Source organism: Emydura macquarii, unplaced genomic scaffold (genome assembly GCF_026122565.2).
Source record: "Emydura macquarii macquarii isolate MOO-44397 ecotype Brisbane River unplaced genomic scaffold, CSIRO-AGI_Emac_v2 contig_2473, whole genome shotgun sequence".
NCBI lineage: Eukaryota > Metazoa > Chordata > Testudines > Chelidae > Emydura > Emydura macquarii.
Window position 1 is genome coordinate 44,459,730 of NW_027132610.1, and position 144,179 is coordinate 44,603,908.

At 39.1% G+C, this 144,179-nt stretch overlaps 1 long non-coding RNA gene across 1 annotated transcript; it reads left to right on the top strand.

Annotated features, from left to right (window-relative positions):
* The first annotated feature begins 28,012 nt into the window (after positions 1 to 28,012).
* On the top strand, positions 28,013 to 100,475 carry LOC137163141 (uncharacterized). The gene is made up of 3 exons (XR_010922638.1): positions 28,013 to 28,068; positions 97,686 to 97,762; positions 100,459 to 100,475. It is a non-coding gene; the product is annotated as an uncharacterized lncRNA (long non-coding RNA).
* Positions 100,476 to 144,179: the final 43,704 nt, after the last annotated feature.

Genomic DNA, 144,179 nt, shown 5'->3' on the forward strand with positions numbered 1-144,179 from the left:
TTCAGTTGCCCTACATTCTTTCAAAAACATTGTTTAATCCTGTGCAGTACTTCACAAACCGAAAATATACTTTTAAATGATCACTTATTGACGTGATTTGGACCCAATATGTTATTTGCATGTTTCTGATAATAGAAAGTACACTTACCCTATGTCCTATTTTGTTGTTGTGGAATTTATCACAAAAGTCATTCCATGTAAAAAGAAATGTGGTTGATATGAAAATCCTAATTTGTTTGAGAAAAATGGAGCAGGCACTTTTAGTTATTTTTTTTTTTTCGGTGAGGGCTGAACGCGAAGGTATCTGACCTTTCAGAAAAAATATTACTCCTGTCTAGAGCTGGGCAAAATTTTTCCACCAAAACGTTTTTTGGTGAAAAACGCAGATTTGGAGATGTTAAAATGTTTCATGAATCTATGCCAATGTCACAGAATTGTTTCTATCAAAAAAATAAAAAAATTCAGAAGAAATTGAAATGCAGTTTCAAAGTTTTGAAAACACAGTTTTTAGGTTTTTGTGTCAAAATGACATGTAATTTAAAGAATTATTTTATTTTAAAAAGCAATAACAAACACTAAAATTGCTCAAAATCAAAATGAAACATTTTGTTTTGTGTGAAACAGAATGTTTAGCTCAATCTAAAGCATGGTTTTTTTCAACCTTTCACAATTGCCAGCAAACTGAGGCTGCAGTTCTGACTCATTTGAGATGATACAGAGAGGTAAGAAATAGATGTATAGTTTGTTTAATAAGGGCAACCAAGAGGTAACTGGCTTTTTGCAGTCATCTCACATTGCAAATTCATATGTAATTTGCTTTCTACTATCACCCTATATCATCTTCTTTTTTTCAGACGAGAATGTGTGAAGGTATCTGGTCACATTTGTGACAATTATTTTATTTAAAGACTGCCATAAAGTGTCAGATCAATGGTCAGTCTAGCCCTGTATCTTGTCTCTGACAGTTGCCAGTACCACAGATTCAGATGGAGTGTATAGAACATGGCAATTTTGAACATATCCACCCTGTCTTCCCCTCCTGTCTTTTTGCAATCAGAGGTTTAAAGTGGCCCAAGCACGGGGTTGCCTTCTAGACTAATAGCTAATTGCTAATAGCTAATTGCTATTGATGGACCTATCCTCCATGCATATATCTAGTTCTTTTTTGAATGCAGTTATACTTTTTGGCCATCACAACATCTCATAGCAATGAGTTTCACAGGTAAATTGTGGGTTGTATGAAGAAGCACTTCCTCTTGTTTGTATTAAACCTACTGTCTATTGATTTCATCAGGTGACCCCTGTTTTATACCCTTGATAATCTTTGTTGCCCTTTTCTGAACCTTTTCCAATTCCTTACTTTTTTTTTTTGAGAAAAACAACCAGAAGTGGACATAATGTTCAAGTTGTGAGAACACCATAAATGTATATAGTGACATGATATTTTTTGTCTTTATTTTCTATCCCTTTCCTAGTAGTTCCTAAAATTCTGTTAGCCTTTTTGACCACTGTTGTGCATTGAGCTGACATTTACAGAGGACAGTCAATGATGACTCTAATATCTTTCTTTTGTGGTAACAGCTAATTTAGACTCTATTATTTTGTATGTATATTTGGGATTATGTTTGGGATTAAGTCTGCCAATTACTTTGCACTTGTCAACATTGAATTTCATCTGCCATATTTTGCTCAGTCACCAAATTTACTGAGATTCCCTTTCACAATCAGCTTTGAACTTAATGATCTTGAATAATTTTGTATCATCTGCACACGTTGACACTTCAGTGTTCACTCCCTTTTCCTGATCATTAAAGAATATGTTGAACGGCACAGGTCCTCTTACAGATCTTTGAAGAACCCTGCTATTTACGTCTCTCCACTGTGAAAATTTACTATTTATTTCTACCCTTTGTTTCCTATCTTTTAATCAGTTACTGATCCATGAAAGGACCTTCCCTCTTATTCCATGACAACTTAGTTTCCTCAACAGCCTTTGGTGAGAGACCCTGTCAAAATCTTCCATAAAATTCAAGTATTCTATATCAACTGGACTCTCTCAAAGAATTCGAATAGATGTGTAAGGCATGAATTCCCTCTACAAAAGTTGTGTTGGCTATTCCCCAACAAATTGTATTTATCTATATTTCTGAAAATTCTATTCTTTACTATAATTTCTTCCAAATTGTGCAGTACTAAAGTTAGTCTCACTGACCTGTAATTGCCAGGGTCTTCTCTGGAACACTTTTTAAAAATCAGTGTTACAATTAACTATTTTCCAGTGATCTGATACAAAGACTCGTTTCAGTAATAATTAGTACTTATTACTGTTTAGTTTATCAATTTGTTCTAAAACCTTTTCTCTTGACACATCAGTGTGGGTTAGTACTTCAGATATGTCACCCAAAAAGAATAGCTCTGATGTGGGTTTCTCCCCCCACATCCTTTGCAGTAATGATCCATGCATCAAGCTGGCCATGTCTCTGAGCAAAAGTTGGTTGGGAAAGAAAAAGATTCATTAATCTGAAAGCAATAATGTCTATTTTGATGTTTAGATACCCAAATTCTAGCCATTTTAGAAACATTTAAGATACCTGGACAGATAATTTTCCTGGAATATTGCGCTTGTGTGGATTGCATTGACATTAGAATCAGGTTAGCTAAAATCTGACCCACTTGTTTGAAAATATAGAGGACTATCTTCAGATTTTTACTTGTGATAGAAGCATACTTTACTGACGGTGGCATTTGTAGAAAAAAAGACTGTCACTGTACAAATGTTGTGTTCTTTTAAGACAAAAACACTGCCACCCACATTTACATGTGACAGAAAAAAGGCTTTCTGGCAATCACTAAAGCACATGAACGGTGGCTATTATACTCCTACCCCTTTGCAATAAAAAATTCAAGCTAGAATTGACTGAGATTTCCATTAACCACTGCTTTACAAAAATCTACCCAGTCCAGCTTCTTCTTACTTTTAGCATAAATAAAAATGATTAAGTGCAGCACTATGTCTCTATAAAGAACCGATATTTTGATAAATTAATGTTTTTGTTTGAAGATGTAATCATATGTGCTAATAATAAGGCTATTTCATATATTTAATATCCATTGATAGGATTGATACTAACTGCAAATAATTAACAGCTTTTCATCTGAACAGTGATTGTCTCATTTGAGTACCTCCTCTTTGCTTTTTTTTTCCCTTTCAGTTCCAATTTTTTGTACAAACTAATCTATGCAAAGGTTTTTTTTGTTTGTTTTTTTTTAAACCATTTATACATTCCAGGGCCTACCTTAATAGCTTTTCTGAAAATCTTTAATTTTGCATTCTCTTGTCATTTAGAAATGCTTAGCCAGTTTAGAAAGATTTAGGTACAGTACAAATCATTTAAGAAGGAATCATCAGGAGAAAATCTCAATTACACGATCTTATCCAACATCTTTTTAAAGCATGATTTTCAGTCCCCCCTGAAGCCTTAAGGCCATATGCAAAAATGTGTGTGCAGTTGAGTGCCTAATTAGTGTATGTAGATTTGAAAGAGTGGCTAGAGTTGATACAAAGAACCATTTGGCCTGGGAGAAATGGTGAGGAGTGAGAGAGAGAGACAGAATGTGGTCTCAACATATTGCAAAAAATGTCCTCAACGTAGATTTTGCAATAGCTTTTGTTAGCAAAGCCATACAGAAATTCAGTATGGATTTGTAATTTAATTTGACTAGGCCAGATACTGATATAGATAAACTTGGTACAGGTCCATTGAAGTCAGTGGAGATTAAATAATTTTCACCACCTGAGCATCTTGCCCACAATGTGGTCCTGTCTAAGAACATAAGAGGAGCTTATTCCATCTACAAACATTATTTATCTAACACCTGACTTGAAGATATTTCTTTTCCCTTTCTCTAGTTGACTACTGTTGCTGGATGTAATAATGCAGCAACCTTCAAAATCTGCCCAGGAAGGAACTGGGTCAAGAACTTTATAAAGGTTTCTCTATACCTCCCTGATTTCTCAGCACTTACTAAAATGGCAATCAAATCAAGAATCCTCCTTTAATGTTCATTCAAATATACAGATGGGTGGATTTATTTTATCCAATTCTGAATACACTCTCTAGCCTACCTATCCACACTATAGGTTTTAAAATGCAGTATAGATTCAAACTTTTTCAGGCTTATGATTTGTCTAGATGTGACAAAATGCAAGCCAACCTGCTGATGAATACTTGACCTTCATCAAAAGACCATTTTTTGTTAATTTATTGGAAATAATGTGGGAACTCCTGTATTATAAGATGAGTTGGTTGCAGGATGATTGGAAGCAGGGGAAACGCACACAAATCTGTAAAAGAGGAATGAGAGACTTTATTAAAAACCAAGTCAGTATTTTTTATTACCAAAGACCAGTGTGGATTCTCTAGGCCAAATCTTGGACTTCAATGAGAGAAGGAGCAGATCCTTCAAAAATACTGCTATTATCTAATTTAAAACATATTATCAGTTGGCTATATAATTAATGCCATAGTTGGTATTGATCCTAAGTACTTTATTATCTCATTGTTTTCCTGTACTTCTCCTTCTTTTATCTGTATCCACCTGTTGTCTCTTGTCTTACATTGAGACTATAAACTAGTAGAGTAGGGACCATATTTTTGTTTCATGTTTGTACAGCGCTTAACACAGTGGGGTCCTGGTCCATGACTAGGGTTGCTAGGTGCTACCATAATACAATTAATAGGATATATATATATATACAGCCAATACAATTACCAATACCTCTACCTCCATGCAATGACAATAATGGTATGAACTAAAGGAACATAGTCATATGTCTTTTAATTACTTTTCTGAATGCAAACAAAGCTTTTCTGAATGCAAACAAGCTTGTGGCATATAATACTTTAGTATCCTGTGGGCTGCAATACTTTGGTCTAATTTTGGTTGTTAGCTATAGTGTGTAGGCTCTGGGTAGTGTTGGTGGCCTATGATATACAGGAGGTCAGACTAGATCAGTGTTACTCAATTGGTGTTCCGCGGAACCCTGGGGTTCCGCGGGAACACTGTTAGGGTTCCGCGAGCAGCTGTTCTCCGCATCGCTGTTCTCAGTGCTGCCGATCAGCTGTTCTCTGCCGCCGAGAGCAGCTGTTCTCCGCGCCGCCGAAAAAGGGAAGATGTCTCGGATTTTCCGGCGGAGGGTATCCAGTGTAAGTGTAATTTAAGTAAGAGACGCTGACTTTTGCTTATTTCGACATTTGAAGACTGTTAAGAGTTTGGGGGGTTCCGCAATTATTTATGGAGTTCAAAAGGGTTCCGTGGCCAAATTTAATTGAGAAACACTGGACTAGATGATGTGGTGGTCCATTCTGGCCTCAAACTCTATGGCTCTATCAATTTCTAATAAAAATATTTTATATAGTTAGTAGCCTTAATTGCTAAAAAAAAAACACTAAATGGAAGCAAATCTCCTTCTCAATGGAGCAAACAACCTATACTATACTATAAATGTGTAGGATTTATATAATTTTTGAAAAATGCACACATCAGTCATGACCATGGTGAGTATAAGCATGGCTTAAACACCTCTCACTTTTTCTAATATGTTTAAACTCTCCTCATGATATGTGAAGTCTGTGCAAAAAATCTCTCTATGTATTTTGTATAGTGATATCTCTCTCTCTGAATAAAAACAAAGGAAAAGTAATATACAAGGTCTATGCAAAAGTATTTTGTTGGAAAAAGAAAAGCACCCAGGTCAAGTAATCTGCTTTTTCCCCAGTTAAAAACACTACTGGCAGATAAAGAGAAGAAGAAGGAGGGGACATATCAAATAATTAAATAAATATCTTTTAAAACATTGGAATGCAACATAAGGAACTCATGTATGCCACCCTAACTTCCTTTTTTCCCCCCCTTTTTGGTAGGATTGTTTTCTCTGTTCCTGTTTTACTACCTACTAGAGGACACTTTCTGCATCATCAGTTATATAGTTCTGTCACTGTGTGTGCTGCTGTGATGTACTATACCTTCTTAATTAACTATGTCGGGCACAGGACCAGGTTATTAGAAGCCACTTGCTGTGTCACTGCTTTTCCATTCCTGCCACTCTTTGTGATGCTGTACTTTGTTATAGTGCCAATGTAAGAGATTAGATAAGGCATCTGTATATGTCTGTGACCCATATGGCTTCAGTTTGTGGGAAGCCATCTGTTGTATGTTTCCTGACACATGTTGCTGTGCTATGTCACAGAACTGTTTTTGGTAAGATATAAATTTCTGTAGTTGTAATAGGCTTGGGCTCTGTAGCAAGGCACTGTGGCCTTCCTCGGAGCATGGGCCTGAGGAAGGGTCGCTCTGCCCCCGTTGGACAGAACCAGGCCCTGCAGGCCAAGCCACCCGGAAGCAAAGGGGTGGAGCCAGGGCCAGGGTGGGAAGTATAAAAGGCAGGCCCAGCAGCTCAGTCAGGGGGAAGCTGCTGCTGCAAGCAGATGTGTCTTCCCAGAGGCTGTGATCTAGGCATGACCCAGGCCCTGCGGCTGTTTGGCGCAGCTGCCCTGCTGACCGGAACCTCCAAAGCCTGCCCAAATTGCAGGGTCCGAGCTGCCTGGCATGAGGGACCCACCAGTGTGGACTGAACCTTATGAACTGGAGGAACCCCTGGGGCCCTGTGACCTGGAGGAGCTATCTTCTGCAGACGACCCTGATGAGTTTCAGGACCTCCTGCCGGTTGATGGTGAGGGACTCGCCGGATACCCACTCACTGCCTCCCCCAGGATCTGGAGGAAGATACGTGGCTGCAGGTACCTGGGGATTGGGTGGGATGAAGTGGCCCAGGGGCAGCCAACTAGTAAGTGGCTGTGTCAGGGGCTAAAGCCTGTCAGCGTGTTGCGGCTGAGCCCCGCTGACTCTGGCAAATAGCCCAGGGCCCTATCAGTGACAAAGCTGAGATGCAGTGGAATTGGGTGGGCCTGAGTCCCACTTCTCTCTTCCCTAACTGCCCCAGGAGTGCTTGTTGTCCTTTACACACTGGCCAGAGGACCCTGAGACTTGCCAGCCCTGCCTGACTGTAAGGCCAGAGACTATAGACTACTGTAAATGCCCCACCCCTTGAGGGCTGGGGGTTATAGATTGCCACACCAACCTTGCCCAGCTTGATGGCCGGGGGCTGCCACTGCTTATGTACCCCACCCGCTTGAGGGCCAGGGGCTATGGATGCCTTCTCCAGCCCTGCCCGGCTTGAGGGATGGGGACTGTAGACTGTACCTGCCCCACCTACCTGAGGGCTGGGGCAACAGACTGCTTGTCTGCCACACCCCGCTTAGGGGCTGGGGGCACCAGACTACTCACCACCCCCCACCCTCTTTGGGGACCGGGGGCCATGGGACCTTGGTACTTTCCAGCCCCGCTTGCAAGCCAGGGGCTAAAGACTCCGTTGCCTGCCGTGCCCTGTCTGAGGGCCACGGTCAGTAGACTACTGGCCCACCTCACCTGTTGGAAGGCCGGGGAACTTCAGACCCATTACCAGCCTAGCCCTATGTGAGGGCCAGGGGGTGATAGACTGCCAGGAAAGCCCATTCCACCTGGGGGCCGGGGCTACAGATTCATAAACAGGGAGTTTATTCCCCTTGATAAAGGCACTGTGGCCTTCCTCGGAAACTGGGCCGCCACTGGCTGGACCGTGCCACCAGCCTACAGGCTACATCAGCCTTTGGGTGTGTGGATAACGCTTTTATAGCAACTCAGCTACAACATCTGCTGAGATAAGGTTGTATATTTCCTCCTGGGTGCTATTCTCTGGTGATACATATTGCTAGTGAATAATATACATAGTCATCTAACCGAGGACACCTGCTTGGGCCATCACTTCTTTTCCAGAGATGCAGCTACAACAATAAGAAATATACACTTGGTAGACCAACTTTTCTGCCCATTTCTTTTTTTACTGAGTTTTCCCACTGTTGTGAGTTAGAGTTGTTTTGTTAAATTCCACCCACAATGTAGACATGAGGTCAAACATCTGTTTCCATTGAGGTTACTGCTCATTGGCTTTATATTCATCTACTGAAGCTACTTACAACACATAAGAACATGAGAGTAGCCATTCGAGGTCAGACCAGTGGTCCCTCTAGTCCAGTATCCTGTCTTCAGGCAGTGGTCAATGCCAGGTGCTTCAGAGTGTATGAACAGAAAGGATAATCGTCAAATGATCCATCCCGTCGCCCATTCCCAGCTTCTGACAAACAGCAATCCCTGCCCATCCAGGCTAATAGCCATTGATGGATCTATCCTCTATGAACTTATCTACTTCATTTTTGAACTCTGTTATAGTCTTGGCCTTCACAACATCCTCCAGCAAGAAGTTCCACTGGTTGACTGTGCATTGTATGAAGAAATACTTCCTTTGTTTGTTTTAAACCTGATGCCTATTAATTCATTTGTTGACCCTTCGTTCTTGTGTTATGAGAAGGACTAAATAAGGACACCCTTATTTACTTTCTCTACACCAGTCATGATTTTTTAGACCTCTATCATATCCCTCCTTAGAAGTCTCTTTTCCAAGGTGAAAAGTCCTAGTTTTATTAATCTCTCCTCATATGGAAGCTTTCCATACTCCTAATCATTTCTGTGCCTTTTTCTTTACGTTTTCCAATTCCAATACATCTCTTTTGAGATGGGTCAACCAGATCTGCATGAAGTATTCAAGATGTGGGTTTACCATGGATTTATAAAGAGTTAATATGATATTTTCTGTCTTATTGTCTGTCCCTTTCCTAATTATTAACATTCTGTTAGCTTTTTTGATTGCCACTGTACATTGAGTGGATGTTTTCAGACTGACTCATTTCACAATGACTCCAAGATTTCTTTTTGTGTGTGGTATCAGCTAATTTAGACTCCATCATTTTATATGTATATGTTGGGATTATATTTTCTAATGTGCATTACTTTTCATTTATCAACATTGAACACACCACTGAATATGGTAATGTTGTGACTGAAAAGCCTTTGGAAGGGTTCATTCAGCTAAGAATCTGCATGAAGAGCTTCACTGAGAAATAGGAGAATAATACTCTACACACATAAGAAAAGTGGCTATACAGATGTAGCCTATTTATTCAGAGCATTGTCTCAGCCGTCTGGTTTCTGGAAAATGAATAGCAAGTACAGAATGTGGTGAAAGAATTCAGAAAAACTGCAGGTCATTGCAGTTATTTGCTCAAGGATCTGAACGTATTGTTTAGCTAAGTAACTGCCTACAGTTGAACTAATCCAGAAAGTGGCTGCAAAGTGGAATTATACCTGAGCTATAGCTACTAAATGAAGAAAAACAAACTTTGTATGAGTAGTGCTTAGAAAACATTCATCTGACACTATCTCTAACTGAAGTCACTGAATACCGACACCTGACATAATGCTCTGACCAATGTCAGTGATGGGGGCCGAGAAGTGGAGATGAATTTCTTCCCTGCATCCCTCTGACTCAGAGCTCTATTGCAGAGCATCAACAGAAAACTGAATCTTGGGTGGAAAATTTAGCAAGTGAATTCACCTAAATCCCTCATTTTGGCAGAGAATGTGGCAAATTGAAAGAGGTGATAGCAGCATTTACAAATCTTCTGGCAAGCAAAATATTATTCCACAGAAAGCAAAGGGGGATCCTTTCACACTGCTATGGGTTACAAGTCCAGTAGAACTGGGGATTTACATAACATTATAGTAGAAATGGGGAAATATGAGAAACTGCTAGACAAAGACTTTCAAAAATAACCTGAACCCAGTGAATGCTGCACAGTCCTATATATGGACAAAACGAGGGAGATTTTGAATTCCTTGAGATTTTGAATGCCTTGCTTCTTTAATTCCCTATTGGGAGCAGCAAAGTATAAACCATATTTTTTCTGCTCTTATTTCATGTCTATCTTGAGACACTGGACAGAGTCCTCCTGAATGAATTCTTACACAGCTTTTTACCCCGTCCCAAGCTCCCTGTTTCTCAGCAGCAGCTCCTCCTAGATCCAACTCTAATAACTGACATCAAGAAAGCTGAGGTGCTTAATGCCTATTTTGCTCCGGTCTTCACTAAAAAGGTTAATGATGACCAGATACTCAATACAATTCATATTGACAATTAGAGGGAAGAAATGCAAGCCAAAATCAGCAAAGTGGCTGTCCCCCAGTTACTTCCTCCACTTTATGGAATAAAGTTATTCAATACTTTCCAAGAACTTATTGAAAATTTTGAATTTTGCCATATTACTTTTCCAACAAATGTCTGTCATCTAGTCCAACCCCCTGCTCAAAGCAGGACTAACCAGGACTAACCTCTGCTAAATAATCCCAATCGGGGCTTTGTCAAGCCGCAGCTTAAAAACCTCCAAAGATGGAGATTCCACCACCTCCCTAGGTAACCCATTCCAGTGCTTCACCACCCTCCTAATGAAAAACTTTTTCCTAATGTCCAACCTAGACCTCCCCCACTGCAACTCAAGACCCTTGCTCCTTTTCTCTCATCTGCCACCACTGAGAACAGCCTAGCTCCATCCTCCCTGGAACCCCCTTTCAGGTAGTTAAAGGCTGCTATCAAATCCCCCCTCATTCTTCTCTTCTGCAGACTAAACAAGCCTAGTTCCCTCAGCCTCTCCTCATAAGTCTTGTGCTCCAGCCTCCTACTCATTTTTGTTGCCCAGATAGCATGTGGCAGGCAAGAGCACTGTAGATTTACACCCCAACTTGTCATGCACTGTCCATATAGATAAACCCTTAAAAAAAACCCTCTTAAATATTTGATTAAACCAAAACACTGGCAGATAGTATTGGACAACAAATTACATCAGTGTTCAGCATCCCATTCTGACTTTCTTTTGCTAAATTTAAGAAGGAGTGAATGATTGCCAGAGTTCTATCATAATGTAGAATTGGAAGCTACTGATTCCACTACTACTAACAGTTTCTTTCTCATCGTCCCAGACACATTGTTCCTAAAAATGCTGCATTTCTCTGCATTTTTTACTTCTGCCACAAAATACTAAGAATGCATTGTATTAAGGGTATTGCTCCTAGTTAATCTCGGTGTAAGGTGTGCAATTGAATTTAGTGTCTACCTGGAGTAGTCTTATTTGTGATTCTCAGGCTGGACAAAGAGCATTCACATTCACCTATCATTTAAAAAAATCCCAGAACATTTAGGATGTTGGAACAGATCCCCAAATGGTGTAAATTGCTTTAGCTCCATTGAAGTCAGCAGAGGAGTACTGAGCTGAGTATCTCACCAGTATGTTTGCCAATGTGACAACGAATATGCAAGTATCCTGCCCAAGTAATTCTTAATACCACTGGATTGGTTGAAGCTGCAATAGTCTATTCATCCCCTTCTGATCTTCTGTTAGATATTTTATTTCAGAAAAGTTATTAGCTTCGATACATACCAAAACACATAAGCATTTATACAAGTATTTTGTGTCTCTTCCAGATTTCACTGCAGAAAACTTGCTTGCTCAGTATCCTAATTTCTGATGTGTAATTCTTCCATTAATGGTGATTAATGCCAATAAGATTTAAGAGTTTCATTATTAAAAATGTTCAGAATGAGTCAAGGAAGAAGTGGGGGGTCCTCATTTACTGTAGCATGGAAAAAGATACTATAGGAAGTTTCATATTTTCATTATTGTGCAGAATCACTTGTGGGAGAAGACCAGCGAAGCATCAAGATGCACCAAGCTGGATGAGTAGAGGGTGAGAAAGGAAGAATGGTAGGGAGTGGAGGTGAGGAAATAAAGTTAGAGGGGGGAGAGTCTTGAAGGTGATGACAGCCCATTTGAATGCAATCTGATATATTTCTGTTCTGGTTTCTTATCTTCACATTTGTTCCATGTTTCCTGCTGCTACCTTGTGCATGCCCTACACTGTGTTAATTTCGCATGCACTGATTCCTCTCATGTCCTCTCCCACAAGTGATGATACGCTTGTTCTCTTGCTACCAACAGTTCTTGGAACATTGTCTTGGATGTGCTCTGCAATTTCACACGTCTCATTAAAACCCCCTCTCACAATTCACTTCTTTAGCAAGACTTCCAACATTCACTTCATTTTTACAATTAAATGACATGAGACTAACTCATTATCCTACTCTATTGTACCCTTTTCTCCTCCACTGCCTAATCAACGCTCTTTTACAGTTATCCCTTGCAGTGCTGTGTCTAAATTACAGCCATATTTTGAGTGTGCTTCCGGGATGAGGGCACAAGATTTCCATTCTGCCATCTATTCTTCTGCTTCTCTGGTTGAAAAAACAGAAGAAATCAGTTTTGTGGGGAGTTTCAAAATAGATTTCTTCATGAAATGGAACAAAAATTGCCATGAAATGGTTAATTTGGACAGTTTTTAATAGAAAACTGTTATAAGGTATAACAGGACACCTCTGTGGTTATCCAATGAACCTCACTATCTAGCCAGTTCAAAGGGTCTCACACTCAAACACACCTCAAGTTGTTTATCCTTCCTCTTTTTACATCTCCATAACATGCAACACAGGCTTATAGCAAGAACAAGCTTCCCTGCAGCCCTCACTCCCCAGCCCAGGCTCATCTTCTGAGCTTCCTCCTGAGCACCTCTTGATCTCCTGCTTGAGCCACCTCTGATTCCTGTTTCCTGTCTTTATATTCTCCCCAATTACTTTAACCCACTGATTAGCACTCAGGTGCTCGTAATCCCCCACCGGACATTGTGTATTTGCCGTCCGCTGGGCCTGCAGCCTTCACCAGGCTGCAACACTTTCAGTGAGCAGGGTGCTGCACTCTGTCACACACCTCCCACTCTTATTTCACTTCAGACCCTATCTTGCCTCTGGGAGAGGTTTTCTTTGCTGCCTTTTCAGTAAAAGTTGGGATCCCACTGCGGGTTTCTGTGCTTTTTGGAGATGACTTTCAATGGACCACCAGTGAAGATCTCCTGCCTTCCACCCACAAAATGTATATTTTGAGTGTGGACATTGCCCCCAAATCTCTGCCTCAGCCCACAGATCGTCACACCAGTCACAGCCAATGGGTCTTCCTCCCGGTTTACTTGTCTCTGGGTTTATATCTGCCTGAGTGCACTTTTCTTCCAGGTCCACGATTTCAGGACTTCTGTCATTCCTTGACTGATCTTGTCCTCAGTTTGGGGCCATTGGGGTAGGTTCACCCAGTAAGGCTTCCCTATCAGGACCCTTCTCTCTATCTTCAGCTTGTTCCTTACCCTGTGTCTCATCCAGGGCTTGCCCCTCCCGAGTATCAGCTAAGCTTCCACGCTCATTGCCCTCCAAGTGTCCCTGCTCTGTCACTCTCTGCCTCACTGCTTCTTCTCACATTTTTCTCCTCCCCCTAAGTCCTCCAGTGTGCCACGTCTTTCTGAGCTTGTTTCCTTACATCCATGGTTGTCACAGGCTGGACCTGGAGGGTTTCCTGGAGAATCTGCGCTCATGGGCCGTTCACACAGACCCATCAGTCAAGGCCTCTTCCCCCACAGACTACCCTTTTTATCTAACAGGAATGGGGTCCAGTCCCTCCCCAGCATTAGTGAGTAGGACAATGATTTAACAATCCCCACTTGGTGCCATCTAATCTTCTCTTCTACTTCCAGGGGGGATGACAGTCATAGGACAAGTGGTCTTCTCCCCATGAACTCAATAGATCTTTATTGTTGCCCCTTTCTGACACTACTGTGGCCTAATGAGGATGCTTTGTATGATGGAACACACTAGCACTGAATCCACTACATGCCCTGTCATTATTCAGCCAACTTCGACTGGAATTGTTCTTATCTCTGGTCTCCCTTTTACCCTTGTTCATCCATAGAACTCTGAAGCCAGAGTCCATGTAGGGGCAGTCCCTCTTTATATGATCTTTACCCCCGCACTGGTAGCAGACTACAACTCAGGTGGCTGGGGCATCCCCTTTTTCCCCCTTGACTGCCCCTCTTGGGCTTCACTGACTGGGGTACTTCAGCCCACCTTCCCCTGCCTTTAGTCAATGTGGTATGGAGCTCTTTTCACAGAAAGTCCACCTCCTCCGTTAATTTCACTGAGGCATTTAGTGATTCTGGCTGGTGCCTCCAAATCCAGACCCTTCTAGTCTTGGAGGCTCTGTATAAATTGCTCCAGAATAATGGAGTACATTGGGGGTTCAATGAACCAACTGTCTGGCTCTAACCATCGAGTAGCCTAGTCCTACAACTTCTGCGCAAAGGCCCTGGGGTGTATCCCACTGTCCTATCTAGCTGCTCTGAACTTTTGGTGGTACTTCTCAGCTGACAGGCACACCCTATCCAAAATAGCAGCCTTCAGCATGTCATAATCTCTTACCTGGTGTTTGTTCAGAGCCATATAGGCTGCCTGAGCCTCACAAACCAGTTATGGGGCCCACCAAAGTGCCCAGTACTAGCAGCCACCAACTCAAAAGTTAATAAAAAGGCATCATGGTCATCCCTCAGGGCCATTTTACATAGTTCCAGGCCCACTGTTCGATTCCCAGTCCCTTCACTGGCACTCACCATCCTCTGTGTTGTACTTGAGCCTACTCTTTGATGAATTCCTGCAACATTCATTGTTGCTCTGCCTGCCAATTCAGGAGTGCTTGCCTCTCTGCCTGCTGGGTCTGCTGCACGTCCTTTTCTTGCTCCACTAACCAGTGCAGCATCTCGTCCTCGGTGCCTGGATCTCCTCACTTTGCACAGGTTACCCACCCCCCCATGCATCCTCTTCTGATGAGGGAGTTACTGATCCCAGACAAGCCCCCACATGTCGCAGGGCATTTCTGTCACTACCTGGTGAACCCCATTGCCTGGCCTGTCCAGAGGGTCTCACAGTCATGCCAGGCACTTTATCCTTCACCAAAACATGCATTGATTTCCCTTTTACATCACCATAACATCCAACACAGACTTATAGAAAGGACAGAATTCCCTACAGCCCTTACTCCCCAGCCCAGGCTCACCCTCTACACTACCTCCTGAGAACTTCTTGATTTCTTGTTTGAGCCACCGGTTTCCTGTCCTTAGATTCACCCCCCTTATCTTGATAACCCAGTGATTATCACCCAGGTGCTCACAACCCCCCACCAGAAGATATGTAATTGACCTCAGATGGGCCTGCAGCTGTTTTCAGCCTGCAGCACAGTCAGTGGTCATGGTGCTTCTGATAGTACCCTGTCCCATAAAGAGAAAAAATGACCATTTCAGCACAAAAAATGAAATGTTGAAATTATTCGTTGATTCAATGTTTCAACTTGGAAGAGGAAGTGTGAGAGTGGGCATTTTGAGTTTATTTTCCAGTGGGCAGGGGAAAGGAAGAGTGGCTTGTCCCTAGACTCCAGGTAGCCACCCGAAACCTACAAGAAGAAATTCACTGGGGCAAAGGAGGGGGCAAGGAAGGATGATGAAGAGGAGGTTGGGGGTTACAGACCACTATCCCTACAGGGAAACCTAGCTGGTGGATTGCTAGACCCTTACTGTGTAACTTGTATGTAACAAAAAGCCCAGCCAAGGAGTGCAAACTCTAATGGTCAGTGAGACAAATACTAGACCAAATTCCATTCCTTCTCCCCAAGGATTGGAAGGGAGAGGGGGTACAGCCCTACAAGGAACCCCATAACTAGATACGCAGTCACACAATGTATCCTGGCCAAGCACTGTCACAAAGTGAGCAGGAGTTCATCCAGTATGATGTGGATCATGAGCCTTTTGCTCAGACTTCCAATATTTGAATACTTTCATTCAGCCATGGGACATCACTCATATTCCAGTCACAAGTTACAGAGTGGCAAAAAACTGGAGAGGAGGATCGGTAAATTTTCAGTTTGAACTGTTTTCTTCAAAACAGCAATTTCTGACCATTTATTTTTGTTTTTTTAAAAATGACCAGGTCTATTTGCAGCCCCCACCCTGCATGGGGGCTGGACTCAGTCATACTCCTTGTGTGCACTTCATTTGCATCACTAGGCATGCCAAAGGAGAGGGGTAAAAACAGGTCCATGGTCCCACCCTCGTCAGACCAGCCAGTGGCTGTAGCTGTGCATGACAGGGAGCATAAACTGTAGTCTCTTTAGGGTGGCACAACATCTACACTTCCCCACTCTACCAAGGAGCTTAGGGAGGCTTCTGCTTAGTGGGTGAGAAACTGTCACCAGCATGTTTCTGTGCCTATAATGCATAATAGAGCCATTAGATTCTAAGACACTTGCAACACTTTTCTGTCTCTTACTGTAAAGAGCCATGCACACCAAAGGGAAGTATATATTATATTTGTGATAATATACCGCTGGCACAATACCAACAACATTCAGTAGTCAGAGCGACTGCAGAAAGAGCTGTTCTCGAAAAATGACAGCTTGAGAATGAGAGACTTCATAACCTTTAAAAAGATCATAATCCATTTACTGTATTATAAATGCCTCAAATAATGTTCTTACTTAATAACCATATGTGTTGAGCTATGCACAAGGGTTCCTTTTTAATGTGCAATTATATGTTAAGATGTGATTAATGATGGGTTTTTTTTCTAATGAGTCAATCACAATTGCATTTATGCAAGTCTACATTTGAAATACTTCACTAGTATTTTGACAGATATTTATGGGGGTGAGAATCTTAAAAATATTAAATAAGAAATTCAGAAAAGGATTATGTGTCTGCCTTCTCTCTCCAGAGTTTTCCAATGGAAATTAATTTAAACGCAGCCTGGTCTCAACCATTTTAAAGAGGGAAAGATGTTTTTCCCCAAACTCTGTCATCTTCAATACTAAAAATCTTTGGTTTTGTTTGCTTGTTATTTTTAAGCTAATAAAATGTGTATCGGTGCTGCTTTCTTATTGCTTATCTTATTCTTATTTCTCATCTGTTCAGTGAAATGTTCTTATTCTCATTATGTTATCACTGTTTAATCTATAAGATCCATAGGGCAGGAGCTATGTATTATATTATTTTTACAGTGATTAGCACATTATTGGCATTTCACAAATAACCAATTTTAAAACAGCAAAAATTGGAATGTTCATTTTACAGAAATTCTGATACTTCATAATTTGTTTTCATCCCAACTGGGACAAAAAATGAAATACCAAAATTTTTTGTGGAGCCAAAAGTTCCAAATTATTTCAATTTGGAAATGGCGGGGGGTTTTTTTTGAGTCAGGTCAACTTTAAGCTCCATTGTTGCTGCATTACCTCCTGTCTACTGTAAGTAATGTGTCTCATACCTCATTCTGTGCTATGAGCCAAATTTCCTGGCTAAACTATGTCTCTTATGATGCCCCTAAAGTCATGTGACTGCCATAATACAACTCACAGTTTGATTAAAGCGGAGACCGCATTGCAACATGAGAGATGAAGTTCGGCCATGGAGTCTAGTTCATAGGAGAAAATGGGGAATGCAATTTAATGTTAACCCAATCCGAGCTGCAATATTTCATTTTGGTTTTCCCTATGGAAAATATTTTGGAAAAATTGCAATCTTCCTGTGGAAAATATCATTTTTGCTGAAATTGTGTTTTTATGTGGAAAAATCATTTTAATGGAAAATGTCAGACCAGCTCTAATAATGAATTCTTTTGAATATTCTGCAATAACATCTTAATAATAGTTCCATATAGAATGTGCTTCATAGGGACAACAACCACTTTCACATGAATTTGCATAAATTGCTTAGCTCTGAACAAAAAATATACCCATCATTTGGATTTTCATTTCCAGTCAGGACTTAGACATATCTGGATTGTTCTATAAAATATGACGGCTTCAATTGCTTTACATTTCCTTCTGAATTTCATTATATGAGTGTAAGCACCAGCCAGATAAGGAGCAATGCTATGAAATATTCTTGTTAGATGTTATTCTTTCTGTTCTGAATGCAAAACACATTACTAGTTGGCCTACTTAGTTAATATACTAAAATACGTATAGTTGCCCCACCTCATCTCTTTCTCTCTCTCTCTTTCTCTCACACACACACACACACACGTTGTTATGAGCTGGGGCAACAATATAATATAAGCTAAATAGGCTGACTAATAATGTGTTTTGCACTCATTACTGCACAAAGAGCTGCCACAGAGCACAGCTCTGCAGTGCAAAGGGGTGGAAGGTCCCCCTCACTCTCCATATGGCTCTCCACAGCCTACTATCTTGCAAAGGGAAGTCTAGATAAGCACTTACCATCATGTTAGGTAACTTGAATTAATTGTTAATCAATTAACTCCATTTAAAACAGAACCACAAACTCTAGACTAGACATACCCTATGGGATATATTGTGCTCATCATGCCCATGTGAGTAGTTCTATTGACTACAGTAACATTACTCACATCATGAATAAGGCAGTCATGATTTGTCCCTTAAGGGGTATAATTCCATCTCATTTGTGGCAGCACAAGTTCATGCAGATGGCCAGATTTTAATACCTTTACCCATGTTAAGTAGTTCCTTATTCAGCTTAGTAGTCCCATTTATTTTAATGGGGTTGTTTATGGAGTAAGGTGCTACTCCATGTGCATAACTTAGAGCCAGATTCTGATATCTTTTATCAGGCAACATTAGCACTGAACACAATATAGTGTACAATATGTTGTAACAAGGGAATTTTTTATCCTGTCACATGTGATAGGTTAAAATAGCAATAGCATTAGTGAGAATGATCTCACCTCACATTAAGCTATGAGGGCTGTTGTCTGGCTTGTTAGAAAAGGTGTGTGCCTCTTTAAGGCTAGAAGGGCAGTGAGTGACTTGCTGTGGCAGCTTCCTTCCAGGTCATCACGGGGAGGCTGACCTGGTGACGAGAAGAAAAGGGGAACTGTTTATGTTCATGTCAGTGCAGGAAAAGCCATCTTTTACCTAGACCAGGCAGAGCAGCAGCACAGCAGTCCCCATTGTCTCATGGTTCTAAGTGATAGCAGACCAAAGAGAACAGAGAAGTGGAGGAAAGGGGAAGCTTGCAGGCACAGAAGCAGGTGTTTGGTAACAGAAGAGAAGAGAGAGGGAGTTTAACTATAATGAACAGTTTAGATTGAAGGTCTGGTGGGCCACACTGCATCATAAACTGTGGTTAGAGTAGATGACAACACAGTGGCGTGTTCATTCCACAGCAATCCTGCCAGAGGTTCATAATGACAGTTGCTAGGCATTTAATGAAAGGAGATGAATGTTTTGGTAGCATCTGCCAGTTTAAACATGCTTGAAAAAAAACGTTCTTTGGAGCCCATACAATCTGTAATTGCCGAGTAGCTGGGGATGGCCACACTTTGGAAACAGAATGAGTGGTAAGTCAGGGCCTACGGGCACCTAGGGGCAGGAGCAAGGTATGAAGGCAAAGGCAGCGGAAGGGATGGGGGACAAGCTGAACATGGGGGGCTGGACAAAAGCATCATTTCCACTTAAGCTGGAGGTAGAAAGGGTGCTCCTTTGGGATAACCCTAATAAGATAGATGGGGCATATTTGTAGGATGAGTTTAAGATCGCCTCTGTGGGAGGAAAAAGTCATGTGAGTGGTAGCTCAGGTGACAATGGAATAGACCCAGCCTTGTGTTCTGTCTGCTATTCCTCTGTTGGTGAGGTTGTGCTCATGGTTAGGTCTTGTGGCCTGGGAATGCCGATGACCAGGTGTGATATTATGTTTGATGCGAGGGCATCAGTCTGACTTTAACCTTTTGGATTTCTCTTTTAACGGACAATTTTATTTTGATAAAGCTGTGCCCACGCGATGTGCAATATCCTGTTCAGAATGTGAGAAATCCAGTACAATGCGACCCTGGGCAGTGATGTGGAAAGCTCATTTCTAGCAGGTAGTGCATTACTTAGATAACTTTTTTGTTCATGGGAAGGGTGAATTGGGAGGAGTGTTTTAGCCTGATAGATGCCTTTCAAGCCCTGAATAAAAACTAAGAGTACCTTGAGTGGAGGGAAATAAAAACCAGAGGGCCCTTCTACTAGGCTGACCTACATTGGGATTGAGCTAGACCAACTGGGGGATATGTCACAACTCCCTCAGGATAAGCTTCAGGAGGTATTGGTCTTCATTAGGAAAGGTAGGACAGCCATGAAAGACACTCTGAGCTGCAATCTTTTATTAGGAATCCCATTAGGTACCGCTCTGCATCTTTAGGCACCTAAATGCCTTTGAAAATCTGGCCGTTAGACCCTTGAAAAGTTTACCTATATGTCCATTTGTCTAGCAGGACAGAGGTTACAGGACTTCCATCTTTAAGTGTCCAAATTTAAAAGTTGATGCTATCTACAGTAAGTGAAGCATGACCTATTGGTATTGCTATTAAATTCCTGCATAGTGTTCATTCATTAAATTTTTAGCATATAATATTATGGAGATTTTAAAATAGACTTTTATATCAGTGTGATATAAAATCTATTTATTGTGCCTATTCTCCTTTCCAGTATCTGTTGTTTGAAGATTCTGCTAACATATTAAGCACCTCAGGCACAATTAGCAAAAGCCTGTCTTTCTAATGCTTCAGATCTCATCCAATTGGAATCATATCTGGAAATCATAGTATTTTTATGTTAATATTATCACACCATTTAGGAGATATATAGATCAGAGATGGAGATACATCCGAAATAATCTTTGTGATTAATCTATTACTATATTAGATAATTAACCTGAAGATTGTGGTTGCCAAAAAACTTATGACCCCTCCTAGTTGAGCCATATGCTGATTCTCAGAATCAGCACGTGACTCAAGAAATAGCTTATAAGAAATCAAAATATTTCACATAAGCAAGAATTTTAAATGTGTACCATACAGCACATCATTTGTTCTTTGGTGAAGAAACACAACATACTTTGAGGAGCTGTTGACCCAGTCCTGTTGTTGATGTCAATTGCAGCTCTCCTAAGGACTTCACTGCATGCAAGAGGAGGCTCTTCATGCATTTAGTCTTTCATTTCTTGAGAAAAATGGTTGACACTACAGAACACATTTGAAGAGTCACTTTGATTTCCAGTATAAATTTATCCACAGAAGAAAAGAAACAGAAATATAGCATAATCCCTTATAATTGACAGATTGGACAGGGGGATATTTAAGGGTAATAAAGTACACTGGAGAAGCTCTGAGAGGAAACTTGTATTTCATACTCTAGCCTGTGTATATGAATACTTTTAGAATAAAAGTAAACTCTTCCTTCATACCTATCTATTAATATAATAAAGGGCAGGAGCATAAATATTAATAGAGGAGAAAAATTAGGAAAGGAATATCAATTTTGAAAGGCATGTTAGACAAGGCACAATTAAGGCAACTGTGCTGCCTCCCAGAGGTTCCAGATCTGGGTCTATGTATTGTGGGTGCCAAGTTACTGTTATTTTTTTCATTAAAATGGTTAATGCTGTTCCAACTTGGCTCCCTGTAGATATCATGACCCTACACAGCTGAATTTATGGATTTGGCTTTGCTCTCAGCAGTGTAGTCTTTGAAAGACCTTAGTTGCCATTAATGACTGTACATTTTAAAATTTGATTGCATTTTCAGTGACTTTCTAGCTCTAGCCCAAAAGAGGAAATAGTTCCAGACACAAAGAGCCTGCTCCCACTAAAATGAATGTCTAATCACCCACTGACTTCAATAATAGGAGGATTAGGCCCATAATCCACACTGAAAACAAAAAGTAGAACTTCTATGTTTTTTAAGGTTAAACTATTCACATTTATTTACATACAGAAGGAAAAATGATCCTTGTGCATAAGCATGTCAAAATCCCATTGACCTCTGTATAAGTTTCGTGAACATATACAAGGGCAGAATGTGGCCTGCTGTATTTGTAACAGTTTTTAAAGGGAAAGATGCTAAACATTCTGAGAACCAATATATTTCAAATAGCACAGACCTTTTTACTACAGAATTGCATCTTTTTAACATAGTAGTCTCATTGAGCAAAAGCTTACTTAAGGAAGTAGAACCATAGCAATAATTACTACTTTATTACAACATATAGGATATTCTTCAAGTAGATTGGTGTTTCAAATGACCCTCTAAACTCTGGGCTTGAACAGAAAAGTAGCAGTAGAGCTGGGCAGAAATTTTTTGGCAAATAGTAAATTTGTCAACAAATGTGGTTTCAGGGCAATCAAACTAGCTGTGAATTTAGCTCAAATTTAGCTAATAGTTTTGGCCAAATAAAAATGTAGGATTTTTTTTAAAAAGGCAAAATGGTTCATGTCAATATTTTCACAACAAATTGTTTTGACATTTCAATTAGAAACAAACCGTTTTGTTTCAAAATCAACATTTTATTTTTAAAACATTTGAATAGACAAATGAAATTTTTGCTTTTTCATTGTGGCAAGAAAAAACAAATCAGTTTAGGATTTCTCCCCCCCTTAAGATTTTTTAGTTTGGCCACTGAACTGAAAAATCACTTATTCACTCAGCTCCAGGAGCAGCAGGGGTTGCATCTTTGTCTGGCCTTTATATAGTCTCTTTATTCTGGCAAGCCCACATATACAGTTTTGCAGTGCATGATACATAATTAAAGACATTTTTCCTGTATAGTCATGACATTCCATTAGTCTTTTCGGGTAGGTAAGTTCTTACATGTTTCTATGGCAACTGATAAAGAAATGAATAAGCATATAAAAATACAGAAAAGTGTTGCTGGAAATTCCCTGTTCTTTGTGTGTTTGTATGTAAATATATACACAGTAATTAAATTAAGTTTATTTTTCCATAAGATTCTATTGAGAGATGGCGCCAAGTTTCAAAACTCCAAAGGAAATTTTCATTTCCTTACAAAATTCAAGTATATTTAGACCTAGTGTTTTGCTCTAGCAAATTATAGAGGCGGTGCGGATTTGGTCATGGGTTTCAATTCTTAACCATCACATGCCTATAGAGGCATTTTCACACCCAGGAATTTGATTTCTGATTTTCTCAAATACTAAAATGCTTTGCAACCATCTAGGAAGTTAATTAAAATCAAGAAAATAAAGTCTGGAGCTCAGACTGGTGGAAATGTTTGTTTGTTTTGTTTTACATACATTAAATATTTAAACATTTCAATAGTTTTTTAAATAAGAAAAATATAATTTTTCATTTGTGGCATTTTTAATTTTGCCTATATACAATTTCAAGAGTATCTGAAAATGCTCATAAATTGTTTTGTTGAGGGGAAAAAACCCCACACTTGGCTTTTTCTATTGCTTACAAAAAGTAAAATAAATAAATTTTAAAATACATTTTCATTGCAAACAATTTAAAAAAATAATTTAAAAATAGCTAAGTGATTGGGGGAGGAAATTCAGATTTTGGTCAAACATGATTTTTGTCAAAAAAAACCCCGGAAAAATTAGCAGCTATGTTAAACAATTTATTTATTATATTTGACCCTTCTTTCAGCTGAAAACTGTTTGAGCCAATTATGACTTTCTATAAATTCATTTATTAGAAAAACTGTTAAATACTGAGTATATATGGGTCTTTGGACTTTCACAGATGTCAGAGTAAAATCTTGGCCTCATTGAAATAACTGGATGTTTGCCATTGGTTCAGTAGGACCAGGATTTCACCCATTGGGAATATTTCCTTGTGTATTTGAGATTGTCTGTGCGATTATTTACATAAAGTATGTTGTGTGTGTTTTTGATTGGATGGCCAGACATACATAGATGGGGCAGTGAGTCTCTCAGAGATTAGAGAGATTGAGTTAAAGATGATTCAAGATGGTTAAACAACTGGCTGAAGTGAAGTTTAATCTAAGAATATCAGAAGTTAGTATAGCACTATACAGACTACAGAAAGAACAAATACATTACCACCTTTGGTGACCGACCAAGAGCTGACTCTGTCTCTCTCCTTCTCTGCATGTGGAGGGATGTGCAGTTTTCATTCCCGGACTGGTACGGGAATTTAGTGTCATTAAGCGTTATAGAAAAAAGATCTTTGCCGAAAGAAATGTATGTTCTGATGTCATTTCTATACATTCTCTGTTTACCTGATATATGTATGAAGGCATGATTTACAGCTAAGACTAACAATTCTTTAAGATCTCTCTGTGGGTTCTTCTTACCCCATGATCATTCTTCCCTATGGATTCCTCTAACAAAACTTCTGCTGAATCAATCATCCCTTATCAGCTTCCCATCTCTCTCTGCTTATATATATACACACACATATACATATACATATACATATATGGAGATGGTTTCCAAGAATATTTGGAAGTTTTAAAGACTTAAAGAATGATCAAATACAACCCAACACATAAAATTCCTGAATAGGGTTACTTATCTGTCAAGGACAAGGTCCTTAGAATTCAGACCCTCTTTGTTGAAGATAAAGATTCTAAAGAATAATTTATATACAAAAATCAAATATACAGAAGAAAAGAAAGAACTAGAAGGGTTAATATTTACTAATAGAGTTCAGAGAAAAAGTCATTAGACTTTGGGAAACAAATATGCTCTCAGTCTAGCAAAAAAAGATAACATGAGCCAATGTCTAAAAGTTAAGGATAGGCAAATTCAGACTGGAAATAAGGCATACATTTTAAATGCGTTCCTATGGTTAATTACATTCAATTTACCAAGTGTTGTGGTGGATTCTCCATCACTGACAATTTTTAAAATCAAGATTGGATGTTTTCTCTAAAAGGTATGCTCTAGGAACTATTTTTGGGAATGTTCTATGGTCAAATTATACAGGAGGTCAGACTAGAAAGATGATCACAACCATCCCGTCCGACCTTGAATTTATTGATATGAATATATGAAAATTTAGGGATTATTAGGACACAATCTTCCTTTTGCATAAGAAAGGACATTCTATCTGGAATCATATTATTCATAGATCAGATTTAGTTGTATTCCTTCCTGACTGAAAGAGAGAAATATATACAAGTCAGATTTACTGTTTAGCAGATTTAACATTCAATTTTGTCTTGTCGCATTTCCACCTAGTGTATATACACAAGATGACCACACAAACTTTTTTCATGCAGACTCATGTGTGCATTCATTGATGCAGAAGTGCAATCTATATTCACATGAGCAAATTCTCCTCCCAAATATTTGTTCAATGAAGTTAGTCACAATTTTTTTGGAAAGAGTGCACAAAAAAGGATACATACAGATCCAACTTTCATATAACAGTTTTAGTAAATTTTTATTCGTATTTATAATAATAGCCCCAGTCACATCCCATGTTTTGCCCACCTTGTCTAGACTATTTTCAGGTTGTCATCTCCTTTGGTTGTGGGTCACTGATTTTCCAGACCTGGAGTGCTTGTAACAATTTTCCAACATGCTGACATTCTTGCCCAAAGAGGGTGTGTGAGTCTTTTCTTAATTTTGCAATCTCAATCAATTGCAATTTTTGACAGTTTCTTGCACAGGTGAAATGGTCAGAAATCTGGTCTGCCGTGTATGATTCTGAGACTGAGAAAATAAATTTTACAGCCTCCAGTATCTGCTCTGTCCTGCTATCTTATGAAGAATATGGTACTCTCTTGCAACTACTTCTCATTTTTCTTACTTCATAAAGTTGCCCCTTCTAATTTGATTATTCTTCTTTCTTGCATGATGAAAGACATGGATAGTAATGTCAATTCTGTTACATGTATATACAGTGTAATTACAGAGTAGTCTGTATAGCTTTAGGATTTAACAGAAACAAATTAGTATTAATCTATATTGGCTGAACATAAAAACAGTGAAATTCTAACAAATTAATGTAATCACATACAATTTCAATATGGTTGTTTATAGTTAGTCCTTAGAAATAAACCACAATGTGTAGTCTTAAACATAACTTTTTTCCCCTGCAGGAAAAGGCTAAATGCTCTTTGCACTTGTCTAAATGAATAATCACTCCAGCATCTTCACAGCACTTGAAAGCTAAAAAGTATGAATTCAACTTTTTCATATGAAAGAGAGAGTAGGAAATAAACATTCAAAATAATTTTATATAGAGTAATAATTTGGGGAATAATTTTGAAGCATTATCAGCCCACTCAGAACTCAGAGTTCAAATGTTTCATTCCAAACAGAATGTTTTTAAGTTTAAATTCCATGTAATGTTTTTCCTTTTATGATTGCTGATGAGGTTAATTTATGGGGGGGGGGGAGGGAAAGAGTCCCATCTTCACCAACACTTGTGTCTATCAAGCAGATGAACACAGCAGAGCAAGCACTTTCAGAATTACATTCCAGAAGTAAGGGATAAGCAACAATAACACCAAGAACACCAATTAGAAACTAGTGTGGTTAAGTATAATCACTATAGTGGTATGGGAAATGAGACCCAGATTAAACTAGCGGTGTTATTAGACTCTTCTGTTATCCTCCCAACCTTTCTTTTTCAGTTTCTCCCTCTTTGTGATCTGTCTGTAGCATTCAACAGGAATATCCTTGCCCTTCCCACACACCTCTATATACACCTTTAACAAATTGGGGTGGTAAGAAACCAGGATGAACTGTGAGGGAACTGGAATTTCTATTTTACAGGAAATAGCTTTTCATTCTGATTTCTGATTCTGATTTCAGCATTTCCCACAGCTGAGTACTCTTGAGATTCTCATTTGGTGCCTATCTGCATCTTTAGGTTACTATTTATTTTGGAAATGTGTTCCCCATTGCCAGTATATTGCAAAAAAGGTGAGGGTTGTCAGGAATATTTGGGGCTTGATTGAAGTGATTGATTGATTGTGGCATATGCTCACTTTCCAGTCTCATTAAAAATTCCAGTATATGGCTCTGTAGAGAACACATTACAGTACCCAGGGCTTCTCTAAAGTGTCTTTTTGCCCAATAACCCCAATGAGTGCTGAGCAGTGGGTACTACAGCTCCGAGACCTACTGAAGTATGATTATTGATTACTTTCAGGGCAATAACTCATCTGTGCTCCAGATGGAACGTACTCTGCATGGGGCAGGCATCACCAACAGATTACAGGAGCTACTGTGATACATGGACTAGCTGTCTCACATTGCACTGGCCACTTTGGTCATGCTACCTTCAATTAGACTTCCAGCAACCCAGCTCGTGCGGTGGCCTGTGCTTAAGAATCATCAGCAAAACCGGCTATACTATGATTCCTATAGAACAGTGGTCATGTGCCCTAGTACCTCAGAAGATTTGGGGTGTAACTTGTCTTGAGTCTTGCTTCTGCAACTAAAATGATATAGGTAATCATTCCTCCACCAGCAGCTTCACATGGATATTATTGCTACGTCTTGTTCCCCACAGGGCTACCAAGAACTAGAGACCTTACAGTGCTTTACAAATGTTCCCTGTCCTTACCATGTCCAAACTCGTCTTTGCATATGCACCCGCAGAGCACAGTGCAGAAGATTGCAAGATAAAATACATGCTACTATACTTGGTATCTCCATACACATTTTTTCCTTTGCCTTCCCTTTGTAAAGGTTTGGGCTCTACCTTATAGAACCTTCTGCCTACCAGGCAAAGTTTTGCTCTTAGGGAGCCAGTTCACTGGGGTAATTCTGTCTCAGCTCACTTAAAAGGATCCAGGGAAGCAGTTTCCAGCTAGGTAAATTGTTTGTTTTAATCCTTCTTAACAAAAACAAAACAAAAAACAAACCTCACAGTTTCCTCCCTAAAAGTCTCTGTGGACAGAATAGTCTTTTTCCTGAGTCTACCTTCCACCCCAGTACCTTTGGCATCCCAAAATTCATGGCTTTTACTTCAGGCATCCCTTCTGTCCATTCAGTTTCTGGAGCAATCCTCTTCTGCAGCAACTCTAATAATGCTCCACTCCCAGCACAGCTCCTGGCCCCTTCACTTCCTAGAGATTATGGTAATTGCAATCATCTCTTCACCTATCAGTTTCCTGCTGCCTTCTTTTATCAGAATTAGCCAATTAAATTGCAGCTCTTTTTTCCCAGGTGCAATAGGTGAGGCTAATCAGCCAGACAGACATCTGCAGGCCTTTGACCTAGAAGAATGGTATCTGTTATACCTACACAGCCATCTCTCAGAGTTTTCTTAAAATGAAGAGACTTTCAGGTTTCTTACAGACATCAAGCTCCTAAAGTAACATCTCACTGTAACATATGAAGCACAATGGGGACGCTCAGGTAATAAACAGAATAATTATAATGACACCAGCACTAGATCCAGAAGTTTTCAAAGTATTTTGCGATGATGGTGTTATTTGGGTAATTGTCACCAAAGGTGTTGTAATGTAAGCATCATCATCCTCATTTTCCAGATGGGAAAACTAAGGCAAAAATGCAGGGAAAAGGCAAAGTGTTCTTAATTGAGAGCCATTAATGGTCAATCTGTAAGATATCAAGTCATTAGATTAATAAGGGGTGGGGTCAATCTCTTTAATACATGCTTTTCCTTGAGGTAGATGTTGACTGAGTCTTTTAGAGAGCCAATTCTGTTTGACGTTGTTAGAGAAGTAGGTTTTAATTTTAGAATACGCACTCAATCCAGAGATAAGCAAAGTCAACGAGAGTATTTCCTTTCATTTAAATGGCCTTTGGATCAGGCCCCTAGAGTTTGGCAGATAAGTACAATAAGTAAGTTAGAAAAATATTAAAATATTAATTTAACAACAACTCCCATTAACTGTCAGATCCATAAAGGCGTATACCAATTGTGTCAGTTTTGGTGATGTGATTCAGTATTCTGTTTTGTTGTTTATTTAATTCAGAACTGTAGGATTCTTTGAATGTGTTTTATTCATGTGTATTATACTTTGCTTATATGATGAGAACATTACAAAATGCTTTGCTTTCCAAAATACAATACATCAAAACACACTGATTTTTGGAACAGAGAATGTTTTTTCATTATGAACCCTCAAAAGACAGGAAATGTTTTATGCTTTGGATTCATCTTTTAAAATATAATTATTCATATCTCTGGATACTTGTACTATTAGTCTGAAATATATTCTTTAATGGTGTGTTCTCAGTATTTAGAGCTTAGAGATTTCACTACAGGTGGTAGCAGACATGCACATTTATTTAGCCTCTGCTTTCACATGAAAGTCCACTGGGTCCTCTCAAACCACTTTCTCACATCTTAGATATCTGTGGTGTAATGTTGCTCTCATGAAGAGAGAAAGAGACCTTTAATTGAACATATGAAACTTTGGTTAGGTCCCCAAAAGATGCCTCCTTACCTTCAGCTTCTCAAATAGGGGCTAATATTTTATCTGATTTGAAGAGTCTGTCCTTGGGTCAAAGTCAGGGATTGGAAAGAAACTGCAAAGTGTGCAGGCTGCTGATGTAATCTGCATATATTTTTAATGGAAATTAACAGCAATAAATTTTACAGTTTCAAATTATTTAGACAAGTTAATCCAAAAACAAACTGTTCAATTACCCCCACTACTAGTGGGGAATCTATTTAAAGTGATATTTGCAGTCAGAGTCTCAAACAAAAAACAATGCTATTGGGAATACTTTACATCGGTCAGGGGACTTCTAACAACTTTATGGTATAGAAATCATAGAAGGGACCTTGTGAGATCATTTAGTCCAGCCCCTGGAGCAGAGCCAGTACCAAGTTTACATCTGAGTCTAGACTTTCCCTGACAGCTTTTTGTCTAACCTAGTGGTTCTCAACCTATTTACCATTGTGGAACACATATGCAACTCTCTATGTATTACGTGGGCTGCATTCACACAGGATATATATATTTTTTTTCTATCCGTACATCTAAATAAAATAAAATTTTATTAATTATTATTTATTATTATAGCAATACAATTCAAATCACTGTAGTACCTTTCATTTCAACATTGGGAAATGTCTACAATCAGCATTTTAAATTAGCAAAATAAGTCAAAACATTAATTTTTAAAAATAATTAATTTACTGTAAGGTTGGCATAGCGTGGTGTATTGCCACCCTCACTTCTGCGCTGCTGCTGCCAGCGCAGTTGGACTGAGTGCCCGGAAAGTGTGGCTGTGGAGCCTGCCTGAAAAGATGGAGATCCCTGTCTGGTGCAGGTCCCTCCAGCCCCCGAGTCAGCGACTGCTCCTATGTATCTAGTACCTCAGACAGGGACTTTCCCCAATGTAACCAGCCCCCCAGGCAGGGAATTCCCCCCCAAGCCCTCCCCAGACTCCCCCCATTACTGAAACCCCTGGGACAGTCCCCCAGCATCCAGACTCCCTTTAACTCTATGCTAGCACACATGTCTGCCCTGCAGACACAGGGTGCCCTGTCCAGGGCAGAACATGTCCTCCAGGGATTGCCCCCTCCAGCATCCAGTCCCCTTCCCAGCAACTGCCTCCTGCACCCAGCCCCCCACCTAGGGACTGCCCTCCCTAGCACTCAACCCCTCATCCAGGGACTGCCCCAGCCACCAGTATACACAAACAGTCTGTCCCACATGCACCAGCTGCATACTCTCCCCAACCTTCTGCACCCCCTCCCTGCAGCCCTAGCCCCCTGCACCCAATTCTCCCATTTACTGGTCTCCTACTTTGGCTGCATGTAGCTCAGCTGTGTAGACCGCCTGCCACTGCAGTCTCAGTGCTACTGAGCCTGCTCCAGCTGGGACCACTGGACTGGGTTCTATGGGGTGGAAGGTACTGAGCACCCTGGTCTCCTGCTGGGTCCAATCCTGGGCGGGGGAGGAGGGGGGGAGCAGCTTACTTCACTGGGTCCAATATTGCTGAGGGGTGATGCTGTGTTGCCCCATTTTGTAACCTCCCACCAGCTCTGCACTGGGGGCAGGTGCTCCTCCTGCTCCACCCTAGTTACAGCCCTGAGGATGTCACATGGGCAGCAGCTGATTAGGTTGCAAATGGTTCATGGGTTGAGAACCACTGGTCTAACCTGTTCTTAAAAGTCTCCAATAATGGAGATAACACAATTTCCCTTGGAAGCCTATTCCAGTGTTTAACTAGCCTTAAAGTTAGAAAGTTTTTCCTAATATCTACCCTGAATCTTCTTCACTGCAGATTAAGCCCATTACTTTTTCTCTTCAGTGGACATGGAGAACAGTTGATCACTTTCCTCTTAATAACAGCCCTTAAATAGTTGAAGACTGTTATCAGGTCCCCCTTCAGACTTCTTTTCTCAAGATTAAACATGCCCAATTTTTCCATCTTTCCAACTTTTTGTCATAATTTTTTTTTACCATTTTTGTTGCTCTCTTCTGGACTATCTCTAAATGGCCCACCTCTTACTCAGTGTGTGATGCTCAGAATTGGACACAATACTCCAAATGGGGTCTCACCACTGCTGAGTAGAGCAGAACAATTACGTTGGTGTCTTACATAAGACACTCCTGTTAATACACCCCTGGATGATATATCAGCCTTCTTAGCAACAGTATCACATTGTTAACTCATATTCAATTTGTGATCTACTATAACTCCTAGATCTTTTCCAGCAGTATCACTGCTTAGCCTGTTACTCCTCATTTTGTGTTTGTGCATTTGGTTTTTCCTTTCTAAGTGTAGTACTTTGTACTTTTTTATTTAATTTCATATTCTTGATTTCAGACCAAATCTCCAATTTTCAAGGTTGTTTTGAATTCTAGTCCTGTCCTCCAAAGTGCTTGTACTCCCTCTCAGCTGGTGTCAGCTGCAAAATTTATAGGCGTGAACTCCTCTCCATTATCCAAGTCATTAATGAAAATGTTCAATAGTACCTGATCTAGGGTAGACCCTTGCAGAATCCCATTAGATCCCTCCATTTTGACAGTGAACCATTGATAACCACACTTTGAGTATGGTTCAACCAGTTTTGCACCACTGTTTACTAGTTTTATCTAGACCATATTTCCCTAGTTTACTTATTAGAATACCATGTGGGACGGCAACCCACTTCGTCAGATGCATCTGACGTCTTGCATCTCATGAAGTGGGTTGCAGTCCACAAAAGCTTATGCCTGAAGAAATTTGTCTTTAAAGTGCTACAGGACTCTCATTGTTTTTTGCTGTATTAGAGTAATGTGAATAAATTCAAACTTAACATTTAGAGCTGTACAAATAATTTTCAGTGAAATATTTATATGATATCATCTCTTGCTCCATTCATTAAATACCTGCTTATGATTTTCTTAGATTTATTCAAGATTCAGAGTTATTTCCTAAATAACTTCTGTGACCAATTCTTGACTCGCAAATTGTTTACAAGTTATTTGTATCTATCTAATGTTCAAGATTTTAGCTGTGGTGTTCTATTTGATTGCATGTGTAGGTCACATAGGATTTATATCTGCTGTATCATTTGATGAGTACAACTCTTGTATTCAGGTGGCATGTTTCCAAATTTGCTATCTGTGAATATTCATCAATACCCACTTAAAATTCAGGGTTTCCACCAATGTATCTGTCATTTACCTGATAGACTCTTTGCATAAATGAGCAAAAAGCAGATGGAGTAAATGCCAGTGGGATGTGGATTTAGGTGAGGTGAATTCAATTATTTATTAAACAAACAATTTGTGGTAAATGTCTGTAGGTATTCACCCAGCACTAACAATAACATTTTCCCAGAACTCATTGTTTAATCTAGTGAGTAGGGAATTGCATTTTGGAATTAAAGACCATGAGTTTGAATCCTTCTGAGGATAAATATATAAACATCTAGACAAATGAGAAAGATGACCAAAGACAGCAGCAGCCCCCTGACTGTAATTCTATTCTGGAGCTCAGCTAAGGAGAAAAGCAGGCCATATTGTCTGAAGCTTTCTCCTATTCCTTAAAAGAACTATTTACTGGAGAGGGAAGGAAGGAAACCCCTCAGAATTCTGACTACAGGACCTCCCAATACAGTAGTGATAAGAGAAAGAGAATCTCCCAAAGCACTTCTTGAATGTAACAGTGCAATTATAAGCCCCACCCGGCCTGCATCCCTACACATTTGCTTTCTCAGCCATTAGATCTGGCTAGAAGCCCATCCAGTTCCCTGACTGAGGATGTTTTTTTTCAGCTTTGGTCTCGTAACAAATGTGAGATACACACAGTGACAGGAGAGCAGCACAGGACATTTTAGAGGAAGCAGAAAGCTTATTCCTATCAGCTTCCTTCCGAGGAGCTTTAATTGTATTTGTATTTCGATAGATGGTCAGCCTGTACCCTGAAGGGGAGAGCCTGTATTTCATATTTTTTCATATTATATTTTGTGAGTAAACACATAAGTACACCTTTCTTATGGATCTTGAGTTAAAGACACGAAAAACAATGTCTTTGTAACATTCAAAAATTTACAAAGTGTTTATTGTATATCTAAAAGAAATTCCCCACCTATTTGTAGTTTTATGGAATAAAGTTAGAAGAAAAAAATGCAAATAGCTATGATTTGCAAGGCAAGCAGAATATCATAGACAATGTAACTCTTATTAACTGAGTGGAGGGAATGTATTTTAACTATAATTTCTTCTAAAAACAATACATCTATGCAACATCAAAATCCTTCACTAATTTATTAGCATCTCTGTCCACTGGTGTTTGTGAAATTCTGCTATCTTCAATATCGCAGTAGCAATTTCATTGTAAATGAAGAAACAGATTGTTTTTGTGAAAGGAGTCTTAACTACAAATTAGTTACAGCAGGGGGTTCTGTTTTACAACTCATTAAAATCTGCTGAACTCGCTTCCTGGAGTTTTGCCTAAGCTGTTTCTTAGGAATTACACATTTGGAAATTTCTTGTTTGCTATAATAGATACACAAAAGAGTTATAAACCAACAGTGCTGAAAATTATTACAGTGCATTACCTGCTACTTCATGTCACCAACAGCTAAATCTATGCTTATCATTTGTTTAACTGCTATATTTCAAATATATTTGCACCTGTTTCTAATCTCCATAAGATCATTTTACCTTTTTAGTCTTGCTGTGAATGTATAATATTTAAGAGTAACAGGCTAGGCATTCAACGTTGCTATTATTCAGGAGTGAATAAAACTTTCACTGATTGTATTAATTCACCATAAATGCAGTTTTTAAAAATACATTGTATATAAAGAGATTCATAATAATTTCTTGTAATGGACGCAGAGGAGATAAACTGTTTCATCACACTAGGGGCAATTATTAGAGGAGACTTTGCGTAGTGGCTGTAACTATTACCCAGCTACATACTGATTAAGATTTTAATATTAAATATTTTAATTCTGTCTCTGCACTGAACATTATATTTCCAAACTTGACTACTTATTTCAAGGTCAAAATAAACACATAAAAGAAACTTAATAATTTTGAAAATGTCCTAATCTATTTACTACTCTTGCTAGATTGTACCATATATTATATATCCCCTTTTTGCTTCTCCCTATTTATTTCCTGCTACTATATTGATACTTTTGTAAATTGACTTCTAGAAGTAGGGGAAAAATACACTAAATGCTATAGAAAATGTGCACAAATAGACATTGGGAAGGAACAATTATAGACAAAGAACCATCATGAAATTCTCAGTAGGCATGCTTTTTTAAAGATTTTATGAAATTAGGCATGTTTGACTCTAGCAATATATTAAGTTAGCAAATATTTAACAATATTCACAGATATTTAAAATGTTGGCTAGATTGCTGAAGTTATATTTTCTTTGTAGTATAGAAAAGTTGGTCATCAAAACTAGTTTTATTGGTTTTGAGTAATTTTTCTCTGTTTACTTTTCCTCTCAATTCTCTGTCTTGTTCTTTGAAATTTTATTTCACCCTTTGTTTTTGTTCTGTCATCTTGATTTTACTGAGCATTGCATAATACTTCTTTTTCCTTTCTTTTTCTTCAATGATGTTGGCCAGGTGTTATGCTATATTTCTTGTTCTTCACTTTTAATGGCTGATTTTGTTTTTCCTCATACTCATTTAGGGTTCACCCCCATTACCTATTTTATCTGCCCTGTTTCTGTCAGCCATTCAAGAGTGACGAACTCACTACTATGCTTGGCTTAATCCAAAAGCCAATCAAAGAAAGGTTCATAGGTTCCCCCTTTTCCCTGGAACTCAATCCTGCAAAGCGCTGAGATCTCTGGCCCCACTCCAGAAAAGCACTTCAGTACATGATTAACTTTAAGCATATGTGTAGTCTCATTAACTTCAATGTATCTTGCAGGATCAAGCTTCTGGTTACAATAAATACAGTTCCTTTTCTACATGCACAACATTGCTTGTCAGGAAGATCTGATGTGTAGACCCATCCATCCTGTCCTCACCACCACACTCTCAGTTTATGGAAGATGATCTGTAATCAGCCTACTAACACTTGAGTTGAAATATGTCACCTTTGAATCTGCAGCTCATCCATTCTCCACTGACAAAAGAAGTCTGAGTCCCTATGTCACTCCCAGGGCAGTCTACTATATCAAATTATTCAAAGTCATTTTCTAAATTTTCTGCCCTGGCTTTAATTTATATGGGTTTTTGTAGCCCAGGAATTTTGCTTTGAGTTTCTGGTTCAAATGAATTTTTCACTTCAAAGCAAAACTCAATCAACCAAGCTGCATTTCCCCAGCTTTAATGTCATCAGCAAGTGAAACTGCAGGCAGGTATTTGTGTGCATTGATGCAAATCCATGTTAGACTCAGGTGTTTTTGAAAGTTTTGTGTCCGTTATAAACTCTGTTGATGAGTTGTGTGTTTGTAAAGAAATCTCAAATCTCAGGAAATAGCCAGGATCTTTGGTTTGTAGCAAACAGTACAACAGCTCTACATTTAATAACTGTTAATATACTGAAAATGTGATAAATAATTGAAGCTTGTGCTCTATGTGCCAATAATTTTTTTTTTCTTTAGGGGCTGGTTTGGGGCTGGAGGTAATTTATGTCACTGAATTTTGAGATTGGTCCTTCCCACATTCCTCCAAACCCTTCCCCCATTTTAATTATTTTAACTCAAAATTCAAAAATGCTTTTTCCATCAGATAATTTCTCCAATTCCTCTAAATTCATGCCATAGGCTATATTTTCAGCAGGTGTAAAGAAGTGTAGATACATAATATAATTTTATTTTGATCTATATGTCCAAGTAGATACTTTAATTCTAATCTTTAATGAGGACTATTTCATATGGGCACTGTTTTCTTTTTTGTATACATTTGCCTGTTATGAAATGATTCATTCCAGTTTATCTTTAAGAGGTATACACAGTGTTTGTGGATTATAGGTCTTCTAGGGATTTCTCAAGAAAGTTCAAGAGTAATTCAGTCTTCATAAGAAATATTGCCATTCTGAACTTCGGCATTTAACATCTTCTGACAGCAAAGTTCTATTTATCTGAGAAAGATAGGATGATGGATTTTGCTATAGGCTTAATTGTCAACATTCAACTATTTTAAAGTGGGTCTATGTGTTTTTATCATTCCAATTTATGTTTTTTACTCTTCCATGAGAAATTCAAGATGGCTTTTTCTACACTATTGGAATAGGAATTATATAGACATAGTTTTGAATAGATAGTTGTTTCTATTGAATAGATACTATCTATTGAAGGAACTAGTTAAACAAGAAGATCAAGATACTAATATTATATCTTTCATAGATGCCTGGCTGGTGTGTCTTGCTCATATGTCATGGGTCAAATTGATTGCCAAATTTGGCACTGGGAATTTAATTTTCCTTAAATCAGATTGGCAGGGAACTTGGGGTTTATTGCCTTCCTCTGGAGCATGGGCCATGGATTTCATACTGGGATCATCTGTGTATATCTCCCTTAATCAACTTCCTGCCACTGCATGGGCCTCAGGACTCAGTCTTTTCTGTTTTTTACCTGTGACACATAACAGTTTAGTGTTCTCAGACATAAATGCTTTTGTCTAGCTCAATGTAGGGGTCTCTGGGTGACATTTACTGTCCTGTGACATACAGGAGGTCAGACAGATGATTTACTGGTTCCTTCTGGCTTTAAATGCTCTGAAACTATAGCTCATGCCAATTAGGAAAGTAATGGAAAAACTAGAAATATGTTTATTTTAAGAAACTAAAGATCACTTAGACTTGGAACCTTCTCTGTTTTAGAAGCCAAGAACGTGTTTTACAGAGTTGAGAAGGATTATTTAGGTTTTGCCTTTAATATATTTTACTTCCATACATAGGTGAAATGGTATAATAAAAGTTGAGTAGAATCCTCACTTTTTCTTTCCCCACCTCCACACATCCATCCCAACAGGTGTCCCACACACATACTTCCACTTTTATCCTCTCTTTGACTTCCTCACACACATATACCTAATGTTGCAGAGTAGCGCACCAGCTCACCATTCTGGGTCATCCTTCCCATATACAGACTGCTTCTATGGCTCATACAGACATACACACATATGCACTGACTGTTCCTGGCACCCATACACACCATTCTCGTAGTCATCCTTCTTCCAAAATCACACAGGCACTCCATTCAAATCCCACTCACATTACCAAATACCCATCATCTTGGGGGGTACCTGTGGACTCACAGCTACTACTACCAAGGGCCTATGCACATTCATAACATATGGATCCTTCTTGGAGATTCCTCCATATACTTTTACTCCACAAAATGGAGGTGGTGATGCCTATGGTGATATTCATACGTATCCTGTGTCCACAGGAAGTGGTAAAGATTGAGGCAAGATCTTCATTTTCGCTCCTGTGAGGACTGAAGGAGGGTGGAACCACATAGGTTCTTCTTTCCCTTTTCTCAGTATCCAGTCTTCATTCCCCCTCTCAAGAGGCCCTGTGGAGGGAAAGGTACGATGATCAGAGAGCATGGAAGCAATGAGGATCTTCACTTCCCTCTTCCTGAATGAGGGTAAAGGGTAGGAGAATCTGGTTAAGCTAATGGGAATCAGGTGTCTCCTGCTGGAAGTTTTCTTTGCCCTTGTGGATGTTCACTGAGTTCATCTATATGTGCAGTGCCTGGCTGGAAATGAGAAACTATCTAAAAAGATACCTTGCCTGAGTCTTTTTTTTTTTTTTTTTCTGAGGAGGGGAAGGGGCAGAGGAAGGGAGATAATCAATGGAAACAAAAATTGAAACAGGAAGTATCTCTCTCTTATCCCTGTCCTGGGTATTTGACCTTATGTTCAACAGAAGATTAGCTGAGTAAGGACAGCTTTTGGAATCCAGAGACATAAATGAGCTTTCCTTCTATATAGCAAGTTCAACTCCCATTTATTTGTTCCTAAATTGTTTGTTTCATCTCATATCTATTTTCATATTGCTTCTTTGTACCTTTAAGTGATATTCCCCTCATGTAGGCATCACAGAAATCTCAAATCTCTTTATTTGCACCAACCCCTCATTTTATTTATATAGATGCATTTTAAATGCCTTTTGCAAGATAATGATCAACCAGCAAAGAACTTTTAATCCCCAGATGCAGAAAAGAGCTATTTGTTCAAGCTTCAATTTCATTACGTTGATTTTCATTGCCCTTTTAACAGGGGAATGTTCAGTAAGTGCTAAGACAGAGCTTGGTGAAATGTTTGTGAACCCTTTATGATTCCTGAAAGCTAACCCTGGAGTTATCCACCTCACCTTGTTCGTATTGATGAAATTGCTTTACGCTTTTCATTATGGCCACTGAAAGTGCACTGCAACTCTACAGACTCTGAATATTTGTTTTTGTGATTGAATGAAGTGCTCCTCAAAAGGAAGGACTGGTAGCTCTGAGGAGAGCCAGTCATTCAGGCTCTGTGAAAGCTTCCTCCCACAACCATTTCAGGGCCTGACCTGTAGCCTCTCTGATATTTTACTCCTGGGCTTTCTTGAACAGCATCTGACAATCATGTTGAATTATTTTCAGATTGTTCAGTGGTTTTCTGAATTGGGGGAAGGAGGGATATGAGACAGCCACAAAATTACATTTCACTTGCAACCCCACCACTATCTATTCCAATTATATCAATTAAATTAATTTATTGACCTCCATCAGTGTGCTAAGTAGTTTACAACCCAAACCAGTAAGAAATGTGTTAGGTTTCAAATAAAAGCTATGATTGTACTAATCTACTCTGATTCAGAATATTTGAAACTGTCAAAGATTCCATAAGCTTCAATAGGTGATATAATTAGTTCATAGATTCATTTATTTACATGCTGGCATGACTTTGCAATACGATAATTCCTATTCAAAACTTCGGACACTTTTGACAATCTCTTAGAAACACATTAATAAATCAACAGACCTAACAATTGCCATCAGATCAAAAACTCTGGCAACAACATAAACTCATAGACTTTAGGACCAGAAGGGACCATCATGATCCAGTCTGACATCCTGCATGTAGCAGGCAACAGAACCTTACCCACCCGCTGCTGTAATAGACCCATAACCTCAGGCTGAGTTACTGAAGTCCTCAACTCATGGTTTAAATACTTCCAAGTTACAGAGACTCCACTATCTATACTAGTTTAAACCTGCCAGTGACCCGTGCCCCATGCTGCAGACTAAGGAAAAAAACACCAGGTCTCTACCAATCTGACCTGGGGAAAATTCCTTCCTGACCTCAAATATGATGATCAGTTGGAGCCTGAGCATGTGGGCAAGACTCAGCAACCGGACACACAGGAAAGAATTCTCTCTAGTAATTCAGAACCCTCCCATCTAGTGTGCCATCACTGGCTGTTTGAGATATTTGCTACTAGCAGTCATAGATTGACTACGTGCCATTATAGGCAGCCTCGTCATACCCTCCACACCATATACTTAACAAGCTCAATCTTGATACAACATTTAGCCCCCATTCCAAGAGCCGCACAGACATCACTACCCAACCTCACCTGACACCCATCTCTTTATGGATGAAAAAGGATAGGTAGGGCTTATAGAATGCACTGAAGGTTAAGGTCATCAAGCAGTTGCTGACCAAGGCAGGAAGTGATTTCCAATGGTGCAGTGCCCTATAGGTCAACATCCTGCCTGCAACCTCATCTCTTATGCCAGTAGAATGCCTCTTCTGACTGTAACTGTGGTAGAGTCTCAGAGGGAGGTACCTTAATTTAACAGGTATTGATGAGCACCAAGGCACAGAATGTTTCAATATTTATGAAGATTTCTAAGGGTGCCATCTGCAATGCTAGTAGACAGATGAGACAGACTGAGAAAAGCTATTACACTGTGTCATTTGTGGTCATAATCAGCTACTGGTAAATGACATTGTGATTAAAATCTTCAGTGTTATATTAAGAGGCCAACTATATTGATAAAGGATTGCTATGTTGTGTTACAATAAGGAATTTACACCTAAAGTGTGTAATTGAGGGCAGAATGCTTAGAAATCAGACAGATTAAAATTGAGAACAAACACTTTCTCATTGTACTCCATTTTTATTCTGTCTTGAAGTTCTGTTCATGTTTCTGATACTGTTTCTTATTAAGAGTACAGAATTAGAGGGTTTTAAATAAATATCTGGTCAATATTTTCCTTCCAAAAATTATAACATGCAGTCTCCCACTTTAATGAGTTTTATCCATATGTTTTCTTGGTGTATGCTTTTATTTTGTTAGTCTGAAGTTTTCCGGACAGTGTTTAAAAATCTGGTTTTATTGTTCTAAATTAAATAACCCTCCTCAGTTGTTTTTTTTTTTAAATAAAACAACTCAGTAAACCCAAAACTTGCTGAAATCCATGGCAGATCCTTTGCCTAAGGTGATATTAGGGTTTCTTTAACTAATCAGTACTTACCTGCATGCTGGCAACCTAAATTTAGGCAATTATGTTTTTTTCTTTGCAATGTACAGCACATATATAATCTCATTTGCTTTGCTTTAATTTGTGCTTCAGCACAATAGGCCCAAATGATTCAAATCTGATCTGAATTTCAACTCTAGAGATCAGTATAGGTGTTCTGAATGTATTGATTCTCAGTAACATGACAGAAGTCATTCATGTAGCATTTCCTACAGATTTTGATCTTTTTAATTTCCAGAAGTGTTCAGGGTGTAACTCCATAAGGAGAGGTAAACACATAACCTATACTGTAGCTAGGATGGGCTGATAGCTGTTCTGGAAATTGCTATCCTCATTTGAGGATAGGCAGCTGATGTTTATAAGTCATTTTCCACAATGCCAAATAATCAAGATATTAGCATGTGATGTCATATCTGGAAATATCAGTTGAAAGGTTGATGCACCTAGCAATGATGGAAGATGGTAATTAGACAACATATCTGAATGTGGCAACCAACAACACTCTGTTATGAATTATCTATTTGTATTGCAGTAACACCTGGTCAGAGCCCTACTGTTTTAGGCACAGTCAAACATCTAGGAAATTACTATTACAGACCCAAAGAGATGTGTGAGATAAACAGGTGGGCAGGAGGGCAACAATAATAGAATTTTTTAGGACAGAGTGGCTAGGTGCACAAATCAAATGTACATTTAAACCAGTGAGTAGCAGTAATCATAGTAATCCCAATTTGCCACCTGTTTAGCTATGATCAGATTACAATTTCCTATAACTTTATGGCAATGGCAAGTTTTTATTGGAAAATGAAAGAGGATGAGGTGATGACTTTACAGATATTGCTGGGAGGATTTTTCCATCATGTATGGTGCAGTGTGAAAGGAATAGCAAAGGTGCTTATGTTTAGGAGTAATCCATACCCTAATTAACCAGCTTGTTCATATTTCACTGGAATGTAACTCCTCTTCCCCTTTCTCCTTGCCCTTCCCCTTTTCTTCTCTGTCTTTTCTATGAATTAATTTAGTGATCATGAATGTGGGATTAATAATTCTGATTTTGAGCTATGAAACTTTGCATAATTCTAACAGGCCCAGTGCAGATTTAACTGTGTAACAATAAAGTCCACCTGAGCTGAGTCTTGGCTCTGAGATTTGATGTATTTATGAAACTCTGCCCATGTTCACAAAGTCAATGAATATGGGCAGAGGTTTTTCACATACAGCTAGAAAGTGGTCACTGCCTCTGTTGGTGTCCCAATGCTGTAAATCTGAAATGACTCAGTGGTTTCAGTGACGTTAATTTGGATTTAAACTAGTGAGATATGTGTGTGTGTGTGTGTGTAAGCGTGCAAATATTATGCACACAACAGACTTCTGTTTCTGTGAATTTTAATTGAAGTAGCTGGAATTCAAGGAATTCATCCCTATAATCAACTAAAAAAACAGTGAGATTATATATACTCACACTTATAAACATTACCAATACTACTACAAGTGTATTCTTTCTATGTCGTGAATTGATCCCAACAACAGACTATGAAAATGGTGTGGCTTTTGTATATACTTTACTTCTCTTGTATTATAAATAGCATAACATGTCTACATGTCTCTTGCAGCATTATTTTTCTTTGGTAAATATGAAATTAAAAAACCTAGCTGAGGAATTTGTCAGGAGGTTGGTGGTCTGGTGGCAATAAATTAAAATATACAGAAGTTTTCAAAATGAATTACAAAAGAAAGAAAGAGGCAGATGATATTCCCACCCCCCACCCCCTTCATCTAGTACAAGTACAATATATACTAGTGTGGTTTTTGCAAACCAGCAGTGTGTAAAATTGCTTTGTGCTGATGTATTTAATGTAATGAAACAAGCTCAGTATTTTTATAATTGATCATTGAGATGAATGCTTTATCTCTTTATCAACTTCAAGTAAAATTTACTGTTAGAAATAGAAGTCTGTTGTATTTAATGTAGAAGGAAATCTTATTGAGAATGAAAATTTTAAAGTAGGAAGTTTCTGAGAAAATCTATATATATACATTCAGTGTATTCATCTTCTAATTCCCAGAAATGTCAAATATCTGTAGTTATGTTCAAGCCTTATTATCCCTTATATACATCAAATTACACAAACATTTGCTTTTGTTACACGTGGATAAGAACATATTTCTACTAGTATTTTATTTAGAATCTCTTTGAGCCATTATATGGTAGTAGATGCAGAACAATATATTTTCTCATACTGTGAAGACCATAATTCCACAAATGATAAATTGTAGCTCCTGAGAAAAAGTTTAGGTAGTCAGGGCATAGCAGTAATATTTCATTTGCTTGTAGCATATATATTATAAGGTGCTGGTGCTAATAGCCAGTATGATAAAAATAGCCCGGAATTAGTTGATTGAACTGATGATACCTTTTACTGGATTGATAAAAAGCATTAAAGAGAAGAAATTAGCTTTTCAAGCAAGTTCTAAAAGGACTGAGTTGAACTCTGTTGGATTCAATCACACCATATCAGTTTATCTCAAACAAAAGCCATCATGAAGTGATCTATTAGGACACAACATGATCTGACTTGGTGTTTTACAACATCTCAGAAATGGGGTTTTAAGAAGCACTTTTATTCATGTTAAGTACTCACTATCATGAAGTCTTATCAAGCTAAACTGGTCAAACACTAAAATATATATTCATTAATAGTTCACAAGCACATAAACTGCAATGTAGAAAAATCATTGTATATTAAAAACAAATGTAGTTCTTTGCAATTGTACAGGATCTGAGAAGGTGGGGGGAAAACCAAACGAACAAAAATGTATCCCCTTTAAGAAGGCCTCCAAACTGACATTGGCTCAGCTGGCAGAGTTCCTAGTTCTCTTATTGTTCTAGGAAGCAGGTAGGCTTTTCCCTTTTCCATAGGCACCAGGTCAGGGAAAGAGCAACCTAACCAAGGGCTTGCCTACCCAGGATGTTTAATCTGCAGCTCTTGTGCTGCATGTCAGGTAGTGCATAGTATGCAAGCTGCAGTAATAGTGTGCACATGGGGTGGTGTGCTTTCTGTGAATGCACAGCATTGTGTACACATAGTAGCAATTTGCTGCACACTGAGGGTGTGGCATTCTGAGGGTATCCCAACCTGTTTTGCTTCACTGTTTTTATTAAATCCCATGATTCATCTGTCTCCACCCTATTCTTCCTTTAAGGGTGGGCTAGTGCCATTTTCAAATTGCTGCTGGCCAGCATGGACCCAACAATGAGCCATGCTGCTATACTGGCAATCTTGAATATGCAGAGATTGCTTGAACTGTATTTCAGCATACAAAGCCAGAGGAATTAGTCTTGGGACTTTGTCTGCCACATCACTCAGCAGTTGTGGCAGCAGTAGCAGTTCCTCCAGTAGCAGAAAAGTCTTCTGCAGTGATGGAACCAAGATACAGACATGGAAGAAGAGGAAGATGCTGAACTGATAGTAGCTGACTGGTCCTGGAGCAGCTTCATAGCATGAAGCATACTTTCTGAGCTCAGGAAATCAGCACATATTGGTGGAAAAGAATCGTTCTGCAGACCTGGGATGACAAGCAGTGGTGAGAGAATTTCAGGATGGGGAAGTCTACCTTTTGGAGATATATGTTGTACTAACCCTGGCGCTAGAGCATCAACATACCAACAAGCAGTGCCCCATGCCCCTGAACTAGCAGGTCACAACTGCCATTTGGAAGCTGACCCCCCTCCCCCCTCCCCCGAATGCTATGGGTCCATTGCAAACAATTTAGCTTGGGGATATCTACCGGGAGAGAGGGGGTCATTGTCTTGCAGAGGTGTGAAGCCATAGAAAAGATAGTGTTGCAAGGGGGGTACGAAGCTTGGTGATGGTCAGGAGATTACTGATGGCTTTGCATGCGTGAGATTACCAAAGAGTATTGGGGCAATTGATGGGATCTATATGCATATTATTCCTTCCACCCCAATCAGGCTTCAGAATTTATAAAAAAACAAAAAAGAAGTATTTTTCTCAGGATAATTCAAGGTCTTGTCATCCACCGGACATAAATGCTGGGTTGTCTGGAAGGTTGCATGATGCTAGGATCTTTCAGAACTCAGCTTAATGGGGAATGAACGTTTTGCCTCCAGAAACACATCAGTAGTGTGGACATTGGTCTGGTTATTCTGGGAGACTTGGTTAATGAAGCCATTCAGGGGCCGCTTGGACAGTAGCTGCAGAATGGTATTGGAGGGTGCACTTGGCCATTTGAAGGGAGATGATACTGTTTGGTATATTTTTTAATGCTGCTTCTAACCTATTCCACAAAGGTTATAGCAGAGTGCTGTCTTTTGCCAATATTTATAAGAATAAAAGAGAAAGCCTTAGTGAAGGATGGGAGAATGAGGTGAATAGACTTTCTCAGTGGTTTGAGCAGCCAGCAAGGTGTCCAATGAAAAACACAAACAGCTAGAGTAATATTGTCAGGGATACCTAAAGCTCTTTTTTTAAATTTTAAGTCAGGCCTGAAACTGTGCAGATGTATATCTAGCTGTTAACCCATGAAAGGTGGGGACAGAGAGGGACAGATGGAAGATTTTGTTCAATTCAGTGGGCAGTGGAAGTTCAACATTGTGGCAGTCCTTATTATACCTTTTGTCTTTACCTACGGGTCTGTAAAACCTTATGAATTGTGCAAAGTTTATTATTTCATTTGTAAAATGAACTGTCAGCTCTTTATGAATAAAATTATAAGAGGTTTTATTATTAAACAATCTATTATGTAACAAACAGAACAAACCTTCAACTAAAACAAAAATGAAACGATGGCTTTTAATTATGAAACTATATTAAAACAATCTATTAGCTAGTACAAAGAACTCTTCCTGTAAACCATCAATGAAACAAAACAGTAAAGTGCATCAGTCCAGGGTTGGAGGTGTGGCTTAAAGTTACAGACAAGTATATTTCTTGGCTCTGCTTCTTCTGATTAGTAGGACTTCTGGCATGGAGTCCCAAGGCTCAAAGTATCCAGGGATGATAGAGGGCTCAAATGAGCTGGGGTGTCAGCTGCCACTGTTTTCGGTGCTCTGTCCTAGGGTCTGGGAGGGGAATGGCCTCTGGGCACAGTGTTGTATTGCTACAGTGGGCATGAATTCTTGATGTCCTCAGTAGTCTGTATTGTCCAGATGCCATTAACATAGCCTGAGTGTTGGTTTGCAGTGCTGCATTGTCTGCTGCCCTATTGTAACATGTCCTCCAACAGGGCATTTTGGCTCTGTATTGCTCTGTATCTTCCTGTCTTTTTCTATACTATCTTTGACCATGGCAGTGCTTTCCCTGCCATCTGCCACACAGTCCTTTGCCACTGCAGTGATTTTCCTGAAAATCTCCTTTCAGATTCCCTTACGGACCTAGATACTGCTTCTATCTCTCTGCATTTTGGGGTGTGTATAGTCTGGACTCTGTAATAATATCTGTGAATGATTCACCATAAGATTTCTGTTTTCTTCAGATTTGCCAATCTCTCAGTCACTACTGTAGCTCCATTTCTTGAGGGTCTGGCCAGTGCAGTGCCATAGTCTTGGGGGAACCTTGATGTGGGTGCACTGGGACTTTTGTCTTTGCAACATATGCTGTTTGCCTTTGCTATTGTGCCTGGAGCCAACAGGGTGAAGGAGGTTGGGAATTATGTTCCTGATCTGGCTTTGCAGTTTTGCTATGCCTTGAAGGTGCTGTGTTAGAAAAATCCTTGGAGTTACTTGGGGCCTAGAGATCATCAATAACAAGATCCTTGACCGAACCAGCCTACAATCCATGCAGCCTACGCAGGACATTCACAGGCTTTACTGGCAGGGATATCAAGATCATCTGTCAAAGGCTGTGCTCTATGGCCAACTTAAGAACTATCCACAACACAGAGGAAGACCAAAGCTCCAATACAGTGACAAGGTCAAGCAAGGCCTCAAGAAATTCAGCATTCCCACTAACAACTGAGAAAATCCTGCCCACCATTGTTCAGTTTGGAGAAGCCCCTTAAAATTGGTGCAGTCACTGCAGAGAGCCACCAGAGAGCCTAGGTTGAGGCCCACAGGTGAGCCAGGAAGCAGAGTATTCCTTCAACTTACATGTAGCGAGTGAACCTATATACACTGTGGAAAGGTTTGCCGCTCGTGCATCGGGATCTTTTTCCATACCGTTGCTAAGCACCACTCATGGACTGACTTTTTTTTAATCTGTCAAGCCATGGAGGTTCTTATATGGTATCAGGGGGGTGAGCAGGCTGAATCGTGGGGTGAGCTGGAGAGTAATTGTCTGTACATCCCCTTTAGGCTGTCCTGACTCTGGATGACATTACACTGAGAAAGGTGTCTAGGAGGTAGAGAATGGCCTTATTCAAAAAGGCGAAGGGCAGACTAGTGAGATATTCTGTGAAGTTTTTCACCAAGATAGTTCCCCCAGAAACGCTGCAGGAGTGGAAGGGAATCATGAACTACTCTGGAGAGGGGAAGGGAAATGGTCATGCAGCTATTCCTCATAATCTTCAAACAAAAACGGAAAAATTTCTTAGCCTTTATGTTTTGCTTTATCTCCCCTGCAGACGTGTTGAAAGTTCAGAATACAATTGATAGGTTTCTGCAATGATTGCCTGAAGCATTCATTGTTACTAGTCTGTAAGAATGCATGTTACAGGCATTTAGGAGGGAGCTATACCACATTGTAGCTTTACGGGTGTGCAGTGTCAAAGTCTACCTCATGTAAAGTGAGAGCACTAAACAAACTTATTTTCCTGTAATCACTACCTCAATAACTTTTGCATTCACACAGAAGAATATTTTCCTCATTTGAATTAGCCATGGGGGGATAGAATCTGTGGCTACACCAGGGTGCTGGACACCATTTTGAGCTGGCAAACAGTGTTGGGACAAGGGCACTTGCAACATGCAGAACACTGGAGGGAAAGGAAAATAGGTACATGGGTACATGCTTTCCATGGAGTGGCCCTGAAAATGGTTGGTAAAATCAGGGCTTTAGCATGAGAAGGAAGTTGATTGGCCGGCCTAAATAACCTCCATTTTGGAAAGGTGTACAGGGAGGTACAAACGGACAGCATAGGTGGAGGAAGTAAAGGAGGGAGAGATCTCAGCCTCAGAAAGAATTCTAGCTGACATGTGTCTACAATTGCTGCAGCCAAGGGTCATCTGGAACAGAATTTAGCATGGCAGTGTAGTATAATAAAATAATTAAAACTTAAATGGTAATTTTTTAAAACAGCCTTACATGCCAAGATTCCCTCCATAGGATCAGCCTCCTTGGTCGCAGTCTGGGTTGTTGCCTGGGAATTGGGTTTGGATGCTACAGGCCAGGATTTGAGCCTACCTTCCTCATGGCCATTATCAGGATCCTGAGACCCAAAGAGATTCTTGATTTCTGGTGAGATTTCTTCACTGGCCTCCCCATGCTCATCCTTCAGTGAATCTTGATGGTCATCTCCGTGGGCGGAGTGAGCTCCACAAGATTCCTGGGGTTGGTGATCATGTAGTGATGTAAAATCCTGTATAGCTCCTGAAAATATGGACAGGTTACATGTCCCCTGCTGGACTTTTTCCTTTTGTCCCTGGTTTTAATGTAGGTGCTCCTGAGATGTTTGTTCTTTATCTGGGGCTGTTCAATCTCCTGGTCATGGCCTCTTGCAGACATCTGTCTAGCAGTATCCACAAAAAGGTCTTTATTCTGATGGCTGGACATAAAAGTTAACTGCAGTGATACTTTTCCCGAGATGGCAGTGAGATCTACTGTTGTGGTGTGGCTTTAAGCATGCTTGAGATATGCTTTTGGGCTTCTGGAGTATTTGATTCTGGAGTAGTGATAAACAGGAATCCTGAAGTGAATAGACAAAATATGGCTGTTCACCAGCTTATAGACAGGGGAGGGTATGTCCAGTCAACTTGCCCCCAGAGCAGGAGACAGGTCAGTAATAGTCACTTGCACAGCAGTGTGGGATAGCCGTTGCAAAGTAGTTTGCAGCAGCATTGCATTCACATGAACAATAGATTGGCCCATCTCACTTCACAGCAAAAATAGTTCACTTAGAAAGAAGGCTCTAGAGTTCCAGATAAATGTGGAGTCAGTGAATTGCAAGCATTTGCAAACCAGATAAACTCAACTTAGTGGGGTTTAAACTCATGTAGACACACCCCTCATTCGTAAAGCCCTTACTTCAGAGACTTGAATCAGAGCAACCAAACTATCAACAGAAATAAAATTTCTTATGCCCAGCTAGTGTCCTGGATCCTGATGGTGGCCTGCAACCCATAGCAGCAGCATGGCAGGCCCCTTCTGGCCCCTTCTCTCCTTTTTGCTCAGTTTCCCAGTTTGTATAGCCCAGCCCCAAGGCTGGCACACAATGTTACTTGTCTGCATCCAGGCTGTCATGGCTGTAAACTCTAGACTGTTCCTTAAAGGGGTAATACACCCTCCTACAACAATATATCTATTTTTTCCCTCCAAATTTTCCTGCCAGAGTGAGTGGCATAAGATGGCATGTATTGTAAAACAACAATACAGCTATATATACACGTATAAATATATGGTTATATGACAGTTTTTTAAGGGCAAGTTCCAGTGTCTCAGTAACCATCCTAATTATTCATTTAATTAGTCAAAACATCTGTCTTTTGTTGTTGTTGTTGTTTTAATTGTAAAATGTTTGCTCAAGACATATTGCTATGTAGAATTTGCTCTGCGTTTATCAAGAAAAAATTATACAGTGTAATGAGCACTCACTATGAGGAACAGTGTTTCGAGTGAAAAGTAGAATCAATGTGACACACTTTCAAAACTTCAAAGGGACTCTTAATGATACTGCTTCAGTTTCTTGATAATCTCTTTCAGAATAGTAAGGGAATGGACAAATTCTTCTCTGAGAACTATGCCTCCCTCTGTTGAGTTAGAAGATGGCAAAAACAACACCAGAGTGCTTCTTTGTATATACTTTTTGTATGAATATTTCACTAACCTAAAAAAATTCTCTGCAAAAGTGTCGAAAAAGAAAAATATTAGGCCAGATACTTCCTGAGGCTAGTAGAATGGAACAGAAATTGGATAATATGTGCATGGTAAACTATAGGAATAGAAATTCCACTATTAAAGCTGCTTAAAATGTAACAAATTTTGATATTTCAGTTTCCAAAATTTTGACATTTGAAACAACAATTGGGAAAATATATATTTTAAAATGTTTATGATTTTTCTCTTCCTTTCCCCTTTAATTTTTTTTTAATGAACTAGCTCTTGCAATACTATATTCTATCTCTATTCTCAAGTCTTTGGAAGACCCTCCACTGGATTCACTGGTGGGGATCCAACTGGGTGGAGGCAACACTTTGGGTCTGAAAAGCAAACACCCCACAGGGCATGTTCTGCTCCCAAACCAATGGAAGAACTGCTGGAAAAAAATCAATGGGGCGAATTCCTCTAGCAGCAGAAATTCCTGCTCATCACAGACAGGAGGGAAAATGGATTGGAGCTTCTTCTTTGAGAAACCATAGGATTTTCAGGTGTCAGTCAATGGCTCTGACCATCTTCATGGCCCCTTTCTTTCCCAGAGGGCAATATTTTCTGAAACTCCAGAAGATCATGTTGGTGTTGCATGGTCTTTTGTATTAGATTTTCCTGTGAATATGATATGAGCAAATAAATTCATGGTCATCCTTTCCTCCATGTAATTATAGTGTGAATCAATCAGTAAGCAGTCATTGATATGGGACTTTCATTGTCCAGTAAGCTTGGGAGAAAGGTAAAACATTGATCAAGAGAGCAATTTTCTTTACCAATTATTTGTTTTTGTTTTTTTTTGTTTGTTTGGGTTTTTTTTGTTCTTACCTCACAATATTTGTGCTTGCAGCAAAACAGATGAAGTGCTTGGCTTCTTCTTGGCTTTTCTGCTGATCCAGCAGCAAAGATATGAGCCTAGCTTTGTGACATCATCATTAGCCGCCACAGAAATAAATATGCTATCACAAATTCAACATCATTATGATTTGACAACAGGTTTTCATAGGAGAACAGGTTATGCTGGGAGGGTTCAGGCTTTTCAGCAAACTTCTACACTAATTTGAAAATACAGTGAGAAATAGTTATTAAAATAAATTAGATGGAAATGGATTTGCCTTTAAATATGACATTTGCTATTTTATCATCATATCTCAGAGAATTCCCCAGAAGCTAGTTCATGTGACTTGATATAATTTTTAAAATACAGCTTTCATATTTAAAGAAAAAATACTTTTATTCTTAAGGCATATTAGTGTTGTTATAGCAATGGCACACTTAGGGCAATGCAATAGTGCTTTTTAAAGTGCGTCTCAGGTGCTACATTTCCACTGGGTCTGCACTTTAATCAGCATCATCACACAGTATGTCATGTATCATATTGATCAAAAAGAGACAAACTCTGAACATATTAATATGACACTATACCAAAGTCTAGCAAGACCACGACTGATACATAATTTTGCAATCTTACTACAAGAGGGAGATTGAAAAATTTTAAAAAGTTAAAGAAGAGGGCAGAAAACATAATGGGTCTCACAAAACTATAACTATGAAAAGAGAGGAGGACAGTTAGGTTTATATTCACCAGAAAAAAGATTTGGAAATGGTATGATTTATGTCTATAAAATTACAAAGGACATAGACAAAGGGAATACCATGAAATTGTTCCACTGGATGATCAGCTCAAGAACAAGGAAGTAAAGCCTTAAAGCTGAGAAAGGACTGGGCAATAAGTATGGAAGAAACGTTTTGTACAAATAATAAAGCTGGTGTGTGGAGTGGATGAACATGATAAATCTGCAAATGTGATATAAATTAGTAAACAATCAGACTTCATTAAGAAATAACTGAGTTTGAAAATGAGTCAATGGCATCTACCTAGCATAGAGAAAATGCATTATAATTTCCATAGAATAATTCTTCTGCCTAAAACATGAACATCCTTGGAAGTGTGAAAGTCTGGAAATGAACAGATAAGGAATGTAGCCACTTTTTACTTAAAATGAGTACTAATGTCTATGTTTCTCTCTCTTTCTCACACACACACTCTCACACACTCCGTGGGCTGAGACAGTATGCAAATTTTCTGGAGTTTCAGTGTGCTCCAATTCTCCAGGGATAGTTGCTGGAGAGACACAGTGTTTGAAAACAAGGTTTATAAATTGAGAGCTAACTTTAACTATGGAGCAAACACTGCTGCTCCAAAATGGGTAGATAGAAAATATAGAAAAATGTTAAACACACTGAGGGCAAGACACATTACAGGGTACCGGTGTTATATGACTCAGTCTACCTCACATGCTACTATCCTATATTTAGCTTAGAAGTAGTGACATCTTAAATAATTGAAAGGAAAATGTTTGGGGGCAGGAGCTCTGAATACAAATTTAATTACAGGAGCATAAATGAAACAGTGTAATAGTGTTTTTAGAAATTTCTGATTGCATGTTTGAAAACTTGCACAACATTCTCTCTCTCAGTCCATTATGCTAAACCATCCCAGCGTTAGGAGATTATTCTTTCCACAGGCAAAATCAATATGATATATTCATTTAGAAGGATAGGGAAGTAATCAGCCTCATTCTGGAAAGTACTGAGCATCTCATGGAGATCCCATTGATTTAAGCATCTGCTTCAGTACCTTGCTGAATAGGGTTGGATGTAAGCATGTGACAAAAGCTAAGCATATACTTAGGCTATGTCTACACAGCAGCACTAATTCGAATTAGCTTAATTTGAATTACAGAAAGTGATTTATAGAAAGCGCTGCAGACTGTCTACACTACAGTGTTTGTGCTGGTTTCTTGCGTCCACAATGGCCAGCCTTAATTCGAATTAGAAAGCAGTGCAATGTGGGAAGCTATCCCACAGTGCATCTAACCAGAGAGGCTGTTGTGACGAGTGTCATCATCCCAGGATGCAGTGCTGCTTCCCCCACCCTCTTCCCCCACCCCCAAAGAAACAGGAAAAGGAATTTCATGCTGTTTTTTTACTCCCCCGATTGCCATTGCTGCAGGCACATGGAGCCAGCTGAACTATGCTCTCATTTTGACTGCGACAAATACATCACATCTTATCCTGGATTACTTTAGAACTGTATGCTGTTTGCCTTTTATGCTCCCCCCACTACCCCTGGTATATTACTTGCCTTTGATTTTTCCCTTCACCAAACGAACCCCCCCACCTATATTCTGTTTGCCTTTTATGCTTCTTCTACCACCCCCTGTATATTGCTTGCCTTTGATTTTGATTCTACAGGTGTCTGTAGAATGTAAGAGAAATAACAAGGGAGTCAGATAGTATATTAATACAGTGATACAAATGTTTCCATTTCACCGATGGAAATCATGATATAATGTATTCACATGTAGCACTGTGAATAAACTCTTAAGAAAGTATCAATGTCCATGATTGGCCACTGAAACAATGTAGCAAAGAATTTCCTTTCACTGCTAGCATTTAAAAAGCATTCACCACACCAGGAAGGGGGTGGGTGGTGAAATCTTTCAAAGGGACAAACTTTAAAGGGCTAAACTTTCAAAGGGACAAATCTTAAAGGGACAAACTGCAAAGGGCTTGCTGGGCAGTTAAAATGCATTCACCATGCGGGGACAGGGGGGGTGAAGTCTTTCAAACCCTTAAAGAGACAAACTGCAAAGGGCTTGTTGTGTGTGGGGCGGGGGATGATTGCAGCTTGGATTTTAAACCCATTCACCGCAGGAAATGAAGATTTAAATCTTCCTGGGTCTGTTTTGGGGGAGGGTACTGAAATGGGGCATCATGGGATACAGTCTGGAGGCCAATTAATTCGATTAAGTCCCATTGCATCCACACTCACACTAATGCGAATTAACTGATGCGCTTCAGGTGCTAATCCACTAGCAGAGGTGGTTTTATTAATTCGATTTAAAAGGCTCCTTAATTAGAATTAACAATGTTCACGTGTAGACGTGGGAGTAATTAATTCGAATTAAGGGACTTTAATTCAAATTAAGCCACCAGTGTAGACCAGGCCTTAAATACCTTATTGAATCAGGGACTCAGCTCCCATTGTTTCAAACTAAAGTAGGTTGAGTGCCTGAAGCTTAAAGCATGCTGAAGTAAATGGAACATAAGCACATGTTTAAGTGCTTTGATTAATTGGGCCTTACGCTTCTTTTAAGATGTGTTCAGCACCTTGCAGGACTGAGAACTAATTACAGTTAGATCGCAAAGTCACTCAAAAGTATCTTTTAAAATTTTCCCATCCTTGTGTTGAATCTCCCACTGCCCATAAAGTTTTATTTCATTGTGTTTTTCTTTTATGTTGGAAAACTTCCCCTTTATCTCTCCATTTGCCTGAAAATCCTCATCACTTTGTAAATGGTCATTGATGCAATGTAGTAGCCAGGCAGATAGACTGTAACAACATGCATTAAAAAGATTATGACACTTCTGTAAAGACGTTAAACCAAACTGCAGCTCCCTGAAATCTCCCTGTACTGAAGTAAGAGCTGATGCCAGCAGCACTGCCAGAGCCTAGGGCTATGTCTACACTGATGGTGGCAAAGTCACCGCTGTCAGATCGACTTATCTGATCGACTGAGCAGTCAGTGAAGACCCGCTCAGTCGATCCAGAAGTCAACGTTATTAATCCACCCCCGCAAGTGGCGTAGCGCTGCATCAACGGGTTCCTGTCAGCGTAGTGAAGTGAAGACGGCATGCAGAAGAGAAGCTCAAAAGTCAACGGGAGTTACAGAAGTTCTTTGTGTACTTTGCATAACTCCCGTCGACTGCCGCCGAATCGCAGAAGTAAGTGTAGACCAAGCCTAGCTAATGCCAAGCTCTGGAATGATAGGGCTGGTTTTGAAACATCCATCACCTTTCACTCTTTGATACATCAAAAATGAACAATTTGTGAAAATAAAAGCATACCAGCCTATTTTGGTGTAATATACAGTACATACTAAGATCATACAGTTTGTTACTCATACAGTTACTCATACAGTTTGTTACAGCTTGTAAATGTCCCTCCCCTGCAGCTGGTCTTTAAATAAAAAGGAACCACTTCACTAAGAAGAATCAACTGATTATTTTAAAATCAATTAACTTACTCTCCCAGCTATGCTCCCTCATCTTGTAAAACATAACCAAAGTATATAATTACTATTAATATATTAAGGTGAATTTGTGATTTAAACTAGACACCAGGAAAGAGGAGGAAAATATCTCCCAGTAACCCCTTCCACCTTCACATGTATGTATGAGATACTCAGACATTGGGTCTGGATACACAGGGGTGAGTAGGTGCTCCGTGCCCTCTTACTGACTGGAGCTGGTGGAAGGGGAACAGTCGGGGGATGGGGAATGCTCATAGACGCCAATGTTTTAATGAGTCAGCCTACAGCTGAACTAGCATGAAGGTGTGTCCTATTTTGCTGCTGGTATAAACCAGAAATCAGATGATTTCACCTCCAGAAGTAACCAGGGAGGGAACTGGTTCTTTTGATACATGGAACTTCCTGGCGTTGGCCCTGAGGTGGGGCAGATTATACACCATTTTTTTGATCAGGACAGTGACTAAAGGGACAATAGATGAGTAATTATCCAGGGATCTGGCTAGGTTTCCCCACCCTGCTCTGAAGCTTGCACTACCACGGCTTCACTGCTCCAGGACCTAAGATAGCTAGATTAAAGCTAGCTCAGGTTTATCTATCTGAGTTATAGTTGCACCCAATGATTGTAATACACACATACCCACAGTCTAGCCCTTGGGATATATTAATCACTTCTTCTAGCACCCAACATATAATAGAGCCTTGCCAAACAGAACAGAAGGCACATCCTCTGCTGAAGGAACTCATGTAGTAGTATCATAACATATTGTTACACTTAATATTAAGATTCCATAAGTGATTTCTAAAAAACTAAGAAATGTTTAATAAATAGTATGAGTGTTACAGACACGAATAGTATGTGTTTATACACATGGTTATAAGGAACCTGTTGGACTGTCTAACAATCATTCAGCTCTTTATTAAAACTATTATTAACCATTTATCAAGAGTGACCTGATATATAATATGCACCACATATATAAAAATACTCCACGAGAAGGGAGACAGACTAGATAACCTTTTGGTTTCTTTCAACTGTAACCTATCTCAAATGATTCTCCTGACAGCTCAAGAATCATTATTTCACTTCTTTATTATGTATATTTGTTAATTTTTCTGCAGTGCTGAGTTGGACATATTACATTTTTTCCTCATCATGCCAAATGCTAAGTATGCCCTAAAACAAAATATCCCAAATTACTTGAATTAAAAGGGACATTGTCACCTTGATTTTTTAAAATTTCCTAATTTTAATGGCGTTTTCTGATAGAACACTTTTAATAATGTCTAGATTTCCAGGAGCAGGTTTTCCAAGGCATGAATGCCATGTAGACCCCTAACTCCAAATGAAAATGGGAGTTAGGTGCCTAATTGTCTTTTATATCTTTAAAATGTTCTCCATTAATTCATATAACAAGTAAGGATTTTTCTTCTTCTTTGATGTGTTTATAAGATTAATAGATTCCAAGGCCTTAAGAGACCATTGTGATCATCTAGTCTGACCTCCTGTATAACACAGGCCACACAACTGCCCCCAAAATATTTCCTCGAGCATATCTTTTAGAAACATATCCAATCTTGGTTCCAAAATTCTCAGGGATGGAGAATCCACCATTACTGTAGGTAATTTTTTCCAGTGGTTAATTACTCTCACTCTTAATAATTTACACCTAATTTGCAGTAGGAAGTTGTCTAGCTTCAATTTCCAACCATTGGATCATGCTATATCTTTCTCTGCTAGGTTGAAGAGCCCATTACTACATATTTGTTTACCATGGGGGTACTTATGAATTGTGATCAAGTCACACCTTACCTTTTCTTTGTTAAGCTAAATAGATTCTCTTTGAATCTATCACTAGAAGGCATGTTTTCTAATCCTTTAATCATTCTTGTGATTTTTCTCTGAACCATCTCCAATTATCAACATTCTTCTTGAAGTGTGAGTACCAGAAATGGGCACATTATGCCAGAAGCGGTTGCACCAGTGCCAATTATAGAGGTGAAATAACATTTCTATTCCTATTTGAGATTCCCATGTTTATGCAGCCCAGAATTGCATTATCACTTTTGGCTATAGTGTCACACTGCAAGCTCATATTCAGCTGACTATCCACCATGACTCCCACATCTTTTCAGAATCACTATTTCCCAGACTCCCACATCCTGTAAATAGGGCCTGCATTCTTTGTTCCTAGAAGTGTACATTTACATTTAGCTGTATTAAAACACATATTGTTTGTTTGTGCCCAGGTTGCCAAGCAATCCAGATTGCTCTGAACTAGTGACCTGTCTCCTACATTATTTACCACTCCCTTTATTTTTGTGTCATCTGACAACTTTATCAGTGATGATTTTATATTTTCTTTCAGGTCATTGATTAAGATGTTTAACACATAGGGCCAAGAACTGATGACTGAGGGACCACTAAAAACACACCAATGGGATGATGAATCACTTTTTACCATTATATTTTGAGACCTATTAGTTAGCCAGTTTTAACTTATTTTATGTGTGCCATGCTAATTTTATACTGTTCTATTTTGTTAATCAAAATGTTGAATGATACCAAGCCAAACACTACAGAAGTTAAATTATATTACATCAACACTATTACCTTTATCAACCAAATCTCATTGTAATCTCATTAAAAAAATATACCAAGTTAGTTTGACAGGATCTATTTTCTATAAACCCTTGTTTATTTCCATTAATTAAATTACTCTTTTTAATTCTTTATTAATTTAAAAACTTGGCACAACATTAGCTTTCTTCCAGGCTTCTGGAACTTCCCCAGTGTTCCAAGAGTTATTTAAAATCAACATTAATGGTCCAGTGAGCTCCTCAGCCACCCCTTTTAAAACACTTAGATGCAAATTATCTGGACCTGCTGATTTAAAAATGTCTAACTTAAATAGCTTCTGTTTAACATACTCCAAAGATTCTAGTGGAATGGAAATTGTATTATCATCACCTTATGATGAGACTATATTATCTGTTTTTATACCCAAATATAAAACAGAAATATTTATTTTACACTTCTGACTTTTCTGCTTTAATATTGATAATTCTACCATTTCTGTATAGTAATAGTCCAAAACCATTGTTAGGATTATTTTTGTTCCTAATATATTTTAAAAACTCCTTCTTATTGTATTTAACTCTTCTGGTCATGGATTCCTCCTTGTATCCCTTTACGACCCTTGTCAATTTTCTACAATTCCTAACTTCTTATTTATATTCATTACTATCAGCTTCCACTTTCTTTGTTATATATTACTTTTCAATTCTTATAGCTGCTTTCCCCTCTAAATCAGATTGTTATTTTAACCAGTACTGTCTTTTTTCAAGATTATGGGATTGTGGATTTTGGGCATCTAGTAAGGTGTTCTTAAATGATTCTCAATTATAATTCACATTTTTCTGCTTCAGTTTTTTCCTCCCAGCTGATTTGGCTCATAATTGTTTTCAGCTTTGTGAAATTGGCTCTATTAAAGCATCTAGTCTGGAATTCCTCTTTCTTCTCTTCTCTCTGGTGGTCACAGTCTGACCATCTTCAACTGTCTCCAGCCATGTGGAATGCTCCAACAAGGGCACAACACTGCAAACAACAAACACCCCACAGATGGACCAAATGTACTGCTCACCAAGCCCTGCTTGCTGTGCCCTCCAGGCACAGACTCCAACTGTTCCCTCCAAAACTCTTGTATTAGTTCTTTCTGTTCATAGTGACCTTGGGACTGACCAAACTCCAAAACATCATCAGGCTCAAGTTCTCCCCAGTCACCTTTCTTTTCTCTCATACATCTTCAGTTTGTGTTGCTGCTGCTTCTACTGCTAAATAGCCTCTTGAATTGCCCGCAGAATATCACCCTGGGCAGTGCAAGAATGATGTCACTGATGATCAACAATACCACAAAGTTAATTATAGACACAATGGTGTGAAATGGAAAACAAAAATTAAAAGAAAAACAAAAAAAAAAAAGGAAAATTATAGATACACATAGCTCAGGGAGCAAGCTCCCACACTCCAACTGTTCTCCTCCTCCCAGGCCTCAGAAAAGATGTGTTTCAGAGCTGGTTTGGGGAAAAAATAAGAATTCATTATTTACATGAGTTAGGATAAGATTATAAGAGCTACCAGTTGTCATGCTTTAGAGCATAAATTCATAAATCTAGTCCTCAGCCCTCAAAGATGCAAATATTTAACACATGGCTTTAAATTGCTTGTCAGGGAAAGGGATCAACATAAGTCATATAACATAAGCACAAGATTAGAAAGCTATGACTAACACAGTATTCATTTCTATGCCATATAGTTTTCTATAACCTCAATTTCACAATTTTGCATTTTCTATGCTGTAATATACAATGAAATACCACCAGTTCTGAAATTGATAAAGGCACATTTGAATTTAAAATGATCAAGTACAGCTGAGAGGTATTGAACTGACATGGACAAATCTACTCTTGCCTTTATTTATGTGATTGTGAAAAGAAAGTATCGGTGAGTGGGGAACTGAGGTTTGTTTCATTACTCAAAATAACTCATATGATTTTCTTTTACATTCATTTTTTTCTGCAGTAAACAAACAAATGAACTGGCATGCTTCAGTATTAGAAAAAATACATATCAAGGTCTGTTGGAATACACAAGTTGTTTAATGTGCCTTGGATGGGACGTACAGCCCTGATGCCTTCCTGCCCCATAATAATGCTAGGCAGATGCCTTGCTGAGCCCAAAATACTTGTGGTGTTTTATGTGTGTATAACTTACTGTCTTATTAATAGATTGTGTAATAGGTCCTTCATAGTGCTTGATCTGCAGAGGATATGAGAGTATTACAACTACAGCCACAGAGCTTTAGCTCAAGCTATAGACCCTCATGTTTCATTTTTGGAGGTCCTGTGTTCAATACCTTTTTATTGTTAGCCGTCACATATGCATTTAAGTTTTAAATTCCAGCAGGGGTTTTCTGGAGAGGGGAAAGTATAGTGTTATAAACATGCATGGTCTTATCTTAAGAGTGTAATATTTGATGTTTTCCTTAAAGTGTTTACTCTTGGAGCGATGTTATTTCACAAGACTCTGAGCTTTCATTTCTAGCCATCAAAAATGCAGAGAAAAACTTGAAAAAATGTGAATCCTAAATGCACAAAACTCAGAAGGCAATTAAAAGAAATAAAAAGTTTATTATTAAAAAATATCATACTGAAGCCAATATTATGATTCGGGGGGGCCTCACTCATGGTTTTTGAATGAATGTGGGTAGATAATTGTTAAAGGCCCAGTACAATTTGAGTTGCTTGACTACTGTCCTACAGGCTTAGCATAGCATCAGTTGCTTGTTGGCTATGCTGTAGCATGACGTCTTCCATTTGGCAGAGACTGAATAACCTTATAGATGTCTCAGTTTCTGCATATCATGGCACATAATAAGACAAAATACAGATACTGTATTGCTTGCAGCTGCACATAGGTAATGGTGATGGGAACAACAAGTTATCCTTGAATGTCTGGGTGTAGGCGATTTGGGTTCCGTGGGAGGCCACGGTGGCTTCCTACAAGGGGAATAGCTCGCTTTTGGCGAGAGATCAGTCTTGTTAATTCGCCCTCAGGCCGGGCGAGTGAGCAAGAGTCTATTGCTCCAACCCCTAGCAGGGTGAGCAGGCGGATCGCTCAGGCCCTCAGGCAGGGCGCGAACCAGGAGTCTATTGCTCTAACCCCTAGGCAGGGTGAGCAGAGGCAGATCGCTCAGGCCTCAGGCAAGGCGAGCGAGCAGGAGTCTATTGCTCTAACCCCTAGGCAGGGTGAGCAGAGGCAGATCGCTCAGGCCTCAGGCAAGGCGAGCGAGCAGGAGTCTATTGCTCCAACCCCTAGGCAGGGTGAGCAGAGGCAGATCGCTCAGGCCTCAGGCAAGGCGAGCGAGCAGGAGTCTATTGCTCCAACCCCTAGGCAGGGTGAGCAGAGGAGGCAACAGCTTCAGGCGGGGTCAGGAAAGCAATTCTCCTGGGGTGGCTAGGGAACGGGGGACGGGGAGGGGGACGCAGGCCCACCCGTCTCCACTGCATCCCAGCCCAGGGCCCTAGCAGTGGCAGAAGCGGCTGCCACTGTGCCGGCGGGGCTCCCGCCGCAACACACCGGCAATACGGCGGCTTCAGCCACAGGTCGTGGCTGTCCCTGGGCTACTTCCTCCCCACTGACCCTAGTACCTGTTGCCTCCGTGTGCGCTGCTAGTCCTCCCTCGTCGACCGGGGGTAAGGCAGGAAACTCCTCTTCAGGGGGCAGCTCCTCCAGGTCGTTGTAGGTTGGAGCAAGCGGCTCGGCCTCGGGCAGCTCCTCCAAGTCCTGCCCCGCTGCGGGGAGGGGCTCGGCGGCCGGCAGTTCCTCCAAATCTGGTCCGGCCTCCGGGGGTGCCCGCCACTCGGGCGGCTCTGGGGTCTCAGCCCAGTCTGGTAGTTCCCGAGCACGGTCCCGGGCTCGAGGTCGGGGTAACTCGGCCCAGTCGTCCTGGCCAGGTTGCCTAGTCCAGCTCCTTGAGGGTCCTATCCAATCCCCGGGCCCAGATGGGGCCGGGGTTTGTCGGCGGCGGTTAGGCTCTGGCCTAGGCCTCTGCTGGCGGGGCAGCACGTCTGCCTCCGGCAGCAGTCTGGGTCCTATTGAGCTCAGGGGCCAGGCTTTTATCCTTCCCCTTCCTGTTGGGGCTCCGCCCCGCGGCTGCCAATTGGCCTGGCCGGGTGGCCCTATCACGGCCCGGGTCTCCTGTTGCCGGGCAGACTCTGGGGCCGGGTGTGCGTTAGGCCAATCGGAGCTCTCGGGGCCTTCCCCAGGCTCTGGCTCCGTGGGAGGCCACGGTGGCTTCCTACACTGGGGCACACTATTTTATTGCCAAGCGGCATACATTTACTCCACCCCTCCTATTACCAGATGTTGTTTTGACGACCCCAATTATTATGGTGAGAATGGAAATTAGTTAAGGGTGGAAACCCAATGTAGGTAATTAGCATATATGATAATGAGAGGGCGATAATTAGGTGAAGGTTGTTTATGGAAGGCTATAAGAAGTCACCATTTAGACAAACGGGGGTGCTTCATCAACACTTGACTCCGCGGAAGGTGCTGCTGGTTGGACCAAAGGCTCCACTGACTCCCTGGCCGGGTCCCTGAAGAAAACCGTTCCTGTATACAGCCTTCTGAGTAACAGTTTAGCTCTCCAGGCTTCGAAAGTATGCTATATTGTAGTTACTTTTAGGCTTTGTGTCTAACTAGTATATTTATAGAAAACCTTGCACATTAAACCTTATTGATCTGCAGATCGGGCATACCGTGTCTCACTAGTATCCACACTGATCATAAAGTGTCCAGAATCAACAATAATGAGGGAGTCTGAGGTGGGCAGAGTAAGAGAAGATAGAGAGGGAGAACATAGTAAGGCAGGAATGTAGTTGAGGAGAGGACGAATAATAATAGAGGAAGAAGGAGGGGGGAAAAAGAACTCATCCCACCCCAAAGTTCAGGATAGGACTAGTGGAGTCCGTCCAACACTAGAGACCAACAAGTAAGTGTGTGTGTGTGTGTGTGTGTGTGTGTGTGTGAGAGAGAGAGAGAGAGAGAGAGAGTGTGCATTTGGCAGATATGTAAGTTTGAATTTCCACCCTAAAATGATCACTCAGAGCTTAGGGAAAGGGGTCTTCCTGCTAAAGTCTCAACATTTGAATGAAGACACAAAATGTAATTTATTATTTTCAAACCAGTTTCATTTTTTCCCCTTGATGATTTTTAAAGCTTCATGTTGACCATACTGCCCAAAAGAGAGAGGTGGAAGAAGGACTGCCAGCCATCTCCTGTCCTGTCTCCCTCAATAAAGAATACAAGGTAGTCTCTATGGACACCACTCCCAGGAAACAGCAAAAATAACTGGGAGCTCTTGGACAGGGCAAAGTCCTGGGGTCAGAGCTAAAATTCTATTTCCAAATCCCAGAACAGAAATTGTCCTATTCTGGGTACTGAATCTGATTTTGTAGGATCAAACGCTGGTATTGAAATCTTGACCCTATTGAAGTCAATGGGAGTTTTGTCATTGACTTCAGTGAGGCCAGGCTTTCACAGTTGAGTTTTATTTGAGGCCCATCTATGCTAAAAATGGAGAAGTCATAGAAATGTAGGGCTGGAAGGGCCTTCAAGAGGTCATATAGTTCAGTCTTCAAGAATTTTCCACAACTAGAAAGGTTTACTGCTGAAAAGATGAACTCGAGGGGATGTGACAGACTATTAGAATAAAGACTGCCATAGCAAACACTGTTCCTGCATACCCAGGATAGAAATGGGGTCTGGGAATAATTAGATATTTTAGTAGAACAGTAACTGTAGGTTAGAGAAATTGTAAATTGAATGTAAAAAAAAGTATGCTATTTTCTGCACAAGACAGTTTCAAAAAAATGTAAATTACTAAGAAGAATAATTATAATTTACTGTTTCATGTATTTTATTTTACTTTGAAATTGGGGAAAGAACACAGAAGTGACTTTATTTGGTACAACATCCTTTCCACAACAGACAAGGACAAAATTGCCCTGTAGCCTACGTTACATAAAGGAACTGGTAGCAAATCCATTTAATTGTGTTGTTTTTATATTTAATCTAAGAACATCTATACACTTAATGAGTAGGTTGTTTCCATAATTTGTTTATGGCTGTGCTTCATTCTTTTTATTAAAATACATTTTTTACTTTTCTTTATCATATTTCAATATCAGCATATTCCCCCTAGTAATAGCATATGGAGTTGCAATCCAAACAGTTGACTGATGTTTATTTAAAAACTCTCTGATGAACTAATTCATTATACATTACTTCAGATTTTGTTTTATCCTCTGATTTTTATTATACGGCACATAATGCTGGAATTACATTATTTACAACAATACTAAATAAAGTATCCAACCACAATGTAAGTTATGTCTCTTTTTTTCTAAGGGTGTCCTGAGACAGCAAAAAGATTGGACAGATATTGTATATGATTAGAAGTTATGGTGCCACAAGAGATTAAAATATATGGCAGTATACAATAATTGCATATACATTTTTGCTCCTTTTGCAGTAAAAATGTAAACCAGTTACAGGTCATAGTACTGCTGGCAAGCTGAGAAAAGAATTTCTTTGACAATAGACCATGTACATAAAGGATTAAAAGTACTTAAAGTGCTAATACCTAGATCCTATAATCACTTCAGTGCGTGTGTTGCTTTACTTGTGTCGATAGCTGACTAAAGTTAATTGGACTATCCATATGTAAGTCCTGGTCTACACTTACCTGGAGATTCAGCAGCAGTCAACAGGAGTTACGCAAACTACGCAGAGAGTCTTCACTGCACTGCGCTGATGTGAACTGTGTTATACCATCGACGCAGCACTATGCTACTTAAGGGGGTGTTTTTATTCAGTCGACTTCCTAATCGATTGAATGGGGTCTACACTGATTGCTCAATTAATCCAGAAAGATTGATCTGGTGGCGGCGACTTTGCCGCTGTCAGTATAGACATACCCTAAGCATTTGCAGGATCAGGGCCTAAGGATGGGATGCCCAAAGAGACACCCAAGTTGGTTTTCAGGCACCACTGCAATCCACAAATCTCTTACGTGGCTGACACATATCCCAGTTAGGTGCCTAAATTTGCTCAAAGCCTACATTTTTATAGGAAAGTTCCCTAGGTGCCTATGTTTTTGCCTCTGAATGTGGGTACTGCTGCCTCACTCTAGACACTAAGGAACCTATTTTCCATGTAAGCCCCAGAGAGAAGCATAGGAAAGATAGGCAGTCCTCTGCCTAAGTTATGTGTGCAGCCTGATTTGGGAGATGTATTCAAAGGCTCCCTAACTCCACACAAAACAGCAGAGAAGGAGCACTCCCCCTTATAATCTTTAGCCTAATGGTTAGGGTATTCACTCAGGATGTGGGATACCCTCAGCTTATGACCTGTCTATGTCTGCAGAGGAGAAGAGATTCAAACATGGACTCTACCACCTCATAGGGAAGTGCCCTAATTACTGCACTATTATCACTCTCATTCTTTGTGTTTTAATTATTCAGTTCCTTGAAGTGGAACAACTTCAGTAAGAGAGAGTGAGAAATATTTATATCAGAATACCATTGCCTAGTGCTTAGGGCACTAACATGAGAGGTGGCAAATTCCTGTTCAAATCCCTTCTCATCAAGTACAATAGAGTTGGACTGGAGGTGTCCCATATCCCTGATGAGTACCCTAACTCTTGGACTATAAATAGACCATCCGTATCATAGAAATGTAGGGATAAAAGGAAGTATTTCTTCACACAACTCACAGTTAACCTGTGGAACTCCTTGCCAGAAGTTGTGAAGATCAAAACTATAACAGGCTTCAAAAAAGAACTAGATAAGTTCAGAGAGGATAGGTTCATCAATGGCTATTAGCCAGGATAGGCAGTGATTGCTGTTTTCCAGAGGCTGCGAATAGCCTAGGGTATGGATCATTAGATGATTACCCATTCTATTTATTCTCTCTGAAGCACCTGGCCACTGTTGGAAACCAAGATACTGGTTTAGATGGACCATTGGTATGACCCAGTAAGGCCGTTCTTATGTTCTTATGTGATTATATTTGAAATGGCTGGGCTATTCCTGAGCCATAGTATCTTCAAAGTGACTGGCAGGCATTTTAGTTTCTCAAAAATATCAAAATACTTTATGCACTAAATTAATCCCTCTAGAATCAGTGTGGTTTGAAATTTCTTTGAAATAGGATTCAGAAAAAAGACACTGGAGAAAAAAGTTAGTGTTTTATTTTTTCTCTTATGTAGGGGTATTAATAGACTAGATCATAGAGTTGGAAGAGACCTCAGGAGGTCATCTAGTCCAATCCCCTGCTCAGAGCAGGACTAACCTCAGCTAAATAATCCCAGCAAGGGTTTTGTCAAGCCGCAGCTTAAAAACCTCTAAAGATGGAGATTCCACCACCTCCCTAGGTAACCCATTCCAGTGCTTCACCAGCTTCCTAGTGAAAAACTTTTTCCTAATATCCAACCTAGACCTCCCCCTCTGTAACTTGAGACCGTTGCTTCTTGTTCTGTCATCTGCCACCACTGAGAACAGCCTAGCTCCATCCTCCTTGGAACCCCCTTTCAGGTAGTTAAAGGCTGCTATCAAATCCCCCTCATTCTTCTCTTCTGTAGACTGAACAAGCCTAGTTCCTTCAGTCTCTCCTCATATGTCTTGTGCTCCAGCCCCCTAATCATTTTTGTTGCCCTCCGCTGGACTCTCTCTAACTTCTCCATATCCTTACTGTAGTGGGGGGCCCAAAACTGGACCCAATACTCCAAATGCGGCCTCAGCAACGCCGACTAGAGGGGAATAATCATTTCCCACCATCTGCTGGCAATGTTCCTACTAATGCAGCCCAATATGCTATTAGCCTTCTTGGCAACCAGGGCACACTGCTGACTCATATCCAGCTTCTTATCCACTGTTACCCACAGGTCCTTTTCTGCAGAACTGCTACTTAGCTCGTCGGTCCCCAGTCTGTAGCTGTGCATGGGATTCTTCCTTCCTAAGTGCAGAACTCTGCACTTGTCCTTGTTGAACCTCATCAGATTTCTTTTGGCCCAATCCTCCAGTTTGTTTCGGTCCTTCTGTATCCTATCCCTACCTTCCAGGGTATCTACCACTCCCTCTAGCTTAGTGTCATCTGCAAACTTGCTGAGGGTGCAATCTACCCCATCCTCCAGATCATTGATGAAGATGTTGAACAAAACCAGCCCTAGGACCGACCCCTGGGACACTCCGCTTGTGATCGGCTGCCAGCTAGACATGGAGCCATTGATCACTACTCGTTGAGCCCTATGCTCTAGCCAATTCTCTATCCATTTTATAGTCCATTCATCCAACCCATACTTCTTTAACTTGCTGATACGAATACTGTGAGAAACCGTATCAAATGCTTTGCTAAAGTCAAGGTATATCACGTCCACCGCTTTCCCCACATCCACAGAGCCAGTCACGTCTTCATGGAAAGTAATCAGGTTTGGTCAGGTATGACTTTCCCTTGGTGAATCCATGTTGATTGTGTCTGATCACCTTCGTCTCTTCCAAGTGCCGTAAAATGGATTCCTTAAGGACCTGCTCCATGATTTTTCCAGGGATTGAAGTGAGGCTGACCGGTCTGTAGTTCCCCGGTTCCTCTTTCCTCCCTTTCTTGAAGATGGGCACTATATTTGCTTTTTTCCAGTCATCAGGGATGTCCCCGAATTGCCACGAGCTTTCAAAGATAAAAGCCAATGGTTCTGAAATCACATCAGCCAACTCCCTCAGTACCTCAGGTTTTCAACTTTTTTCTCATATTCAGATCCCTAAAAAATTTCAAATTGAGGTGCTAACTCCTTTTGAAATGCATACTGTGGTCCACGGACCCCTATCAGAGAAGTCTTAGACTGAAAACTGACTGAACAGTATTCAACTATAAATGTTGCATGTGCTTGGCATGGCATTTGGCATACGGTGATAAAGAGAGCTAAATTGTGGGTTTCTATGGTAACAACAACACTTCCGGGTTTTGACTAGTAGGTGAGGATGTTCACATACTTTAGATTAATTGGAAAAATGGAATACCTTTTCTGGGATCTGAAACTTTTTTTTCATAGTCACCTTTTGTAGACCCCTTAGACGTTGTCTGTGTACCTCAGGGGTCCACGGACCACAGGCTGAAAACCGCTGGGCTAGGAGAATGAAAATGTGTTGTAGAGTTAGGTGTGGACATAAACAGATAAAGAGCTTTGAAAGTTTCACTGTAATTCCCCCTCCTCCCGCCACTAATTACAGATTATTCATGGCCCCAAAATTTGATATTTGGAATCTGTGGACTCAATTCTAGGCCCCTCTATTAAGAAAAATCAGGTAATGCTGTCTGGTCTGTCATTGAAGTTTCTGGGTCTGTCACAAACTCTGTTTTAGCTAACTGCCTGCAAATAAGTGAGCTAAAGTTTGCCCTTAACCACAAGAAGTGATAGTAAAAGCAACAGATGATCCTTTGGGTAAGACAGGGATTGAGAGATGCCAATGTTCTAATTCAAGCAAGCTTCTTCTGCAGCCTTTCCCAAGTCATTTACAGCCCAGTTTTGAAAGTTGGCTAATGATTTAAGATGCCTCAACTTTTTGGAGTCCAAGAGGAGACATCTTAATTGAGGAATCTGAAATTAGTAGCCTTTTCTGAAAAAAATTGTCCAAAGGGGGTAATTTTAGTCTATCAATTCATTATACAATATTATTGAAAGACGATATACAGAATGGAGAAAAGGGAGAAATAAAATGGACTGATTTTGTATGAACTAGAAACATGACCTGTGGTTTCAAGACAGTATGTGATATTACAAAAATTATCACAACAGAACGTCTTGCTTTAAGAGATCTGTTTTGATTGGGAAAAAATGCTCATTCTCTTTGGACATTTCTTTTCTGGGGGGAACACCTTACGACTTACTCAGTGTGGCAGCAAACTCACCCTGGCAGGGAGGGCCACATTCTGTATCTGGGGATTCCCTGTTAAACTTTTGGGACCTTTCTTGAGCTTCAGAGACATTCTGATGACCAGATGAGGCGTAACTACACAACATGCAAAGGCCTGAGTATCTCCTAAGATTTGATCCTAAAGTTCCTGCTAGTATACCTCTCTCTGTGAGTCAGTTTCCTCCCCACCTCTTTCTTATCTTTTTCTTTTTGTCCATTGTCTAACAAGAGCCCAGCTAGGATGTACTCAACTTTCAGTTCTTTTCTGCAAACAATTCAGCAAATTAAGAGTACTCCCAAGCAACCTGATCTTTGTTTTTGGACCCTCAGACTGAACAGAAGAAATTAAGAACAGCCTATGGTAGCCAATTGTTTTCCAAGGATATGCCTATATGAACTATATTCTGTGCCTTTAGCCTTCAAGCCACTGAACATCACACATCAGTGACTGAGGCTGCACTTTCTTATCTTTTGCTCTTGTTGTCTCTCTCCATTTGTCTGTTCATCTTGTTTCTTCTTAACAAAAAGCATATCTTGTTGGCTTGTACAGTAGAACCTCAGAGTTATGAACACCTCGGGAATGGTGGTTGTTCGTAACTCTGAACAAAATGTTCTGGTTGTTCTTTCAAAAGTTTACAACTGAACATTGACTTAATACAGCTTTGAAACTTTACTATGCAGAGGAAAAATGCTGCTTTCCCTTTATTTTGGTAGTAGTTTACATTTAACACAGTACTTTTTTTTGGTCTCAGCTGCTGCCTGATTGCATACTTCCAGGTCCAAATGAAGTGTGTGGTTGACTGGTCAGTTCGTAACTCTGGTGTTTGTAACTCTGAGGTTCTACTTTATCAGACTTTAATAATAAATATTTGAACCACCTGCGTCACTATTTTCCCAACCAAGACAGAGAGGGAGAGGGTATAACGAGTTAAGGTCCTAACCTGTGATTTTAAAGCAACAGGTTCAAAACCCTCATTTGTCACAGACTCTGAGCAACAATTTCTTTACTTAATCTGTAAATTATTGGTGACAGCACTTTCCTACTTCTCAGGGATGTTGTGAGGATAAATACATTAAAGGTCATAAGGTATTCAGTTATGATGGTAATTTAGGCCATACAGTTGCCTAAAGTAGTCACTATCCAAGAGACTATAGTCTGGTCTACAGAACAAATTTTAGCAAGTAACATCATGTAGGTGTATGACTTTTTAATGACATTTTTATACTGGCAAGATCCCTAGTGTAGATGCAGCTATTCTGTCAAAAAGTGCTTTTGACAGTATAATTTATTTTGTTTGGGGAACTGGTACAAGCTATAATTCAAAAAGCATGTTTTTGCAGGTATAATTTGTATCAACACAAAGACGGTTTGTAATAGGGTTATCTGTATAACAATAGCTGACAAACTATTTCTAATGTAAACAAGGTATGTGAAACAAGGGTTTAACAGATAGGGAGGGGAGAGGCCAGGGTAGATAGGTATCAGGGTGCAATCCAGATCAGTAAAGAATGGTGTTACCACTTGCCATGCAACTCTTGGTGCCTCACAGTATTTTGCTGCTGTAACTCTCCACTTCGTATGCTTACAACCAGCCTACAAGCACATAGGATACTCCCTGAGTGTCTGTGTACTAGATAGCGCTGGTTCAGCAACTCTAACCTTAGTAGCCTATCTACAGCCCCACAGTGGCTTCCACCAGCCTTGGTTACTACTTGCAGGGTGACCCTAACACACTCCCAGTCCTGAATTTTCCCAGAACCCTGTGCTCTGTAACATCCAACCCTCTCCTGGACAGTTCAGAGAAATAATGTTTCTTTGTTCCTCTAAAGACACAAAAGCACATAATATCTTGATAACTTAATTAGAATAAATACACCCTTCCCTTTAAATACAGCACTGATTTGGTTTATAGAAAAATAATACACATTTATTAACAATAGGACATAGGTTAAGTTATCCCAGTAAAAGGAATAAAGTTAGAAAGGGTCACAAGCAAATAAAAGTGAAAACACACATCTAAAAACCTCAAACATAATCCTAGCAAGGTACAGGCTTTATTCAAGATGTTTTTTTGTCACCTATATTCAGTTCCCAGAGACTTCGAACCCTCCCTGAGCCCTTGCTTGAAGGACCCATCTTTCTCAGCTTGCAAGAGCTCTGTTCCCATATTTCTGTCTAGCCGTGGATAACAGTTCTCTGACACTCTCTTTATAATCCAGTAAATCTTTGAAAACCATGTCTCGCAAAGTTCATTGACCTTGTTTCAAAAGACAGGATAACCTGCTATTCTTCCCCTCCTGTGGTCTTCCCATTTCCCTGCTAATTTCTATGTAAATGGGGCTTCCATTGTTTTTGGTCACACTTTGTTCAATTTCTTTGGAGACAAGTAGATAGCTGTGACGTTCCCTCCTGTCTTGTCTGTTTCTCCCTTTGTATCACAGTCTGTAAAGCATAATGAGTATTCATAATTCCTTTTGTATTGTTAATATATACAATTCACTCACCAGTGTGTCAGAGGCTTTCATAAAAGACCATGCTCAATATACTTTTATATTACAGTAATATTGTGCACTTGTCAGTTTATTCAATTGCTTATCACGTAAGGTTAACCTCTCTAGCTCCCTCACCCTCCAGTTTTATAGACTAGTAAACCTTTGCAATGTATTCTTTGAAAAGTAAAATCCAGACCAAGCTTCTCTCTCCTGCTAAGTTTAGATGCCATGCTATCTACTCCTCCATTTATTGGCTTGTTTACTTTTTTTACCTAAAGATGGAAAAATGGACCTTAATTGTCTTTGGCTAAAGACTGTTCTGGTCTGAGAATCAAATATGCATTTGCCATTGTCTAAGGCAGACTGCGTTTGTGTATTGCTTGCCAAACACATTTTAAGAATATAATTCTAAAGCATATTCATAACTTTTTGTACACAAAGTGTGCATATAATATGTAAGAATATTAATGTTCAGTGAGTTATTAGTTTTCCAGAGATATCTTAGATGACACCTTTTAAATACACATTATAACTACAGAGGGTTGCGGAATACTGAATTGGTCAGGCCAGCTCATTATCTGATACCAGTGATCCTCTGGCCTTCTGGAACTGGCATGCTCTTGGGATCAAAGTGGGATTGTGAAAATAAGGATTTACTTGAAATTTTGATCTCTTAAAATTGTTGTCATTTCTTTTGTATCTTTTAATACATGGTCAAGTGTTTTAATTTGATGTATAACAAGTTAAATAGAGTCCCTGGCAACAAAACGCCAAATCAAATAAATAGTGTTACAGTAAGAGAAGTAATGAATAAAATTATTTTTAAATGATAAACTAGCCTAAAAAGAACTCATCCAATAAGCTGACCATTTTGTGACATGCTGTTTTCGGCACACTCAGCAGCCAATGACTGAATTGGCATGGAAACTGAACAATCCTCCCACGTCTGGAGATTGTCCCTCCAAGCCAGGTTGGGGGCACATTGGCAACAGTGTGTGAAATTTTGTGCTGCCTCTGCCAAATGTAGTAGCAGTTTTCTTGTTAAGCGTGACTTCATCTTTCAGAGCTGTCAATCCAGCACTCTTTGTGAGCATTCAATTCACTTAAACCTTGCCTGTCAGTCAGACCCCACCATTTTCAATCCATTTTATATTTGATCATGTTTTTTCAAATGCTTTTGAATTCCATATGCTTTTTAAAAAACTTTATAAAGCTGGCCTAACCACATAGTCCCAAATAGGGAAGCATTACTACAAATAAAAACAGTCCTTACATACAGGAAAATAAAAAGCCCTGAGGCTGAAATTTATATCTGAAAGTACAACTTTATTGCAGAAAAACAATGCAGTGCTCTTTGATGGGATCAGATCTATTCACACATCTACAAAACAGCAAACATTTAGATATATAAGAATGCATCCACTTACACTCCTAACTGCATGATGTACATGTTGAGATACACCATGTGACATGGTGTAAATTATGCTGAAATAAAACTGGACAACTGAAGGTCCACACTGGTTAGCATAATCCAAATTCCTCAATGGGAGCCTATTTTATTTTAATGGGAAGAACACATTGTCCCTTGCATTGAGTACAAGATCACAAGCCCTTAAATACAGAAGAAATGGTCACAGAACAAAATTTCCATTCAGATGTTAGGGTAGAAGAATTTTAGCATCTGTACTGTTTGTTAATATGAAGAAATAGATGTCAGGTAATAATTAGGAAATGTTGGGCCTGCTTCTCTACTGCTTTGCAACTCTTGTAGCCCTCTGCAACTGATCTAAGTGCATATACAAAAGCACCCATTCAGAATTCTCCACCAACACCAGAGGTAGTGTCTACCACAAACTTTACACAGATGATTGGCAAATTACACAAGGTGATTGGCGAGGAAATGGAGAGTCAGACCCATGGTGCCTCTAATATTTTCTTTTTTACAGTGTAGTTCCTTTATACAGTGTATAAATATATACACACATACACACACACTAAATAGATAGATAGATAGATTAGATAGAATAAACAAATTGTGGCATGTAATATATCATTGGAAAACTCATCACTCACTGATCATAAATATTTTTGCCTCATGTATGTACAGGCTGCGTACAAAGAGTTATAAATGTGTGCTGAAATTACATACTTAAAATGCATTCCAGGAAGGACCCTAGATAAAAGAATGTGGTTCAGCCTGCTTGATTGTGCTTGATTGAAGGTAAATAGATAGACACTGGAAATGCATTTCCATAAAAGGTTAAAAAAACCCATCAAGCTAACAAAGGGAGGAACCAGCATGAAGTCTTCACCAGACCACAGGGCATCTCTTCCTCGTAGGAGAAAAGGAATTTTATCTGAGAATATATTCCAAATGTTTACAGACCTATAAAGATGGGGGCTCTGAATCTCAAATGATAAAGAATTGAATCAACTGATTGTACACAATATTACTGTATTATAAAAGAGTATCAAGTGAGGTTTCTTAATAAATGGTGTGTCACAGGCTTTCATAATACCATTGTGAAATATATGCATTAATACTATATGAGGAATTATACGTTAAAATCTGTTACCAAACATGGAGAAACAGGTTTTGTCTCAGACAGGTGGTAAGGTAGCCATCTACCTGTCTCCATTGTAAATTAATTATTATGGAATCAAATGATGAAAGCCCCATTCCCATCTCCCTTTCTGATTTGGATGTGAAGCCAACAGGAAGCCTTCCTGCCTCTTGCAACTGGGTAATTGAACTTTGGAAGATATAATCAGAAACTGAGAGTCATTTCGGTATCCATTACTTAGGGGATTCAAGGGAACAGTGGTCTTCAAACTAAAAACACACTGGATCCTTCAGACAAGAAAATTGAAGTCTTTGGGAACTGAGTTTAGGTGAGAAACCTGCTTAAGCAAAGATTGTAACTTGCTGAAATTAAGTTTTAGTCCCAAAAGCATATTTTTTACCTTTTTTTTTTTTTTTTTTTTTTTACTTCTGATCCTTTTTATTTATATTTGTTATACTTGGAATCACTTTAATCAATAATTTTTTGTTAAATAAACTTATTTTACTTTTACTATAAACCAATTCAGTGCTGTGATTGAACTAAGAGTTTTTGTCAAACCCCACTTAAATTTAATTAGATGCAGTTTATTTTTTTTTAAGAAGCTTAATAACTTCTGTGAACATTCCAGGAGAGGTCTGAACATCACAGGGAAGATGGTTTGGGGAAAATTTGGTACTAGGGTAGTGTTGGGGTTACCCTGAAAAAAGTAACTGGATGGTGGAAACCAGGGTGTCACCTGCATGCTTGTCTGCTGGCTATTTGTGTCAATCTGAAATATTTCAGTGTAAAATAAAAAGACCAAGACTGAAGGAAAACCTTAAAGTGAGGACCAGAACCGGCATTAGGAATAAACAAATTAAGCAATTGCTTAGGGCCCTGAGCAGCTCAAAGAGGCCCTTATTTGCTTTTTTAGTATGTACTGTGTGGGAGTGTGGAGCAAAAATATTCCTGTTTAGGGTCCCCAATGGGCTAGCACCACCTCTGGATGCCATTTTTTGTTTTTATTATGACAATTTTTACTATAATCTCTTTGAGACTGCATAACATGCTTAATTCTGACATAATTTGCATTAGTTATACATTAAGAAATAGTATGTAGAGTTGGCTGGTGTCATTCTGAAGGCTATTTAAATAGAAAGAAAATAATAATATATAAGTAATCTTTCCCATCTGTTCTATTTAAAACGAAGATATAAGGTAACTGAATGGTTTTCAGATAACAAAACAGAAGTCCCAATGCAATCTTCAAGAGTATGGGTGTTAATGCAGTGACTCGGTTGAATTCTAATATGAGGTATATTTAATCTTGCCCCAGTGCAGGGAAATAGATGTCCTCTTAAAGACCCTTCTAAAAGTAGCCCTACATTTCTATGATTCTATGTTATCTCAGTATGATGTTTACAGGATAATTTAACTGTCCATTCCCAGACATTTTAATAATTGGAGTTTCTTAAAGGCGTAAATTTTAAGTAAAGAAAATGTAATATTGTTTTGGGGAATTAGCTGGATTCCAATGAAATACACTTTGGACATTAACTCTCCTTAACAAAGTTTTCTGTTTGGATATTGTCATGGTTACATGGTGAGCTATGCCTTAGACCTCTTCACAGTTTCCCTTGACAGCACTCCTCAGGTGACAGGTTTTACTACCATCTCCCTTCCCTGGGTGGAACCACTTGGTCCCTACCACTCCTAGACTGAGTCTTCGGATAGTAGACCATTGTTTATCAACTGTGAGAAGTCAACAGGCCCAGCTGTATTTGGCACCTGCAAGAAAGTTTCTTCCAGGGCCTGTGAAGAGTAGCTGATTAAAGTGATTCAAAACAGCTTCTTCAAAATAACTATTGTCACCCAAATGTACATAGCACTCAAAGAAAAGGATTAGAACAACAAAAGGTCTAAATGCCAGGGACTTACCTTAAGCTTATCTTTTTTCTCAAAGCTTGAGGGAGGCTATATCTACACTACAGACCTTACAGAAGCACAGCTGTACCTCTGAAGCTGAGCCACTGTAAGGTCTCCCCTGTAGCTACTGTATGCTGATGGGAAAGAGCTCTCTTGTTGCCATAATTAAACCACCCCCAACAAGTGTCAGTAGCTATGTTGGTGGGAGAGCGTCTCCCACCGACATAGCGGTGGTCATACTGGTGCTTTTGTCTGTAAAACTTATGTCAGTCAGGGTGTGTTTTTTCACAACCCTGACCAACAAAAGTTTTACCAACAAAAGTGCTAGTGTAGACAAAGTCTTAGACTAACTACCCCAGATTTATCCTTCAGAGCCTGTGTCTCAGTCTGTTATGTTTTCTGCAAACAACCCCCTATCACTGAACTCCTGAAGCTCTCTGGAGAGTGATTTGTTACTCTTCAAAGTCCTTTTGATCTTTGGCCTTCAGACATGGCAAACTAACTGTTGGCTGATGTCTAGAAATAGCCTCTTTCCAATGAATGGCTCAGCCATTGTTCTCTTAATTCGTATGCAGTCATTTACCCAGAGATGTCTTACCTCTGGCCATTGTTCCATTTCCCAGCTGCTCTCCCTAAAAGCCACTCTTGATTTAACTCCATGTAGACAGACACAATAATATCAAGCTGGTAAACTGAGGTACACCTAATATTTATAAAAAAATAGCATAGATATCTCCATCGTTCTCCACAGAAATGCTGTAAGGACCCAATCTATTCCCCATAAATTAATTGCAAAATGCCTAAAAGCCCAATGAAGTTGTGTCCATCAAAGGGATTGTTTTGTGAAGTCAATTAATTTGTTTCTGCTAATGCCAAGTATAAATGTGGTCCATTGATTAACATGGGATCAGGATTTGGCCCTGTCAGTGAAATCCTGGGTCCACTGAAGTCAATGGGATTTGACTTCAAAGGGGTCAGGATTTCACCCTACATGAAATTAATTATTACTGGCGTGATCATGAAATACTATCTTCCCCCCACAGTTTCATGATTTTGATTGTTTTACAGTATGGAAAAAATGCAATGAGACATGGAGGTATATTTTGTTTGATAAACAATGCTTTTTCAGTCATTAAGTGTGACTGATATTTTGAAGTATTTAATCAGTTTATCCATTAAAAATAATAGTATTAAACTGATGTGCCAATACTAGGTTCTGCACTTAATGACTCTGGGTATAAACTGAGACTGAGTCATTCTATTTTAACCTGACATTGTTACTTGTCTAGTTGTCTTTGAAAGAGTCAGATTGTGTGGGAACTTGAATCTATAGAGTGAGATTCTTCTGCACTTTTGTTCTGCAATAAAAATGAAGCATTATAAAATGTATTATTTCAGCCATATAGCATTTTTTGTCTGCTTTTATTTGCAATAATTTAACTTGAAGGGATAAACCACCCGGGCAAATAAACTTAGCACTACTCAAAATAATGCTCATATCAAGACCCATAAAAATATATGGTCATAGAATGAGAGACAGCTATGAAATGAATATAAATCCCCAATACACTCAAGTAAGTAAGTACTGTTGATGTAAGACATCTCAGAGTGGCAGCATAAACATGAAAGTCTGTCCTAAATTGTATTTAATCTGTTGATTAATGTTTGTGGTTTATAATATTTACATTTTAAAAAATCGGTTTCCAGTCCTCAGACTGCAATATTGACATCAGATGGATTTTTTGCCATTGATATAAACAGAAGCAGCATGGTCAAGCCACTGACTGAGGTTAATTATTTTGAATGAAGCTCTCAAAATGATCCTTATTTTTATATAAGCTGCCTGATTTCACCAGTGAAATATGTCCTACTTGAGTTTAATGCTTATTAATAATTTAACCTCAGAAAAGGGAAGTGCACATAGGATAGGATAGTCTAGAGTAGAGTAGACCAAAGAACATATGTAACCAGAAGGGAAACTATCCTTAGGCTTTAAAAACAAAATGATTTTACTCAAAGGAGCTTAAATAATGGTGAATACTATTCAACACAAAGATACAATTACACGCGTTCAAAATGTTGCATGGAGAAACAACCAAGGATTATTGCCAGAGGAATGAATCACAAAGCTATACAGCAATAACTGAGATTCAACAAGATATTATATCCACACAAAGGGGTACATACAAAATATACCTACTAAAAGGCCTAGTAGAAATCTGGAGGAGCTCCAAAGAACTTAATCTATTTGTTTGAGGAATATCAAATGCTCTTTATGGATGGGGAAAATCTTCCAAATACTATGAAAGTATGACTCTGAAATTGGGCACTGGGCTACATTTTAAAATGCATCCAGTGCCCAAAGCACTACCCCGAAGTAACTGAGTTGTGAATCAGGCCCTACAAGTGAATGTGGCACATGTAACTAAAGCACTAGCCACACATATAGATGAAAGTTAATGCAACATTCTCTGATGTAAGATCTGGAAGAATAATGTGTGTGAAATATGTTAGAACCTATTCAGAATCCACATGTTCTGCAGGAGCTGGGCAAAGAGCACAACCGTAGTTTGTGAACGTTTGCTAAATCTGATTATTTTTATGTCTATGTTTATACCTTTTTTTGTTTGCTTTTCCATAAATATTCCTTCCAGTATTTTGTTTGCATCAATGGTTTGAAAAGATCTTTTGACTGTGTGTGGATGAGTTGTAAATGAGTATTCTCTGTGGAAGTGCACACTCAGACACCCTGTATGCATACTTTTTGCTGCACTTCTTGTTATTTCTATTTCTCCAGCAAACACTTTTTACTAATGCTGTACTACATTTTTCTTTCTTTTCTGCTCTTTATGTTCAATTTTCACTCAGTTGTTGAGTGTTTTGCCTTAGATGTTGTTATTAACCTCAAATTTTATATGGGTATGTGTGACCTCTGCAAGGTTCAGTTCACAAAGGGGGTGCAAATTAAACCCAGCAGTTTTAGTTTCCAGAGTTGGAAAACTAAGACTGGCCTTTCCAGATTTAATTGGAAGTTTGACTTTTTATTAATTTGAACTCTTTTTTATTTATTTCTAAAATACTGCTGCATACATGGTGTGACAGAGCAGGTGGACTGTGCTAAAGAAGTGAAAAGGATCCTTGCCACTAAAGTACTTAAGTGCAAAATGTGTTTGCAAAGCACAAATGGGTATAAGCCAATACAGCATAAATATACAGTGGAATCTCAGATTTAACCGCAGATCCTCAATCCTTTTTGAGTCCCCTTTACAACAGTCCCTTCCTCCGTTGAGTTATATGTGGCATGCTGCAGGCAGGAAGTGGGTTTGTCAGTCAGGAAAGGAGGTGTTCCATAGAATCATAGAAATGTAGAGCTACCAGGGACCTTGAGAAGTCATTTAGTCCACACTACATGCTGAGGCACTGGATAAAGTATATCTAGGCTATCCCTGACAGGTGGATCTTTACATATTCTTAAAAATCTCCAGTGATGGGGATTCCAAAGCTCTACCTAATAGGATAACCTATTCCAGTATTTAACTATCCTTATAGTTAGAAAGTTTTCCATAACATCTAATCTAAATCTTCCTTCCTGCAGATTAAACTGATTGCTTCTTGTCCTACCTTCAGTAGTCATGGAGAACAATTGATCACAGTCCTCTTTATAACAGCTGTTAACATATCTGAAGACCGTTATCATGTCTCCCCACCCACAGTCTTCTTTTCTCAAGACTAAATATGTCCAGTTTTTTCAACCTTTCCTCATAGGTCAGCTTTTTCTAAAACTTTGATCATTTTTGTTATTCTCCTCTGTCTTTTCTCCAATTTGTCCAAATCTTTCCTGAAGTGTGCACCTCGAACAGGACACAGTACTCCAGCTAAGGCCTCACCAGTGTCAAGTAGATTAGAACAATTACTTCTCATGTCTTATATACAACACTCCTGTTAATGCACACCAGAATATTAGTTTTTTCCCCTCACAACTGAATCACACTTACTCATATTCAATGTGTCCCACTACAACCTCATATTAAATGAGGTATTTTACACACATGCTACCTCGAGGTTGAACATCATAATACAGTTTAGCATTCCATTACAACTCACCCTTTAAGTTCTACATTCCTGCCATTTACAATATTTACACCATCACACTCTCTTTGGAGTTAAGTATGTATCAGTCTGTTAAGATCTCACTCATACTGGTTTTCTAATTATTCAATCTGAATGCATAATAACTTGGTAATCTAGCTCTCAATTAGTTGCAATGACTGGCTGTGGTCAGTTTGGAATCCTTGAGTCATTGTCTTGTTCTGCACCTGTCATTTGTAGAGTTTGCTTTGTTGATTGTTCTTTCTGAGGAACAAACTACATATCAACAGCTTCGGTTGAACTCTACACCGTCTGTCTCAACTGCATATGATCTGGGCACTAAGCTATTTTTCTTCATGACATTTGGAGTTGCCATTCCTTTTTCTTTATCCAATTAGACATGAGTGTGGTCATCAGGTTCTAGACCTGGTAGTTCTCTAACTGAGTGATGTCTGTTGTAAAAATGTTCATAAGCTCTTTTAGTCTTTTTATCTGATTTGGCTATTCTCTTCATGTGTGATCACTTTGCAGATGGATTCTTTTCCAAAGTTGGAACAGCAATTCTGAGTGGTCTTCTGAATAGGAGTTGTGCTGACTACATCCAGTAGTTGTTCTTGGTGTCTATCTATAACTCAGAAGAGCAAAGAATGGAACTTCATGATGTAGGATTTTCTTGACAGTCTGTACTGCTCTCTCAGTCTCTCCATTCACTTGGGATATTGTGGGTTGCTAATAATATGATCAAAATCATATTTCATTTGGAATGATTTAAATCCTGATGTACTCAGTTGTTGTCTGTTATCCATTACCAGTTTCTCTGGAATACCTAAGTGAGCAAAAGTGCACTTCAATTTCTTAACAACATGTCATGTTTTTCAAGTACATTGTCTATATACCTAGAAAAATAGTTCACTATAACCAGGTAATGATGTCCTCTGAATCTGCATAAATCTGCACCTAATCTCTTCCAAGGTCTGTCAGGTAGAGGTGTTTGTACACTGTATGGTTCAGCATTGTCTCTTAAGTCGATGTGTACTTTCAAATTTGTACGATTTGATCTCCTTTCAAAAGTCCAATATCAATAAAATCTACATCAAATTCTTCTACTCTTGTCACTAGGCCCATCATGGCTGCCATGCTACAGCTGAGAAGGTTGTTGGTCTTTGATCCTTTTATCACATGAACTCTGAATGCATGTCTTTGTAAGTTTTTTTTCTTCCCTGTGATGAACTGGCTTATGCAGTTCAGAATACTTCCAGAGCTAGTTAGAGCTGTGCCAGGCAATTATAGGGGGGGTTGAAGGTGATTGTAAGTCCCATCTGAGATGGCTGTGGCATCACCTCCTACGTCAATTTTAAAATCAATAGTCTTGCCATGAATATCAGTTTCACTCCCCAGGCAGGTTCTATGTCATCACAAGAAACAATGGATTTTGATTGTCTAATATGAATCAAGTCACTAACTGCTTTGCTGTGGCAAATAACTGTGAAATGTCCATATTTTTTGTCATTATTGCACAATGTGCCTTTGGCTGGGTATGCATCATCTCTTGGGATATGACATTTTCAATAACTTATACATGTAGGCTGGAATTTGTCCCTCTTAGCCTGGGAGTTCTCTCTCCTTGTCTCAGGGGTTTTTTGATAATGACTTTTAACACTCAAGTATCTGTTTATATCTTCTAAGCTAGTTTCAGGTTTTTCAAGTTGCTCCTGCCTTTTGTTCTGTTGTTTGACTAATTCTGACTGCTCTGCTATCTGCATAGCTGTGGCTAGGGTAAAATCTTTCTTCAACTATAGCTGTTATGAAAAGCTTTAATCTGTTAACTCAATAAAAAGCTTGTCTCTGATATTTTCTTATCTTGCATTTCCAAAAATAAGTTTTCAGCCAATATAGGCAGAGCTCTTATAAAACATGCAACATTTTCCCATGGTTCTTGAATTCTCTGGTGAAAACATTCTATTTCATAGATCACATTTCTTTGAGTAATAAAGTGTGACTCAAACATAGCCAGAACCTTTTCGTGGTTAGCTTTGAGACTGTCTTTGTAAAGTCAAAAGATTTAAAAATATGCTCTATTTGCACCCATAGCATAAATTAAAGAAGATACCTATGTATCGCCAGTTCTTGTGGAATTTGTTTGCAATTCAAAGTCCTGCAAAATACTGGTTTCAGTCTGTACATTGTAAAGGTTTCTCAGAACTAACGTTCTCTGGGGCAGTGAACAGTGGCATGTTGATGAGATCATGCAACATTTGTTGCTGTTCCTTCTGTCTGCAGCCTCTGTCTGCTGTTTTCCTTCTGTTTCTGTTCTTAATTTACTCCTGACCCCATGTCATGTACTCCTGTACCAGTCATGGTCTGGTTACAGAGCTTGCTTATACGCACTGGATTTGTTCATCATAAGATCCTTTTAATACTTTGTCAAGTATGGCTGAGGTTTGTTTAAATAAGGTATTTTACACACAGTGCCACTTAATGGCTAAACAGTATGATACAGTTTAACATTCCATTACAGTTTTGTTCCTACATGCTTGCAATATTCTTTTGTACTCATCCAAAGTAATTTGTCCATGTTTCCACCAGACTAGCTGGTTTGATCTCACCTAAGGTGATTTTAAATTTCATCTGTCTGGCTTTGACCCCCAATAGTCCATCTGTTCAACATGCCCTCTGCCTGCTGGGTATCATCAGAGTGCTGTTCTATGCCACCCAGCTGATGAGATCAGCCAGCTTCCTCACTCCTCTGAGATGCAATGATACAGCTCAGGATTAAGCCTCTGGGTAGGGCAGTTAGGATACCTAACAACCTTGAAACAGCGCATGCTGTCTCATCTAAGGAAGATTACAGACCAGGCACCAGCACTGATCTGAATTCAATCCCAAAAACAAGGATATTCTGGGTCTTATATACAGTGTATTTAAAGATGAATTATAGTTTTAAACCAAATTTCATGGGGGGTGTGAAGGATGAGGTGGAGTTGTGCTGTTTTGGCAGACCCTGAAGGAATTCTGTTTGATTTAGACAACATTTATGCTAGTACTTCATTTTGGAGTACAAACTCCGTCCCCTTTAATATGCTTCTGGTTGTGCTGGGCCAACTTTTCAAGCTGGTGTTATGAGGAATGGAGTCGTGATTCCACTATCTTCTCCCTGGTGGTGGTTCTTGCCTGGAGCAATGTGTTTGCTTACCAACAACAGTGTGGCTTGTCCCTGTGCAAGGATGGATCCTTGTACTTCTACTGCCTTTTTCAGCACTGTGCAAGGTTTGAAGGATAAATGTTTCAATTTGCAGAGATGGCCAAGGGGATGTTGGGTAACTCCGCTAATTTATGTTATTCCTCATAGTTGCTATTTGAAAGTTTTAATACAGGGGTTTTTAGATTTGTTTAAAAGAGTAGACAAGCAAGGAGTAAATTCAAACAAACATCATTATGGCTTGAACTACAATAAGTTTCTAAATGAATTGTGAATTACACAATATAATGGTCAAATCAAAGTCACAATTGGAATTGAATCAATAAATCAATGAGTTAACAGAGATATTTAAATCATAAAAATAATTTAATTTAAATTAAATTGAATCAAATTAATGCTGCAGATAATCACATTATGAGGCTAATAGAGCCAACAATCACTTTCTATTAATCTTGTATTAGGAGACTGAAGGAGGTAGCTGTCTTGCTCTAGTCTAAAACCCTCAACCAAAGATCTCATGAACAGCAGTGAAACCAATTTAGCTGATGAAGAACATCACTATCCATTTTCTTTTTAGACACTGACTAAGAGACAATTAGTTTGGCTAATTTTAAGGAAACAAAGATCAGAGTGGTTTAAATTACAACATCAATGCTAATCCATGCTTTCTCCTTAAATCTCAGTGAAGTTATGGTGATGGATAGTCTACTCTTTAGTCTCCCACCTACACAGCATGTAAGTTCACTACACTATTTCAGAAGAGAGGTAGTTTTACTGAACAATACTTACAGTTTGCACTATACCATCTCTGAATAACATTTTTCCTTTAATACTCAGAATGATGGCAGATTTAGGGTTAGGGAAGTGCTACTGTCATTGTTCCAAAGGTGAACTCTTTTATGGTATGCACACAAACAATATTCAATTCTCATATTCACACCTTAATAGAAAATACAGTCTTTCTGTAAAATAAAAATAGAAAACAGAAAGGGGAGGAAATAATGTCTTCTGTTTCAGGTCTTGTGATCTTTGTATCACACATTGCAAGATTGTGACTTCAGTTACTGAAACCAAGCCATGGAATAGCATGGTTGTGGAGATTGGTGCCAGTTGGAGTCTCTCAGTCAGCAGCAGACTTGTCAAGCTGCCATAGTCAGTGACTGAAATCTTCACTTCTTTGTGTGAATGGCCAGCCCATAGAAGTTTTTGGGAGTTGTATAAACACGCATCTCCTAGAACTCAGCGAGATTACTTCAAAACTCTGAAATTAATGGCTAATAATGCATAAAAGAGAGAGAAGCTTGACCATGAGCACTATAGAGACAAAGCAGAATCTGATGGCTAAAAGGAAACACTGTATTATCATAAGCCTTCCCTTTTTTCTCTCTGTCATTTCATCATTTTTGAGAAAGGATTAAAATTCTAAATATGAATCCATTTATCTGCTTGTGCTTCTACCAATGGCAGAAAAAGTGAACACCTACTGCCCAAGCCCTCCCTTTTCTGTTGTCAGAAATTAGCTCTAATTAAAATTTTCTGTAAAAAACCTTGGATGTTAAAGTAACAATTAAGAATTCTACATATATTTAATCTAACAGACAATTTCTAAAGAAGAAACCTAAGAAATGTTAACACAGTCTAATAGGAAAAGTAAAGAACTACTAGTTTTATCCCAATAAAGTATTTGGCAGAGAACCAGAAGGGATAAGCAGCTATTATTGTAGATACAGCTGAGTGTCATTAACAGGTATTTGAGTGGGGTTTATAGATTTGTAGTCTGTGTCATTCTTACTGTTTTAAAGGCAAAGCTCTTTAAAATGCAATTGGAGAGATAATGTAAATCTGGCCAACTGAATAATGCCAGACAAGCAAAAAGTTAACTTTTTTTTTTCATATTAATTCTACAGTGTGTTGAAACTGGTTTTACTTTTTCATTTAAACATTAAAAGGCTTCATTTGCTTTAAAATGATTTGTACAAAACCATTTTTTGATGAGAAAATTCAAATGAAAAGAATGTTTTTGTTTTTATTTTGGTGGTAAAAAATCCCACTTTATCTTTAATTTTTCCCTCCCTTTCTTTTCAAAGGAAAAAGGAGGCTGGAGGAAGAGAACAGATATCAGACAAAGTGTGGGGAGGGAACATTTTTCCTTTCATTTTTTTTCCACTGGAAAAGGAAAAACTGTTACTTTGTCTCTACATTTAAACTGTATTTGTAGTCTTTATTTAATTTTTCACACTTTTTTGTAGTGGGAACAGAAACTGGAAAAAAGTAGACATTTCCACACAGTTTTAAAGCAAACAAATAGTGTTTTTGTTTTCCTGAAGTGTTTTATTATGAATTGAAGAAAAGCCCTATTTTGAAATGAAAAACACTTGATCAAAAAATTTTTGACCAGTTTTAGTTAATTCTGAGGGTATCTTTCGACTACAAAATTAAGTCGACTTAAGTGGGCATGCGGCCGCTGCAGTAATTACATCATTTCTGTGTGTGTATGTTTTTCTCCTTGGGTCGGCGGGGCGCATCCTCACCAAGTGTGCTTGTACCAATTCTACTGTCAGTGTCAGGAACTGTGTGACAGTAAGTAACAGTAACAGTCAAAAGTCAGTAACAGTCAAAAGTCAGTAAGAGTCAATGGAAGCAACTCAGTGTCTACAATGACACTGCATTGACTTAACTAAATTAACATTGACTCTATGCCTCACATGGAGGTGGAGTTATTAAGTCAGTATAGCAGGGCAGTTACATCAGTTGGAGAGAGATTTTAGTGTAGACACTTACATAGTTAGGTTGACTGCCTTGTGTTGATCTATCTCTGTCATGTAGACCAGGCCTGAATGGACACCAAGCCACTTTGTTGATGGGGATGATATAGTGACAACCAAACTCAAGTTTTTACAATAGGGTGTCAATGGGCTTGACTACACCTTGGATAGTCACTTGCACCTATGCAAAGTAGCTGTAATTGTATCAAATTAGAATTGTGAAAGATGCAAGACAGTGGTGAACCATGTCCATTGTGTCTGAGGAGGGAGTTAACATACCACAGAAAAAAATGTGTCAGGAAATTCAGAAAACAGCTGTGTTTTGCTGAAGTATGTTGTGGATCTATATATCTGTAATCATTGTTGCTGCTTTTGCTGCTGTTCCATCTTTGTGAAATGCAAAAACTAAAATTTGGAGTGAAATTCTCTCAGGCAACATATGGCTTAAGGATGGATCTGTCAGCTTGGTAGCTCAGTGTGGGAAAATGTGGGGAGGAATTCTTCTCAGGGGTCACTGAGTGGCTGGGGAACAACTCCATACCTGTTACTGGCAGACCAGCAGTATTGTCTCATTAGGGACAATCAGATAGGTCAGTGTAGCAGCAGATCCTCCTTCCTGGCCTAGTCCTGATTATTCTCCCTGCCTTCTGCATGGAAGATGCCCCCATAGAACCAAGTAACCCTTCACAACTCCTAGGAAATCTGATCCCACCCATGCAGAAGAACTTCACTGGTTTTATTGTCAGATGAACCTACACAGCTATGAAAATGAGAATCAGGATTTACCTTATTTACATATTTACACAAAATAGATAAGGAAATCATCTCCTTGGTCCCTGCCTGCGCCCTTTATCTCCCAAGATGGTAATAGCTCACATCACATGTCCAAAGTTTCCTTGATCATTTAGAAGCTGGGATAATTATAGTGTTGAATATGTGAAAGGGAAGAGGAGAAGCTGGAAAGTGCAATATATGGGGAAGAGCTGTAAAAGGGAAGAGTAGTTGGGTAAGCAGTGTGACAGGGCACACTTGGGTTAGCTCTACCCTATGGGCTGAGGAGGACACACCCCCTTCGACCCTGCCGGCCATGCTCCAGCTAGCCAAACAGCTCAGTCATGGTTGGCTGATGAAGAGCAAGGATGTGGACAGTCAGCTCTCCCCCAAGAGCTGCTGCAGACTCCGACCACAGAGCAAATGCACTCCAAACCCCACATGGATGCCAGGCCAGCGGACAAACCCAGAGAAGGGACTGAGCCACCAGCAGTGGCACTGGCTGTGGGCCCCCAAGAACTGTGGATCATCACCATGGGAGACAACGTAGATAGTAGCCTAGAGGACTTGAACAGTTATACAGGGTGAGAATTGGGGAACCGGTCAGTGTGTCTTGTGAGGATCTCTCCTGGTCAGGGCCCTGGGCTGGGGCCTGGAGGAGCAGGGAGGACCTGAGCCCCCCCACACCCTGGGTGCCTCACATCCCTAGTCGGAGCCCCACTATTCCAATATGCCAATAGGCCACATTATCCCACTGAAGTGGATGATCCTACTGACTCCAGCCACTAGGCCTTTCTATCCTTCACAACAGGGCCAATATATTGATTCTTGCCATTAGGCCATACCACCTAGAGAGAAGGAATATCCACATTGACTTTGGCCATTAAACTGCACCCCTTAAAGCTAAGGGGGTCGAGACACACAGGCACAGCTCTATAGCGAAGGTATCTGGAGTAAATCCATTGACCTCAATAGAGTTATTCTGGATTTACATCATTCGAACTAACAGGAGAATCAGTGTTTTGCATATGATGATACTGGGGGTGGGGAGGGGTAAAAGTGCTTTTAAAATTATAAGAATCATAAGCAGAGTTAATTTTCAGTGCAGCTCATCCCCAGGTGACTTTTACAGACTGTGAGAGACGGTCTTTATTAATTGTTCCTGGTTCTTCACTGATAGCAGTAGACAACCTCTAAATATAAGCATTGCAATTGTGACCCGTCCATGCCTAGAGTAAACCACCTGAAAATGCCAAGGCCAGGGCAGGCTGCAAAGGGAGAGCAGATTCTCCCAACACTGGTGGGTGACACTGAAGTCAGACTTCCCAACTAGTCACTGACAATGCTTCTGATTCCCCACACTGGTTATCAGGAAGCTAACACAAAAATATACACAGCCCTCTTTGAGAGCCAAAAACTGAAATGCAATAATCAGCCACAAGGTCCAGTAAAGAGGAGATATTTAAAACTCTATGCTCTTTACCAAAAAGTTTCTCCTGACCCCAAAGGGTCAGCCACATTACCAGATCAATGTAAGTTTGGATCTTACCCAAAATACCATGCTGCCAGCCAATCCTTTAGTAACTAAAACGAAAGGTTTATTATAAAAGGAAAGAAACAAACTATAAGAGAAATGGTAAATGATTAAAGCATCACATACCTATCCAATCATTTGTATGTTTCAGGTTTCCACTAGAACTGTGACATTTGCAGGCTTATATAGTCCCTCTGGTGTACATCCAATACCTGGATTGGTCTCAGTCCTTTGATTCACAGCTTCAGTTGTAGATGAATTGATCCAGAGGAATGAAGACTAAATAGTTCATGTGCAGAGTTTGTTGAAATTCTCCCATAAGAATTAGCAGAGTGATTCCAGGCTGGTGCTGGGATCCCAATCTTGAGATCCAAACTTTCCCTGACAAGCTTGAACAGATTTGAGATAAAAGGGGTGAGTCCACTAGAGTCTTTTATAGATCCATGCAGGCTGACCGATATTTTCTTGACAGCATGTTCCTTGAACAATCAATAGATGATTACATGGGAATCTGAAGTACCATCTCCCATGTCCTGTGCACACCAGTAACTAGTTACATTAGCACAAGGTAATTGGCCATTTACAACCATTCACAGATATTTACTACTTAAACTTAAAGAGAAATACAAACAATAGTATTGTTACATTCAAAGTTTCATCTAAATGTTCATATGCTCCTTTTGAATTCTTAATCAATAGAACAGTGACAGAAAGGAAAGCAGTTTATCTATATTGCTAATCTCTGAGAAGAGATATGTAAATAACATCAAATAACTACCAACAATACACTTGCAGATCAAAACTCTAGTTTACGTATAAGGAATGACCCTTACTACCACTGTATTTCCTATAATATATTTTGAAAGGTCAGAGTTGGGTCATGCAACTTGCAAATGTTTTGAACCTCAGGACCTATCATTAAATAATCATTTTCTGAGCCCCATTCCGCAATTGTGAAAATATAAATGGATAAAACTCTATAGAAAGTTTAAAAATAAACATAGATATTATATATTGCAAAATAAAAAAAAATCAAATTTGGCAAGCCTATTAGCATACTTATATAGTAGTTATATTTTAGTTATTTCTCTAGCAGCATATTAAACTGGCCAGTTTTCTGCAGGATAACTTTAGCACTAGACTGCTCAGGTAATTAACCTTTATATCATCCAATGTGATCTTTGGCCTTTAAGTATCTCTCAGGAGTAACTGGAAGTACCTCATTTATTACAGTCTTCAAAAGTTTGCAGTACAGTAATTAAACAGTACAGCTCTTATCCTGCAAAGTTTTACACATGTCTAACTTTATGCCCCATAAGTACAGTTTTTGTGGGATCAGGGCTAATATGATCAGATTAATTTGCATATTCGATTTCTTCCCAGACCCAAGTTTGTTATCCTTGGTAAACAGTAAAACCGGAACGGTAAAAAGATAGAGGTAGGTAATGGAAAATCAATACACAACAAATTTAGATGAAAAATAGCACTAACTGCATGCCTGCATTGTGTTTCTTTAATAAACAATACTTATAAATAAACTAGAGAACTATAGATATTTAAATTGCCATTTTTTAAACACACATTGTGTTACCCTTTTTTTAAATAAACCTATCTTAAAAAACACTTTTTTCCAGAAAATTCTTTATTAATAATTTTAATTACAAATATGGATGAAAATATGTAAAACATATACAGTATTATAGCCTCTAGAGTTACATAGTACAAACAAACCATTATACAATGTTACATATTGCATACCATGATGGGTTATACAAACCCCACAATGGGCCTGAAGGAGTTAAAAGGCAACACCAGACCCAAGTAACTCAGCCCCTGAGGACCTGCCAGGCCTCTTAGCCACTCAAACAATCTCCTATGGGACATGCCAGCTGTTTGCCTTGCAGGTTAATAATAGGTGCACTCCAGTCCCTGACCCTTTTAAGAGTTCCCCTGTAATGTCCCTTATCCACTGAACACCCACAAAAATACCGTGTCTGCAGTGCCCAAGAAAATAGTGTACACACCAACTTGAATGATTCAACTCAGGATCAGCACTTTGTACTATACCACAGCCCTAAGATATATTTACAGTGAAAATAATCATAAATTTATTTTCAAGATCCAGGTTAAAGAGACAATGAATAAGGATAATGGAAACAGAAGGCTTACATATAAAATAAAATCAACACATGCTTTCTAGAGACTAAACTGAAGCTAAACTCCTGTCTAGACCAGTCTTATCTCATCCAAAGCCTTTTACACCATATTCAAACAAGGTTGATTGAGATCCTGTTTTCATGAATGCAAGCGTGCTGTCAGTTTACTTCCTAGGTGCAGGAGAACAGGGTAATTTCCTTGTCCCCCCAGTTATAGTCCAGTAAACCTTTCACATGTACTCTGTGATGTAGTGTATGACCCACACTGGACAGGAAAGAGTATGGACCAGTGGAAGTGAATCCTACAAGCACCCCAGAGAAACTGCATGAGGCACATCCAATCAGAGAAGAGTTACAGAGTTACCAATCCAAGCCTGACAGGCTCCGACAAGAGGATCTGCAGGGCAGAGCAGGGTCAGTTGCTGGTGGGAGCTCAAGGAGAGAGAACTATGTCTCTAGCAGGCTGAAAGACCAGTAGCACCTTGGACAGAGCAACTGCTGGCATAGACCAGGGGAGCAAAGGGAGTTCTTGGCTGTCTGCTGGGACTGGGCAGAAGAAGGTACTAGGACTGGACGAAAATGGTGCTGGGGTCTTGGGGAAGTGTCCCAGGGAGACGTAGCAGCATGATGAGAAAATGAAGAGTCACAGCAAGAGACTGCTATCTATAGGGTCCCTGGCTGGGACTTGGAGTAGTGGGCAAGCCCAGGTCTCCGTCCCCCCACTGGGGAAGTGGCAGTATTTGGACTGATACTAACTCCCCGCCCCCAGAAAGGGGATACACGGATGATGGCATGGCTGGACAGCTAAGCCACAAAGAGGACACTGTGGTTCCTGAGGCTGCAAGACAGGCTGCGGGCAGACAACAGGGACAGAGCGATGGCGTGCAAACTGCAGATGGAGGCATTGGCCCTGAGCTAATCCCCAGAGTGACCAGGAGAAGGTAGCAGGTCAATGGTGAGTGATGTACCCTGTGACACATCCCCAGAGAAGGCTCTTTTCCTCCTGCTGTTCTTCTTTTCCTGTTAAATCTCACAATACTGTATTTAGGTCACATAGGTGATTGTGAATGAGACAATACTCTATTTATGTCTCAACAAATAAATATATAAACACCTCTGGTCTGTCAGGAAACCAGTTTTTCACCTCTGCTGGGGATTAACACCTTAGTACAAATGATAAGAACATATTTCAGGAGTTAGATGTACATATACTGGAAATATAATACATATACACATCTCACAATGATTGAGAATCAGTATGAGATAAGGTTTTATTAGAGAGCTCACATGACCCTTCTTTAGTTAATTAGAATGTACATATCAGGAGATACCTATGACCTCTATGCACCCCTTCTGTGGTCCCTTGCCTGCTAGCATTAAGAGGTTCTTGAATCCCACTTGTTTTCCTCACCCCTCTTTTTAATTGTACTATTTTTAAACTCCTTTTATCAGCCTTTGAGTATAGATGGTACATCAGATATCCGATTTCAAAATATGGACATTTTAGTACCTGCTGTGTCAATTTCATTCTGTTCTATCCATACAAATCTATTGGGGTCAATGCATGTGGTCAATTACTATAGACAATTAAGTGAGGCAGATATATTTTCTAATAGTTGCAAGGGATTTTAGCAGCATAACTGTCAGACTTTAATGGGCTTGCATTACTCAACATTATGCAAATCTATGTGAACTGAAACTTGACTTCCAAACCAGTCTGTTTATGTTCATTGGAGAAAGATTTAAATAACTTATTAATTTTATTTATATAAAAATGAAATCTTTTCAGATGCCTTTGAAGAAAAAGGGACTCATTCTCCCGGCCTGGCATCTTGTATAATCATTTATACTAGTGTAAAGTGGTAAAATGCTACCAAATCAAAATGGTATTGTTTGTCATTAAAATGCTTTGTACTCACTTGGCATTTTTATAATATAAATAACTGCACAAGGTGCAAGATAGTGGAGAATCAGGCTTATTATTATTTATTGCACTTTGTTGCTTCTGTAGGTTGAGCTCATTTCACGCCCCAGGAGCTCCTTGAATCCCTTCATTTCCCTGCCTTTCCTCCCTAACTCCCTCTGTGTGCCACCCTCTGACCCCCTCCATATCAGGAAGCCCATCCACCTTAACATATGGGTGTGAAAGCTGAAAATCCACCAAAGATACAGACACAAGTCTAAATGCCTTTGAAAGCAAATGCCTCTGAAAAATACTAGGTATTAAATGGAATAAATTTATAACAAATGGTGGGATTTGTCAGAGTTTACTAACTTCCCATCTCTGAAATTATCCAGAAAAGAAGATGAAAATATCTGAGATATGTTAAATATTAAGATGGAGCATCTGCTATGGCAGGTGTGCTATTAGGCAGGTGGAGGAACATGCAAAAGGGGTCAACCAAAAGAATCCATCTGTCAAACACTTCTCAGGGAGGGAAAAGTTATGCAACTTAATACTAAAGCGGCCTAGGATAGACTGGTATAGAGGAGCCTTGTTTGTGCCCTGTTTGACAATGTGGGAAGGATTCAGATTTAGAGAAGTATAAACTATACTATATTACAATTTTTCATTCTCTGTTTTCTCCAAATGGAGTGTACTTTGTGGTTTTGGAAATTATCTTTTCATTAATTTGCTCCATTGTGGAGCTAATCAGCAACTAAAATCTCCATTTCACAGAATTTTTTTGAATTTTGATCTCTTTTCATTTCATGTTGCAACAACACATTGAATATTGAAATTTTACATTAAACATTTTTTGTTTCAGATAAACTGAAACATTTTATTTTTATATATAAAAAAACCTTCTAAAATAAGAAAATATTAAATAAAAACCCAATACTATAAAATAAAATTCAAAATGAAAAGTTACTTCAAAATGTTCCCTATAAAAATGACTCATTTTACATTTTCTAAACAAAAATGTCAAAATTGACACATTCTTGTGGAACATTTTGATTTCAATGAATCAGCATTTTCTGAGATAAATGTTCCATGAAAATTTTCCACCATCTCTATTCCAATTAATTATTTACATTTTCAATAGAATATTATCTTGTTCATATTCTTGATATAATCTTGTGTACTGTTATACTAACTTTTTTGTATTTAATTGACCTTTTATGTAATCCATAAAAACACCTGTTTATAATAGTAACCAACCAGAGCTGATTAAAATTTTCTCATAGACATTGATGATCTAGCTCTTTTTGTGGCCATACCTGTTACCTCAAAGGACTGGAGTACTTTGTTTCCAGACCACCACCACAGGTGCAATCACATTTATTACTGAAACTGCAGCTACCAGATACTTACATGTGCTGTCTTAGTAGATTTCATAGTTTAACTTGAGTATGCCTTAACACCTAACTTCTTCCAAGCACCTAGCTGAATAAATCTCTCCAAAGGTACTTGAACATTCAATATCTACAGTCTGATTGTAAGTCTGGGGCCAAAGGCATCTACACAGTATCCCTCATATAATACAATACAGCTCTTGCTTTGTTTTTCTCATGATCTTCACATCAAAATGCTTTATGTTGTCTGGAATAAAACATATTAAAATATTCTTATGTATTTTAAAGGGGAATTTCACACAAATAATTGCAGTTATTTACAAAACCTCTGTCCATCAGGAGAAGATTAGGCTCCTATGTGTTTAGAGGAAGCACATTTGCAAGTGTGTGTGTATGTGTATAAATATATATATATAAAACTTTCCTGTTAGCTTGACCTGACTACTGGGAGATCTTGATAATGTTACATATTGCCACAATGTGTGGCACCTTGAAGAGAGTTGAGATGAGAAGTTTGTGACTTTTCCTACTTTTTATGTGTGTGGGTATTTTTTATTTTTCTATATTGAAATATACTAAAGTTATTGATTATTTGAGATAAACATGCTTCTATATTTTTAAAGGTATTGGTATTTGCATGCCATCTTAATGCCATGATTTGATATCAATGACAGATTTAATGTTCCCTAAGGGGCTGCAGCTCAAAAATATTTTTCACATGTGCTTTTCATACAAAAAGTTGAATCCTATTTTTTAATAAATTATTATTACATTTATTACTCTGTTAAATCACAAACATATGTGTAAAATGAAAATAAAGATTTATTTTTACATATATATAATCATGACTAGAGCTTTGAAAATAAAAGATCTTTTGGTTCACTGGCACGTCTGAAAAATTGGGGGGGGGAAATCATGTTGAGTTAAACTAAACACAACACTTTTTGAAATTTTTCAGCAAACCAAAATGTAAAAAAAAAAGTCCCCTTAGTTTTTCAAGCATTTTTACAAAAACAAAGCAGGGGCGAGGGGGGAAAATGTTGCGAGGATGTGATGGTCTACAAGATTCAGCCCAGTGACTAGGGCATTCATGAATGACTGAGAATTGCCCTATGAATGACAATGGATAGGCGTTGGACCAAGGAAAAAGAGTGAGACTGAAATATCCTAATAGGTAAGATGTAGGAAACCAAAGTTCAAATCCTTGCTTTACTGACTATTTAATAAAAAGTGGAACAGTTTCAAGAAAGACTGAGGAAATCTAATATCCCCTAACCCAATGGTCTTCTGATACTTTTGTGCAGTGTAAGAGGATTCGAACATGGTTCCTTCTCCATAGAAGGTAGACTTGAACATGAGTCTTCAACATCCCAAGAGAGTACTAAGGCCAGTGATGGGTGGTTGACATTCAGCTGCTGTTGAATACTTTTCCAAAATGTATGTGGGGAAAATAAAATATTTCATTTTGATATTACTGAAATGATTCAACTTTTTCAATTCAGTTTAAATTACTTGGCAAACTCAATATAAATTTGTGAATAGTTTTAATTGAGCTGAATCAGTATTTTAAACTATTTCTCCAGAGAATTTTTCCCAGTTTAATCACGAACATAATCTGGTACTCTTCAAGCCAATGATATCTCTGCTGTTAACTTCAATAAGCTTAGAATCAAGCCCTCTCATAGATGCCGGGTATAATAGCCTTGGGGAGATTAAGTCTCTCCCAACAGCTAGTGCCGGAAGCTTTCACTCCACCTCTCTGCCCTACCCATGCTGCATCCCTGCACCATCTCAGGCCCTGCTTCTCTCAGCCCTCTCCCCTACCTGCCACTCACGCTTCTTGGGAGCTCCCGACCCCCAACATGAACACTGGGGCCGGGTAGGACACCACTCTTCCTGCCCTAGCTGCATCATGTGCACCCCAGAAGGCTTAGGCAGGGCCTCTGGGTATGTCCCTCGGGGCAGGACTTGGTACTCATGGGTTAGTGGCCCTGGTGCTGCAGCTACTGCCCTCCAGCAACGTTGGGGTGCTTGATGCAGGCAGGGCATGGGCTGCACCCCCAGAGAGCAAAGGGTGCCCACCCTTCCTGCTTGGTGGTTCAGAGTCCACCACCCACTAAGCCCCTTCCCCTGAGGCCATTCCCCAACCCACCACTCATGAGAGGTGTGAGCAATAGAGAGGGGACCCTTGGAGAAAAGGGCTGAGTGGGGGTGAAGCATGGGTGAGGCCTCAAGTATAAGGAGCAAAGCGAGGGCAGGGCCATGGTCTGAGTGTCAGTGTCCCCCATCCAACATCCCTAAAGCCAGGAGTCAAGTGCCATCCATGAGCCCCATTTAATATAATGGATGATATTGTAGCACTATATGAAGTTGCTTCTATTTGATGAAGGTGAATAAACATTTCTTTGTGAAGGATGAAAAATTAGTTTATACATTTATATTTATATTTTAAAGTAACATATTATCCAATGGTTCATCCAGCTGTTCCTGTATACAATCTTCTGAGTAACTGCTTAGCTCTCTAGGCTTAGTCAGTGGATCATCTGGTCCAACCGGCAGCACCTCCCGCAGAGTCAAGTCTAAATAGTGATTTCTCATACCCTTCCATAAACAGCTTTCACCTAATTACCTTTCTACTCATTATCATATATACTAATTACCTACATTGGGTTTTCACCCTTAACTACATTCCATTCTCACCATAACTGGGGTCATCAAAACAACTTCTGGTAATAGGAGGGGCAGTGTAAAAATATGCCTCTTGGCAATGAAACAGTGTATCCCCAGACGTTCAAGGATAACTTGTTGTTCCCATCACTGTTATCTATGTGCAACTGCAAGCATACATGTTGTGTATTTTGTCTTATGTGCCGTGGCAGAAACTGAGACATCTGCTAGGTTACTCAGTAGTCCTATTCATCTCTGCCAACTGGAAGATTGTCACGCTACAGGGGTCAGAATAGCCAAGCAAGCAACTGAAGCTATGCTAGGCCTGTACGACAGTGGTCAAGCAACTCAAATTGGGCCTCCAACAGGTATCATCTATAAATGTTGGCACCTTGCTGTTTACCGCTTTCCCCAGATCATTTAGCAATATGTCGAACAGGAGTGGTCCCAGTACAGACTCCTTGGGGATATTATTATTAACTTTTCTCCATTCTGAAAACTGACCACTTATTCCTAACTTTTAACCAAATCCAGGAGAGGACTTTCTGATTATCTCATGACCACTTACACTTCGCTTGAGAGCTTGTCAAAGGCTTTCTGAAAATCTAAGTACACAGTGCCTATTGAAACCTTCAAAGATTTCTAGTAGATTGGTGAGGCATGATTTCCCTTTGAAAAAACCATGTTGACTCTTCTCCAACAAATTGTGTTCATCTACGTGTCTGATAATTCTGTTCCTTACTATAATTTCAACCATTTTGCCTGGTACTGAAGTTAGGCTTACTGTCCTGGAATCACCTCCTGGAGCCTTTTTAAATAATTGGCATCACATAAACTATCCTTCAATCATTTGGAACAGAAGCTGATTTGAATTATAGGTACATACCACAGTTAGTAGTTCTGCAATTTCACATTTGAATTTCTTCAGAACTTTTGGGTGGATATCATCTAGTCCTGGCAATTTACTACTGTTTAATTTAGCAATTTGTTCTAAAACCTCCTCTAATTATACCTCAATCTGGGACAGTTCCTCAGATTTGTTACCTAAAAAGAATGGCTCACATTTGGGAATCTCTCTCAGCCTTGAATACTGATGCAAATAATTAATGTAGTTTCTCTGAAATGGCCTTATCTTCCTTGACTGTCCTTTAGTATCTCAGTCGTCCAGTGGTCCCACTGGTTGTTTAGCTAGCTTCCTGTTTCTGATGTATTTTAAAAATGTATTTATTTTAGTTTTTTAGGAAAACATAATCCATAATCCCAGATTCAAATTTTGAAGGCTCAGAAAATCTTAAACTGGATCCAGATTAGATTTTTGTGGCTTTCTTATATGTCTGTAGTTTCACTCTGTGATGCATATAGGAATACATTTGTCATGGAATACACTATACAATATATAGGTGCATTGTATTTAAGATATATAGTTGAATATGTTGAAGAATCACTAACTCCATTCAATTTTTTCTAGAAGCCATTTTGCTGGTATATCCCATCACTGGTCCATCTGCTCCTGGCAGCTAGTCCTCATTTGGCAGCATCTTAACTGGCTCAGCAGAATTTGGCTCATAAGTAGGGACTTAAGAACATATAAGAACGGCCTTATGACTGTTGATCAGACCAATGATCCATCCAGCTCTGTAACAGTAGCTAATCCTAGGGGTTTCAGAGGGAATGAATAGAACAGGTAATCATCAAGTGATCATCCCTGTTAGTAATGTATTTCATAAGTTTCACATATAAAGCAAAATAAAGTAAAGGAACTGTAAATTACTGAGTTTGGGGAAAGAAGAAAGGAGATGGGAGCACAGGAAGGGAGAGGGGAAGGGAAGAGAGAGACTCTTTATAAATACATTATAAATTATATTATTTTTGCCATAAGAAGGAAACAGATTTAATCAGGAAAGAGAAATTAGCTTAGAGAAAACTATGTTCGTGTGTCACTACACAAAAAGAGAGCAAAAGATCAAAATATAACTGAAGACATTTCTGCACACAGGTCTGGATCTCATTTATGTGATCAAAAGCACTTGGACACAAAACTGTGAAACTTTAAGGAAATGAAGGGAAGCTCCGGTAGGTATGTTGGACCATAGTAGAAAATGCAGAGAAATGCTGAAAAAGTGTATTTGAACATCAACACTTGCCTGTTTTAATTGTTCTTTTCTCTTGTATTATAGGTTAATATTACTTCTGATATTAGATAATGATCTGTATCATTTCTAATTTTAAAGAAATAATGGATGAAAAAACCTAATACGTCTACAAAAATTACTTAAAACCAGTGGTTCTTGTTAACAGATACCTTTTATATCCATTGTTAAAGGGAAGTATTCTTTTCATCAGACACTGTATCAAATTTCAAATATGTTCAGAAAGCTTCAATTTCTGATACTAAAAAAGCACAGGTGCTTCAATTAGAATGTGCGCTAAAATTTCTAATTTACAAAACTCAAATGATAACATATTAGAATAGGCTTGGTCTATACTATTCTGTATATGTTTTTATACTACTTTCATCACTGTAGTGATATCTGAGCACCTTTCAGAGTAAATTAAACCATGTGATTACACCTATCACATGTTTGCTCTCATTCTTTCCCAGAGAAAGAAGTGGGTGCAGTGGAGTGTCTTGTTTTGGTAGTGTGTGTCTTTATTTGTAAATGTAATTATACCTGTTGTTATGTGTGTATGTTAGAGAAGGCAAAGTCAAATAAATGTGCCTTGTACTTGGAACAGAAACTAGTGGGGCTTATGATAGCCCTTAATTTCCTGATCACACGTCCAAATTAAAGCCAATTGCAGTAGACATCTAAAATTCCTGAATTCAAAAGCATCTTATTACTTGAACCATAAAAAAAAAGTCTATTTCTATTTTAACTAAATAGACACTTTCTATAATAGGTTGTCTAGCAATAGACTTTATTTGTTAACTGAATATGGTACATTATAAAATATATTTTAAAATGAATAAATATAGGAATATTGAGACTCAACATGACATGCTGTGGCTTAAACATGATTACAGAAATATAGCATTTGGTTTTCAAGGGCTATCTCATACCATCATTCTGTAAGTGGACCTACAACCATAAAATGTGATGACAGAATATACTCCCAAAACATTAGCATAATGTACTTGGGCCCCAATCCAGCACAGCATTTAAACATGTGCTTAACTTTAAGTAAATAAATAGTCCCGCTGAAATCAATGAGCTTGATTCTCTGTTGCCTTTTACTGTATGTAGTTATTTGAACCAGTATTAAGTACACATAAAATGCTCTCAATCACATTTAATAGTGTTTCACAGCCAATTTTCACTGGTCCCTTTTCATGATCTAAATAAGTACAAAAGGCACAGGGCAATGGAGAACCAAGCCTGCCTGTTTAAAGCTAAACCCATTGTGATGGTATGCAGAATCCCCCCCCCCCCAACCCCAGGGTGCCACCTGGAACTGGAGTATCACTGAGCCCTCTGTCTGACCATCCTGGGTTCCCTCCCACACAGTGATACATTGACAAGCCACAAACCTCTGACAAGTACTGCCCTTACACAGCCATCCACAGGCAGGGACCACACCCAGTTTAGGTCAATGATTGCTTTCCACAGTCACTCATAAACCAGCAATAGAGACACTCCAGCTAGCTCCCCATCCCAGACCCCAGGATTGTACGATCTTGCCCTAGTCAAAAGACTGACCAGTGAAGTTTATTGGCCAGTCTGCCCTTCCCTCAAAGTGAAAGAGACATGCACAAGCTTTTGCACTTGAGCTTAACATTAAACAAGTTTATTAACTACAGAAAAGTAGATTTTAAGTGATTATAATGCAAACATAAAGAGACTAGAAATATTTACCAAAGAAAATAAAACATAATACAATATAAATCCTAAAAGGATTTGAATCTAGAAATGTCTCACAGTGAGAGATGGTACAAGAAGTTTCTTGAATGAAGACTGGGCAGCCTTCCTTGGCTGGGACTGCCCTCCCCTTTTCAAAGTCCTTTTGTCTTCCAGATGATTTTCAGGTGTTCAGCTGTAGGGGAGTGAAGCCCAATGATGATGATATCAACCCCCCATTTTATAACTTCTTCCAACTTGTTGAAGATCCTTTGCATGTGACGTGGGAGGCCGCCCCCATTAGTCAAGCAATGTTCCACTGTGTACATGCTTCCTCTGCGAAGTCTTTTGGGGTGGCTGTCTGGAGAATGGATTCTTTTTAATGGGCAATCAGCACGTCTGGCTACTCCATTGTTGTACCTGAAAAGCTGCTTATATGTGTTTCCTACCTTACAACATCTTTTAGCAGCATTTACAGAAATACTTTATAACTTCTCACACAATTATAGCACATGCAATCCAACAGGATATTAATGCTTAGCAAATCAAGACTTTTAAAATAATACCAAATAAGGCATACCTTGTGCATGACATATTATAATGACATGACACTGGTGAATATGGAGTTCTGGGGTGTTTTTTCAGACACAGAGTGCCACACCTACGTCTAATGGTTTTATTGAACAAGGCCACAACTGAAGTGCATTTATGTGTCTAGAAAAAACAGACGCATTTCAACGTGGGGTATAGGCACTTAATGATTACTGTTTAAACCTTGCTAATCAGTGTGGCATTTTCACATCATTTCTGTATTCGACATACTAAGGAACGTTGCAAATACTGCAGTAAACCAACCTTCAAATGGCAGTTGTCAAGATTTTAATGGTGACCTCTAGGCATTAAACACTAAAGTTCTGTAATTCTCATCACCAGGTTGAACTTTTAGCCACATAGGAGTCAAATTTGAGGTGAATTCATTCTTCCTGAAAGGGACACCTGATTTATCACATAAATAATCAAGCTGGCAAAAGCATCTTCTTTACAAGGATATTGGTAAAATTACTTATCTGGATGCTAATAAAGTTGAAAATAAGGTATTTATTTAAGCTACACAGTAAATAAGCCTCATGCTTGATTGCTGCAATTGACTGCCATTGCACTTTTCTGATTGTTAAACACTTGTTACTGAATATATTGCTACACTAATCAGTCAGGGCCATTGCTCTTTGATTGAAATAAATGTTGAATAAATGTAATTTACTGTTCATTTTTAGAATCAGGCTTATTTTTTATCCATTGAATATCTTAGTCTTAATTTTTTAAACATGTAGCTATTCTTTAATACTGTTCATTTCACCAATCTCTGTAGCTGAAGGGACTTGTACATTGTGAGAAGTTCTTGGGCAATGATACATGTATTTTAATGTGGCTTTGATTTTAACCACCGTAACTGAACCAACTTATGTCTCGTATACATTCTACATTGTTCTTAATTTGGCGAATATTACATCAGTAACTGGTATGTGGATCACAGAGTTCAGTGTAACTGATTGAACTTTATTTTTGCAGGGAGTGTGTGAACAGAAAAACAACAAGAAAATGAGAATTTTTTGCCTCTAACATAAGTAACATAAGAAACAATGGGTTTCTTCATGCTGCGAGATATGCAAATATGGATGATCTAAAATGCACAACAGTTGTAATACCCGCACTTGCAGCTCTCAAAGCCTGTGGGAACATGAGTTGTCCTTTTCTGCTCTCTCTTGCTGCTATCTGGGAAGAAGAGTAAACACAACGTGTCAGCTTCTCTTCTCTGCCTGCTGCTGCACGGGAGAACCCCAGAGATCTCTTAATCTGCATACTATCTTTCCTAGAAAACAAACCTGATGATGGTAATGGCTGGCTGTGCTGATTTGAAATAGACAAAACAGGTATCTCTAGCCCTAATGCACACTAAAATGTCTAAATCTACTCTTTCTGCTTCTTGTATATCTTCCAGAAACTAGAAAAATGTTGAAAAGTCCCATCGCCTCCCCTCACTGTTCGACACTCTGTGCTCCTATTACTGTACAACTACTGTAATAACTTCTATTGCTACCTTGCTGAGGACTGTTCTACACTTAAAACTTAGGTCAATATAGTTATGGCCGCACAGGGATGGGAAAAATCCACACCACTCAGTATTGCAGCTATGTCAACCTGACACTCTGTGTAGATGTGGCTAGGTCAATGGAAGAATGATTCTGTCCATGGGGGAGGTGATGTTCATACAGCTACATAAAAATCCCTTCCATTGCTGTAGGCTGCATCTGTGCTATGTGGTTATGCTGGCATAGCAATAGCACTGTAGCTCTGCTGCTAAAGTCTTCATAGTGTAGACATTACTCAGAAAGTATATTAATTATAATCTTGAAACCTTGCTTCTCTGGAACCAGTTTTTGGCTAAGACTCAGAACCCTCTGCTTCTCAAGATATCACAGAATCATAGGACTGCAAGGGTCCTCGAGAGGTCATCTTGTCCAGTCCCCTGCATTTATGGCAGGACCAAGTATTATCTAGACCATTACTTACAGGTGATTGTCTAACTTATTCTTAAATACCTCCAATGATAGATTCCACAGTCTTCCTAGGCAGTTTATTACTTAACTGTTCCTGACTGTTAGGGAATTTTTCCTAATGTCTGCCCTTGCTGCAGCATAAGCCTATTTTTTCTTGTCCTATCCTCAGAGGTTAAGGAGAACAATTTTTGTTCTTCCTCCTTGTGTTCTTCCTCCTTGTAACAACCTTTTATGTACTCATGCATTGCCAACACATCCCAGAATGATGTCTGATTTTTTGCAACAGTGAACGCTGTTCACTCATATTTTGCTTGTGATCCACTATCACTCCTCGATCCCTTTCTGCCATACTCCTTCCTAGGCAGTCATTTCCCATTTTGTATGTGTGCAACTAATTATTCCTTCCTAAGTGGAGTACTTTGCATTCGTCCTTATTGAATTTCATCCTATTTACTTCAGACCATTTCTTCAGTTTGCCCAAATCATTTTGAATTTTAATCTTATCCTCCAAAGCACTTGCAACTCCTCCCAACTTGGTATCATCTGCAAACTTTATAAGTGTACTCTTTATGCCATTATCAAAATCATTGATGAAGATATTGAACAGAACTGGACCCAGAACAGATCCCTGCAGGACCCCACTAAGTATGCCCTTCCAGCTTGGCTGTGAACCACTGATAACTATTCTCTGGGAACAGTTTTCCAACCAGTTATGCACCCACCTTTGCCTGAATTCCCCATCCTGGGCTTCCCCCCACCTTTAAAAGGACAGAACTGCTAAGAAGAAAAAAAACTCACCAGATGTGCCTTCCCCAGGATCATTATTGCTATCCTGTGTGCTACTGGACTGCTTTGGGGTCAGGAATAAGTCCTAATTGTCTGGGAGAACGGACACCCCGCTCTCCTGCACCCTGCTCTCCTCAGTCTCCTCCTCCTCGTCCACGGAGTCCTCATTTTTGTTAATGGACTGTGATCTAGCGGAGGTATTGATGCTGTGGGGTGGCACCGTGGTGGGGTCGCTGCTGAGAATTGCATGCAGCTCCTCGTAGAAGCGGCATGTTTTTGGTGAGCAGCCAGAATGGCTGTTGGCTTCCCTGGCTTTCTGATATGATTGCTGCAGCTCCTTGATCTTCACGCGGCACTTCTGCGTGTCCCTGTTGTGTCCCTTCTCCAGCATGCTCTGGGATATCTTCCTGTAAATGTCCAAATTCCTTTTGCTGGCTCTGAGGAGAGCCATAATGGACTTCTCACCCCACAGATCTCAATGAGATCTAAGACCTCTGGTCGACTCCATACTGGAGCGCGTTTGGGCCTTGCAGCAACCATGAAGAGTCCAGTGATAAAGCTCTCTCCATGCTGGCTGCACAGGAAATGAAAATTCAAATTTTCCCGAGGCATGACAGGAGGGGCCATTTTCGGGTAGCGTGACCACGTAACAGCAGTGTGCGAATGTCCAGAGTGGTCACAACGGGGCATTGTGGGATACCTCCCGGAGGCCATTATCATTGAATTACGTTATGCTCTGTCTACACTGATGCAAAATCTACTAAATAAAATTGATTTAGGCACTACGCCACTTGTGGAGGTGGTTTTATTACATCGACTTTTGCCGCGGTTTAAGTCCACAGAACCAGTATAGACTCATGCTTTCGGAGATCGACATAAGTGAAGTTACGTCGACCTCCGTCACCAGTGTAGACCAGGCCATAGGATTTTTTAAATGTATTTTTGACAAAGTGCCATATTTCAATCTAAAAGAATTTTTTAAGGTCAAGCTACCTGAAGGAAAAGAATGGTGGCCGATGGCTATTCTTGACTTAGGGTTAATTGGGGAAGAAGAACAAAAGCAAAAAAAAAAAAAAAAAAAAGTACTAATTTTAATGTATAGGTAATGTAATTTGGATTTTGAAATTAATTTCACCTTCTAAATTGGCTGTTTGTACAGCACTGACAAAGTAGAACATAGGGACATTTACACAACATTTCAATTTTGATTGGGGGAAAAAGATCTCATTGGAAGTGTCAGATATGTAGGACAAAATCCTGGCTCCTGCAAATTTGGAGACACTCAGACTGGGATCCTAAATAGCACTGTCCTGTGCTCTATTAATGCTTAATGTCAAGCACATGAATAATCCCATCTCTATTCTTCAAAGTACTGAAATATGTGCTTTAGTGCTTTTCTGAATCAGTACACTACTGCTAGATGAGTGCTTAGTGCACTGAGGTCAGGGGTGTAGATGGGCCAAGTCACACCCATTTTGTAAGCAGGCCCACCCAAGCTCCACTTAAACTACCTGCATAACTGGAGCTTTCTCAGCCAGTCCCTCCCTAAACTTCCTGCTTCCAGTCATGTGGCCGTAAGTAGGAAGTGACCGACTGAGAATCACTAGGCTGCCCGAACGTCCTCGTTCCGGTAACGTGACTGGAAGCAGGAAGTTCGGGTTTTTCAGTTGGCCCATCCCTGTCAGTGAGAGGCCCTGCCAGAAGATCACGTCTGGCTGTGCCCCTGACTGAGGTTTGTGTGAATGACATTCTGGGAGCATTTTTCTCCCCTCTGCAGCATGCCTATGTAACCCATTATAGAATTTGGACCTCAATTTTTAACTATGAGCAGCAGGACCTCAATAAAAAGCTTTATTAGAAGCAGTACAAAAGAGAGGTTTTCATAGGACACACTTATGTGAACAATTCTCTGAAATGAGATACCATAATGCAAGAGCACCATCAGGCCAATTTAACTCTGGTGTAAGATGGAACAAATCCCACTGACAACTGTGAGCTACACAGGTGTAAATTGGGAATAATTTAATTGAAGTCAATGGAGTTACACTGATGTAAAACCTCAGGGCCAGTGTGATTTGCTTCTCTTTAGACCAGGGATTACTTTGATTAATTGTGTCTAGATATTATTGAGATGCAGTCTTGTAGGCTAACAAGAAGAATATAAAAAAAGAGATGTAAAAGAGAAAGAGATGCCAGCAGTCAGCATGTTGTACAATTACATGTCAGCAGGACCTTGATTTGTGTTCAGTAGAGTTTGTGACACCATGCATTTTCCCCCCAGTTGCTCTTTTGATTTTATGAGATCCTCCCCATCAGTGCTTCTTTAAAGCATTTGCCAACCACCTTGTTCACTGACTTCCATTTCCTGAAAATAATGATTGTAGCAACTGTCAGAGAATGGAGAAGCCATTTTGGGGAGAATGATGGACTCTTCTGATAGACCCAGGATGCTAGCAGGAAGAGTGAGGGGATCACATAAAACAGCAGGAGAACTACTACAGACTCCTGACCAATAGCTAGGTAGCTTGTTGCCTCCCTAACTCCTGTGAATTGTCATGTGTACTGGGAGCAGACTGCGTTCAATGTTTTGTCCCCCATGGAGTTCCTGTTCTTATGTTTATGACTACAAGTTAAAATGTGAAGTTAGTATAATGTTCACAGATACCACTAAAAGTGACTATAGGAAAAATAGGGAGCAGACCTGGCGGAGAAACTAGTAGTTAAGTTCTATACCTTTTAGCATCAAAGGAAACAAACATCACTTCTTTCCACTTGTTACATATTTTCTTCTCAATAAAGGAATGTTCAGACACATCTATAGTGAATCCTTTAAAATCTAGATGGGTATAGGGTTTAAAATAGCTATTCCTGTATACCAGACACCCCAAACTTGTTAAGAGATGCACTGTGGGTGAAATGTACAGACTTAGGAGATCTTTTGGCTTCAGCAATCAATATATTATTGAAGTAAATGAGCATTTTTACTCCCAGAGATGTTAGAAGATGAATTAATGGTCTCATTATTGTAGTAAAATCCCTTGGGGTGATGCACAGGTCAAATACTAATACCCTCCAGTGATACATCTCTGCTTTCCTGGATAACCTTAGAAGATTTTGTAATTCACATGCATAGAAGTGCAGAAATGTGCTTATGTCTGTTTTTCCTATAAAATCCTCTTTTGTAAACCATGACCTTCAAGTCTTTGAAACTGTCCTAAGTAAAACTCGAGCTGGCTTTGTGTTGTATTGGTGAAAAATATTGAACCTGGCCCTGGTTACTGTCGACTCCAACTGGCAGAAGGGTTACATACGTATAGGAAACTGAAGGTATGTCTATACTACACTAAAACTCTACAGCAGCACAGCTACAATGCTGTAGAACTTAGGGTATGCATTACCTATACTGACAGGGTTCTCCCACTGGTGCAGGTAATCCACCTCACAGAAAGGCAATAGCTATGTTGATGGACGATTTCTTCTGATGACCTAGTGCTGTCTACACCAAGGATTAGGTTAGTATAGCTACGTCTTTCAGGGGGTTGGAGTTTTCCATACCCCTGAGAGTATAGCTATACCGATGAAGGTTTTGGTGTAGACCAGCCCTAAGAAAAATTAAGGAAATATTTTCAAACTCAGGAACCTAAAGGTAAGAAACCAAAATCAATATTTATTCACTTAATCAGAAGTGACCTGAAAATGGACTTGATCCAATTCCCATTGTATTCTGTGGAACCTAGACGAGGCTGTTTCTGCAGTGTTGAATGTTTACAACTCTCACTGATGTCCAAATCTATACATCAGTGGGAGGCAAGGGATGTGAAGTTTAGAGACTGGTATGCATGAACTGAATGTTTTTTTTAAAGCTATTGGCTTTCAATCAGAGAGGTTATTATGATGATTACACATTGTAAATCAAGTAATGAAAACAGTAATTCACTATTCTTCCCCAGAATGGGGAACAGCTTAACTAAATTCATAAATACCAAAGTAATCAGTTTTTATTGTTTTGTCTGTTTTGCTGGTGGTGAAAGGTCAGTCATGACAACTCTAAAAGAGAAAGTGGGGGGTAACTGATTCTTTAAACATTGCAAAATTCAAAAAATTGGGCTGAGATAAAAATATTTGTTGCCTGCTTATTAGTGTTGTTCAAAAGTAATTTTAAATTATGTGTGCAGTTATTTGAATCAACCACATTTCTGTATACATACTTCCTTCCCCCTCATGACTGAAGGGGTGTCATCAGGCCACTTTATCTTGAATAGTTCTTTGAAATATATGTTAACTACTTACGCTAAACAATTTATTCCATCTTGTATTTACCTGTGACACTCTGAGTATGTTTCGAAGACCTTTGTCAACTCAAAGCTTGTCTTTCTCACTACTAGAAGTTGGTCCAATAAAACATATTACCTCAGTGACCTTGTCTCTCTAATATTCTGGGACCAACACAGCTACAACAAATCTGCATGCCCACACTTGGATAAAACACACTTTATGACTGCATGATTCTATTTAGTGGATGTCAGTTTCTTGCTTTAGAAAATAATGGAGTGCTTCTTATTGCTTTCTCCGGCTTCCCACTGTTCCTAGACTGATGTCTGATGTGTCAGTACAAAGTTCAGCCATTTTGTCAAAATCTGGGCTGGCCAGAACAGGCTTCTATGACAAGATTTTCTTTACCTTATTAAATCCCTTCTGACAGGCTTTTAAGCATACAACGTTGTTTGGCTTTGTGATTATAAGCCAGGATAATATAAATCAGATTTGATCGGGAAGAAATAAAAAGATAAATCACATTCTAAACTAAGCTTAACACCTGAGTAGCCTTACAGTCTTTGATGTTATCTTACCACAGGCTGGCTGACTCCTTCAGCCAAGCTCCCCTCCCTGTGGTCAGTCTTTCAATTGCTTGATGTTGCTTCGTAGTTGGATTACAAGGGAGAGCCCTAGAGACAAAATGCCTCTCATTTTAACAGGTTCCTCTGCCACTCCCTAGGTTCAGGTGATTGGTAATGTCCGGCATGGCTTCCTCCACTTGAGTCAAATGTGCCTCACCTTAACAGATGCCTAGGCCAGTCCATTGTTCCTGTATTCATGCCTCAGTGAGGCATGAACTCTCATTCTGCTTTGTGTTAGCCTGCATCTATTCAAGCCATGTGAGACACACATTTAGGAATATTACATAGGAGAGCTTCATAACCATACATATGACATTGCAGGAAACATACTACCAATAACAATAATGTTCAGTATGTCAAGAGCATTCAAAAAAACACCTTAGATGACATATTTTTCATTAGGCAATAAATAATGACAGTATAAGGGTGAACATGAATGATCCACAAATCACACCATATAGGTATACATGGGGTACAGAGTGTCACATCTCCCAATGTCAGGAGGTCTATCTTTTATTTTCTTTGGCCATTCTTTCCATAACAAGAGAAATCTGGATATGTCTCAGCTCCAGGCATTCTTTGTCATTCACCTTGACAACCTTAATAAATTCCATGTCCACCTTCAATGGGTCACACTCACAAAATTAATCAGGGGCCCTGGAAGCTCGTCTGAGCTAATGACAGCTGCATTAACCAGGGTTGGACAGGGTGTCGTCTTAGATCTGTTTAGTTTAGGGCAATTGTTTCTCATATGTTCAGTAGGACCACATATGAATCATATTCTTAGACTGTTCTCTTGCACAGGGGGTCTGGGAGTGTGATTAAAGGAGGGGATTCATTCTGGGGAGGTAAATGCCTGGGCTACCAACCACTCTCCTTCTTCCCAAGGGTAAAATGGGGTTTCCTCTTTCACACTGGCCTTCTGCCCCTCCCTCTGTGGCTTGTGGTTACTGGATGTTCTAGCTTGCATGTATGCATCAACTAGATTAGCAGCTTTTTTGGCTGAATACAGGGGTATTTGTCTGACTTCTTCAGAACATATGCTCAGGATCTGCTCCTGTGCAAAAAGATCAAACAACAGTTCATAACTCTCTGCCCCCTTCCCCTTGACCAAGTTTTTTTCATCAAATCACACAATTTATACACATATTCTTTGACTCTCATCTTGCTATTCATTTTGAGGCTTCTGAATTTTGTTCTATACCCCTTTGTAATACAACCTTTTTTAAAATTCACCATATTTCAATTCTTGTTCAATTTCCATTTCATTAAATACATGCAAAGTTTTCCATGAGAACTTACAAATCAAAATTGGGAACTTTTTATCATCTGGAACATTATATACTTCACAAAGCCTTTCAAAAGTGGTCAAATATTCTTCAATACAGTCCATTTCTTTGTATGCAGGATACAGCTTGTTCCAACTGAGGGTTCCTTGGATGGATGGAGTACATGGGGACTGTGTGATCTGCCCATGCTTGTCCATTATGTTCTGGGCATGCAGCTTTTCCTTCTCTTTTTCTTGGGTTTTTGTTATTTCAGTTCCAGCACTCTCTGATATTCTTCCTTTTTCTCTTTGTCTCTCTGGGTAGCTTCCCATTTTTGGGTTTATGCTCTTTGTCTTTCTGCCCAGCTATTCATTGTTGGCATTTATGATCCTGTTTTACTCTGTCATTCTCCAGTCTAGCCAGCATTAATTTTGTGGTTGCTTCACTGATGCTCATGTTTATACTTTATTTATGTTCTATTTCCTTTGCCCAAAACAAACAAACAAGCAGAAAATAATAAAACTTAACTTCTCTTTAACCTATTCCCAAACTTTCTCACTTGTGACTCACTTAAAACCATCTTATCAGTCCTGAAAGAATGAACCTCAGTTAACCAACAAGTTGTGTGAATATCCTTCCAACTATGCCAGTGTGGTGTTTTGAGGTTCACCCAGACCAGTAAGAGATTTGATTACTGTCTGCCGTGTAACCCTGGGTATCTTGTGGCCGTGCAGCTTTAGTCCATAGCTCTGACTTCAAACAGCCTGGCAGCAGTCCACAAGCTTCACCCTGGCTTTGTTCAACTTGTTACTCATTGCAGGCTGAACTTAATATGCTTCCAGCCCCAAATTTGTCCCCAAATTGTCCTACAACAGGACCAGACCCTCTGACTGTATCCTTCCAGAGAAAGTGTTTAAGTTTGCTGCCTCTACAAAGAAAGTAAAACACTCCAGTCTCTCAGCTTTCCAGAAGCACACACTTTACTGAACTTACACAGCATTGATGATTTATAATGAAAGCAACACAAGTTTATTAACAAAAGAATAATGGATTAAGTGATACCAAATAAAAGAAATAAAGATAGAATAGGTTACAAGCAAACACAAGTGAAAACACACATCTAAAAGACAAAAGATTAATCTTGCCTGACACAGTCTTTGTACAAGATGGTTTCTGTCATGCACGGTCTCTTTTGTAACTCTTGCTGATAGCCTGGCCAGGACCCATCACAGAAATCAATGTGCTTGTTTCCTTTGTCTTTGAAGGTGAAGGATGAGGATGGTGTCTTTCTCTATTCCCTATATTCACCAAGGGATGTTTTTGTCTTACAGATAAGGAAGGCCTCCTGGGGATTCAGTCTCCCAAGTCTTTCTGGGATGCAGGAGCCATGTTAATTCTCTGTCTCTCAGGATCAGGATAATCACTGCTGGTTTAGCCTGATAGCTTTGTTTACTGCTAATATGCTAATATGTAAACCCAAATTTCTTTGTCTAGGACAGATCTGATCATCACCTTTATCAAGGCTAGGCTTTCTGGTCTTAAACATGTTTTAGTAACAACATACAGAGGGAAGTCATAAGTTCACATATAATATTAACCATGCAGTGTACAATGATATTAACAACCAGAGTGTTATTAACTTTCATATGATACCGCTGGGCAGTAGTGTGCACTAGTGTCCAGTGTGTGAATACAGGGGTCTAAAGGTCACAGAGGGATCTCTGTCAAAATTTACCTGAGCAGTCCCTGAACTGAAAGTAAAATATATCTGAAGCTCCTATTACACTTTCCTTAGGACAGATATTAGAAGATTAAGGGTTAGTTGTCCCTTACCCACTGACTGCCAGAAACTGGGACTTGAAAACAGGGAATGGATCACCCAATAATTGCCCTGTTCTATTCATTCCCTCTGAATCATCTGGCAAGAATCACTATTGGAGGACAGGATGCTGGGCTAGATGGACCATTGGTCTGACCCAGTATGTCCGTTTTTAGATTTTTATATAATTTTTCATCAGATTTGAGTTCGGAGCATCAGTCTGTTTGCTGTAGTCAAAGACTAGCTCAATACATTTCCTAGAGATTGTGTTGGGGTTATATTCAAAGCACTAAGAGGGAAGTTATGCTTAGTTACTATCATAATTGGTGCTCCATAAATACCACAGTAGATACCTATTGTAGTTTTATAGCTTTTAGATGGTAAAACAAGATCTGAACACCATGTACCTGTGTCAGCGGTGGAGAGAAGTGAGAGAGGGTTTCCTCATGACCAAATCATAATTGTGGATTGAGAACAGTCTTTTTGACAAAAAGAATGAAAGGTCTTTGTTCACCTTTTTGGCAGTGTTAGGAGTGACCATTCCAGCTATATATTCATTGATATTTCCTCTTTTCCTTTCCTTTCTTTTCAACTGGTTGAGGAAGACTAGTTGAAGTGGTCAAGGAAATCTTAATGTTTTAGGCAAGGCTTTATTTATCCTGACCATCTGTATTACCCACTACAACCTGACACAAACTTCCTTTGCAAACCACCATCACAAAAACAAAAAACAAACTAAGAAGCAAACAAAACCTCACTACATTCAGGATATATAGGTTGCTGCTCTACTGCTTTTAAAAATAAAAACCACTGTAGCTTGTTCCGTGTCTTCAACTCAGGTGCCCATGATTTTGGAGACTATAATATTTTGATCCTTGGTACAGACCTATGACTTTCTGTTTGTCAAGTGATCTGCTGCTTAAATATTGTCAGACAACTCCCAACAGCTATGTCCGCAATACAAATGTATTTCCTAAGATGCTTCAGAATAATGCCTATGATGTCAGTATCATAGGCCATCATCTTGCCATGTAACATAGAAAAAAAAAAAAGAAGTTATATGTTTAGGTGCCAGGTTTTGTTGTTGTTTTTTTTTAAAGCATGAAGTGAAAGCACCAAAGACAAAAATCATAAAAGAGTCTTCAAAGGAGCTCAGCTGAATGAGCCACAGAAGTCTCTGTCAATGAATCTAAATAACATCTAAAATTTAGAAAATGTATACATTATATAAAACTTGCACTATTTTCTGATGTGCTTAGGTAGCATGTGGCAGAGAACATTTGCATACATGAGGTCATTACTGTGAAATCAGCTGTAAATCTCACTCCCAATTTCTGAAAGCTCCTATTCCACTGATTTCTCTGTGGGATTTAAAGTTTAGGGTTACAAATACTTGTAAACACCAGATCTGCTGATCAAATTATCCATCTACAGAACACTCTCTTTTCTCTTATAACTACAGGAATATTCAACGGTATATTTTTTAGTAAATTCATAAATTCAAAAGATTCTAAGGCCACAAGGGAACACTGTGATCAGCTAGTTTGACCTCCTGTATAACACAGGCCATAGAACTTCTTCAAAATAATTCCTAGAGCATATCTTTTAGGGGGAAAAAAAAACTATAAAAAGTCTTGATTTAAAAATGGTCAGTGATGGAAAATCCATTACAAATTGTTCCAGTGGTTAATTACTGTCAATGGTAAAAATTGATGCCTTATTTCCAATCTGAATTGGTCTACCTTCAACTTCCAGCCATTGGATCATGTTATACCTTTCTCTGCTGGATTTAAGAGATCATTGTAATGTATATGTTCCCCATATAAATACTTATAGACTGTTATCATCACCCCTTAACCTTCTCTGTGTAAAGCTAAATAGTCTCAAAGAGCTCAATCTATCACTATGAGGAATGTTTTCTAATCCTTTAATTATTCTTGTGGATCTTCTCTGAAACTGTTCTAATTTATCATCATCCTTCTTCAATTCTGGGCACCAGAAGTGGACACAGTATTCCAGCTGCAGTCACACTAGTGCCAAATATATAGAGAAAATAACCTCTCAGCCCTATTGGAGATTCCTCTCTTTATGTATCTCAACATTGCATTATCTCTTTTGTCCACAGCATCACAATAGGAGATCATGTTCAGCTGATTACCCACCATGACCCCCAAATCTTTTTCAGAGTCACTGCTTCCCAGGATTCAGTCCAATCCTGTAAGTAGGGTCTACGTTCCTTATTCCCAGATGTATGTGTTAACATTTAGCCATACAAAAACACACATTGTTTGTTTGGGCCCAGTTTACTAAGCGTTCCAAATGGCTCTGAGCTCGTAACTTGTCATTAATAAGACAAACTCCTTATGTAAGTCTTAGTATATTACATCAACACTATTACTTTTATCAACCAAATTTTTAATCTCATGGAAAAACAGATATCAAGTTAGTACGACAGGATCTATTTTCCATTAACCCATATTGGTTTGCATTTATGACATTATTTTCCTCTAAATTCTTATTAATTGAGTCCCATATCAACTGCTCTACTATGTTACCCAGGATGGACATCAGGCTCAGGTTTACATCTTTCTCAGTATAGTAGTAGTCCTTCGGTCATGAGAGGTATGCGCCCCTGAGATGTAAAAACATTGTTCAGTTGGTTTTATGGCAGCTGCGGCCGTGGCTGGGTGAAGCTGGAGTACTTCTCCAGTATACAAGCCTGTATATGACTGTCCTGAGTTTCCTGTGTACCAGGGCTCCCCCTTGGTGTCACCAGTAAAGTTCAAAGTATTAGTATTAGTAATAGTACAAGACCACCTTAGGGGCTCCACTCTGAATTTTCTGTCCGAGTTTACTCTCACAGCCTTACATTCTCCCAAATTTACTCACAAGGCAGTAGGGCTTGTCTTTCAGGGACAGCTCCCTTACCTTATGCCTTCCAGGGCTACCCACAAAGCCATGGGTTTGATGAGCCACAGGTAGTACCATCTACTCTCATTACGGTAGCAGTCATATCCTGACCTGATAACATATCTTTCTTAAATACATAATAATTGAGGTGAGTCTAGATAATACTTTACACTTACACTTCCATCTGTGGATCTTAACCCATCAGTCAGTTCAGCCTTACACTTCCGGGTATGGCAGCTAATTATTTGTCCATTTTCCTTATAAGGAAACTGAGAAAAATTAAGGCAATATTTTCAAATTCAGGAACCTATAAGTAAGAACTTAAAGTCCATATTTAGATACCTAGTCAGAAGTGACCTGGAAATGGGCTCGTTCCAATTTTCTTTGTGTTCTATGGGAACAAGATGTGGCTGTTTCTGAAGAGCTGAATGTCCACAACTCTCATTGACTTCAAAATCTGGATGTCAGTGGAAGGCAAGAGATGTGAAGTTTAGAGAGGGGTATGAATGAACTGAATGTTTTTCTTTTAAAAAGCTATTGGCTTTCAATCAGAGAGGTTGTTATGATGATTACACATTGTAAATCAAGTGATTAAAAACAGTAATTCAGTATTCTGCCCCACGATGGGGAACAGCTTAGCTAAATTCATAAATACCGAACTAATCAGGTATTATTGTTTTGCCTGTTCTGCTGGTGGCGAGTGGTTGGTCACACCAACTCTAAAAGAGAAAGTGGGGGTAGCTGACTCTTTAAACATTACAAAATTGAAGAAATTGATCTGATATAAAAGTATTTATTTTGCCCAGTTATTAATGTTCCAAAAGTTATATGTGCGATTCTTTGAATCAGTGACCTTTCAACATATGTTACAGAGTGAATATGAAGAAATACAAGTCAAATACTAGTCAAAAAAGGAAAATAATTAAATAATTACCTACATACCTACAATTATCTAAATAACTACCTACACTCACCATTTGTAAAAAAACAAAACTATGTTACTGTTACATATTCAAAAGTGACTATTAATTTTACGTTCCTCATGTTCAGGTGCACATCTTGCAATGCCTAAAGAGCTCTGATTTTCACAGTGTGGTTGTTTAGCTCTTTTAAATAGCAGTTATCTTTAAGGAGTCTTAGGTTGGGCACCCAAGAATGGAAATGATGACAATAAGTAGTTTTTTAAATCTTGGCTCATATGTGTAATTGGCCATGGCTGCACAGACATATTGACATCATTGCTTTCTTCTGGGGATTGAGCCTGAGATCTTCAGAACCCAAAACACATACATTTGCTATTGAGCTGAAAGTTAACCCCTTTAGTTATGAGAAAATAGCAAGCTGTGTGGCTGTTATGAACAGCCACTGTGACTCATGATAGTACCCACAAAAAAGTGTATTTTCTATATATAGCTCTCTTAATTTTCATCCATGTGAAAAAGTTTGAAGTATGTGTCCTTATAGGTCCTAAGGTGGATAGGAAACAAATTCCAGGACACCTTTCATTTACCACTCTTTCAATTTGTATTTTGTCCATTAGGATATATAGAATTGGGTGAGAAATAGTTTTCCCATCCAATAAGAGTTTTTGAGACTTCTAATTTTTCCCCATACCAGTTGGGATGAAATATTGAAATCGTGAAAATGTTCACGAACCAATAATCTGAAAAAATATTTTGGAATGGGTCAATCAAATGTTTAATTCTAGTAATTTCAAAACATTTAATTTCAAATATGACCTTTTTATATTTTTAACTAAAGAAATTAACCAAATTTTTTAAACAAGTTACTTCTATCTGTAAAAGAACATTTTCGTTTTTGAAAAAAGTCAAAACATAGAGTCACAGAGGTTTGGGTAGCTTCCAAAAGAACAAAATGTCAGAGTATTCAACATGTATGTATTGAGGGGACAGGAAAGCCCTTTACAAATGATGGTACACTATGATGAACCATAAACTTTTAATATAACTTTGTTACCAGAACTATACTGTTTCTTTGTCAAATGATGGAAACCTTTAGCAGAGTTTTATCTCATAATATGCCCTCTGTCCTAATTCATTAAATAGAAGTAAGTTGCTTTAAAACCATTATCTACAAAATTTATGGAAGCTGCGAATTCATTCATGAACAAAGAAAATTCTGATCTTCTAAAATTAATTAATGATTGAGAGTGGTGCAGTGAAAAGTTGACCTTAACACAATTTCTTTGCATAAGCTGGCTAAAACTAAATATCATCTGAACTCCATTATTACAAAGCAAATAGAACTTCACTTGGTTCAAGCACAGCAAAATTATTATAATATAATGAAAAGTCTTGGCAGAGATAAATTAAAACTATACCGAGACTGGGGTCACCTCTCTCCCCACTCAAGATTCACACCCCCAAAACTTCATAGCCCCAGGGCAGTTACCTGAATTGAAATCACAAAACTCCCAGGTGCTACTGCCTTACACCCTTCTTACCTTGGATCATGCTGTGTTTTGACATTAAGGATGGCAGCCTATCTTTAATCTTCCCTGAATTGGAGATCATTGTCTGGCAGGTTTTAAGTACCAGAAAATGTGGATACACTAGGTAGCAGAAAAGTTGTGTTTAATTTATTGCAGGTCATCACCTCTTCTTCCTCCAGCTTCCTAAATATGTATGAATTTCTTGATATGTCTGCTCTCTGGTGGATATTTTGCTACAATCCAACTTGTTGGTTGGATGGGCAACTGTCTTCCATGTGGCTGCCACATGAGCTGGTGAAATGAAACAGGCATAGTTGGTTGGTGAGGACTCAATAAGTATTTAGAAATCCTTAAAACCTTAATAAAATGAAAGGCCCAATTAGTTCGATGATTAAAGTTTCCACCTAATGGATTTGAATCTACAAAACTGGTGGTAATTGGATTTAAGAATAGAGATGGCCTTGCTGCTTTATTCATGAGAAGAGTGAAGAATTTGCAGAGAAGGACGAAAGACACAACAGGGTTCTAAAACCCAACCCAGAAATTCAAGGTTTTATTCCAGAAAGGGACCAAATCCCTGAGTCAAGTTTATTTTCATGATCACCTGACACCCTAAGTTCAGGAGGTACAGACGTTGAGGTCCACTTATGATTTATACCTATACTTTCAATAGAAAATGCTTATTTCAAAATGAAACTGTGACTAGTACAGAACATAGATGCTGGAGGGGTGGTGGGATGGCAAAGAGCCATTCTCCTTACACCTTTTTTAAAACCTTGCTCAGAGGAATTGTGTCAGCACTTGGGCCTGGTTGTTGGCACCCAAGTCCTGCTCTGTGTCATGTCTGCTGGCTGCTTAAACTGTCAGGGCAGCTCCTTTCAGTGCCAGGGACTGTCTAGGTCCAGGAAGTGGGATGGACCTGTCACTCAAAGACCTCAGGCTAACCAACAGGGATGGGGAAAGTAAGGAGCAGGGAGTGGATAGTGGGGGGAGGCAAAGCCTCTGGGTGTGTTGGGCTGCTGTGTGAGGCAGGCAGTGACTCCAAGAAGGTTGGTTCTCTGTAACACAAAAAAATCATTTTTTAAACCAAAATGTCTAGTATGTTAAAACAGCAGGTGGTCTATTATTCCAGACAACTTAAAAGTGATAAAGTATGTTTTTATTAATATTTATCTTACATTAACATATAAAAATGTCCTGGGGTGAAAATAGATCACTTAATCAGGTCCTATATATAACATGTGCCAAATCTATTGATGGTGCATTTGGTGCAATGTTTTTATCTTATTTCATTTAAATAGTATTTAGAATAATAATTGCAAGGCAACAGAAAACAATTGGACCAAGTTAGCAATGCAACTCCCGCACAATGGCTTATGATTGGAAATAAGAGCATATTAGGCCTTGTTTACACTAAAAATATAAGTCGACATTTATATCAACTTTCAGACTTTCAGGTGGCTCATGTCCACAAGGCCCTCCTTGGGTCAGTGGTGTGTGTCCTCACCAGGATCACTTCCACTGACCTAAGGGCAGTGTGGGGGAAGCTGAGAGACCCATCTCTCACCTGGGAACCCTGTAGGCTGCCTTCTCCCCACCCCCACTCCCAAACTTAGCTTGGAGTTGGGGCAGCTGCACGGGGATTTTGAGGTCGGGGCTGTGGCCTCCTGTTCCCTGCTCGCAGCCAGACGGCAGCCATCCATGCCTTGTCAAGTCCCGGGCTCACAGCAGGGCTGCAGCCTCCTGCATCCCGGCTGCGAGCGAGCTGGGGGCAGCCTTCTGTGCCCCAGTTAGGAATCAGGTGGCAGCATCCTGCAATTGCAGCAGCTGCCCGCATCCCACCTGATCCCAGCTGGGAGGTGAGCAGCAGCCGCCAGCAGGAAGCTAAGCGGCAATCACCTACATCCCTCCTGGTCCCAGCTGGGAGGCAGGCAGCAGTTGCCAGGCAGGCTCGCAGTGGGGCAGGCGCCACCAACACCCCAGCTCACAGCAGCCTGGGAAGCAGCCTCGAGTGCCCTGGCTCAGAGCCCGTCAGCAGTCAACCACCGCCTGGGCTCGCAGCCTGGAGGCAGCTGCCCACTGTTTGTCTGAGTCCTGGAGTCTTATAGTGGCAGCCACCCATGACTTGGCTCGCAGCTGGGAGCTGACTCTCAGCCTCCTGCATCCAACTTGGAGTACCCGTGCCCTGGGCTTGCCCTGCAAGAAGCTCATAGCCGGGAGCCCAGCAGCTTCTGGAGCAGGGCTTCAGCCCCTCCCCCCCCCCCTTTAACTTGTCAATTTCACTTCTTTAGCACTAACAACCCTCAACTGCTATAAAGGGTCTACACTGACACTATGTCACCTTAGCTCTGCCAACAAAAGCCCTATGCCTCTCATAGAGGTGGTTTTATTTTGTCAGAAAACAGGGCAGTTTTGTCAGCAGGAAGGTGACTGTAGTGTGTACACCAGCACTGTTTTGTTGACAAAACTCTCTAGTGTAGACCAGGCCTTAGCCAAACCCTTATTACACAAAGTATTGTTAACCAAAGTAGCAGAATTTATACAAACGGTAGCAACTCATAGAACATCAAATAAACAAGATACCATGTACTTTTCATGTGAGATGGGAGTTCAAACCAGAGAGTGAAATCTTGGCCTCATTGAAATCAATGGGAGCCTTCCATTGACATCAGCAAGAGCAGGGTGTCCCTCAGAGATCCCAAACTTTATAAAATACACCATGTACGTTCATTTAGTTCCAAAGCCTGAAAAGAGAAACCACAGAGGCAGATCCCAGTTACTACAGTCTCATTGACTTTAATAGGTCTCCATACATGTGTAAGGGTCTTTCCATATGGTTCTTATTGTAGGACTGGAATAATAATGACTGGGACCAAGTAAACCAAATAAATAGAGGTGCTCTCCAACCATCAGAGGCTACAAATAAGCACTGTCCAGAACTAAATAAAATAAAAGAATTAATAGTGGCACTGTACATATAATTAATGGCAAATAATAAGTTACATTTAGTCTCTTTTAAAATTTCATGTGTGAGCAGTGTATGATTTTCTCAAATGTATTTGTTATTTGACTTAATTCCTAGAATAATTCCAGCAAATAATTCTTTGGTCTTCAAATTCTTCAAAGCAAGTTCATTGTAAGCATTGGATATTCTGAACTGAAGCTGTAGCTAATCCAAGCTAACCAATACATGAGTCCCATTTTAAATTTTATGTTCCTTAATTGGACAAGCATAACTCTTAGAATTAGGTTTCCAGTGTGAATTGTAATGTCTTCATGTGGTCAGAATTCACTTCCCTTGACTATGCTCTAGTCATTTTAAGGATTGTTTACACAAATAGTCCTGCCAACAAATATAAAAGGAATACAAACTCAAATACAGCAAATTCCATTTTTATACAGGGGGAAAAATGAGGAATTAGTTCCTGGAGGCACTGGAAAAGCATTTCTACCAAATATCCTTTCTGGCAACTTCTGATCATTCATTCTATTTAAACACAATTCATCATCATTAATCCTTCTTAAAAGATCTTCTTTGCCTTAGTAGTCATGACACAGGGGATTGCAGTGTCTATGGCAAGCCATAGCTCTGTTGTGGATACTGAAATAGGGAAAGTTGACAGTTGTCCCCAGTTTCAAGAAGGTGTAACATCCACCTCTGCAAATCATGATTTTCCTTGTCTGCATTGGGTTTGTGCTGGTGCAGCTGCAATGGTGACAGGCACTGATGGCTGGAATAAGGTAAAACCCCTACTGTCTACAAGACCTGGATGGCATGTACTTTCTGTATTTATTTTCTTCAACTGTTATTTCTAATGACATTTGAATTGAATTAGATTTTAATAAACATTTCATCTGCTGCTGCTGTTCATTCCCCACCTGATGTCACAGACCTGTTACTTCCTATTCAGTTGTTTTGTATTTGATAATGGTTATAACAGATATTGCAATCCCACACAGTATCTTTGGGGACCACTGTATTAAATTTATGAATGGCTTGTGCATGATTGTGTTCTTGTCCATGGGACAGAGTTACCACAGCTCCTCCGGGAAAAATAGCAGTGTGTGGGAGAGGTAGGGGTGACTAAAGTGAGTCATTGGAATTGTAAACTCCTGAGATGTACCAACCCCTGCGGTAGTTTGCATATACTAGTTTCAAACTGAGTTTTTCAGATACCAACAGCCTACGAAAGGGTGTTTGGAATAAAAAGGATGAGTTTAAACTGACTCAGGGCCTTCTTTCAGATCCAGTAAATATACATGAAATTTTGTCCAGGGTTCCCCAATCCTGCTGAAGAGTTGAAAGAACTTTGGCCCAATAGGAATGATGGATGTTTCCTGGTATGCTTAGTGTGCGTTTAAATGTAGTTTCTATATATATATAGAATGTGGTTTCTATATATATAGAAATGTGGTTTCTATATATATTTATATATATTTTCCATGTAATGCTTTTACCTTAAGAATAAATGTGCTGCTGAGAGAGCTTTGTGGCACTTGTAACTGCTGTTAATACACTGTTCAGAGCCCTAGGAGAGAAAGCAAAGTGCAGGCACTGACCATTAAGTAGACTCGCTTGCTATGGATATCAGTGTGTGGCAGGGCTCTGTGCAACCTTAGAACTCCCTAGTCAGAAAAAAGTGGAACATGGGCCCCTGCCCAGAGAGGGGTCATGGCTGGAGACCTGCTGGGGCATTTCTGAAATGTGCCAAGGAGGGGGATATGCAGATGCAGTTACTCTGAAACTGTGGCAATGATATCACAAATAAAGGATTAAGGTTTCAGGTAATTAAAAAAACAGCAAGAGTGTGAATACTTGTCAAATTAATTAATAAATAAAGTGGGGTTTTTTCATGCAAATGTTTAAACTGATAAAATAGAAAATATAGGGACAGATCCTCAGGTGATATGCATATACTGAAGCCAGTAAATTTGCAATGTTTATGTAATTTGGAGGCTCTGACTCAATGCATAAACAATATGTGTTTCAGAGTTTACGTGAGCTATCAGCAGCTATTTAAAGTTTCTGTAATTGCAGGCAGAGATATAGGGGGACAAATGCTGGCATATTCAGTATATAGACTTGATATCATCTCATCATTCAAGGCCAAAGGGATGTCAATGAGGTTTCAACACTTCAAGGTTGACCAATGAACAATGCTATACTAAATATCATGGGGAAAGAAGGGTGCTTAACCCTCTGAAGTAAAAATGCTGTACATTTGACTGACGGGGGCTGAATAACCATAGGAGGACAGGAATTCAGACAACTCTGTCATGCGTGAATATTATTTATTTTTATCTATCAAATATACAGCCAAAAAAAAAAAAAAAGAAAGAAAAAGATCATCCCAAGCACTCACACAGTCAAGAAGATCAACAGAAGAGACATGCATGTAACATGTACAAACTTAATAATACATATATGTTTGATAAATAATGTATTAAGTCTACAGAAAACAGTGTTAATCTGAAATCTCAGAGCATTGTTTCTCTCCACAAGTTTGTTTGTTCTTTCAGCAATAAAATTGTCAGAGTAAATAGATAATAGAAAATAGATATGCTTTCCTGAAGTTCACTTGAAGCCTAAAGGGATATAACATTAAAACAACCTCTCTCCCATCTTTTGCTGCATTCACTTGGATTCTACAAAAATTTTGCTCGCTCATGAGTGCAAAATGTAATATGAAAAGATCCCAACTTTTGCCCTGCAGAAGAGTAAGTTCTTTTTATCACTAGCAGCTTGGAGATTTCAATTCTTTATGGAAAGCATGTCATTGGAGATTAATACTGTGCTTACAGATGTTTAATGTGTCAAAGGATTCCCAGGTAGGCATTATGGAACCTCTGATCCCGAAATAAGAATAACTGTTTTCACTGACTCATTCCAAATAAGATATCAGACATTTCCAAAACAAAACATCAAAGTTTCCTAATTCACTGTTTCAGTGTTCCCAGTCAGCACTTACAGTCTTTGCTTTTATTTCCAAGTGAGAAAGTCTTATTTTTTGTATTGTTTATCACTGTGGTAACTTTGCAGAAAAGACATACAGGCATGACTTCATGGAAACTGCCAGAACTTTTCTTAATGTTCATTGCTAGCCCCTGATTTTATAAATCTGTGTGCATTGTTGTCCTTTATTAACAAACATAAAATAATGCTCCCGTTGTATACATCTTGGCAGGTACTCCAAGTAGAGCCATCTATACTTAGAGCCATTTGACTCGTTGTTAAAATCCAGATTTATCTTGAATTCCTATAGTATCTTCTTTCATTGCCATTGTAATTAGTATGACAAAGTAATTCATTAACTTGTGAAAGGGCTTGTGTTTCAAGAGGTAAAATGGGGGTGGAAATGGTAATTAATTCATTTTGTTAAATGGTTATCTACATCTGTCTTTGCTAATCTACAAAATGTTTCAACTAATGAGGTTAAATTACTGGAAGGATAAGAAAGCATTTCAGAGTTTAAATTACCTTCATTCATTTAAGGTATTTGAAGAAAACAGGCAGCTCACTCTTTTTTTCACATATTAAAGGATTGTTGTGAGAAATTTTAGTTTAAAAATTATCAGATTTACTTGCTGGCACAAAATAAATATGAATGTCTGAGGTGTATCTGTAGCAACTTGATACTGCACACTGTAATTTATCATTCCAGGGTTTTAAAACTCAATATCCCAGGTGCTGAAACACCATCATGAAATAAAATATATTTAATTTATATATATTCAGAATGGTGACTGAAGTTAAATGGTGCTATATCTTTAAAAAGTGAAGCATGAGTTCCCTTATTTTCCACTGAAAATATATACTATGTATGCAGCTGAATTTTGCCTTACTGAGCAAATACCTAGTGACTTTTCAAATATGTAGATCAACTCTCGCTTTCTGAATTGTACATTGCATCTTGGTCAATGGACCATCTACCCTTCTGCACCTGATAGCTCTGTTCCCTGGATAGCAGCAGAAAGCAGGAGAGCTCTGTGACCTAGTTGTCTCCTTGTCACACATTGGACATGAACCCCAAGGGAAAGGTGGCTGCTATAGAGAGACTTATAGAAATTGCTTATGAGCCTGTTTCTCCACTGTATTACTACTCCAGCATTATGCCAACATGACTCCAGTTATTCCACTGGAATTACCTTGGTGCAGAGCTGGATTTAGAGACAGGCGACCCAGGTGACCACCTGGAGTTCTGGGCTTGGGGGGTGCTGGGCTTCGGGGTGCCATTTTTGATAGCGATAAAAGGGAAAATAGAATGTTTGAATTAAAATGTTTCAATTATTCTGCATGTGGAGTCACGTTTCACTAACCTCCTAGAATGTTCTGGACTTGTGTAGAATTTCATGGAACCTTCCAGACTTTCTGGAGGAACTTTTAGCCCAGTGGTTAGAGCATTTACCTGGCATATGAGAAGGCTGGGTTCAGTTGACCCCTCTGTCTGAGGAGGAGAAAGGAATTGAAAAGTGCTATCTCCCACACCTCTTAGGTGTATGGGCTACCCATTGTATCATAGGATATTTTGAGGTGGGTTCCCACAGTCTTTCTAGTTCAAAGTGTTCCAGTTTGACTAAATATTTAGAGTCAATAGGCCAAAGAGACCAAATAACCATGTGCCTGTACCGTGTATAAAACAATGAGTTCCCAGTCCTGACTGGAATCCTTAAGCAATATTGTAACATATAATAATAATTAATAAAGCTAGTTCCTATTTGACTGTTACGTTTATGCTACTTTATAATGATCAGTGGGGCTTTTGGTTATAGGGATAAGTGTGGAAGGAATTTTCTTTGATGTTTTAAGAAGGAAAAAAATAATTCTGAACCTTCTCAAGTCTGATGATAAAGAATTGAACCACATAAGAGGGTAGTAATTACAACAACTTATATGTTGTTCAAGCTGTCTTCGTAATAAAATCACATAGTTTTGTTTAAAATTCATAACACAACTCAATCTGTTCTGGAAAAATAGAGATTTTGCTTACATACAATCATAGAATCATAGAGTTGGAAGGGACCTCAGGAGGTCATCTAGTCCAACCCCCTGCTCAAAGCAGGATTAACCTCAATTAAATAATCCCAGCGAGGGTTTTGTCAAGCCACATCTTAAAAACCTCTAAAGATGGAGATTCCACCACCTCCCTAGGTAACCCATTCCAGTGCTTCAGCACCCTCCTAGTGAAAAACTTTTTCCTAATGTCCAACCTAGACCTCCCACGCCCCTGCAACTTGAGACCGTTGCTCCTTGTTCTGTCATCTGCCATGCTTATATTTGAAACACCATGATCTCACTATTTTGTAGATTTGCAAGTTCTGATTAATTAGATGTGACTATTAAAAATAGGTCTTCAAAACACTTATATATATATAACAATATGGATTTTCTTCTGGAGTAACTGCAGTGAAGTCAATGTAGATAAACCAGTATAAATTAATGTGAGATCATACAGATCAAACTTTTCTATCACCTGTGATTGAGTTCCTGGGATGGACTACACAAAAAATGCCAAACTCATGGCAGACTGCAAGAAACAGGGCAGACAATCCTCCAAAACTGGTGGTTTATTCTATAATTACATTCACCAATTCAGTAACAAAGAATTTGTGTGGAACCAAACTGGTTAACAAGATGCCAAGCTTCCTTTAGATATTCCAGCCCTTGGTTCCCATCCAGAGAAACTGGTCCAATATAGGGAGAGGTTATTGAAAACCCATTTAATCATATGTGAGGTTCTACTAATCCCAAAGGATCAGACACTTACCCCCAGGTCAATATGTAACTCAGATCTTACCCAAATATCACACTGTCAGCCAACAAAGATTTTATTAATAAAAGAGAGTTATTGAATGGTTAAAGAATCATATACATACAAGTGATTTTCAGTGTTCATAGATCAGGATCATAGCAGTGATGGAATAGTCCACTAACTTGTAAAAGACTCTCTGGGAACTTCCAAAAGATTGCAGGATCCTCAGTCCATAGTTCAAAATACTTCTTTTAGTGGTAAGCCCACAGTCCAGAGAAATTGGATCAGGAAAGAGGACAAAATGGAGATGTCTTAGGTGTCTTTTATATTCTCTGGCATGTGCATGGAAATTTATGGTCCCAAACAAAGTCCACAGCCCTTATGTATGGAAAGTTACTGACAAAGATGGACTCTGAGGTCACATGTCCACATCACATGCCCTTACTTGTTTTGCTGAATCACATGGATGGCCACTGGCTCCTTGCTGTCTGAGGCATCCTCAGGAAGAGCTACTGAAGAGCTCATTTCCCTTAATGGCCCATCACCACCTGAATAGTCCATTCACTATTGAATGGTTCATCAACAATGGGCTGGCTATAGGGATGTAAAATTACCTTTTGGGTGTCACCCCAAGAACACACATTTGAGCTAGAGATACATAGACAATATTCATATCTTCAGATACAATGAAGATATATGGATTTAACAAGGATCATCATACTTGATAGATTGTAATTTTTCCATTGATATCTTACATGACACAATTTGTATCAAATTCAGTGTAATTGTGCAACTGTGATAGCAACAATGATATAAATGGATTACCTTCAATCAGACAGCATCACACCACCTTCACCACCAAGACATTTTGCGGAGTCACATAAACTGGTAGTTGTCCAAATATTTGTGAGCAATGAATAATATGACCCTGCAAATTAAAGTACAACAAACATCATATTTATTTGCAAAAATATTTACACATCTCTTTTCGCACAATTCATCCTGTTCTACAGGTTCTTAATAAAGTACCAGGAGAAAACAACAATGAAAGACCACCCAAATCTTATTTTGTATATCTGGCTACCTTTTCATGCCTATGCTCAGAGCACATTATATTTATTATTGCTGTATTTACAACATATTGTATAACTTCCTGAATAATCTGAGATGGGGAAACAAAATTGATTAACATAAACTGGTCTCATAATCTGGAAATTTTAAATAATATTTGCCTGAAGGCAACACAGAGCACACAAGAATGACTGTGTTACTTCTGCACATATATATCACAATTTTTAGTGATGTCAGTGTGGAGATACTTCACTCTGTTTTTAGATCAGAAAAATAATGATATTTTAAAAAAGTGATTGGTGCGTCAATTGGGATAAGGGTGAAATACAAGGTCCCTTTGTACTGAATGCAGTGCCAAGTGTATCAGACTATTCATATTATAGGTGGCAGTATGTTTGTGAACAATAATCATAATATACTGCCAAATATGAAATAATACATGGCTGAAATAGTAGCAATAAATTATTCTAAGCTTATCCCTGCCTTACATGAGAATTGTAGGGCAAATTTTCAAAGGGTTCCACAAATACATTATTGTATATAGGGCCTGATTCAGATCCTGCCTGAATAAAACAGGCTGCAGAGTTCCTGGTAGCAGAAAGCTTGACCAGATGTCATCTATGCCACTCTAACAAGCCCTCAAAACTCTGCTGCTGAGAGTGGAGGTTACAGATTGTCACTCCAGCCTCACATATGGATGTTCATGTCCAGGGAAGCCACATGGCTTAGATGTCCAGGGAATATAACTCAGTAGATCCTTTGGCTAATCTCCACCAATATGACTCCCATGGAACCCCGCATTCACCCAGAAGTTTTTCTCTTCTGATGGAATCCCAGATGAAGGTAGTGCTCCATACACAGTCAGGCCTATTGTGAGAGTGAATGCTGTGTGTGTGTGTGTGTGTGTGTGTAGGAGTGATTGCAATGAGCTCCGTTTCCCATTGCCCATGTGACTAATGCTAAGATTAGACCACATAAATCTGGGAAGGTCTTCCTCTGTCTTGATGATGTACCACACACAAGAGGTCCAGCTTTGCTTTCCCCGGACCATATGGGGTGCTGGAGCCTGGCAAGGATTAAAAATACACAATCTTAAAAATAATTATGTTGTATTGCCAAGAATTCACTACACTGTACTGTATCATAGAGTTTTAGATTTCATGCCAAATGCTAAAACATGCTGATTGCCGGTCTGAATTGTCCCTGTGGGAGCACCTAACTATTTGCTTCTAATCCATTCTTGCTTATTTTCCAGTCCTACCATCTGTCACTCTCTCTGTCTCTCTTTGAGACAGATGTTATTGTCTGAATCTTTCTGTATTATTAGACCATCCTACCCTTTCTGAATGCTTTATAACCTGTCGTCCACATCTTATTTTCTCTATTTCTCTTTGGCCTTCAGTACCCTTCACTATTCTCTGGTCATTCAAATAGTCTTCCTACTTTTTCTTGTTAGCCTTTTGTTTCCTCATCATTTTAGCCATTAACTTTCTGCACATTTTGTATTTTAATCACTTTCCTGTCTTTTAGCACTAATCCGTGGAATCTCTGGAGTTCCCACTGTAACTCACATCTCTCTGTTGATCTGTTAGATATTAATTATTCCAACATTTACTTGTGCATGTTCTCACTTATTTTATACATTTATAGTTGCCTATTTTATGGAGTTGTTTTAAGTGTTTAGAGGGCATTACATAAATCCCTGAAAAATAAGAGGAAAATGGCAGTTTGACATACAGGTGCAAAATTGATGATCAATACTCATGAGTCTTCTTTCATGAAACATAATCACACATTTTCTAGTGCACATTTAAGTAAGTTGGAGGTTCCGAATGGAGAAGGGGAAAAAATTCATCATTGTGAAATTAGCAAAAAATCATGTTCTCATCAGATTTATGAAAAGTGAAAAATATGGAGATTTCATCTGTATTTTTCACTTTAGAAGTCTTCATACAGACAAAATAAAAGGTATAGGCAAATCTGAATCATTTTTCTCTCTCCTCAATTATTGCCTTATGACAGTGAATAACAACACACTCTGCTTTAGTTATTTATTGTAGATTGTGTAATATTTTTAGCAAATTTCTGAGAACTATTTTGTTAAGGGACATCATTGGGGACTTGGAAAGTGACCTACCACACTTTATTGACAAATATGTAAGTTTTATTTATTGGGCAAGCAGAATTGTGAAATTGTTTAAAAAAAAACATTTTCAAGTTGTTTAATATGGGTCCAGATGTTTCTCATACCCAAAGTTACATTGTAAGAATGTGGGATGTTACAGGACCTTCCACAGGGATGCAGGATTTGTCTGCTCATTCATTCTTTTATGAGCTGTTGGAACCCTATCTGGAGCTGGAGTGTAAGTGTTCCTGATTCATACTAGTGGGAAGCGTCATTTAAATCTAACAGAGTATAAAATACGTTAAAGCTTCTTTCAGGGAAGAAGGATTTAGTGTTTGGGATAGAGAGGGTCTCCTTCCTGGCAGGTATATCGAGAAAAATTTAGGTCCAGATACATCATGTTCAGGGCCCCAATACCCTTACTCCTTGTTCCCCTTACCCGCCATCAGCCTTACTTCTTGCCTCCTCTCTGTGGTTGCAGATTCCCCTTTAAGTAGCCACAGAGCCAGTGAAGAAGTAAAAAACCCATAAATGTGTTTTTAATTGACTGGGTTGCTGGAAAAGTAAGTTTGAAAAGATCATACTAATAGTTACATTCCTAAAGCATAGCTGAAACTACTATCTAGTCTTTATGGGGAATGGAAAACTCAGCTGTCAACACATACATTTCTTGTTCTCTTTTCTTGCAATTTGTATTTAAAAAATCCCTGACTACATATACATATATGTTTTACAACCCTTCTTGTTTAGCATATAGGTTTCTCTACTGTCCTAGAGCATCTGCTCTCAGATCTCACTGAACTCATAGGGAGTTGCCTGTTGGTACCTTTGCGCAGTTGTTAGCTGTGTTCCAAGAATAAACAATGTGATAGAGGCAGAATACACTAAGCATGTTTCAACATCCTGACTTGTTCACTTCCCAAATAAAGGAATATATTAATGCCTAGAAAGAATAAAACTCCCCAAAAGTTATATTTTTCAGAAGTTACTGAAAACATTTTCTGAAGTGAATAAAGTATGATGAACTTCATTAGATGAAGTGCACCCAGCTCAAATATTCACAATCATTTAGCTTCATGAAATGGTTGTATTAATGACATTTTAATTCCATTACAGATAGACTGTTTCCTTATTGTTGCCATACATTTATAAATAACACAAATGTGTTGGCTACAGATATGAAGTTCAATTATTGGACTATTTCATCAGTATAAGATTTTCCTTTGTAAAAAAAAAGTCCATTTTTTGACACAGACAAGAGAATAAGAAGCCAGGGAAGTCTAAAATATGTACTGAAAATAAATACAGTGCTATAGGTAGTATTCAGCCTTGTTTTCTAACCCTTTTCCATAAGTTGTGAAGAAACAAAATCTTTAATGGAACCAGCATTTTCTGAAGGCTTATGTTTAATGTTAGTTTATAAAACTGCCTGTGTGCCAAATGGCTTTAGACAGTTTCAGGTATTGGAAATAAAAACTATGAATTTCAATTCCAACAATAAACAGATGGTTTTAAAAAAAATTGAGGGGTTAAATCTGCTCTATTTCATAAACCAACCCCACTGATTGCACTGTCTCTGCAGTTGTAACTGAGATTGAAAACTGGCCTGTCAGCTTCAATATAAAGATTAAAAACAATGGCTCAATATTTTGTTGACCATTCTTAGATAGACTACTTTTAACAGTTTCAGCTTTCTCTAGAATGTTCCCCACCACAGGCTCAGAGATGGGGAGGCTTAATCTGGGGCAACAATGGAAAGAAAATCCTTTGCTCCCATAAGGATTGCACCCCTTCTTCCCTCTTGGGATTGAGGAAGAGGAAAGGGAGTATTCTGTGGTTGAAGCATTTTTTCTGAACAATCTAAATAAATACATGAATAAATAAATCAGCTAGGGGCAGACACACAGCATGGGAAATGTCAGCCTGAATGGTTTAAGTTTGGCAAAGTTATAAACAACTGAAAACAGGATCTTATAATGGGGCATGTCAGGCAACCTTAACTCCAGGCTGTGCTACTTGTGTCACCTCTAATGTTCTTTTGGGCTATCTAGCTCAGGTTTCTTCCATGTCCCTTTAACACAATCCAGCCACTATCTGGGCAAAAAATTAGTTCCTGACATCTGGAACATCCTTCTTCTATCATTCTACCATGTCTGTGCTCTATCTTCTATCAAATGTCAGTTTAAAACAGGTCTTTATTCCTCCCTTTGCCTATACCTCTTAACTTCTCTATCTTTCTGCTATTATTTATCTCTGCAGTTGCATTATTTAACTCTCTAAAGCTTCCTGTGATACATATTGTATAAAAGACACTTAAAATAAAATTGTATTGCTCTGTAATCTTTTAAAGTAAATCTCTCTCTAACTAGTATCCGTGCAAATCGTTGCCAATCTTGTATTAACTATGCTTCTTTATAAGATGTTATCATTGGAAAGAGTAATTAATTTTGGCTTTAAATATTGTGTTATTCTAATTTGGAGGTTCAGTACAAACTATCAAATTATCTACGTTGCCTTGAAAAGTAGCTTATTTTGTTAGTTCTGTTCTTACAGGTGAAATAGTAATCTTTATCAGTTTCTTCTCTAGACTTCATGTAATCAATATTCTGAAGTGATTTAAACACAATCTACAATATTAGAAGTGTTATTGTAGTAAAATGGTCATTATAGAATTAACTAGGGGAAGGATTCAAGTTTCACCCTCCCTACTTCCTAGTTTGTCAGAGGGAGTTTCCCCCCCACAAACACACACATTTTCTGATGCAGTTTAAAGCAGGAAGTTTCCAACCTACAGTCCAGTCTGTAGAATGTTTTTTGTTGTTGTTGTTGCACTAAGAAATGACTTTACACTTGTAATTTACTGTCTATTTTATATATATTTCACTGCCTTCAAATGGCTGGTCCATAAAAGATAAAAGGTTTCCTAACAATTACCTGTTAATTGAATCTCCCCTTTAGCACAAGCAGTATTGTTTATTTGTTTGGTTTTCTTTGTTTCAGTTGGAAGGCTTGAGTTCTAGCTCCCTGCTACACGTGGCCCCATTTCAGCAAGGAACTTAAGCAGATGCCTTTCATTGAGTATGTGAGTCATCCCATTGACTTCTGTTAGAAAGTAATCAGTCATTTGATTTCAATGGGACTACTGGTGTGGCTAAATTCAGGCATTTGTTTAATTACATTGGGCCTATGTGAGAAATAACTGAAGACCATAAAGACACATGTAAGGGCTAGCCTTTTCCATTAGCCCCATTCATTTGAAGTCCAAAGGAAAATCTCACTTTTATTTTAAATAAATAAAGTTTCCAGTCTTTTTTGTGTGCAAATTACTTTGAAAATGTAATCTGATTATCAGGGTTGGAAGGAACCAGCAGTTGATCTTCAGTTCTCAGTCATAAGCCTGGGGGGGACATTAACATGTCCTCCTGACACCTTCCCTGTAAAATGAGTCCATTAAGTTTAGTGCTGAGTGTCTCTCGGGAGGTGCTGAGCACCTTATCTCCCATTGAAAAATGTATGATAACAGACATTAAAATACCATTACAAAAATTCTGTGTGCAAAATGTCATAAATTACCTCTCTGAACAGAATGGGAAATTTGCCATCTGTATTTTGTTCTCATTCCAATTTTAAGTTTTTATTATACTTCATCCTCACAAATCATATTCTTAGTGAGACACGGTGGGTGAAGTAATTTTGCTTATTTTACCAACTTCTGTTGGTGAGAAAGAAAAGTTTTTGAGCCACACAGAGCTCTTCTTCAGGTACGGGAAAGGTACTCCCAGCGTCACAGCAAAATGCAAGGTGGAACAGACTGTTTAGCATAAGTTAGTTAGCACATTTTGTAAGGACCGTTCAAGGTAAAGTGTCCCATTAACAGCTCTGCATTCATAGGACAAAAAGAGGGGTTAGTGGTTTAAAGATTGTTGCAATAAGCCATAAATCCAGTGTCTCTGTTCAGTCCATGATTTGTAGTATCTAGCAGAGTAATGATTTTTAGCTCCCAGGCTCGTCTATTGAAAGCATCGTGCAGGTTTCCTTTGAGGATGAAGACTGGTCAGTATAGAGTGATTGCTTAGTGAGATAATTCAACTCCAGTGAGGGTAGTCTTGATATGGTCAGGTGATGTGTAGTGTCCTTGTGATGGGTACTGATGACATGGTTTCTCCCGGAGGTGGTGTTCTATGGGTTGTAGTTAGTTCCACTTTTTGTTTTTGTGTTGGGTAGCTGTTGTTTTGGATTTCTTGCATGATTTACAGGTACATTTTCTGTTTTTTCCCCTCCAGTGTGTGGGAGTATGTGATGATTTCTTGTTTGAGGTGGTTCCTTCAGAAGTAGGTGAGGTGCATTAAGTGTGTCCTCAGTTTCTCTGAAGTCAATCTGCAGAGCTGTTCAGAATAATTGGATTTCTATGTAGTGGTCAGAGGGTTATAGATGATGAGACCTCTGCCGATGATATTTTGTTTCTTGCATTTTCTGAGGAAGTCGATGTCACTGTTAAGTTTTGCTTCCTTTTTCTTCATGTTGTGGAGTTTCTAACCTGATTCAATTCAGAAATAAAACCCTCTCAGGTCACCAACCCTAGTTGTCTCCTACCACCACTTACTGGAATCCATATGGTATACCAACAACTACAGCCCATACTCAGTGGGGTTCCCATTCTGAAATAAATCTTTCCTGTATTCCACTTCTGGCCTACAAACAACCACCACTATCTCTTCAAGCTCATCATCAGAATATAGCTCCCCACAGTCCAGGGCACACCAATTCAAAGTAGCACCAGATCCTGCCAGAACAATGGATTCAAAACCTGTAAACATATCTCCACTGCTACAATGTGCTTAGTGCACTGGATGGTGCACATGCGATATACCTCATCCAGTGGACTAAAACACAACAACTATGTGGGTGAAACCATTTTTGCTATGTTTTATGCTCTTAAATGAACTCACACATGAAAATGATAAAAAACAAAACACCCTGTCACTTGTGGGTGAACATTTTTGACAAAGTGATCACTTTATGTCTGACCTATGAGTCCTCATCCTCAGAGTAAACCTGTACAATGCTTTCAAAAGACAATCCTGGGAGCTTAAATTCATTATTCTGCAACACACTAAAAATCATGAACTGAACAGAAACAGTGGATTTATGGTTTATTGCAACAATCTGTAACCCATTAACCACCCCCCCCCTTTTATTTGGTGACTGCAGAGGTGTTAATGGGCTGCTCTATCTTGAATGGTCCCTTAGAATATATTGTGGCAAGTAGTAGGCTCCCCTCTAGTGGATCCCACGCTTGTACTGTTTGTAGTGGGTCAGGGCGTCTCCAGTACCCGCCTTCCCTAAGGAGGGGGGTAGGGACCCGGGCCCACCCGCTCCTCCGGGTCCCAGCCCAGAGGCCCTATGAGCAGCAGCTATGTGTTCCCAGCTGCTCTGTCTTCCCCTGGGCCAATTTTCCCACCTCCTTCTGGCTCCTTGAGCCAGGTACTTTCCTTTGTCCACAAGACGCTCCACTTGGATTGTTCCTCCACGTAAGTCAGCACTCCTATCCTATCCTATCCTATCCTATCCTATCCACAGCACAGCACAGCACAGCACAGCACAGCACAGCACTCTCACTCTCACTCTCACTCTCACTCTCACTCTCACTCTCACTCTCACTCTCACTCTCACTCTCACTCTCACTCCTCCAGCTCGCGCGCTGACTGTTTGGGGTGGAGGGCTTTTATGAAGCACCTGGCTGGTACTTCATTGGTCCCAGCTGCCCCTAATTGCCCCCTAATGGCATTAGTTAGTCAGCAGGGAACAGAGCCCTGAGCATTCTTGGGCTCACATACCTCCCTTCCACCACTCTCCTACTGTCCTCTGCCCTCGCTATCTCACAATATGCTAACTACTTCCACCTTCCATTTTGCTGTGACACTGGGAGTACCTTTCCCATACTTAAGGAAGAGCTCTGTGTGACTAATCCAGGGTTCTGTTTTAAAAATTGTGACCCTATCACTCTGACCATCTTCTCACTAACACTGTTGTAAATCAGGATTGACTGCACTCAAGTCATTGGATTTACAATAGTTTAAAATGGTTCTGAAAGGGGAATCAGGCAATATATATATATATATATACTGTTACAAACTAACTAACATTCTGAGCGTTGATCAGGCAATCATAGAATGGGTGGAGCTACAGACATCGAGCAGGCATCGAGCTTATTTACAATCATACACATAAATTTCTTATAGTTAGAAGAGTTATACTTACTTTCCTTCTTCTTGATTAAATCCCTCTGTCTCATCTCAAGTATCCTTCTGCTCTGTTTAATTCCTTTTGTTGCTTGTTATGGCCACTGCTACTGCAGGCAATGTTCTTCAGGTGTTTTTCTTTCTTGTTCTTTTGCTCCTCGTATCTCCTTCTCTGGTCACAATCATGCTCAAGCCTGTCAGCTCTCTGCCTTATATACAATTTTTCTGACCTTTTCTGATCCTTTCTGATTGACTGCTTTCTTAATGTCAATCAACAACATCTTTCCCACTCAGGAGTGATATCATTTTTGACAAATCAATTGCCCAATATGCTAATTAGCGTTAGTTGTTTACTTCCTAGCTTGGACCTCCTTCAAATCCTGCTTCAAGGTGATATTTTTAACCAATTGTCTATGCTAATTGGCTTCACTTGTTTATGTCAAACTTTGGATCCACCTTCTGACCTACTGACCTGTCCCTGCAGGTTTACCTTTCTGGTATTGGTCAGTTTCTTCTTTCCTCCATTTTGTTTCTTTTTGTTTCTCTTAGCGATGATCACCAGCCACTATTTTGGATTTCTACCTAAACATACTGTGAACTATTATTAATTACTACTTATCAGAAGCCTTAAAGTTAAAACTAACCATATTGCTATTCACGCCGAATCATTTTGATTCTGTCTCCATCTTCTTATTTAAATCAGAACAGAAAAAGTCTATGATGTTTTTCTCCCCTTCTCTGCCTGATTTTCAGTTGTGTAGCTAAATGCTGTGTCAGATGCTGGTCTCCTTATATGGACTAGAGCAGCTTTAAAAATCTCTTGTATCACATCCTTTTCAGCCTGTGGGAGCTACTGATTCTCTATTTTTCCTTCCTCTGTCCTGTCCAAAGCATACAGAGGGAAAGGAATGTCACATGCTGTATCTGGGCTTTGGGATTTGCCTTGTGCCACTTCCTGAGAGTACCCAGGGCTGAGGCAGCTCATCAACACCTGCCATTAATGCAAGGCCATCTTGTCTCTGCCTTCTGTGGAACAGCTGCCTGAAACCAACAGCTGCTTGCAGCACTAGCACTATCTTCCAGGCCTCTTCAGGCCTTGCTCTCTCTGTACAGCCCCTGAGTCCTTGGAGTGTTCCCTGCAGTGTCCAGCCCGTTTTCCACTGAACACTCACAAAATTATCAGGCCTGTTATTCCCAAAGTAACAGTACACACCAGCTTGTAAGTTTCAACTCAGAAGCAACACATGTCTTAGCAGCACCACATTTAGGTATATTTACAATGAAAACAAGAATAAGTTTATTATCAAAGAATAGAGATTCACGCAATACTGAGTAAGGATAGTGGAAACAAATGGTTACATGCCAAGCAAAATCATAACATGCTTTCTAGACAGAGGCTACACTTAACTAACAAGTTATTCTATTGTCTATAGAAGCTTATCTCACTCAAAGCTCTCTTCAGCATTTTCAGTCAAGCCTTGCTGAAACCCCTTTTTCATGAAGCACATGTTCTTTCCTTTTTCTTCCTCAATGAAGGGTATCTTGGTGCCTTCTTTACCTTCTCCAAATATAGTCAAGCAAACCTTTAAAGTGCATCCACCTGATAGGTTTCTTCCTCTGCTTGTCTGTTCCCATTAGATTTTTTTTCTCTGAAGTCTTTATAATCCTTCATTTGCATTCAGTTCAAACTGGTGATTGGTGACCAATTGTGGATGAATCAATGCACAATATAAATGTAAACTGATAGATGAATAGCTATTTCCCATCTGACATAAAACCTGTTTTTTGTCTTTGCTAGTGACTAATACTTTGATACAGACTCTAAGAACATATTAAAGCTTACATACATCACTCTTTACATAGTATTTGTACATACATTTCACAGTGATATTAATACCCTGTGTGACACAAGCTTTCATTTGAGAACACACATGACACTCTTTGGTGAACCAGGAGATTGAATTGGGAGACTCCTGTAACCCTCTTGCCAATTGATATGAAGACATTCTTCACCAAGAGTGACCAAAAGATCCACCAAAAGACTTGGTGGATCCACCAAAAGACACTTGCCATTAGGTGGTGTGGGAGGAGCAGAAGGGGGATTCATACAGTTTGCTAGCTAGGCAGGGTATCCACTATGGGTTCCCTGTTTCAGCCCACCCTTAATCTTGCTGTGGGATCTCTGATGATGTCTGGGGGTAGCCTGATCACCAGTTTGAAATCTGGAAGGGAATATTCTCACGTAGTAAAATTGGCAAAATGTTGTGGATTTTTTTACCTTCCACTTGGCATGCAGACCTGGTTTGGTGCTAAGCATGACATTGCTTGGTGAAGGGGTGTGCCTCAATGTCTGGCATAATTCATGGCTTCCTCATTCTAGCTCTCAGAACTCTAGCGTGGAGAAGTGATGCAGGCTGGGACTCTGGCTTGCAGTCAGAGTCTCTTGGTATGCCTGCAGGTATAGAAGGGTCATGGGCTTCATAGCCACTCTTGGGCATGTACTGCCCTGGAACCATTGGTGCCCATTGCTATACACATTGGAATGAACCTGCCAGATAGTTTTGGATGGTTACCCTTTGTAAATAAAAGTTTTAAATTGAGTTGTAACATCTGCATTTAACATATTATGACATCTGTATCTCATTGTCTCCATGAGACATCAAATATTTCATTTCATCTTGCTTGTCTATCTTCACAATGGACTGCCTATGGGAAGTGGGAGGAGCACAGGTTACCTCTGTAGTATGTAACATTTATCCCTGTTCTTCCTCCTATGTCATGACTCCCAACTGTTGACTTCAGTAGGTCAACTCCAGAAAGGGACAAAAGTGCTGAATAAGATTCCTTATATGAGTGAGAAAAGAATCTGGTTCAGTGCCTATAGACACTTTTGAAGAGGTATCACTGTAAATTGAAAGCTGGTGGCAACTTTTCTTTATCGGACTACAAAAATATGTTCTTAATCAACATTTTTAATGTATAAACTTTCATAAAAGACACTTTTCCTTAAGGCTCTAGTGTTTGGCATTTTGACAATCTGCCTTGGAGAGCTGTTCTTGCTTGAGTGGATTTCAACAGACCGAGTTTGTTCAACATTCTGTATAATCAAATGCAAAGATATAATTTTCTTTGCATTACCATGGGAAATGTGGATTTATGACTCTGTGTAAATGGAATAAGAGCCTATTGACTGATATCCTTTTCTGAGTAATGGATGCATTTTTCCTCTAAATTAGTATAAGACTAATGCCTGGCTGTGAAAGTGTATAGGTCCTTCAGGGATTATCATATTTGAGTGGAGACCTCAGACTGAACTTTTGTGGTATGTGTTTTATGTTTGTCCTTTCTTTTCTAAAAAAAATGTTGTGACAGATAGGTTAACTTCTTGCAATATCTTCAGGATACCATATTGTATTAAGTGTATGAATGGCTTATGTACCATGGGGGGGTCAAAGCATGTATGCGTTCAACAGTGGTAGATTACCGCAGCGCCTGCAGAAAGTGAAAGCAGTAGAGAATGATTAAAGCAAATCACTCCAGTTAAAATGCTTCCAGAGAGGTAACACCTTCTGGAGAGACTGGCATATTCTGGTTCAAACTAGCCCAGGCTCTGGCCTTTTTTGACAGACTGGCTTGCTGTAGATATTATAGTGTAAAGCAGGGAGTTCTCAGCCTTAAAAATCCAGAAGGGAGTGAGATGGGAGTGAGATGAGGATCTCCACTCAGGAGAGGTGACAACTGGGACTCAGAAACCTTTCAGTGGGTGCAGCTGAGGGACCATGCAGGGGGAAATACCGGTGTAGTTACCCTGCAACTGAGGTAATTATGTAGATATAAAACTCTCCTAAAAAGAGTGCTCTAGTATATTTACTGTACACCAAAAGAGGTCACAAGCATATATCTCAACAGTTGAATATAACACCTTTTCAAATTAATGGAATATCAGGCCCCGCAAGATAGTGTAGTTCATGTACACTGAAGAAATCTATTGTTTTGTTGTTGTTCTTTTTGTGTCCTAGCTCCATTAAGAAGAATTAAATGGGATGACAATTAGTTTAAAAGAATATTTATTGTGTGTTTTTGTTGTTTATTCCTCAATCAATTATTTTTTCCATGTCATCTTTGATTGTCATGATTAACTATGTCTTGTAAACCTGAGAATGTTATACTCAGATCATTTTGCTATATTCTTTGTCAAAGAAATATTACACTTTACAATGCAAGTGTGACATATGTAGTAGGGAGGTAAATCAATTTACTTACCAATTCTGTGCTACAGAGTACCTCTTTCTCACATAAAGTATTCACACAAACCTTGAATTCCTATCCTTGCAAGAAACTTCAGCTGAATTTTCTGTAGGAACCTTCTAAATTCTAAAAATGGAAATTAATATAGGATTCACTTTTTTCTTCTTCTTAGGAATCCAGTACCAGTCTTTACCATAAGACAGTCACTCACACACACATTTCATAATTTTTATGAATAACAGTACAAAGATAAACCATTACAGCACAGCAGTTACAATGCACCCATGCTAGATTAACATCACTAACTAGAGATTTGTTATTTTCCCTTAAAAAGAAGAATATAACATATAACACAGGGCCAACCACCTCCTAATGTATATATTTATAATTCCTTACAAAATAAATACAGGAACTGGAATTTCTGACAATCAGAGAACTTCTACTTTCATATAGTCTCACTCTTGGTATTATATTGACAATCAAATAAAACATTTAGTTGTACTAAATAACCAATTGTTTCAGCATCCAAACTATTGAGCACATACACAACTTCAAATACGAAAGAAAAGAAAACATGACGAGGACTGTAGTTGTTAGCCTCACACATCGTCTTTTGTGCAATGATGTAATACAACTCCCTCAGTGTGCTAATAGCAATTACTTCTTTGCAGTCACTCAAGGCTCTTTACTGCCACCTTGTCTGGGAATGTTTCCATATCAACTCAGAGTAAAAACAGCAGCTTTAATCACAGCAATAAGTGTTTTTGGCTGAACACCATGAAATAAGAAAAAGAAATAGGGGTTACAGAAGTACACTTGTTTTCCAAATAGCCTAAGATACTCAAAGTTAAAAGCTTCCTTCAGGTTTGTGTTTTTCAATGTTGGTATTGGATATACTAATTTTAATAATAGTCATCATAAATAATACATTTTAAAGAGCATCTATCTAGATTTTGGAAGAACATCTCTGGCAAATATCAAGTTTAAATTTGACCTAGCTTTCTCAATATCCATAGTAACAGATTTGCTTTTCTGCTGTCAATGGGATTTCACATTGTCATTGTAATTCATCATGATGTCTGTTCATGAAACAGAATCTTCTTTTAGCATCTAGCTGGGTCCTTTTCTAATCAAGTAAGCAAAGCCCTAATTTAAAATCTTCTTACTTTTGCAGTCTGAGAACCAGTAGGGTGCAAAAAAGACAATGGTTGCACTGCAATCCTGAACCAACTATATGAAAAAACAAAAATTATCTGCATGTACTATGCATAGTACCATGAAATACCAAATAATTTCATTCTGTTTTCTGGGAACACTGTGTATATAGGGTTCAATCTGTATGGTGGTGAAGGTACAATCTGGCATTAATTGAGGGCATTCAACATCCTGCAGAAAATGCTGAGAAGCAGGCCATCACCTGTTTGAGTATAAAACTCTTGTTTCTTCCTTTATGGATTTGTCTAGACTAGAATTTTTGCTCCTGTTTTAACTTGAGTTATTTGATTGCCAATTATCTTGAATTAATTAATACAGTTGTAAATCCTCATTTAGACATTTAGACATTCCACAAATGTTCCACAAACCAGGATTGAAGCCTGTAATCACCATCATAGTTGCCAGAAGGATTAACTGGCTCAAGATTAGTAAATTTGAGGGGATATTGTTCATGAGATGATCTTTCTCTGAAGGGTTGGTCCACAGTAGAAAAAACATGTGAACCACAGCATCTTTACCTCTTTATTAGTACCGTTAAAAGCCTGGTCTGTGTCTCGGCCATCTCTCACATTGATTATTACAAACTCTTCCTCTCTGCATCTTTCCTCTGCATTTTTCCGCTTTTAGAGCATTTTTTTCAACCCTGCAGGAGAATCTCCTATCTGTACTCCCAAATGTCACTCCCATAGTCATCTTCAGTGGTACATCTAATTATATGGATGCAAGGCAAAAAATGTTAGGATTCCTTCCTAAACCTTTTCCACTTGGCTTATCAAAACACCTTGTCCAGTTCTGGGAAAACACTTCATTTAGTACTCTGGGAACCAAAACACTCAGTTTGACTCCAGATTTCATTACTCAGGTTCCTTTACTTGGCATACAGCAATGTTATGATGAGTTGATCAGACTCAAATGAAGAGGGGTGGATGCAGGATATATCAGCTCCAAAGTTACACATAAAACCTCTTCCTTCATATACATTTACACATTATATTGTATCAGAAATTTTCAGTTTGGCATAGTTACTTTGCAGGAGCCAATCCCTGTGCAGCATGCTCTGTCCAATTGCTGGTCACATAGATCTTTGCATCCATGTTTATCTTGTTCATTGTCCCTAGCATCCAGGTGTTCCTGTTTATCTTAGCTGGCTCAGACATTCTGTTTTCAGACTTATGGTCTATTTACCTCCCTAATTCTATCCTCCAAGAAATGAGGCCTCCTCCATGTGTTAAGTACTCCTGTCAGGCAAGGCCTAGAACAGAGGTATTTTAGCAATCAGCCAGGTGTCCAAGCCACTGTCAATTATTGGGATGGATTACAAATTATTCTGCTTGCTGCTTTTAGCCATTTTTAGGCCTCTTTAGTCATAAACTAGGCAAACCGGGAGAAAGAGGGGAGTTAGACAGTGAATAAGTGACGTGAGCCTGGCTCCCTGCATTCTTTTTCTCTGAATATGCTAGGGCAGATGAAAGACAGGAAGTCTGGATATATTTTAGAATTGTCGGCATGGGGAAATTTAGCTATCAGACTAACAGCTTAAAATTGTTTGCTTAACGATATTATTTTTTTAGTGACATGTCTCTGTAACTCCTGCTTTTGCCCAGTGATTGATTTGTTTGGTCAGTTATGTAACATTCTTTTGATTGACCTGTCTCTGTAACTTTTGGGGCATAAGAAGGAGGTAGTGAGTCTGAGTCAGGCGGATCACTTCTTGGAAACATTGAAAAGATCTCCAGCCACAGGCAGAAGGACTGGCAATCTGTGACTCAATCGTCTAAACAATGCCTCATACTTGTGGGGTAACTATCAAGTTTTGGGATACTCTAACCACCCATTGTATTTGCATGTGCTTAAGATTAATAAGTGGAGACTTCTGGTAAATGCATTCCAATGGGAATTTCTGGAGACCAATAAAGTAAAGCTTTAAAAGTAAGAGGACTTGGTTTTGACTTGTTTGTGCCAGTCATATAGCAGGTGGAGGTACTGCATTTCCTTTGTTTTATTTCCTGATACCAGCTCACAGAGACTAACAGTTACTTGGTCGAGGAACCCTGGGTAACAGCCTCAGAAACAAAAATGCCAATAGTTAATTTTGCTCCCTGCTATGCATTTTGGAAGTCTCTGCTCTATATTTAGGGCCAAAATGTGCCATGTAGACACTACCAGTTATAATCCCTTCTCTTTAGGATAGTTTATCCTGCTTCCTCATGTTCATTTTGTATGTTGTTGCAGAGGGGCTAAGGCCTTCTCCACGTCCTTGTTCCTTTGAGGTGACATGCACCTGTAGATATCCAAGATGGAGCAGCCTTGAGCACAAGTCCTGTTAATTTAATATGCTGTTGCATGGGAATGCAAGGGGAAAAGGTGAGTATGAAATTCCTCCCTTCTCACAAGAGCAAGTCACAACCAGTCCCCTGCTGTTCAGGAAGTTGAAAATACATGTATGACAAGTAACTTTTGCAGCTATGATCATAACTGCTTCACCAAGGACTTCACCAAGGATCTCAGGTGGCAGCTTGGGCTGTCAACTCCTCTGACCCCCTGGGTCAGAGCTCAAGCAGCTAGCCCAAGCCTTTGCCAGTGCCACAACATCCACACTGCTATTTGAAATGTACTAGCTTGAGCCGAGCTATTGTAAGGCCATCTACCATGGCTGGGGAGCTTACTCCCAGTTGCAATGTACACATACTCTTAATATCCTAGCTAATTGCCCAGAGTTCTTGTTATGACCAAGGAATGTAAGTGCAGCTCAGAAGTGAAAAAATGGTTAAAAAGATGGCTGTTGTGGTTCCCCAGTCCTGAGTTTGTTTTGTGACAGGCCATTCCCACAGTGAAACATAGAGCAGCCTTTGGTCTGATCTATTTAAGCCCAGCTGCCAGTGGCCCAAAGGTAATAATTTGGTAGTTTGGGATCAGCAGTGCATAGGAAAACCTGGCCTATGCCTATTTTCTCTAATCAGCACTCACAGTACTGGCGTCAAGTGTGTGGCAAAATGGCTGCAAGGCCAGTTGTTCCGTGTGGTTGGCTACACAAGGTATATAGCCATAGACCACCAATGGTACAATGTGAAATGGCTACACTTCAGAGGAAAATCCAGATCAGTATCTGCATGGAAAGATTTTAACTTGGAAAATGTTCTTCATGTACAGTTTTCAGTGCAGAAACACATCCTGCTTTGAAATATTTATTATCCTCCAGCCAAATGTATGTACTTAAAGTCCACACTTTCTCATGAACATTTCCATCCTTGGACTAATCACATGAGCTAAGGTTAGAGGAATAGGCCTGTAGCTGCATGTTCTGTCTCACTGAGGAATAAAAGTGAAATAAACAACTGATTATTCAACAATTTTGATAACTAAATGCACATGAGAGGTTATAACAATTATATTTGTTTCCTATTAGACAAGGATGACTCCCATTAATTAGGTAGTCACCTACAGTAATTAGACGAAAACCATATCTTCTATAGCTGATATAGCTGAGCTGTTCTGGTCTATCAGGTAATTAAGTAATTGGGTAGAATTTTCAAACTCCTAATTATGCTGCTGATAGCCTGTAACAAGCCATTCTGGCCTATTGAGTACTTACTAATTTAGGTAATTCTGTTTTTATAATAGGCTTGACATTATGTACAGTACATGATAGAATTGAAGAGTTCCCTTCAGAACCATTCCAGTTTATTGGGCAATTATATAATTAGGGTGTTAATGGTACTGTACCACTAATTTAAAAAAATAAAATAAATAAAAATAAAAAATAGGAATGTTATTTTAAGGATTTCCAAAATAAAAATGTTAGCTGTCTTTTACTCATTTTGATACATTTTGAACCTGTAAAATTGTGAATGAATTAAAATCTGATATTTCTTAAAAATTACAGCTCAGATGATGATTTTTTAGTAATAACAGTAGATTTTTCTCATCTAATTTCCCCTTCTTACATAATGGAAGTATTCTTATTTATTGCTTCTTGTCTCCTTACACTCAGGAATTTTGTAGTTTGTGGTAATTTCCTTTAGGTAAGATTGAGAAGCTTTTTGCTCAAATATCTATTTTGCTCAGAGGGGAGTAGAGGCTTCTCTGCTCTATCAACCTTCCTTGATGTGCCTAAAGAAATAATTTACAGGAATTTGGGAAGGGGGTATTCCACAGAGCCATGTTTCCTCCTTCTCCTGATCCAATTCCTCACACTTTAGCATCTCTCTATCAATGCAAGTGATTAGGAACCTTTATGCATACAATTACAGGTAGTTTGCTAAATATTACATTTTTCTACAGTTGAAGTCTAACTTTAAAAAAAATTGAAGAG